Genomic DNA, 144,179 nt, shown 5'->3' with positions numbered 1-144,179 from the left:
CAAGATGCTTACTCGAACTGTATAGCATAGCCATCACGAGTGGTATAGAAACAAACTTAGTATACTCCATTCTGTGATGGGCTAGATAATTCTACCTTTATAAGTTACACGTAGACGCTGCTATACTCAGGCCGTATCAAACATGCGAACTACGTCATAATCAAAAGAATCATAGGAATGTGACAATGTATAAGTACAAGCGAGAGACATACTTCGATAAAATGTCATGACTTAGATAGATTTAGCGGCAGTTTATTTATTCAATAGCGTTAAAACTGATACAAAAAAAGCTATTGAATAGAAAAACTACCGCTAATTGTACTCAGAAACTGGGGTTTAGTCCACACGTTTGAAATGGCCCGAGTATAAAAAATTTAGCAGTATAACCGAAATGTATACTGTCTAGCTTTTTCGAGTTTTACATTCAGGAGATTACCGTTATTAGTTTTAGCTATTGATACTAATATCACTGTTTGTGTTTCAGAGTCCATGGGCTCACTACTATGGCGTGCGGAGACGGCATCAGTGGGCAGTGCAGGCAGCAGCAGCGGTGTCAGTTCTGCGGCTGCAGCTCGACCTCACCGACATCCTGGACCAATTGACAATAAGAAGTTATTAGCACCTGACTTGTTAAAGGTATGATACTATTATTACTGCCTTGCAATATACGTTATTAATAAAGGTTTTGTCATTTTCAAAGTAGGTAATAAAGTTTGACAAAGACAACACTAAGATAATATCTTATCTTAGTAATCTAGTATATTGCAAGTTACTGTGTAAGAGCCTGTATATACGTGCACAAAGGTGCACGCACGCACGTCAAAATAATATGAGATCATTTAGGTATGGTCCGAAGTAGGATTATCGAATAGCGTTTAAACGGTCTTTTAATCACAGCCTGGAAACATGTAACGTGCCCAGTACATGGTTGAAAGTCTTTCGCTAGAGACGTTAGGGTAAAATATATATATATATATATATACGAGATATTATGAGTAAACGTTTTTATTTCAGGTGCGAACGCTAACGGGTGAGGGTGGTCACCTCCGTCGTGACGTGACGCTCGCTCAGCACAGAGACTTCGAGCTAGTCCCCGACGCGCTGTGGAGAGCACTCGCTGCCTGGTACGGAGCACCCGCTCCTTTACCTAGACAGGTATAGCACTATTATCTTAATTATATTACAAATGCGAAAGGTTATATGGATAGATGTACTGTGATTAGTAACCTAGATTAGCACATGGTTTTTTTTAAATTCGGAGAATGTTTCCATGCGGGTGAAGTCGCGGGCAGAGGCCGATATTTATGTATTTATTTGACTCCGTCCTGTTCACTTGTGCCGACAAGACCAGTGTAGCTCGGTCGGAATGTCGAATAATGAAAGTGTATCTTAATTTTTTAGAATTTGTTTTAGTCAGAAATACTTTTCTGAGATAGTTTAACTCTTTTTTTTTGTTACAGGTGATTCGGCCGCCCAACTCGGACGTCGAACTAGAACTGTATCCATTACATCTGAAATTGTTACGACATGTACCCAACACACAGAGTAAGTACTCAATCTATTACTATAACATACATGCATACCATTACGCCTGAAAAAAGACTCACGTTTCACCTTAGAGCTTATTGATATATACAGGGCACTTTACTTAATATTCTAAGTTATTATTAAGGAATATTCAAATCTAAATTAGGACCCATATTACTTTGCCGGACCCAGGAATCTAACCTGAAACCTCAGAACAGTAGTCGCATACACTACCAATTGCGTCATTGAGGCAGTAATTTATAATTAAAACTACAAAATAAATATCGCTATGAAATTCTTTTCCTTTTATATAAACGCAGTGTTTTTCCTCTTTCGATAATTTTGTAGTGATATTGTAGTAAGTAGTTACATGTTTATTTCATTCAGTTAGTTATTTAATGTCCTCATGTTAATAGCGCAACATGATAAAATAATAGTTTTATAATTAAGTTTCAGTGTACTATCGCCATTGAAATCGCATTTTTGAGCTTGTTCTATAATTTATTATTAGGTGATCAGAACATTTTTTGTTGTGTTTTTGGTAAGTTCAATGCTGATAGTAGTATATTGTAATTATCTGTGGCGCTCGGAGCAAGTTGCTGTCATCTATCGGTCGATAAACTTTCGATCGGCGATGGGTGACCGCATAGTGGAACTTGAGCTGTCTTTGCTTCGGAGGGCTTAAAATGTCGATCTCAGTGGTTATCACTTATAGTCCGCTCAAAGAATACTCCAAAAGCGGGTGTAGAGTGCGTGAGAGGGATCCTAAGAAATTTCTTCAGAAATTGGTTCAGGATGCTTAGAGAATAAACTTTGCTTTCGCTTAACTTCAGAACTAAATGACCTACAGACTTGAAATTTTGGATTTTAATTATGTGGTTATCGCTTACTAGACAACTAAATTTTCAGCGTTCTGGTCTTATCCAGACGTTCTGAAATATGAGCCTGAAAATGCAGCGAAATATTTTCAGCGTGCCTCTATTTGAGAACCTCTGGATAAGACCAGAACGGTGAAAATTTAGTTATCCAGTAAGCAATAACCACATAATTGTAATCCAAAATTTCAAATCTGTAGGTCATTTAGTTTCGAAATTAAGCGAAAGCAAACTTTCGCATTTATGACACTTACTCATGATCTGAAAAACATTAATTTTAACTATTTCGGAGCGTGATGCTCGAAAACTGATGAGAATTTCGATAAAGTGTGTATAACAAAAGTTGTAGACAATTTTATCATCTTTCATTATGTAGAAGACACTTTTTCTCTACGATGAACCGTTTTAAAGATATTAGTGAAAAACTAAAAAATGGGAACTTTAACCCCCTCCCCCCACTCCGGCGCCCCCCCTAGAGGCGGGGATTTTTAGTATGTTTATTCACTAAGCATCCTGAACCAATTTCTGTAGAAATTTCTTAGGATCCCTCTCACGCACTCTACACTTGCTTTTTTGAGCGGACTATTAAGATGCGTCTTTAACATAGCTGCCGATAGGCTATGTTAAAGGCCTTCAAGCGGCTTGAAAGACTTGCACTAAGGTGTACGTGTGTGTGTGTGTGTGTGCAGGGGCCCTGGCGCTGGGCGGGGGCGGGGGCGCGGGCGCGTCGCTGTACAGCAGCGTGCCGCTGGCGCCGCCCGCCGCGCCCGACCGCCAGCTCGCCTACACCGCCGCCTTCTCGCGCCTCGCCACCGTCAAGCAGGTAACGTGCACGTGCGCGTGCGTGCACACGTACACGCGCTACGAACTGTACCCAATAGTCAGTAGATCTACACCACATTGATTGCGTGCAGTTGGAACTCTTAAGACGTGTTTTGATGTGGACGATTTTTTACACGCTCCAAGATTGTATATTGTAGCGATTGATATTGGAATACATGATTCTGGAATTATGAGATGTCAAATCCCTTATCAAAAAATAATTACCTGGCTTTTCGGAAACATAGGCTTCTTAAAACAATTGCAGAGTTTTACATTATGATATATATTTTGTTAAAAAACACACTTATATCACACACGCACTCGATTATAAGTACTTTTTTCTCTCATATAACAACTTTAATGGCTTATCATACTTCTCTAGGTATGCGAGTTCCTCTGCGCGGCTCTAGGCCTGGCCCGCGAGGACATGCGCCTGTGGTCAGTGGGCAGCACCACAGTACTGTTGGACGACGAGAGACCCACGTTACATGAACTGAGGCTGGACGAGCGAGCGAGACTGTTGTTGGAGCTCAGGAACCCTGATCTGACGTGGCCGGAGGAGATTGGCGCGCTTAGGTACGTACACACTACTTCTTATGACTTACTTCTGAACTAGACAGTAATGTATCGACTATTACTTAGATAGTGATTGTTGGATTGTAATAATTTGTCTTAAGTGTTAGGTTTAAGTCGCTTAGAGCAAAATCAATGAAATGAGGTAGATTTAACGAATGCTTATTGGCATTACAATCTCTTAGGAAAGCAGCATAAAAAACGTTTTCGTAAGATTATTTTCTTTTATAACATTAATTAAAGTTTTGCATTTTACATCGGTCTTTGTTAATACTCTTGCTTAATTATTAACCTTTTCACCGCCAGAGTAATATTGAAAATCGGTGTTCCCCACGCCAAGCAATAAATTCCTTCGTTTATACCTACAAAATAATAGTCACGGGAAAAGTGTATATCGATAAAACTTCGATTAATTTTACGTGTTCTTATATTATGAGTAAAAATTGCATAAAAGTACCACAAAATTTTATTGAATTTCTCCCATGTGTCAACTTTACACTACTCAGTACTCATTACCCAAAAATAACAATGATATACACGAACAATTTGCATAAAAAAAGTACTTAATTCAAATATTTTATTCAAAAAGTCACAGCACTAATCCCAGTTGTGACGACACCTTTTGACGTTAAGAAACGCCACTGGCGTGGTCAGCGCTGCGATTTCAAATTTTGCCGCCTTATATTAGAGATGTACCAGTGTGGCAAGTCGGAGTGAAGTATAATATATCGTTACGTTTAATCATTCATCTGAATACGTTAAATTATAATCAATACTCAATTTTGCACAATTGTTTCGTACTCGTATAAAAACGCATCAATATCTGTTGCGTAGTTTTAAAGATTTAAGCATACAAATATACTATGTAGTGATAACATATTTCTAATATTGAATAACGACAAAAGTAGTAACTATACCTAAAAGGTACAATAAACATAGATAGTACGTATTGGCATGATAACTGTGTTTTTTTGTTAGTCCTACAACATTAATAATACCTTTATTGTTTGTTTAATGTATTCAAACAATAACTTACCTCTAAATCGTCACTCCTTAAAGATTCTGCTTCAGAATATGTAACATCATCTTCTACACCTTCTAACACTCTCAACAGCTCTTCTGTCGTCATTTGACTTGAAGACATTTTTGTGGCGCAGATGGTGTACGAAAAATTTATTATACACAAGAATTTATGTACCTATTATTAATAACGTATTGCAACAACACTACGAGTGTCCAGCAGCGCGGGTGACGTCAGAGCGCGCCGTCTGATTCCGTCAGTGGCGTACGAAGCACTGTAAGGGATTCCGCTAATAGAGATGCGCGAGAGTTGCCACAAAATGATCGATTTGCACTTATTTAGTCATGAGTTTATCACTAGATATGGTAGTTTTATTACATATTTAGGTTTGTATTGAATCTAATTTAAAACATATCAGACAAAAAATTTTTTTTTCAGAAAGGAGTGAAGTATTTCAATTTGTTTTCGAAATATTGCATAAAGTGTTTAGATTGTAGTCCTTTTCCTTGCACATCACTAGTTGACGCGTCTTCACGTCTGTGGCGTGGATTTGCGGGCTAAATTTATACATTTTGCATGATGATTTACTTTGTTTTTTTTTTCAGGTACAACTGTCTAATTATTATATGTCTTTGTGTAATAATGTAATAAATATGTTTAGGTAATAATAACAGGAGAAAGAAAACACTTGAAACGTATTGTTGTATGTTTATTTTGAACTATAAAAAAGTGATATTTTTGACGTGCTATCACGTCGATGGCGTCGTGAGCGATTTTCAATTTTACGTCTCTTAACGTCCGTGGCGGTGAAAAGGTTAATAATTCATTTGGGTTGCAATGTACTTTGATTTTCATTAATGAGCTTAATGTTTCGTTATGTTTGTTGCACAGTATGGGCAGTGGTAACCGCGCGACAGAGCGGCGAGAAACACTCATAGCTCCTAACTTGCCCGGCGCTACTGGTCTACATAATTTAGGCAATACGTGCTTCATGAACGCAGCTTTACAATCGGTAAGTAGTATTATAACACCTATTTGATTTATTGGTCTGACATACAGATTTTTTTATTATTCTTAGGCTGAACAAAAGGGTTCTTCTGATTTTGATATTCTTCCAGACGAAGAAAAACTTTATAGCTATTTTTCTTTTACGCATTGATTCTTAGGCACTTGTCCCACCAACAGCGAGTAAACGATTAACTATCGACCATTTTCTCGCTCAAGAAACGTGCAATAGATATAACATTCCGTGTAAATATAAGAGATGCATATGTTACTGTAAAAGCCCGAACTGTGGTAAATCCTAAGATTTTCCGGTAAAACCTAAGATTTACCAACTCTCAATGGTAAAAGTCCGAACAAGCCAGAGTTTAAAAACTATGTTACGATATATAAAAAAATCCTCCTTCATAACTATGTTTATAACTATTTCACGGTATAATTATATACTGTGACATAGTTATAAAGAAGGAGTTTTGGGCAAAGCGACAGGGGTAGGTTAGGTTAGAAGGCTAAGGAGCGAGCGAAGCGAAGCTCCCACCTTAGCCGCCGTGGTTATTTTTTTTTAACCACCCAGAAGGAGGAGCCCCGCGAAGCGGGGCTCCGGCAACATCCCGACATCATCAAGTGAATATAGGTAAAAGTTCGAAATAAAATAATTGTTCGGACTTTTACCATTGCGAGTTGGTAAATCTTAGGTTATACGGGAAAATCTTAGTATTTACCACCGTTCGGGCTTTTACAGTAACACATATACAAATAGTTGATCGCTGACTGTTTACACTGCCGGCGACGACTCGCTTTACTAGTTTTGTTGCTAAGCGACAAGCTGTCAAAAATGGATTCGCCCAACGATTAGAACCATGGAAGGTATAAAAATAACTGGAAGAATCACTAAGAAAAATATATGAAATAAATTCATACTTTACTGCTCGTTAATAGAGTTTACTTTTGTTTAGTTTTAATGTCTGTTCGAGAAACGATCTCGAGCGAGACTAAATTTTAAGGTCCCTCTCTAACAGTTGCCACTGTATAATATTTGTAACTTATGGTGGTAATTTTAAGATTATTACTGAATTTAAATTCGGTAATTGTTGTTTCATTAAACAGAATTTTGGTATAAAAACAATCAAAAGTAGTTTATACATTATTTATTGCTCTTGATGCACACTAAGGATAGTTTATATGTTGAAAATGTTATAATTCGTAGTGATCCTTCCAGTTAGTACTAATTCTTCCATGATTAGAACACACGCCCAAAGAGCAACCAGCTGTCATTAAACAACTACGCACTCGCTCCCCGCGGCACGCCAAGTCGTTACTCGTTCATCGTCGGCGGTGGGACAAGTGCCTTACCGGGATTGATGGTAGTGTGTGTGTTGAAAAAAAAAATGATACGATGTTAATTAAGGTTAAGGTTAGGTAATACTTTGACGACATGATGACAAGATTCTGATTAAATAAGTTCTCATGTGTGTTTTTATTCATAGGTGTGGAACACGGGTCCTTTGACGCGGTATTTCAACTCAGGCATGCATTTGTATGAAGTGAACACGACCAACCCACTGGGTACGAAGGGAGTGTTGGCTTTGAGATACGGAGAGCTGTGTAAAGAGGTAAGTCAAGTCATGAAATTATAGGTATATGTGATTATTAATGACTATGTGTTTGTAATATGTAATGATCTTCTCTCACATACCAGCTTTGTAGTCTCGTCTTTGTTGCCGCTGAGGTCTCACTTTGACGTTTAATATCTCGGTTGTTTTTGAAGATAGGAAAAAAATAAAAACACATTTTTGTTTCAGAAGTTATCTTCTGTTTAGATATGTTAACAAAAGAGTCAATGTGGAACGATTTTTTAATTATTATTTCGCTTAGGTGTGGTCGTGTCGCGCGCGCTCGGTGGCCCCCCTACGGGTGCGCGGCTGCGTGTCGCGCTGGGCGCGGGCCCTGGCGGGCGGGGGGCAGCATGATGCCCAGGAGCTGCTGGCGTGGCTGCTGGACGCGCTGCACGAGGACCTCAACCGCGCCGCCGCCGTGCCGCGGCCCCCGGCGCACCACCACGACTCCGACGGACGACCCGACCAGGTGCGCGAATACTGTACTTAACTCAATTAGGCATGGTATAACTCCCTACGGCGCATCCTGGAAGCAGCTAGGATCGGTAACGCAGAACCTAGGCTGGCTGACCAGTCCTCTCATCACAATAGTACTTTCAAACACTAGCGAAGTATCCAACCTCCTCCCCAGATATCGACGACTCGCCACAATCACAGTTAAGTATAAGATAAGTAAAAATACTCTAAAATCAATGTCAACAATAACAAAACTAACAATCTTTCATCAAAACCGATTCATAAGATACGGATAATGTATAATTGTGTTGCACAGGTGGTGGCAGCAGAGGCGTGGGAGCAGCACACGGCCCGCAACCGGTCCATCATGACGGACCTGTTCTACGGGCAGCTCAAGTCCAAGGTGCGCTGCGACACGTGCGCGCGCGAGTCCGTGCGCTTCGACGCCTTCAACATGCTCAGCCTGCCGCTGCCCATGGAGTCCTATGTGTGCTGCGAACTCAGAGGTAACTGACCACTTACCTCACTATGGCAACAATTTCTTGGTACTGTCAACTGTCAAAAATTATGGTTTGAAAATCAGAACTCCTAAGGCTTGCTACACACATATTCTGTTGGGCATTAATCAGCTTATCCAGGCGGCAAAATAGAATATGTGTAAATGAACCCGATCGACACAAGCCCAACAATGTGAGTCGAGTCGGTTTTGTTGTGTGATAAATATTGACGGACCGGATATGTGTAGTAAGCTGTACATACTCTCCAACTGTACAAAGGAACGTTTTTTTGTATGTATAATTTAATTTTCGTGCAAAAATTTTGGAAATGTGCTATATTGTACCCACCACGCTTTTGTTCCTCACGCATTTGCCTAACAGAAACGTCAAGATAATTTCTCGAATAAGATTTCCTCACGACAAGAAATCCCTAAGCCTTTACACAAAATAACCATATCATTGTGTATATTATTGTAGTGATGCTGTTGGACGGCTCCGTGCCGATCAAGTACGGCGTGCGCGTGAACTCGGAGGGCACGTACCTCGACCTCAAGAAAAAACTCTCTGAACTGTGCGGACTGACGCCTGAAGCGTGAGTATTACGACTACTGTCGCAAATCGTAGCCCTGTATTTAAAGTATCGCGTACTATTGAAGCTATTACCGTAATAGTGAACATTGAGTTTTGAATGAGACCAAATTATAATAGGACTATATTCTTTTGTTTTTCTACTTTTTCGTCTTTGTATGAATAGTTACCTTAAAGGCTTTATTTACGGCATAACGTTTTATCTATCTAAAAAAAGCCTGCACGCCCACCGGTCTTACAGGCTGGGTTAACCTGCCTCGTTAAAACTCTAAGATCAAGGCAAAGTTGTCATTCCAAAACTATCACGCTTCGTGTATAATAGAATACGGGAATTAACGCGAACACGCATTTTACCTTAAAGTGCCTAACGTTTCGGCGCAGGTTGCACTCGCCGTGGTCGCGGGGTGACTGGAGCAGCGATGATATTATCACGTTTCGTTTCTGACCAGTGTTCTTTTCCAGGATGTTGATAGTGGAGCTCTCGGGGGCGACGATCGGGCGCGTGTTCGACGACGGCGCGAAGATCTCGGCCGCGTCGGCGCTGGAGCTGTACGCCTACGAGCTGCCGCGCGACGACTGCGACTCCGACGACAGCGACACGGACGACCCGCCCAGAGACACCAACGGTAATGTAGCTTGTACACGCTAGGTAACGTGGCGCCCGAGTGACGTCACTTACTGAAGTGATGTGAAACGGTGTAACTAACGTGTGTTTAAAGCAAACAATCAATCAGCCTAGCCTTTCTTCCGCATTGTGTTTAAGGAAAACATACCTATTTAAATCTTTCGTTTAGCATATTATTCTTAAACATTTTCAAGGGTAAGTTTATAGTCGTTTGACGGTATCGTATTGCATGTGATCTTCCACTTCTGCTAGCTGTTTCAGCGTATGACACGCAAATTCACTTGGCCTAGATCACATTTTAACTAGTTAAAACGTGTTAGTCGTGTTAGGTATAAACGGAAACATCTGTCGTTTACGAATCACAAAGTACTATGTACATGTGCCTCTTTAAAGTTATCTTACACAAGTGTAAAATGCCTAGCCTGAGGTACAAGTATCTAAAGCAGCGGTAACATTGCAGGGTGGTGCACGGAGGCGGCGCAATGGTCGGAGGTGAGTGTGGGGCGCGGCGGCAATACTTCCTCACTCTGCATGCCAGCACTCTTCTGCTTCAAGGTTAGCGTAGCGCACACACACACTACACACACCCCACGCACATAACACACGTGCACGTGTTCGCACGTGTACGTATATACGTGCTGCTTTCTGATTGCATTAGTTAAACTGTTGAGTTTTTATTGTTGGCGTGCGCTGCTGAAGTAGTTTTTGAACTTAAAATGAATTGCCGAATACCCAATATTAAGTGCTCCAACACTAAAAACATACTTTCGATGTAATTTATTTCACTTGACGTTTTCAAACTTTTTTTTACTTACCTGATAGGAATTTGGTGGTGTTTCACATTTTTTTTTACTATAGCAAAATCGATAATAGATATTAATCACTTAGTTTAGTTCCATTTAAAAAAAAAAAAACAAAAATGGGGGAACTGAGTAGTTGTAAAAAAATACTGCTTTATGAACCGCAAAAAACAGTATTATATACTTAAATCAGAAAGTAGCACACACACAAATACACTACACACGTTCATAGCAATTGTATATTGTCCGTCTATGTTAATATAAATACGTTTTCTATTGCAACTAACATCAATAATAACTCATTATATGAATAAACTAATCTATACTTAATATTATAAAGCTGAAGAGTTTGTTTGTTTGTTTGTTTGTTTGTTTGTTTGAACGCGCTAATCTCAGGAACTACTGGTCCGATTTGAAAAATTCTTACAGTGTTTGATAGCCCATTTATCGAGGAAGGCTATAGGCTATATAACATCACGCTACGGTCATTAGGAGCGGAGTAGCAACGAAAATTGTTACAAAAACGGGGAAAATTTTGACCCATTCTCTTAGGTGACGCAAGCGAAGTTGCGCGGGTCAGCTAGTATTTTATATTAATAAAGCAAAGAAAACGTATTTATAAGCCCACCAGGTGATGGCATGTAAGTGAAAGTAAAAAGAATTATAACATTTGATGACGTCATAACGTACTATGACGTCACGATTCAGTTTGACGAAAAAAAAGTTGTTAAGATATAAATAATTGTTAAAATAAACTTTGAGAGTGGGTAATGGGTTCGATTCCCTTTGTAAATAAATGGTTAAACATTTTCTGTAAATAAATATTTTTTAATACAGTCCAACAGATGGCACTAGCTTTGCAAAAATCTAATTTATTTAAATAAGTAGGTGTTACACCTTTTTGGGTTCAGGCGTTTTGTAAATAAGACTAACTATGTTTTGTATATATATGTCTGTATGTTTGTGTCCGTGTTGTCGCAGAAACTACGTAATGTCTGAACGTTGAAGGTAATTCATAGAGGATCATTAGAACGCACTGTCGCCATGTTTTTTTTATTATAAAATCATTCATTGCATATATTTTGAAATTTTTACCTTTTAAAATAATAATTTCCGTGTTTTCTTTAGTAGACTAAATTGTTTGGAAAAGTAATTTTCTACATGCAAATTATTTTTTAAAATGGCAATCTTTAAAATATTTTTATTCTACCTTTAAAACACTATTCAATATTTTTTATCGAAATTTTATATTAAATGCAATTTAATTGTAGATTTACTTGAACGCATTTTCCAAAATACACTGATTTTAAATTTATTTTAATACATTAAAAAAAATCTATTGAACTAGTCGATATTTTTGTCATAAGCATATATAATTTTTTATTTTACCCAATTTTACTACAAACATGTCGATATTTTTCTCATATATTGTCATTCGTGTGCGTCCCTCATTCAAGTGTTATGTACGCTATATGTATAGTTTAAGACATCGCTAGCCGCTAGTTTATTGTAGTCTGTGTACATATGTATGTTTGGTTAATGGTAGTGGACACATTTGTGTATAAGGAATTATAATTTTGATACTTTTGCTGTGTAAAAAGATGATGGGTCTTAATTAAAATACTGCGGATTTTTTGTTGTTAGTTTTCAATCATGTTTAAAAGGTATATGAGTTCTCCCAAGACTTAGCTTTTGTTAAGTGGGGCAGACTATTTATTAACGTCTAAAACATAACGTAATACTATGCTTATAAATACCGACTTTGCTCGGCATTTATAAATATTAAAGTTGCACCCAATATGAACCAGGAAATGGATCACTGATCGCTTAGTGCTTCAAATATCTGCTGTAGATATTGGCTTTCAGAAACATGGTCCAAGGAGAGGACTTTCTAAAAAAGTATTCTGTATGTTATTCCATAAAAACTTATTTTTTGTCCCGGATAAGACCCGTCATCGCTGATGAGCAGTAAAAGCGAATAAAAAATCCAAATTGATCTCTTGTAAATATTAATTTAATGGGCCGGTTCTGTTGTACATAAAATAAATCCAATAAAACAACAAAAAATATACAGAAAATTTCTGATTTCAGACAGCACACCAGTCATTAAACATCATTTAATTGCCCAAATACATTTCATATAATTTGTATGAAATACTGTAAGTACGTCTATTCACGTGCCTTTCGCCACAGTGGCAAGGTAAAACGCAAGTCGTACCAAAGCACTACATGTTAACCAAACAACGATTTCAGCGATCGAGATCGGAAATTCTTATGTCGCAGAGTCCGCCGAACACGTTCTACAATCACGCGACGTTTGACGGCGATTACCGAAGTAACACGTTGCCTAAAGAGCTGAAAAAAGAAGTGAATGGCAGCAGTTCACCGACCTTAAGTGTGAAGTCTTTGAACTTGAAGCCGTCGAGCCCAAGGTTGCCCAAAGTCAAGTTTGGATCGTCTCCGTCCAATATGTGTAAGATGGATGCGCCCGCTGTTGTGCCGCCGACGGGCAAGTTGCAGTACTTGGTTGCGGTGCATAGGTGAGTCTTAGTTTATAGTGTCGCTGTTTAGATAACTTATTAGATATCACGGTCAATGTAGTGAAAATTTATTTATTCGAGTAGTTTCTTTAGCTACTTGTTATAAGTTTTTAGACATTTATAAACCCAGATGTGTACCTTTTTGCCTTGCCAAAGTTGTGGATGCAAACTAGGATTATTATTACAAATGTCTTGGAAAATTAGAAAATTTTTTGTAGTTTTAGCGATCACAAATTATTTTAACAATAACATTACTTTAACACAGTTCTATAAACAATACAATTTCTCAACAAAAATCCACAAATAACAAAATGACGAATGACTTGTCAACGACCCCAGGAAGCAGTGCAGATCAGACGCGTACTTCCTGCCGTGGCAGCGCAGTCGCTCGTCGCTGTTCGGCGTGCCCGTGCTGGTGGGCGTGCGCGGCGAGCGCTGCTCACTCAGCGGCCGCCAGCTGTACGCCCGGGTGTGGGCACAGGTGGCGCGCCTGCTCAGTGCGCGCCCGCCGCAGCACGACCAGCACAACCATGCTACTGACTGGTGAGTGGCCATTCATTGCATCCTCAGCATCGCCAGAGACGTCATTGAATCCAGCGCCGAGCAGACCACAGACCGCCCCGTCGCATTATTCTGTCACTCACTCGTCCGTTAGCTCTCGATGAGTCGACGATGTCATTTCCTTTTATTTATTTAATCTGTCTATTTAATCTTTATGTAATCCGGAAACTGTGCTCCAAAAACTTGTAACCAAAATTTTGCTCTGACATCGCGATCTTTGTACAGTTCAATAGATAAATCCCACAATGCAGGACGTAGACGCAACTCGGCAATCACACACTCGGTGTCAATATTTATGCGCGTCCCATTTAGCCGACGGCCGGGAACAGAGTGAGGACGCTCATAGCGTTCTAAAGCGCGTCAGTCGACCGACGTACGCGCGAGACCGACGCGCGCCATACGCGACGCGTAGCAACTCGCGCAACTTTTAGGCTGGTTTTCCTGTCACGCTGACGGTCGGCGCTGATGGGTCAATTTGTATGTAGTTACAGATAGCGTTTTTGAGTCGCGCTGACCGCTCAGCGCCGACAGCCGTCGGCGCTGAGCTATACGCGACCGTGCGCGCCGCGCGTCGGCGCCGCTGACTAGCAGGCGCCGACGCGTTTCAACACTCTGTGAGCGTTTTCGTTTCGCGCTGAACGCACGTCTCGACATTACAGTCATGGACGATCGTGGACAATCGTATTTGCGTCTGTACTTCACGGTGGTCAGCGCGATACGAAAACGATACAAGCTGACCGATCAGCGCTGACAAGCTACGCGTCGACCGTCAGCGCCGACCGTCGGCGTGATAGGAAAACCAGCCGTATACGTGTTATTACGTCCTTATTTTGTTGACACGTACAGTATAGGTGTACCTATTAGCGTTATAAGTGTCTATTTTCCCCTTTGGACTTTTTTTTGAAGTCTCAGAAAATATAGATGCATATTCTTATTTGTTGGTACATTGCAGCGACGACAGTCTGGGCTACGAGTTCCCGTTCCGAGTACGAGTAGTGCGGGCGGGCGGCGCGTGGTGCGCGCGCTGTCCGTGGCACGCGCTGTGTCGCGGCTGCACGCTGCCCTCCGACGACACGCCCATCTGCTTCGACGCGCCCGGTATGTGCCATTTTTTCTACTTTAACCCTTTTCTGACCCAAACAAGGGTCTCCTCCCAAACGAGGAAGAAGCAAAGAGAATTTTTTCCGTGTGGGAATCAAACCCTCGACATTCCAACGCACTGGTAGCGTGGCGACCACCTTAACTAAATGGACTATGTTGATGTTTAAATGTCATATTTGTTATCGTGTAGGCAAGCGTCGTCGCTACCGCAAGCGGTCGAGCGCGGCGCCGAGCGCCATCGACGTGGACGTGCCGGACTCCAGCTCGCCCATCGCCCGCGCCAAGCTCAACAGGCACGCCGCCGCACGACTCTCCGTCGATGTGGTTGAAGTACGTACAATCATTATTGAAAACTTTATTTTATGCAGTGTTTACGCTAAGAAAAATTAGAATCATGTCACATTATTATTTTTCGATTTAAAGTCTGAATGTTTTAGGTTTTACTTAGCAATAGATTAAGTATTAGGTCGGGGAAAAAGTCTTTTCGCATTATAGTATGTATGAACTTGTAATAAAATTTCTTTGGCTCCAAGAATCACAAATGAGTACACGGTTCATTGGGTTTCATTCAATGAGCTCGTGAGGTACCCAAATATCGAGCTTTTTTGTGTAAAGAAAAGATTTTATTACGAGTTCATACATAGTATAATGCGAAAAGACTTTTTCCTGTTATTAAATAAGTATGCAGGAAAACATGTTATTGATTTTAATGGTAATTTGCATTAGATATATAATATGACAATATAGGTACATAATAACATTTTTGTGCCACATATATCAAAAGTGCACATAAAATATTTTTCAGTGACAGTATCGGATTATTTAGTAAAAATTTGAAAGTTAAGTTGCTTTCGTTTTAAACTAAGCAATTTATTTCTAATTTGTTTTTATTAGCAGAGTGAAAGCGACTGTTGTACAGTGAACGGTGTGGAGTTGGGAGCGTTAATGTCGGCGGCGAGGCGCGGCAGTGTGATGTTAGCTATCGACTGGGACCCCACCGCGTTGCATCTACGCTACCAGTCTACTAGGGAAAAGGTAACTACAAAAATATTATTATGATTGAAATGAAATTTTAGAATCTTTGACTTTGAATTTTGATTGCCTCCGTGGCGCAGTGGTTTAGGTCGCCACGCCGATACCACTGCAACGGGAGGTCGTGGGTTCGATTCCCACACGGGACAATTATTTGTGCGATCCACAAATAATTGTTTCGGGTCTGGTTGTGCTTTGTGTCTGTTGTTTGTATGTTTGTAAAAGTCCCCGCGACACAAGAGCAATTCTTAGTGCGGGAGTTGTCTTTATAAAAAAAAAAAAAAAAAACAGTTATTTTTCATTAAGGGATGAAATGATGTATCTATTGGTAGCGTATTTAAGAGAATTGGTTAAAAATCTTTGTGATGTTATAGTTATCATCAGATGCTGTAAGCAATTTTTAGCGTTTAGATTCGTTTTAGAGTTCGAGAATGTCGGTTAGGTTGGTAAGTATTGTAATAACTTGTATGTAAAATAAAGGCAGATAAACATAATGGAGGTTATTTAGATGTCGCTGCTGCACTGTCCGTGCACGTGCACGTGGGAACGCGTGCATTGTTGACTGTACGACGCAGTATATCAAAAGCTTTGGATTACTCCGCAACGCACATAATATATTAATATTGTATAACCTTAATTAACCTTTAAGCTATTAGCCACTTTACACACACACTCTATCGCGCATGAGACAACAATCGAGCGTGAAAGAGCGTGCGTATAAAGGGTGTGCAAGGAGAAAGGAAAGAGCGAGCGCCGCGCTCACCAGTCCGCGCGTCGAGCGAAGAGCGCGCCGTCTTTCCCGTGCGTGATCCTATACGCTCCTAAGAACGCGCGATAGAGCCTGTGTAAAGGCGGCCAATGACTCTACAGACTGCCTATTTTATTTTCTAATATTTCATTAGTCGTGGGTGGAACACTGGTCGGTACGAGCGTGCCGGGCGGAGGCGGCTCGAGCCGTGGACCTGGCGTCGTGTCTCCGGGCCTTCACGTCGAGCGAGCGCCTGGAGCAGCGCTACCACTGCGCCGCGTGCCGCTCCGCGCAACCCGCCACTAAGAAGCTGCAGATTTGGCGTCTGCCGCCCATACTGGTAATAGAGCCAAAGGAATACAAGCGCAATACCTTGCGAAGCCGGGATAGGCTGCTAGGTTACTATAACTACGTATATCTCCTCCACAGATAATCCATCTAAAGCGCTTCCAATACGTGAACAACAAATGGATCAAGTCGCAGAAAGTGGTGAACTTCCCGTTCCAAGACTTCGACCCCACAGAGTACCTGGCGTCCGTCCCTCAGGAGACGATCCTGCGGCACTCGGAGATCAGCCAGGGTCTGCGGCGCTCCTCCGTGTTCGTTGACGACACTATATCGGAGTCGGATAGTGATGACAATGAACATACTAGTACGCATAAGGAGAAGGTATTGTGTCTTAAATTTTGTTTAAATACTTTGAAATTTGTATGTAATTAATTTGAGCATGTATCATATGCGTCATGTACAGTTCATAGCGTGCTTTGTCAATGTGTTGCTGCTGTAATACGTACTTGTGATGTATACGCACATTTAGAGACTGACAGTAACAATTGAAAACGTATTTTTAAGTTCGGTTTCATTGAGTTAGAACCTGTCTTCTGTCAGTAGGTAAACTTTATTCGATGCATAGACCTAACTTTTTTACTGATATATGAGAATATTCTGTCATTTCCTCAAGCCTTAATGCGATTTCGTTCTCATATCTATGAAGTAGGTGTTTTGAGTACAATTTTATATCTAACGTTTTGTATTACAGACGAAACCTAAAGAAAAGCCGGAGCGTAAGCGCAAAGGTTCGGTGGAGGTGCGAGGTCGGCAGCGGCTGGAGTCCACCAGCCTGGTGACGACGCCGGTCACGGACGACAACCTGGTGGACTACCACCAGCACCACCTGCTCAACGACCAGGACCCCTTCCACCTCAAGTACCGGCTCTATGCCGTCGTGGTGAGTGACCCAACTGTTCTATGATAAGTAAGTGCAAAGGTTCAGCTGAGGTGTAGTGGTTACCAGTGGCTGAACCGTACCAGCCTGGTGACAACCTGATAGACTAAGATAAGACCATCTGCTCAACATCTAAGATCGCTTCCACTTCAAGTACAGGCTCTATGCCGTTGTGGTAAGTGTATCAAGTGTTCTATGAAGCTGCGAATATCGATTTCGGTGGCAAATAGTAGGCGAAGTGGACTGTATAATAAATTGTAGAATGTATAATGTGTGGACGATAATCGTGTGCTGTGAAATACTAAAGTGGAAGGGCTACAGGGGGTTTCGATCCTCGCGAGTGCCGTGCACACAACCTTCAGTCGTCTGCGGCGCTGGCCCGTGTGCAGGCAGCTCGCCCCGGGCATGCAACTGATAGGATAATTTTATTGTCTGTGTTGTTATTGGACGAGAACAGCTTTTCAATTTGCAACTTTTAGGCTCCAACACGTACTTTAGCGTAATAAAAACAACCGGCCTATAAAGCTGCTAGGATACATGCCACGGCAATTGTAAAAGTATTATCTTTTAAGCATTTCTCTAGTTGAACATATTTTTTTTGGTATCTATAACTTCTAATTGTTATATTTTCCTCCCCAGTCGCACTCGGGTCAGCTGAGCGGCGGGCACTACGTGGCGTACGCGCGCAACCCGTCGGGCGCGTGGCTGTGCTACAACGACAGCTCGTGCCGCGAGCTGGCGCCGGGGCCCGCGCCGCCCATCGACCCCGCCGCCGCCTACCTGCTGTTCTACGAGCGACAGGGACTCAGGTACAAACATCCTGCTTGTCCCTACATACACAATAGCCCCCCTAACACACACATACACTCTATCGCGCATGAAATAACAATCGCGCGTAAAAGAGTGTGCGAGGAGAAAGGAAAGAGCGCGCGCCGCGCTCATCCGTCAAGCCCGCGAAGAAAATTGCTCTCGAAGCGCGCGCCGTCTTTCCCGTGCGTAATCCTGTACGTAGTTAAAAACGTGCGATAGGGTGTGTGTGTAAAGGTAGCCATTGTGTATACTCACTGTTCCCACTCACTCAGAAATACATACATGCAAACCTAACGCTAGTAGCACACATACACATTTACGCACTACGTATAATATGTGTGCGGCCATACATATATGCGTGCGCAATACACAAATGCTTTTCAGTCTATTGACTACCTGCGGACTAAATGGATCGTCGTATGTCTACGAAATCAATGCATATCCATACAGCACATATTCATATGGCAGCAACAAAATCTTACTACTACAATTTCATGATGAAGTTCACAGTTTTTTTTTTAATAATGACACTATAGTCTGAAAACTTACAGGTCAATCTAGATTGCAATTAGTCATTCAGTATTTTTCTTTTAATAAAGGAGCTATACCAAAAAGGCCGCAATCAGCTACATAAGTTTGCGGGTCACTCATGTTCTAAATCCTGGATTTTCGATACTTCCGCCAACTACTTACTTTTCATGCTAGGCTTTCTAGCAAGTGGTTGGTTTACAAATAAACATTCCTGTATTATTCCTCTTTTAGGTACGACGCATACCTGCCGGATATAGACGGCAAGGAGCCCGTAGTCAAAGATCCAGATATCATCGACCCGGACGACACGGACTTGAAGAAAATGTGCTCTATCGTATAGGTAATAAGGTCCATTACTATTTGTGAACAATCCACAGATACTAGAGTATCTACACAAGACATTTGTCCAAGGTTTGAAGGTCGGAGTGTGACTGAGGCGTATAGAGGGACCATAGAGAGGATACGCTCAAAATTCAACATTATTTTGTTAATATGAATGGTGAACTCATAAATTATGCAATATTTATATTTGATTTGTTAATGAAGTCTGTTTTGTTGTGTGTATGCATTCCTATTGTTAGTTCTTTGTAAGACGGTTTTGTTGTTGAAAGGTTGGCAACGTGAGTTATTCTATAAATTTCGTATACCTTTTGGAATAGGCTACTTGATTACGAATGGCCTTGATTAAATGATAACCCATTAATTGTATTGTTCGTATATAACCCAGTAATAAGTATATACCAGTGTGGGAATCTAAACTATTAATTTGTTATCACTTAAAAATTGTTCGATATATCTTTTTGAAACTTTGCGATGCAAAAGTAACCGAATTAGTTCTTTGCAAGTTATACCGTGAAGGCGTACATAATAATATTATTATGCGTTGTTCTTACGGTGGGTAGACAGACGTAGATAAAGTCCATTAAGGAATATTTTTGATGTTAAAATGACGATTTTTTCTATTATAATAATGTTTGGGCTATGCGTTTCAGTGAAGATGTTAACTCGTTGTCAACCTTACTTAAGAACGCTTGGCGGTAAAGGGATAATATAAATAAACTTGTATTAAAATATGACCAGTAATTATATATTTTTATTGGTATTTTCTGTTAACAGTGAAATATATTCGTAATACCGCCGAGTGTTAATTTTTGAATATAATTGAGATCCGTACAGCGTCGTTTAATTTAATGATTTTTGCTATAGTTGACTTATTGATTAGAAATCATTATCTTTACATAAAGATAGTTTGCTTATATAAAATGGCGCTGTAACTCGATGTAAATCTAAAAGTGATATGATATACGTTATTCGAACAAATATGTACGTGTCGGCCGACGCTTAGAGGCACTTGAAGCCGTTCAGAGTCACTCCAAGTCGCTGTAAGTCGCCTAGAGTCACTTTAAGCCGTTTGGAGTCACTCCAAGTCGTTAGGAGCCACTCCAAGCCGGTAATAGCCTCTCCAAGTCACTTGAAGCCGCTCGAAGTCTCTGTGTCGCCAATAGCCACCCAGAGTCGATGTGAGTAGTTTCAAGTCACTCGGAGACGCTCGGAACGGCTTGGAATCGCTCGTAGTGTCGCTGGAAGCCGCTCGGGAATGCTCCGAGTCTTGAAATAGTTTGGAAACGCTCAGAGTGGATTGGAGACTCTTGTAAAAGCTCAGAATGCTTCGTAGTCGCTCGGAATGACTCGGTGTGGCTCGTCATGGCTCGGTGTAGCGTTGTTTTAATATTAATCGAGACTGATGTGATGTTATTGTATATTTACGTGATGTGCTATATTTTACTCATCGGAATATTTTACTATTTATACATATAATACATAATTACATACGATAGACGTTCTGTTGCGTTTTGTATATGTGTATTATAATAAAAGGGATACTTATTATCTAAAAGAAAAATATTGTTTACTAAGAAAAAATAGGGTAGTTGACAAAAATAAAATGCTTTTAAATTTTAGCTTAATTTGCGGCAATTTTCGTTATTGTCTTGTTGGTCAACTATTCTAATACAAATACAAATGCAGCTGCAATACACAAATACAATACACAACAAAATAATAGTAAATAATATAATATATTCTTCTAGTGCTGAAACTATGTTACTATTAATATTACGTGTTATCGGCGGTTTTAGTTCTTTGTTCTAATTGTGAGTTCGCACTCACTTAGAGCGCACTCAAATTAGAGGCGAGAGGAAGCACTTTAATGGCGCTACACTAATTACTTTTATTATTAAGACGGCCTCGCTAGCGCAGTGATTAAGGTAGTCGCCAGGACACTACCACTGTGCTGACAGGTCGTGGTTCGATCCCCACACGGAGCATATTGTCAACAAATAGTTTTTTCGGTCTAGTTGTACTTTGTGTCCATTGTTTGTATAAGGTACTTACGATATGAAAGCAATTCTTAATGTGGGAGTTATTGGTCTTTTTACCCGACTGCCCACGCAAATAAGGGTTACGTGTTTAACTATAACACTATCGAACGAATTATTGGTATGGTCATTATATAAAAGTAATTGTAAATTTGGAGCTCGTGGCTTTGTTAACAGCCGTGTAGATAACAGGCCAGGTTGATTTTATTGGAAAACTATAGCATAAAATCTTAATATAGATGTACTATGAACAGTCCCCAACCCGCACTTGGCCAGCGTATGGACTCAAGGCCTAACCCCTTCCTCATTACGGGAGGAGACCCTTGCCCAGCAGTGGGACATAAATGGGTTAGTATTTATTATAAATAATAATAAATCATTTATTCAAATCACTTAATTTCATACAATATAAATTAAATTACGTCTAAAAACTAGTTGACTACTTGATTATGAAAGGTTATAGATGTCGCCACTGTAGCACTTCCTCACGCCTCTAACCTGAAGGTGCTGTTATTATTTTTATATTATAATTAGTACAGCTTAGGACACAATGTCGTAATGCTTAAAATTCTAGTGAGATATGATGTATAAGTATTAGATGTATGTTTTAAGTAATTATTCATTGATATTATGTGCGCGCGGTCTTGTTATAACGATGACGTGGTCAACAGTTTTATGTAACGTTATGATTTTAATAACAGTTATTTTTATTATAACGTGTCTTTAACTGTTGTGTTTATGCTTTCGGAGATTTTATTGTTATTTCTTGAGATGTTAGCTGGCATTTTCGTAGTATACTTTAGTTAAATTTATTAATTGAATATTTAATGGATAACAAGATTATTTTTTTGGTGAAACAAATAATTAAAATAAATATTCGACTTTAATAAATTGTTGCTTATTTCACGTTTGTTTATTGTACGTTTTGAATTTCACAAATTAATAGATTTTTTTTCGTATTTTTCAGCTTGTATGTAATAACTTTATCATAATAATTTATAAAAATAATAAAACCTTAATATTTGACTACGATTATGAAACTTATAATGAGGGCATTAAGCTACATTATTCAACAATAAAGTTATCCTCATTCATCATAAGACCGCGCGCACTACATTGTTTATGCACACACATAAGTGTATGTATTTACACACATGAGTGTGTGTGTCAGGGAGAGTTATAATTAAGGCATGTGTACATTGTAAACGATTATTTTCATATATATACATAATATACGACGCCGTGCCATCGATTTCACCGCATATCTATGTACTATACTATACCAAAGCACTTGCACCCTTCACATATTATTATTAGCTAATGTGTTTATACGAATATGATCATGAAATACACCTTGGAGCATTGGTTAAGGTAGTCAACACGCCGTTTCTATTGTGCGTGTGGGTTGGGGGTTTGATTCCCAACTTGGAGCATTTTTTTATATCAAGCTTATAGCACATGTGGCATACAATTTGTTTGTTCAATTAATTGCTTAACAAGTTTAATTTTAACGCAGATATTGTATTCTTTAATTTAAAAAAGGTGATAAGTAAACTATCCTCTATAGAAAAAACAGCAAATTTATACAATTTTAAAATTTGCCCTAATTTATAATAGTCAGTGGTCATATTCGTAGAAATGTTTCTTATTACAACAAGACAATACTTAATCCAACATTAGAGAAATCATCACGTATTGCGACTTATGTGACTATCTAGTGCAATGGTTCCCAACCAGTGGTCCGTGAACCACCAATGGTCCTCGGAAGTCAAAATATGGTCCGCCAATCATCTTAAAATTTAAAATTTTCAGGATGATAATTATTATTTTTAATATTCTTACATAGTGGTCCCTGCCAACAAGAATAAAATAAAAATAGTCCCGGACTAAGAAAAGGTTGGGAACCCCTGGTCTAGTGACTAACAGTCGCATCTCATTGTTGTAATAAGCCTTTCATAACATTAGCTTTCAAAACAACGATAACAATACGACTGCCGTTGCTTAATCGCATACAATATGTTGTCTATATATAATTATATTTGTGTTAAACGAGCACTGGTTTGTACGCGTACACGAACACGCGCTCGTGTACGTCATTGTTATCCAGTTAAGTATTCTCAATATCCCTGTGCAATAAAGAATTTCTTTTATATGTAGTTTTGACGTTTTACTTATCAAATTACCTGTTACTTATTTGATGTATTTATTGTCATAGCTTTAAAACACCAGCGTTGCTTTTTGTTAAATAGAGTGCAGGAATTAGCGTGAACTTGCTTTTTACTTTCAAATGCTCGACGTTACGGCGCAGGTTACACTGGCCATGGTCATAAGTTGAATGCGAAGAGAAACCTCAGGTATTTCAGGGTAAGACGAAGAAAGGCATTCCAAAGGAAATGTAGATTTTTATTTATAAAAAACATTTATTACATAAAAATACCTAAATCTAATGTAGTTTATAAATTACACGCTTGCTTACAAAACATTTGCACTATCACTTAATGTATTCTCGTATTTTTTGACCATAATTCTATGGTTTGTCGGTTTGTGTGCAATAATTTTGTATGCAAGTAAACTTAACACCAATCTGTAGAAGAGTTTAAAATACAAATAAATACTAATTTGTACAGTAACGCAGTGCGTTTGGAGAATAACTAATACTTTATATGTCACAGAAAGAAGACAACAACAATAAACTTAAGAGTTGAACTGTTGTTGTTGAAAAAAGATTTTAGGATAGGTTGTAAAATTGTTGCTTATTCAACGATTGCTTTTCTTACTATTGAACAATGTTTTTAATATTAATATAAGTTATAAATTGATATGGTTTTAAAATAGTAAAAAAGCATGGTGTCTCTGAAAAATTACACAATTCAGATTCTTGCGTGAATGTTCTTGATTTGCGTTACATAGTAAATCTTGGGTTGAGGCTAAAAAAAAATAATTTAGGACGCTTGTTTAAATATCAAGTTTCATATTTCCTGTGACAGAAGTATTTGTAGTATAAAAAGGCAGTATGTACAGTATTACGATCTAGTGGCAGTGCTTACGAGCTAATTATGTGGGGTGAGAACAGCACCCTGATGTATGGGGGTGCATCAGGCCCACCGCCACGAGGGTTGTTGTGTGTCGCTCGCTTGTAGCGTGTTGGAGATGCCGCCGTGAGTCAGCGGGTATGGGACCTGTGGAAACACGTCAACTTTATAAATCTCGGACTAGGAATCCAAACTAAGCAGAGCTTGTACTATGGTAACCAAGTAACTGATAAACATACTTATATTTTTCCTAATTTCTTTAAAAAAAGACCACTCCCGCACTAGAATTTCTCTTGTGTCGCGGGGACTCTCAAACATACAAACAACGGACACAAAGTACAACCAGACTCGAAACAATTATTTGTGGATCGCACAAATAATTGTTCCGTAAGCCGTCTCATAGCAGAATTTTCCTGGTAGAATTAATGACGAAGACGTCTCATGGTAGAATTTTCCTGGTAGATTTATTCATGAAGACGACTCATGGTAGAATTTTCCTAGTAGATTTAATGATGAAAACGTCACGTGGTAGAATTTTCCAGGTAGATTTCACGATGTAGACGTCACATAGTAGAATTTTTCTGGTAGATTCTATGTAAAAGGCGTTACAAGGTAGGCTTTTCCTGGCAGATTTAAAGTAATCTGTTTTACTGAATTGAAGTATTTTTAAAAGATTGATTTACCTGTGCATGCGAAAGCCACCTCTGCTTGACGAAGTCGGCGGCCCTCTCCCCGATCATGACGGCGGGCGCGTTGGTGTTCCCCGACACCACGCGCGGCATCACGCTCGCGTCCGCCACACGTAGGCGGTCTATACCTTGTACCTGGGGAAATATAATAATAACGGCATTAGGAGATGGGAGAGAATAATATTGTACGCAATGTTGTATGCAACGGGTCTTGAGCACGATTGAAAATTAAAATTTAAGATACATGGGCCTGTGACCACGGTCGATGCAATTCGATCAAAACTTTAGGTACACCTTATTTTTTCATTTTAGCGTTTGAGACCCGTTAAAGATCATTAATTGATGGGGGAGAAGATTATATTTACTTGTGTTCTATTTACGTAACAATAAAATAAATACTGGTTTAGTTGACGTAACTGCGTCAATCTGAGACTATTAAATATGTTTTTAGTTATATGAATGCAACCTTAAATACATATTGACACATAGAGACTCAATCATGTCTCAAAACACTGTTATTCCTTTGTTTCGTAAAATCAATACTTATTGTTTCCATGAGAGGTCGACTATTCAACCACCAAGCAATTACTGGCAATAAGTCATGTCGTGCCATTTCAACACCTGGAGATAAATCAGAATTAGATACCAATATAACAAACATACCTGCAACAAATTGTCAACGACAGCAGTAGGGTCTCCCCTAGGGCCCATCTTGCAGGACCCAGCCTGATGGTTCTCTGGTCCAGTCTGCATCCTCACGGCACACTCCCAGTAGGCGTCGCATCCGAACTTGAGGTTCTCGCAGCCCTTCACCGGCGTCTTGTCCAGCTTCACGCCGAAACGACGGAGTGCCTTCGTCTCGGATAACTTGATGGCGAACTTAATGCCTTCGATCAAGGTTTTCACGTCGTCTGGGTGAGTTAGGTAGCTGAAATGATGGGAGATAAGTTTTTAGTAAGACAGTTTCATCTCGAGGTAATTGGCTTCATGGCTGATTCATAATAAGATGACACCTTGACTTGACTAACATTTGGCCGTAGTTGTTAAAGCTAATTAATGAGAATACTATACAAAATTCCAACAAAAAATCCATAATACTCCATCAGTCCGAATGTGGCAAGGTTTACCAATACGATCGGCGACGGCTCACGATCATAACCTCAACGTCTCTTGGAAATATTTTTTTGCACTGAACAGCTGATGATTAAACCCGAAACTTCTGCGTAACGGTCGCACTAACTACCACTGCACCATAGAAGCAAGTAGATGCAAAAGAACAAAGGTCTTCAAACTAACTTGGCATATATCTTAGGATAGTCCAGCGGATCAGCAGACTTGATCTCCAGCCGGCCTCTGCTCTTGGGATGCAGCACGGTGGGTATGATCTGTATGGTCCTGGAGCCGTTGTCGAGCCTCTCCCCCACCATGCCGGTCTTGGCGCAGTCAGCCAGGAAGCCGCCAAAGAACAGCTGGATGTCGGGGTCGTCGTCCTCGGGGTTCGCGTACTTTGTGTTTATGAATGCTGTCACTTCAGATATACCTGGAAATTGTGCAAGAATAAAAGTATGAAATATCATGAACCTTCTGAATTTATGGCTTTTGCAGTTCTGATGTGAAAAATTATGAGCCTTCTGAATATTTACTTCCATTTTTTCACAACTTTTGAAGTAACTTGTAATAATAATGATGACTTTTCCTAAAATACCGTTTTTGAGGAGATGCAAAGTTTCCAACGGCCAAGGTCTTAACTTCTTCCTCATTACGACGGATACGAAGTGCAACAGTTAAAATAAATTTTAAGGAAGAAGAGTTTCAAAGAAACTTACCCTTATACATATAAAAGGGCAGGGCAGCTAGGAGGTAGCAGCACAAATGCCAAGATTTTAGAATATAGTAAGCAGTGTCTAGTTTAACTCACCCGTGCCAGACATGAGTCCATCTCTAAACAGCAGGTACTCCATGGCAGTGGCCCAGTTGAGCGGCGCAGTGTTGTTGTCGCTGACGGAGAAGCCGAGGAAGTGTGCCACGTGGTTGTGCAGGTTGCGTCCCACGCCGGGCAGCTTGTGCACCAGTTTCACTCCCGCGCGAGTTAATACTTCAGGGTCGCCCACACCGCTCAGTTGGAGGATTTGGGGAGAGCCTACTGCGCCGGCGCTGTGGAAGTATAGTGAAACAGTATTTAAATGAGAAAGTGGTACTAATGCACTTTTACGTGAACTCAAGCAAATCAATCCAGGCAACTCGAATCCAGAGCCTTTTTAGATTTTGACAGAAAATATTTTTGCGCATACGTTGATTGCAACTTAGGTCGTTCTTTGAGGCTAAGTATGAAAATAATGACAATGGAAATTGTGTGATGAAGTAGGCTCTGCTAGGATGACGATGCTATTAAAACCACATTTCGTATAAAAACTTGAACGGAATGAAGAATATAATATCTTCACACCACACATCCCTATGAAAAAGTACTATTGCTTACCTCAAAATAATCTCATTATTAGCAAATATAGTTTCAGTGCCGCCATAGCTGTTCCTCACTTCGACAGCATACGCCTGCCTCGTGGTCTGATTGATGAGGATCCTGGAGACGGTCGCGTTCAGCATCACGTGGAGGTTGGCGCGGTGCTTGGCTGGCCGGAGGAAGGCGCGCGCTACTGACAGACGGGAGCCGTTGCGGTTTGTCGTCTGAGCTATTGCGAAGCCTGTGTGATGAGCGCCGTTGAGATCACGCTGTTTGTAGCCTGCGAAAATTAGGTTTGAAGATGTAAATGGTGGTTATGTTATTTTAAAAGAAAGATCAACTTTATTAATGATTGGGTAACCAAAGGTCCCATGTAAGTAACGAATGTATGCGACGAGAGACGTGAAACAATTTAGTGTGCGACAGTTTTAATTAATAGCCTTATTGGTTGTTCAAATAGTAATTGTTTAGTCTGGAGCCGCATGGTTTAGTCTACCAGACTATATTGCTGTCGTTCACCCATTTAAATGAGACTAGTAATGAAAAGAGTACCATCCTTTTAGCTGTTGAAACAGAATAACCTACTAATAAATTCCCAATCAAAACACAAAACTTTCATCTCAACTTCTCAAAACTTACCTAATTCTTCCCCAGCCTTAACAATCCCGTAACTAAGTGGCGGGTGGTAAGGGAACTGTGCTACAGTGAGGGGTCCTCCCGTCGCATGGTACCCTTCATCCATCTCCTTCAGCTGCTTGTTGTCCTCAGACTTGAGGAAGTAGGGCAGCACGTCGTCGTAGGCCCAGCCCTCGTTGCCGGCAGCCGCCCACGCGTCGTAGTCGTGCCGGGAGCCGCGGATGTACATCATGCCGTTCATTACTGAGGTACCGCCTAGGACCTGCAAGGTCGTGAAGGATTTTATGACTTTAACAGTGTGGGAAAGATTTGTTAAATAAATAGGTTTATGTATTTGGTTAGATGATCCACAGTTTATTATATTGTTTGAAAGAGATGTCAAATGGTGACATAACGGGTATAAAAATAGTAATGTGATCTAAAACTAGTTCTAGTTTTAGCTAAACACTGCCTGAACAAGTCAAGCGGATACAATTTGTTGGCGATTGCTATGTCCAGATTAAAGAACAGTTCTTTGTTTCGTTGGTATTTCTAACAGTTTTACCTTTCCTCTAGGCCAGTAACACTTTCTATCCTTTTCTCCGAGACAGGCAGCGGGTTCTGATTCCGTCTGGTATCCCCAATCAATACTGGACCCTATGAAGTTCAGAAACATGGATGGAACTTGTGCTCCTGTTGGTTCATCGAAACCTGCAACCATTAATTTCCACTTATAGAGCACATAAAAAATCTAGTTTGATGTTGGTCAAATACATATTTCTTGAGAAACCTTTGTAGAAAAAAGTTGTTTTAGCAATTCGACTGATTACCACTCCCTTCCTCCGTGTTTTTCCATATCGCATAGAAAACAAATACTTTACACTGTTACACACCTGCTTCTAACAACAGTACTCTCCACTCGGGTACTTCAGACAGTCTGGCGGCCACCACGGAACCCGCCGACCCCCCTCCGATCACGATGAAGTCGTACACCGAGTCCATGTGACGACGGAACTGGAAAAAAACAGGTTAATTAATTTAACTGTTATATAGAGACATCGAAATTAAATATTGCGTGCCTAAGAGTTATTTTAACTACTTAGTCATTGCTTGTCTTTGTGATGAATTTAAGGTTACCCTTTGGTCATTCCGAGAGGAGACCCTTGCCCAGTAGTGGAACTGTCACTTTTATTATTAAAGATAAGCTCCATTATAATTTAACAAACATTATCGTTTCATAGAACACCAATCAGTTGATAGCCGAAAGAAAGCAATAAAACATATATGTTAATGTAGTTAAGGTTTAACGTAACCTAACACTAAAGTTAAAACGAAAGAAGGAAATAAATAAATCGTAATAAAACGTCCGTATTGTGTAATTCTGCTGATGCTGAAACTGACCACAAGCGCGATAGTAGTCAGAGCTGTTTCTCGACTGTGGTCAGATATGCGGTCATGCGGCTAACTCAGTTAATCCGAATATTATCCTCATTAGAAAATTCTCACAAACTTTTTCTACTAAGTACAGAAGTTGGTTTAAGTAATACTTTAATTTTCGGTCAATTTTATTCATTAAAACTGTCCTACTATGTACAAAATTGTCTATTGCACAGATTCGATTGATATCGAAAACTCTTTTTTTATTAGTGTTACTTATTTATTCTAACTTGTACGACTAAATACATATTTTTTTTAAGCAGTCTGCCACTTGCGATTTTTTTGGGAATTTAACGTATGCAGCCAAAAAATATATTTCACTTAGGCTAGTTTTTTATGTCTATAAAAAAGTTTAACAAAAAGTTAGAATTAATTGAATTACGTGCAGTAACGTACGTGTTACTAATTTTAGGCGAAACTTTTTCATACCTAAGGTTCGTGTAAAATTATTGAACTATACATTTAAGCATTCATACTTTATTTGCATGTTAAAAAATTAAATATCCTAATTAACTGTTAACTGATTACGAAATACAGAAGACGTGTCAATTATATTACTATGCTATAAGTCACCTATAAATCACGTTGTTAAAATCTTCAGGAAATCATCATATAGACAATTAAAATACTAAAATAATATAAATTAAATATTCGGAAGTCAATTCTAACGAGGTTAATAACAATAAAACTGAACTTTCATTCGTAACAGCTAATAGCTAATAATTATAACAGTTATTAGTTGTTCTTCAAAGGCGCTATTACTTCCTCATAACAACGACACACACTCACCTCTAGCCGATATCATAACGTTATAACATGTTATTAACAATAAAATGTCTGACATAATTGCTGCTATTTCATAGGATAATAGTTATAATAGAATAGGTAGCCTAGAGTTTAAAATTTATTTCTTTTAGATATTATTGAAATGGTGTCCTAGAATAATATAGTTTATATAAGTGTTGTGATGAAATGCCGCTGTTTTTTTATTAATTTAGTATCCCGATACTCTAAATCTAACAGGCAAGCTTCCAAAAATTCGCATATAATAAGGTTATTGGTTTAATAAATGATGTAGATAGCATTATATGTAAACTAGCCCTAGAATTATGTGTGTGTCTGATGAAACCAAATGTAAACATTAACTATTAATTAAATGAAATATATAAATTATTAAAAGTAAAACATATAGGGAGTGCAATATGTATAAGTATGTAGTGCTCCTTTGCATCTGCCGTCCAAACCAATTAATTTTATTTAAACACGCAGGCACTAAATAATGCAAGTAATTATTACTATTTTTTTATTAACATTTACCATCTTGATTGACAGCAGGAACTATCTAATTCAATTAGTAAAAATCACAATTAAAAAAATCTAGAACATTACTTAATAACTGTTTTTCACTTTCCAACGATGACTTGTCTTCACTACTTGGAGTTTGCATAGTCCGGTCGTTAGATGGCGTTGTACTGTCACGACACAACATCACGACTGCTTTCCTTATTACTGGATATTCTTTGATTGTTTGATTGATGTTTAATATGCAATATGATTGAGAATTGCTTTACGGAGATGATGCAGTTATGGTTGTGAGAAAAAGCTCGTGAGGAAAGTTAGAAGGTAAAAGTCCTGAAGAGCGTATATAGTCCGGTCAAATTAGACCAAAAAATCAGTAAACCCACGACAAATTCAGGGGAAGCTGAAAATTCTTAAAATTGTTTAAATTATAATTATAAACATTGTCTTAAAAGTCCCAACCGATCCCATGTAAGGAAAAAATTTTAGCGGGGTAATAAGGTCCAAAAAATGAGTTTTTCGCGATTTTCTTGAAAACGGTAAGTTTTATCGCAAAATTACCCCAGACATAATTTGTAGATCAGGGAATTTCCTATAAAAAAGGTATCAATAATTTTTTCCCTAAAAGCCACCGCTTCTGAGATATAACGATGCAAAAAATTGCGAGCGTCATAATACACTCACACACTACTTCAACTTGCTTTAGCAATTATAATATTAAAAGAAGTTGAAATCGATGACATCATGGATGCTGATTTAATAATTAATATCGAAAATATAGTAGATAAAATTTTTTCATACAATGATATTGAAAATGATGAAATATCTGGAGCTTTACTTAATAAACTGAATCAAAAACTTAAGGATTATGAGGAACGAGGACCAACAGCGAAACTTTGGATTCAATATTTTTATATGGTTTCAATTCTTAAAGAGTTTTTAAGAGCTGAACGTATGGGGGATTGGAAAGCTCATTTAAACTGCGTCAAAGAAATGCTTCCTTACTTTCACGCGTCTGGACATTTTCCGTATGCTAAGTCTGCACACCTATACTTGCAGGATATGCTACAATTAGAGAATTTCATAGATCCTGAAGTCTATAAAAAATTTTCAGAAGGATTCTTCACTGTGAGACGTTCAGACAAATTAAGCTGTGGCACTTCAACGGACATGGTAATTGAGCAGTCTATGATGAAAGCTATGAAGACAGATGGAGGTATTGCTCGAGGAAGAAGCACAAAACAGAGTGTCATAAGTAAATGGGTTTATAGTATGCATGCAATGAATACAGTTTGTGAAAAATTAGAAGATCTGGCTAATGTTAGGATGGATACGACCGAGCAGCATGTTGATGCAAGTGATTCACGAGTAAAAAAAGATGCTAAAGGCTTACGAAAACTTTTGGAATGGTTCTCAATACATAATCCTTTTCCAGAGGTTTTGCATCGTTATATCTCAGAAGCGGTGGCTTTTAGGGAAAAAATTATTGATACCTTTTTTATAGGAAATTCCCTGATCTACAAATTATGTCTGGGGTAATTTTGCGATAAAACTTACCGTTTTCAAGAAAATCGCGAAAAACTCATTTTTTGGACCTTATTACCCCGCTAAATTTTTTTCCTTACATGGGATCGGTTGGGACTTTTAAGACAATGTGTATAATTATAATTTAAACAATTTTAAGAATTTTCAGCTTCCCCTGAATTTGTCGTGGGTCAAATGTCTAAATTGACCGGAGTAATAGTTGTGAAACCTATCTGTTTATCAACGGTCAAGTTTAATTCAGTTTAAGCAAAGATTTCAGCTTTCATAAAGTAATATTATTAGCGTTTGAGACAATTAGCTAATGACCTCAAACAAAAATCAATGTAAATACATATATTTAAGCGCACTAAGGTCAATCAGGTAATGTGACGAGGAAGTTTAAAAGTTTGGGGTTAAACTGTATCAAATGTTAGTGGCTCTTCGTTGAGAGAAGATTGATGTTTTTAAAGGAGAGAGTTTTTTTTTTCATAAATTTTGAACCCATGACTATGGGGAGTTGCGACATGTTCTTACTTGTGTTCTTCCACAAGGGTCTTCCAAATCACACTGACTCCTGAGGAACACCTCGAGCAGTCCCATGAACAGCATGAAGGCGCCTCCACCGCACGTGGAGGCCAGCGTCGGGCCCGGCTGCGTCATCGGACAGTCGCACGTCAACGCCATCTAGTACAAAGAGATGACAATTATAATATGGTACTGAATTTGAAAATTGAAAGAAAAAAATATTTATCAGTAAAAGTACGGCGTTTTTTAAAATAATATTTTCTCTTTTATTACATACTCATACATTTATTATTTAAATTATCTATGAAGAATGTTTTACTTTAAACCTAAATTACTTATACTATTCTTATATACTTCGATATTTATCAGAAGAATTAAGAAGAAATTAGAAATTTTATAAAAAGTAACGCTGCTGAAAAACTGGCCAAAAACGTAAGTTTTCTCTGGTTTAGGTAACGTTTAAGATCCAGAATTAAACATTTAATTACTGCAATTTTTAAGTACATATTACCAATCCTAAGCAGTCAAAATACTTCAACCACTTATGGATTAATTATGTTCTTGTACACGACGATCAAACTTTTCGTACGAGAGGACTCGCGCAGGTCAGTTTATAACAGAAAGACATATCTATACTTATAATAAATCTGTAGAGAGGTAAATTCTGTACATTGAATATATTTAAAAAAAAACCAATGGTGGGTGTTTAGTAACGGATACTGATACCAAATCTGCAATTTATAATTTTCTTTTCTGTCTGTCTGTCTGTCCTCCGTCTGTATGTGTCGCTATCACGTAAAAACTACCGGATAGAATGCACTGAAATTTGGTATATGCATAGAATAAGTAGTGGAGCAACTTCTGGGATACTTTTTAGAGCATAAAATTTCATAGATTTTTAGAAAATTGAAAAAAATACGTAGAAATCGTTTGAACCTGCGTTTCCCTATAGAGACCATAGATGGCGTTGCAATCTATTTCACAACATTGGCATAGTTAACGCGGCGCCGGCCGTATCGATACCTGTTGTTTGCACCAACCAATAGATGGCGTTATAGTCCGCAACAAAGCATGTTTTTCCTAATTAATTTATTTTGATGGCTTTATTGTAAAAAAAATACCTTTGAAACAGGCTATACATTTATAAGATTTTCAAACATAAATGTTGTATGATATATTACACAAAAATGTTGGTTTACGTGGGTCCGGTGCGGTCGGGATATCCTAGATGGCAAACCGAGTAATTTCGTTTGTTGTCGTTGTTCGCCGCAACTAACAGATGGCGTTGTAGTTCGTAACACAACCAAATTTAATTGGTTGCATTAAGGAAATAAATTGGATAGCTATGAAACAGACTATGTGGTAAGTTTCAAAAAATAAACAACGGATGATATATAAAAAATAATTACGGGTTACGCGGTTTCGGACGTATCATCGCAAGTACCTATACATTATTACGCGTGTGAAGAGCTCCGGCGCAGATAGGTCTGTCTGCGCCTATAATAATATTCTGAAACCAGACGGGTAAGCAATGGTCTGTCTATAATAAGGTATTATATTTTACACTGTAAACTGGTACGGATACAGACGAGAGCGGAAAAGAAGGTAACCACTGGAAATCGGGCCTGCCTGAGCCTGTGTGTCACATTGTGTGCCCTTCGGGTCCCTTTCGTAAATAACCATTAGATGACAAAAGGGTTTTTAGCATTTTTATGTGTAGGTGTATGGAGTGCTTCGCAATTCGCGTGCTCAAACGAATAAGCAACAGTACGAAATTCACGCGAGCGGAGCCGCACGGGTCAGCTAGTACATTACTAAATGTCCACTAGTATCCTTGGCCCTTAATCTATATGAGATTACACAACAAGATAGTTACAAGTGCAGTTACACTAATCCGCGATATCACTACGACCTACATCTTGACACCAATGACATACAACAAAACTAACTAAATACTCGTTTGATTTGAACAAGTGAATGTTACGCGCAGTACACATTGTGCTTGTTTTTACTCACTGTACACTACTACGGTTGTTTATTTCTCCAGTTTTTTATAATAAAGTCCTGGATTTGATTCTTAGGTAAATTAATATCTATACTAATCTATACTAATATTATAAAGCTGAAGAGTTTGTTTGTTTGTTTGAACGCGCTAATCTCAGGAACCACTGGTCCGATTTGAAAAAATCTTTCAGTGTTAGATAGCCCAATTATCGAGGAAGGCTATAGGCTATATAACATCACGCTACGACTACTAGGAGCGGAGTAGCCTCAAAAAATGTTACAACAATGGGGAAATTTTTGACTCATTCTTTCTTATGTGACGCAAGCGAAGTTGCCTGGGTCAGCTAGTAAACTATAAAGCCCTGTGTTTGTTTCCTTCAGCTGACGTTTTAGGACATTCGTAAGAGTCAGCTTTGATTAATTGTTGTGAAATGTTCAGGAGAGTGAGGTCTAACTAGGCCATAATTCAACACCTTGGCCAAATTGAGCATAGGAGAATTTGTAATTTTTCAAGAATTGTTATTTTTAAAATAGTGTGGGTAGTGAAGAAACAAAGAATTTCACAAAACATTCTAGACAACACAAAAAGCAGTGCTGCCGACTACACTTAGAAAAAAAATCTGGCGAGCTATTGTGATAATATTTCACTTAATTTGTGTAGTAATTCCCTCAGTGGATACCCTTCTTTACTTCTGACATTGTAACAGCGTACAGCCTTCGGCGATAGTCGTGTATCCTCGGCAGTACTCGTGAGCTTTGACCGGCGCCGATGTCCGACCAGCTAATTAGCGCGATCGCTGATTGCCTCTTACACAATCAACTTGCAATACAGATGTAATCTTTATAATAATGTTTGTTTAAGAATTATTACTTTTGTGATAAGTTGAAGGTCGTTGGCAAAATTACTTAACTTTTGTATGGGGGCTTTGAAGAACAAGTTTTTTTTTGTTATAGGTGTATTTATTGACTTTGACAGTTGACATTGATATTTGCTTTTACATGATAATGAGCTTTGACATGTGGTTTATAAAGGTCAAGAACTGGTGCCAATATAAACCATATTTTATAGCACTATATATATTTCTAATTCTTGCTGTTACATTATTTGTATAGATCTAGTTTAACAACGCGTGTCACTTTTAACTATCATGACTAATGAGACAATCTTGTCACCTGTTGACCCGAAAATCAAACCTAATCTCTCTGTGAGAGACTTCTCATCATATTCGTTGCATATTTAACGTTTTTTATGCCAAAACATACTTTAGAAGCCAGTTGTGCTCACCAGTCGGTAAACGATCTTTGGGTTAAGCAAACCTTGGTGCGGTCATTCCGCAGACCGCATAGTAGTATTTGAATTGGGCGTCCCCGTGCTTCGGAGGGCACCAATTAAGATAACAGTCGTTAAGCCAAGTCAAAGGCCTTCGGGCGGCGAACAACTTTGATACTAAGTTGACCACTAACCATACGATAATAAGAAGAAGACTTTAATAGTAAGACCGATTTTAGCTTGCCATTAATGTATAATCCCCACGATTGAAGGCTGTATGTTGAGTGATAGCATCAGCCACGCATCGCCGCGCGACTAGGCCAGGTCATTGCTTATCCGTCATCTATTGTAACTTGTGGACAACTAATTAGTGAGTAATTAATATAGGACTGTAAACGCCTCTTTGGATTATGAGAAGGTCTGCTCGCAATTTCTTACAATATGTTTTTTACATATTGTAAGAACTATTACTAGAAGTATTACTTCCCGGAATAAAAAGTAAAAATATAATATTTTATCGATTACTGTACAACTATTGGGAAACGGTCTTCTTCGGTTATAACGGAAGGGTAAAAAGTCCAAACTATAAACTTCAAGTCCGACCAATTTATTAAATTCCATTCAGGAGTTTTTGCAGAAAAAGTAAGTCAACCTTATTGGAAAACTTTCACATTTTTAATATTAATACGAATGTATGTAATGTGTGAAATGTACTTAATCTTTTATTTAGTACGAATAAGCAGGGTTTATTTTGATTTTGAGCAATGTATTAAATTATGCGTTGACCAGTCGATCATAGAAATCAAACATGCATGCATTCTCACAAACATTCGCATAACACAAGTAGGTTTTCAAGCTTTTATTGATCAGTAGATTTATGCCTTTGATCACTGGTTTCTCAAATGCTTTGATTTACAATCTATACGTAATACATGTAATTGAAGAAATAAACGACCGGTAATTTTGTAAGATTCTTAATGATGGCTGTTTTATAACATGCCGCTTTATAAATACACACCTTAATAGATTTTAATGACGGTGTAAGATATTTTGATAATTAGGTGGTAATTATTATTACATTCGTTAGCGTAACCTAAAATGTGTACTTTTCAAAAATTACGATATATTTCTGAACCTTATTTTGTATGGGCTATATTCACTTTAGTGTTACAGTATAAGAGTCACTGAAATATTTAGTCTTTCTAAATCCTATAGGTATACTGAAACATGCATAATATGTCTTCAAAAAATATTTCCTGAACTCTCTGAATATTTTCAACGACTTTACCTGATTTTGGTCATAATTAAAACTTCGTAATTCGACATTTGGACCCGACCATACTTATGTATACAGGCCTTTTTTGGGTAATAAGTGGACAGACTTAAGGCCCTCATTTAATAAGTTTTTACCCATGAAATGTCACCAAATGGATTATTTTGAAGTTGGACAATTAATTCGTTAGCTAGCGATTTATATAAACAATAAACTATGCTGTACATAATATAACAGAAAAAAGTTTTTTTGCTTTGTTACCAATATGACATTTTGATGTTACCAAACGTTTTCAATCTTTATTAATGATATCAATTAAAGTAATGTAACAAATAGTCGACATCCGTCCCGTGATGAAACCTCCCTCATATTCTACATGTGGCAACACTGGCTACTAAATCACAGATCATTATTTTAACTAACATATTTACTTAGCACAGGATGTGTGAGGTGACTCATTAAATTGATTCACTTAATTTATATGTGAAAATAATTATACCAGTCATTTGGAACTGAGTTAACCTGAATAATCTACATGCATTTAAATCGAGTACATTAGGGATCAAATGTCGCACAGGAAGCCGGGCGACATGGCCCGACTTTAAATAATATGTCCGTAAAGTGGACGAAAGTCACCAACCCGCAATTGGCCAGCGTGATGGACTCGAGGCCTAACCCCTCCTTCATTACGGGAGGAGATCCCTTGCCCAGCAGTTGGACATTAATGGGTTATATCTATTATTTATTTAGTGGACGAATCTCAGCATGTCGAACGAAGCCCGGGAATATCATAAAAATATCGAACTACTTTGTCCGATGTCGCTAACGACACTTGTTGTGAGAAATTTGTCCCGTAGTGTGTTCGTGGCTCGAATCCAGTGCCACATCGTAGTAAAAACTACTTACATAAGAGTAACTTTGTTTATTTGTCGGTCACATTTTCACGGCTTAACTGTTAAATCAATTAAGCGTAAATGTTGCAGGGATAATATTTCCGGACAAAGGTACTCCTTTTTTAGGAAAAGGATAGAATACGTAAAACTAAAACAGCTAAACACATCTCGAAAAAGAAAATCGTAGCGGCACATTTCGGAGAAGAACACAAACAGCCTAGGCTCTTTTTCTTCAATAAAACATGAGCGTAATCGCGTGCAAATCAAGTTAAACACTAGATCTAAATCTATTAGTAAATAAATCGCAAATAGATTACATTACCGTGGAACTTACATAACAACAAATTTGTTGTAACTGCCGCGTACATGACCGTGACGAACTAATCAAATACTGTATCGTAACGTTAGTGTTAAGACTAGGCTTTACACGCGGGTCTGTGCAGCCTCTTGTTTCTAATAATGTCAAGGTGATTGTGGAGATATCTCTTATTGTGTTTAAGAAAATTTTTTGAAGCAAGTAAGTGAAGAAAAAGAGAGTTTTCTAATTGTGTTTTGAAATGTTTTAAGGGTATTTCTTAGAGATCGTGAATTAAGGTCTTGCTTGTCAGGTTTTGGTTTCAGTATTGCTGATCAAATTGTGATTTCTTGCTTTGAATTTAAATGTTTTTTACTATTTTTTTGTTACTTTAAATTTAAGGATAAACTATATCATATTTGCCTAGTGCGTGCATAGCAATCGAGTTATCAAAATAATACAATACAAAATTAACATATCATTGCAATTTGAATAAAGCACAGCTTTTGTGCAATGAAAAGTAAGCCTAATCAGTCCTACAACAAGAATTAAGAACTATAATCTTATTAAAAGCAATATCGTGATTACACTATTAGTTAATTTCCCACCGATACTACACGAAGGCTACAATAGATTCGAAAGCATGATACATCGTGTATATCTTCGGATAAATCGCGAGATAAATCTTAAGATTACATCTGCAGTTTGGAGGTTGTCAAAGGCAATTTAGAAGGCTTATGTATTATGACCTTTGTTGAACTTAAGTTAATAATGCGTAGCAATTGTTCTGATATTTATTATTTAATTGCGTGAGTGCATTTGATGGATGAGCACGGATACTATAGATGGTATAATTTTAAACGCTTTTTTGCGTAGTTTTTGTGGTTTTTATAAAGGTTTTGTCAATGTCATGGTTATGGTCGCTTCTGCGTATCAGGTTTATGTTAAAAAAGGGGCAATTGCGTGACTGAATTTATAGTTGTTTCTTTTACGTTAGAATACTTATTTAAATAAATTTTCAGTAAGTGAAATTAGGTAACATAATACAGAAAACTTTTTTCATATAAAATCCAAAATCCATCCATCAAGAAATCTCATGACTATAATTAAATCAAAATCTCATGACTATAATTAAAAGTGTCAAAAACTACTGTACTAAAAGTACAGTACTTGTTCACACTACTCTAACATTTGTTCAGGTTATAAATTATTTTTACATCAAAAATTTCAAAAACAATTCATAACCTAGAATAATATTTTATTTTTAATTTCAGGAAATATTTCTACGCAAACAAAGACGTTGGCAGAAGCTAGTGTAGTATGCAGTATATCTTTTCATATCTAAATAAGGTATATACAAACAGATCCTGCGAGCACTTGCCCTATGTAGCAATACTTCAATCAGCAGTAAACCTCATCAGCTGATTGCAACATTACCGTCAATTAACTGTGTGTTGCGCACGCGCAGAAAATTGACCACAACATATGCATGCTCTACGATTGGCTAAGAAATAACTAGGTTTTTAGGGTTTCTAGTTATGTCGGTTTGTAAAAAAGGCTAATTTATAGTATATCCTATACGACTGGTAGTAGTACTAGTGGTAGTAAATTCTTAGAAGGTACGTATTCTAAATCCAATATAAAATAAAACTGAATACATCAAATAAAGAAAAAAAACGAAATGGTCCAAACCATAAAAAACATAGGTACAATTGGCGGCCTATCGGACAGTGGCAATCTACTTCAGGCAACCAGAGAGATATTCATGCATACAAGGGAATGCATTAAAACAGTTATATTTTTTGTTATTTTTTTCCTTCTTTCGAGGTATGCTCCTTCCCTTCTACCTTCTGGTACTTAGGGTCACAGAGCGTCATGCTTGAGAGAGCAAGTAACGCTGTTGGTCTTGCACCTGACCTCTTGTGTCGATCTTTCGTTTCGCATTATAAGATGCTTCATTTATTTGCGGTCACGCACGCTGTTGGGCAGTCTCTTTATGAGTTAAACTTGCATCACATAATTTTCAGGAGCATATAAAACTTCTGAGAACTTTAAAAAAAAAGCCATAGTTACACAACAACTCATAGTATTTTGTTGGAAAACTACATTGTGAAGTGGTTAAAATTGGTAATGGAAAGGTCACCAATAACTGGATCTATCCCGCGCGTCCTATTACTACCATTATCTTGCTGCTACTACTTTGGCACTATACTTAGATAAATATATGCTATTTTGCTAAAAACACTATTTTTTGAGCAAAAATCCCATCATGGAAAATGTCCATGGGACTAGTAGAATCGACCCATTTATAATTTTTACATTATTAAGATCCATATAAGACCCACGAAAAAATCTTGAAAGGCTTGAGAGGCAGAAATACAATGTTTATTACATACTAAAGTCTTCATATATTATACCAGATTATGTACATATAACTGTACATACATATATGGAGCAACTTGTAACTTTGTGAAAGCAAATCATATTAGGTACAGCGTCAGCGTGGAGTTAGGAAACGTGACTTACGGAGGTTTGACATGCGACATGATAATTATTATGTATAGTTTATTTTACATATTTGTACACATAATATTACATGAGAGTGTTAGATCTGAATATTTAAATTGGGGTTCTATGTCAAAATATAAAGATTTTATCGTACAATATCAATATTGTCTATGTATCGGAGATTATGTATTCTGCTGTGTCATGTATTGTAAATATGTATCTTCTTAGTTTGAGTAATTTGACTAGAGGACGCCCGCGACTTCGTCTGCGAGGAAACCCTTCCCGTGTAAATCTCGATCCCTTGAGAACTCCGGGATAAAAAGCCTATGTGTTATTCTAGGTCTTCAGCTACCTACATACCAAATTTCATCGTAATCGATTCAGTAGTATTTGCGTGAAAGAGTAACAAACATCCATACATACATACATACTCTCAAACTTTCGCATTTATAATATTAGTAGGATGTTCCCAAATTACTGTTCTGTGTAATATCCAATATTCAATATATGTAAGGGTTTTTGAAAGACAATCTTTGGAAATTAAAACTTACAAATCAATATAATGAATAGATTAATCAATCATTAAATTCTAGAAAAGTATAAATGTTAGCTCTTTCTCTTTAAAAACCAATGGGGAAGTATATAAAATAACTAGGCAACACTTCGTTATGTAGTACAATGCAACACGTTTTATATTGAATATTATTCGCTGAACTTTATCGTTTTATTACTATACTGATTTATAATACACTTGTATCTTAGTATTTTAAAGTTACGTGTGTCCTTGTGTAGTAAATACATTTTACTACACAACTTGTATTAAGCTATTGACTTTGTATTAATAAGCTATTTAAGCAGGGACTTAATTGAAACAAGAGGATCCATATCTTACATAAATAATTTGGGGTTACTGCTTTTTATTACTTATCATTATTATTTCATATTAAGTAGTGTATATTAATCTATGCCTCCATGGCGCAGTGGTTTAGGTCGCCACGCCGATACCACTGCGTCGGGAGGTCGTGGGTTCGATTCCTACATGGAGCAATTATTTGTGTGATCCACAAATAATTGTTTCGGGTCTGGTTGTGCTTTGTGTCCGTTGTTTGAATGTTTGTAAAAGTCCCCGCGACACAAGAGCAATTCTTAGTGCGAGAGTTATCTTATTAAAAAAAAACTCAATAACATTTTATGTGAATATTTTGTAGCCGTGAAAAAGCCCCAAAGTAAATCCCTAAATTTCATCTCACGAATTGAACTTTGAACTTCTATACGAGAGAAATGTCCAACCAGCAAATGGAATCTTAGACAACATCGCAAAAACAAAACTAGATTAAAAACCAAAATAACATCACTTTCATTTCCTTATTAAGACTATCACTTATCATAAAAGGATCAAGATAAAATCAATCTACTCTCTTTACAAGATGTTTAAAGTCACGAAAGTTTTATGCGCATGCGCACGTGCACTCCATTGTTCGTAAGACTTCGGCAAAGTTCGGTTGTTATCGTGATCGTTCCGTACACGAACTTCCGTAAACCTTTGACTTTGCGGATGTGGAGCAAAAATTACAATCTAATGTATTATGTAGGTCGTTGTGACAAAAAATTATGTTATGAATATTATTTTGCGTTTGAAAGGTTTATAATATTATGCTTGCATCTCGCAAATGGATATGTAGACATGTTTCAACTAAGTAAATTTTTTATCAAATTCTGTTTGCCATAAAACAGTGCTTGTGTAAAAAAATCTAGACTATAATTTTAAATTTCCTTACGGAATTAAATGCAAACTCAATTTATCTAGTTATAGATTATCCGTCAGCTTGGTTCCGTATTTGTCAAAAGATTTACCGGACGATTTTGGCTGTAATGCAAAGTTTCACCATAATCTGTTCAGTGGTTTAACTTGAAACTGTAACAGGTAAATAGACAGACTTTAGCATTCATAATTCTATATTTTACTTTAAATCATTCCCATTTACAAAAAAATCTGATGCTTTTCTTGCAGTTCACACTTGACCAAACCATGACGCAATCATTATTACTTTACCACCTTGAAAAGAGACAACAATAGTTATAAAGTTATCTCACAACGCGTGAGAATTATGCCGCGGGAATCGAACCCGCTATTATGCACTGTAAATTCATATCATATTCGACTAAGAGAAAATAATATGTTATTAAGTATTTTTTGTTTTACATGACTATGTTATTAATTATTTAAAATAGGGTCAACATGATTAATGATGTTTAGTAGTAAGGCTTTTTAATGATGTTTAGTAGTAAGGCTTTTTATGTATTTCTTTTATACTAGATTATGACAGTGGCTCTACTTGTTTTTAGTCTTTATATACTTTGCTTTAGGCCTAAGTTTTGACCATGACAAGATCTGATATCGAAGTCTGGACTGTTTGGGTTACTTTTAGGTACTTCTGCGGCATCACTGTCGTTCCATTTTGATGCAAGAACGTGTTTGTTTGTCTGCCTTTATTTCGCGCCAAAGCGACAGAACCGATTTGGATAAAATTGTGGCAAGGTAGGTAATAGATTGTATCGGTTAATGACGGGGAATAACGGACGATATCCATATATTTATCTATACATTAAAATTATATGTGAAAGCCTGTCTGACTTATGATATTACAGCCAGACATATGAGTCGTTTATGATAAAGTTTTGCAAGTAGATAGTGAAAAACTACGAATCTAACATAGGTTATTCTTTTCAAAATTCTACTCATGAAAGCCTAAAAAAGGAGACAATAGTACTCCCACGGCTGCTTGGGTCAACTATAGATTAACGTGTTTAACAAAAAAGTTGGAGTTAGCTTCTTAGTTAATAGTAATGTAACAAAAAGGAGATGAACAGCTGATTAGAAGTTTATAAACAATACCCAGATGTGTGAGTTAGGAAGTAGAGAGATGTGAGCGTTTACATCACGATGTTGAATCATTCACAATGAGATGAATCTGAGATGTTATGTGCGTTAGTACCCACTGTTATGTTATAAAGATTTAGTTAAAAAGTAATGCTTGTAAGGAAGGAGACATGAGTGTAATACGGATGTTAGTTTTGTTTGGTTAAAAGTGCAAATATTCCATTCTGTCGTATGGTTAGTGGTCAAAGTGTCGAAGTTGTTCAAGCCGCCCGAAAGGCCTTTGACATGGCTTAACGACTGTTATCTTAGCAGACAACACCTGGGCCGACTATTTACATGCCCTCCGAAGCACGGAGACGCTCAGTTCAAATACCACTATGCGTTCACCCATCTAGAGATTGACCGCGCCAAAGGTTGCTTAACCCACTGATCGTTTCCCGATCGGTGAGATAAGTTTTGAGTACAAAAAATACACTAATAGGATGAAACCTTTTGGAAAAGGAATAAAAAAAGCGATATTTTTCCAAAAGGTCATCATTACTATTTTCTTGTACTTTTGACCGTTTTTAAAGGCTTTGGCAGATTGCAAAGCATTTGAAGGCCTCCAAATCTAGGTAAAAATGCAGCCTTATACAACCTCCATTGTAATTACTACACAGTTATAATAACAGACAATTATAATGGCAACTACTTGTTAACTTATACTTACGGCGACACACTTTTATGTAGGAATCTTGAGGTTATAAGCAGTATTATATTAATTTAATATGAATATTTGAATAGAAATAATGATATCCTCCTTATTCGGCAGCGGCAGTCAATCAGTCAGGATTGAAGGAACTAGCCAACTAAACTAGAGTTTGTTTGTAGTGTCCTTGTCTGAATGTACAAAACATAATATTCCCTTACACTCATAGCTCGTTGGGACGGATAACTGTCACGTCCGGCGAAGGGTACGCAAAGGAACCACGGCTTTACTTGCTCCCCATCCAAGATATACAGCTCATCTTCCATGCTTCATCAGGATAATCATCAAGAAATTCTTGATAGAAGTACACGCAAAATTTCTTTTAACTCAGAAATCACATGGAAGTTGTTAATTTTTTGGACCACAAGAAATCTAAATTTGAGGTAGGTAGTCAAAGCCAGAGCTAGGTTTTTTGTCAAAATCGCAGTCAGACATTCAGCTTACATTTTGACGGTTAAACGCTCGAATCACGATAAGTTCCTTGACATTATAGAAGATGTTTTCCTGGCTGTATCGCTCCGTTCACTCGCTCTCGGCGAAGGGAAGGCTTCATCTGTTTCATAAAGCAAGGACGTTGCTCGCGTTATAATTGTTGTATTGTTCCGAAGCTGCTGTAAATGGTATTTTGATAAAGTTGCGGTTATATAAATAACTTTTGTAGTTATTGATGTTCTTTTTGATAAATTACTGATTTATGCTTGCAAGTTTTCAAGATAAAAAGTACCTTCTAATGTTTATAATACTAACGGCAGTGTTATCTTTAAAGGAATATTAATTGCCCTTCTAAATTATGACAAAATTCTTTTTCTCATAAAGTTATGTAACGCTGTAAAAACATAAGATATTTCGATGGTTGGAATTAGTCCGACAATATCAGTCTGAAACTTTAAGTTTGATACATTATTTAACCCTCAAAAATAAAGTCAACTTGTAATACATAATCAATATGACAAGATATAAATGCGGGAGTAATTTTATTGCACAATCTCTAGGAACAGTACCTAAAACGAAATACATTTCAAGTAATTCGCACACATCGTAACAGATACCGATTCACGTCAATTTCGAAATACACGCATGACTTTAATTACTTATTTATTAATTATCATGTCGTTAGCGCTACAGGCTACAGTTGACCCGACAATTTAACCCACACCGTGACAGATAAACGTCGTAATGATACCTTTGGGTCATATTCTGATCGATGCTGTTGAAATCGTTCACGAATGACATAGTACAAGATTTAATTTAAATATTGCGAATTCAATTGCTAAAATTTATGTAAATTTGTTTCCTAGTATCGTTAAAATTTTCGAAACTAATCACGTACAGTTACGAGTATAAATTGTGACATATTCTAAGTATAATTAGAATCATATTTGCGTTCCATTACTGTTCTGTACACTCTCCTTGTATAACTAGAGTTCGAGCTCAAGTGCATTACACTGCTGACTAAAAGCGGGTCGGAGACATTGCATTCCTTCAAATTTTCTTTAAAGATCTCCCAGCCAAGCAATGTTGGCTAACAAAGTTTTTATTCGTAAAATAAAATAACAATTGCGCCGTGTTTTTTCTATTTGACTCTACCTTTTAACCGGCTAGGGTTTTCATTGATAATTCAACGTGAATTATGAATTTTTTATCATGATATGAAAAAGCGAAATCGGTTAACTTACTACGTAGATATATAAGCTGTACGCAACTAGTGACTTATTTATGCTTGTGACTGTACTTGTGTAGTTTTTGCAGGTCAAATGTGATTAATGTATTTTTTTATTGTTACTTGTAGTTGACTGACATCGGTAACAAGTTTCCGATTATAACATGTTAATATGATATAATTGTGTCAAACATTTGAATATATTTACATTAATTAAAGTCTCTCTAATATATTAAGAAAAAAATATAATTGGCAATATTGCGATCTAATTGCTTCAATCAAAATTAGCTTTAATTTTATTTAATAAGGAAATAATATAAATCATATGAATTTGAACTGTGATGAAATCGAACCCATGTCATCTTAATACTCCTTTAAGTTTAACTTTACTTCGTAGAGAGCAGTTTTCGAGTAATATAATTATTATTACCTGATTGTATAAATATGCAACAAGGTATGTATGTATAGTTAGGCAGTTTGCCATAAACATATAAAACTAGCCTTCATCTACTGCTGGACACAGGAAAAAGTCCAAGATTTTTCCATTGATTTAGCAACCCTATTTTCCGCTCCATTTCAAAACCTCAGACCAGTTGGCTAGTTCCAATGAATTGGCCGCCTCTTGGACAAAATAAAGGCCGACATTTCACTATAGAGGCATTAAGTTCTTGACATTAACTATGTAGTAACGTGGACTCATCTCATTTATAATCTGTGGTACAAATATCACATCGCTGCTTGCGACACTACTCGTAATAACACGCCGTGAATATTACCATGGGGTTCGCTGATGGCGAATTATTCTGTCATTTGTTTGGTAATAGTTTGTAGTTAGTTTTATTTTGCAAGGGTTTGTCAAGGTTGTACTGATTTGATGGTAATTTGGAGGTCTTGTGATGAGATGTACTAAGAAGGATTTAATTTACTTGTTCTAATGGTAGTTCTTTTTAGTAATATCTCAATGGAGTTGATCTAATTTAATGATACATAATATTATCGACGAATATCGAGCTATCGATAGGTCTCGAACAGGTATTGTAAGACCTTGTAACCTGCCGTATTTAAATTACTTTTAAGAGAAGAGATCTTTGTTACATAAAGTTTTATAATCCCTGCTAATCCTTACTATCCCTAAGTAAAGTAACTCTGTCTGTCTGTCTGTTACGCTTTCACGTCTGAACCACTGAACCGATTTTAATGAAATTTGAAACAGAGTTAGACTTAACGTAGCCTATGTTCTTGAGAAAGAACGTAGGCTATGTTTTATCGTGAACAAAGCGTAAAAGAGGTTAGAAGAGAGGATAAATGTTTGTATAAAAAATCAACCCTCCGTCACTTAGCCCGGCGGACGAAGTCGCGGGCTGAAGCCAGTAGTCTAAAAACTCTTTATCTTTTAAACTATGAGTCATAGTTCTATTATGTTTGAAGGTCAGCGTTCTAGGTTCTACGCGTAGCCTACCGGTGTTAACGTAGATAAGTATGTAATTAAAAACACAGTTACTTTTATAATATTATAAACATGCAATACATAGTGTTATAGTTTATTTGAAGCCTTGAAAAAAATAATTATTTTATTGAAGCAATTTCTATTCGTAAGCTATACAAGACTACGATTAACTAGGGTATGCCCATGACTCGCTTTAGAGCATAGATTCCCGTTACAAAATGTATGAACCTGTAAAATTTTAATAGTTCAGAAACTCTTAACTCAAGTGTCACAGAAAATATGGAATCATTTGTATCTATAAGAAGCTTTGATTTCTGTGGTTATATCTCAACGTCGAACCATTAAGGAATTTGCAGTTGTCACTAAGAAAATGTATTTTTATGTACAATCAGACCTTTTCCCATAAGAATAGGCATTCTTAAAAACTACCCCTGCCTCATTCACATCCATACATCTTGTCATACAGGACCGCCGGGTAGGAGTACTTCGTTATAACATACTATTCTTATATTTTATAGAATCAGCTTTACTCCACTCGATTGTAATATTGCTTTCTGCATTTATAAATAAAGTTGTCGTAATTACAAAAGTAAATAAACCTCACATAATCGAGCTTATTTCACAAGTATTAAGCAGTGGTATCCGGAAAGACAATACAAAGTTATGCGGTAATTGTAGGTCAGTTTGTATCACTGTGTAAATACAGACAAGTACATGACGTTATAACTATGCAGTTAAAGACTTTATAAAAGAGTTCATGATTTATCTGTTGGACGACATGAAAGGTAGGGGTGTAATTTGAGTCCAATTTCTGCAGGTATAATAACTTATGAAAGCTTATGTTTGTAAGTTTGTCTGAGTAAAATGATTATTTGTGAACCTTATTATTTGGTGCTATGAATAACATTTTAAACCTCGTCTTCTACTCGGCCTACTTCTATTTATTGTAGTAATAGATACCAGACTACCAGACCTGCCTCTCAAGACGCTTTAAGTTCGAATATTTACATATACTTATTCGAAATTATTTAACTACCTGTCGACAAAAACTTTATCAACATATCGATTAGGCAATTATTTTAACACAAGCATATTTTAAGCCCTACGAACCAGAAATGACACACAAGCCTAAAGAAAGAAATGAACTATTGCGTGAACCACACTCGTGTAGTCGATCGATCAATCTCCTTGGTCAGTGTTTGGTCACGGCGTGTTCGACTGACATTCACAACAATGATCGGAGCTTCAATATTAATGACTATCTCTACAGCAAAGTCCATACTTGTGCGCTTTCATCTTATTAATTTAATCTTATTAATAAGTAGTCGTTACTTAATTTGATTTTCGACAATTTGTAAAATGGTTTCTACACTAAATAATGTATTCTAGAGATATTTCTAGACTATTACTTTAAAAAAGCTTTTAATTGAACGGATAACGATATTGGAACGCGGCAATAATATCCTAGATATAAATATGTTCTTATATAATAAAAAAAGAATACTGCGTCAGATTACAAGCGCAGCATGTTCTAACTGTTAAAAATGCATTTAGTTATTAAAATACACCTTAGACATGCAAGGCAATACACATTGTAAAATAACAAAAGTGCACTAGTGTGGACACATCTTCAACGATATATGTACATATAGCAACAGTTTCATCACGCACTTTCTACATGTCAGTGGAAGATGACAATAGTGCGTGCCGAGACGTAGATAAGTGACACTTTATTGTGACACTCAAGTCAATAATGAACGGTGATGGTTTGATGCTTTATCTGATTTCCGACAGACGTTTTGTTAGGAATTTCTATTAATTATTGGTATTTATTCCATAAGTCAAAAGGAAGTTCATAAAAGTAAAGTTTTCAAAAAGATATATTAAATAAACATTAGCCTTTATCAATTTCCATTATAATTCCAGTAAATTATCACAAAGCTTATGTATAAATTATACATTTGTGAAAGTATACAAAACATCGTTTGTTTTAAGTTTATAGTGAATAGATAGCCATAAGTAGCAAGGGTCTTTGTTATATGATATATGCTGTATTTAAAACTTAGCAGTCGTCAGGACAATTAATTAAGTTATTGCTCGCACGAAGTCCCAGGTTCGGTGTCTGTTTCAGACAAATAATATTTATTTATCTACAGCAAATTATTGTTATCAACTAAAAAAATTACATAGATATTATAAACAAATTGACAACTGTACAGATTTCATTAAGATACAACATTTACGTACAGACATACAAACGTAATATTGTGATAGTTATTGGTACTGACAGCCCTGCTTGTATAGATTATTATCAAGTTGCGAGTATTTAGACTGAGTCACAAATACCGTTGTTGGTCGTTTTATTGAACACTTTTGTATGCAGATTATTATCACGATTGTTTGTCAACTCATTTTATAATAAACTGTACCATTAACTATTCTGCTTTATAGCACTTATCTCTCTTAGAATGAGAGACTAGTTAGAACTTAGTTCACCATCAATTGGAAGTAGATCGAGTTGGAAATTAAATAATTATATTAATAAAAAATTACTAGTAATATTTTTAATACTAATTTTCTTCCCGGCTACGATCAACACTACGTTTTTCTTAAAATTATCTTTCGTACATCTTATATCTTCGGTTCGAATGGAGTTTGTTCATTAACCAAGCCAATGTAATTAAAAAATATTTTTTAGACAACCCATTCGCAATTTATTTACTGACATTTTTATTTATCTTTTATCCATTAACCAGCTCGGTGAAGATCGATGTATAGCGGGATCCTATACTGTAACAATATATCTCAGTCATTGTCCCATCAAAATTGTTGCAGTATTTTAGGCGAAAATGCTTAACAGGTCAGGATACTATTGCTTTTATTGTGCCTGTATAATATATGTTAGTATGATTTATTTATTAAACTTTTTTAATTTATTGGTATATAAAAACTTAGCTAGAATTCCAAGTGCATTATAAGTTATGTTTTATTTTCATTTCCTTTTCGTGCATGAGTTTATTTATATCATTTAATGCGTTTAACCTTTCATATAAAATACTGAACTTTATTTGTCGTGTTGCATAAAAAAAATGAACATGAGAATTTGGTGCAAAAAATGTTTGAAATGTCAAAATGGGGCGTTCATGGAATAACCCATTATTTATGATTCATAATAGCATTTCATTGCTTGCTCATACTGACCATGTTCAATTTAGGTATTTTAGTGATTCTGAAAATCTCATTCAGTCAGGTGTCTTATTAACTATTAATGAGAAAGTTTGTGAGGATAGATAGATGTTTGTTCTCTTTCTTCTGATTACGAGCATGCAATTACCGTGCATAGTGTTATGTGCTTTCAAACAGTACCATAAGCACTATAACGTAATACGCAAAAAGATAGATTAAACTTGTATCTAAAAATATTCCGTAATTTGATTGAAGACCAAAACTGACTCAGTTCATATTGACCTTACAAAGAATCGTGAGTGTACTCTATAAGTTTTCGTAACCTCATCAAAATAATTACTATCAGTCAAAAAATCATGACTGACTTTTGACCATAGATTAAATTGCTGGAAGTAATCAAAATTTAGACTAAAGGCACAATTAGTGCTTCGATAGTCTGATTCTATATTAGCATTAAGTGGTTGATGATCAGGAGGTCTCAGGTTTGGTTCTCAGGTCACGTAAAAGTGCTGCTGGATGTTAAGGTTTTTGTTTAAATAGCAATCTGGTGGTAGAGTGTGACTTTATGATATATTTATTGAGTCAAGCATATAGTTAAGCGGCGGGCATATAAAGTAGACATATTGAAATATTTGGTCGGGGAAAAAGTCTTTTCGCATTATAGTAACTACGTATGAACTTGTAATAAAATCTTTTCTCTACACAAAAAGCTCGATATTTGGGTACCTCACGAGCTCACTGAAAGAAACTTAATGAACCGTGCACTATATTGTGATTCTTGAAGCCAAAGAGATTGTATTACAAGTTCATGCATACTATAATGCGAAAAGACTTTTTCCCCGACTTAATAATATATTAACTAAGGTAAGCTAGTGTAACATTAAATGGCCCTTAAAAGAAATCTTCAAGTTATAATACCTTCTAATTGGCATTACACAATACATAGTACATATATAGGGTTATATGCAATGGTATCGTAGGTATCGAATTATCAACGCAATAGTATCGAATGACAGTTAATTTCTAATATACACATAATTACGACAGGGCAGAGGGCCTTTAATTTATGTAGTATTAAAAAAAAATGTTCATGACTTTATATTCCTCATACAAAGGGATGAGGCCGTATCGGATAAACTATGTACTTGTTGTTATAGAACCGAGGATTGAGAGTTTGTGTGCCTGAAATTTTGGTAAGTATTTTATATAATTTTAGGTTTGTTGTAGTATATAAGCAATGGAATAAATTAAAATATTTGATTCCTGGGTATTATTTCATAATTGGGAAAAGATAGACTTTTTAATAAGTACATTGAATATGTTTGCGCAGCATAATTGTATCAGCAGTTTAGTAATCCGAAAAACATAAACTTTCGCTTTTATTAGAAAACATCCACATTTTTTACGTTTAACGTAGATCTGCACATCACCTAATCAAACGGAAGTAAATAATAACAATTATTTCCTAATCACCTGCTGCGTAATGAATAGATAATGGTATAGTTTTTGTGGCGGCTCCACAGTGCAGCGGCGCCGTGTCATGTGTGAATGTAACACCGTACAATGTGATGTGCTTTAATTACTTGTGTTATCAGACCACAGTGATTGCGAACTTAGGCTTAATTATATTTGAAGTAGTTATTTTTGGTAGTTTGTCGTGCATTAGCCTATAACTTTAACTTTCCTTCCTTTTTATAGTTTTTATAGAACATATTTTAGAAAAAGGTAGGTATTTTTCGTAATTAATTTTGCGGCAAATACGTTCTATTTTAATTCGAGGTCTTAAAATTAGGTATGCGTAATTGAGACTCTCAAATCTTATGTTTTTGTGTTTTAACTAACATTTATGATAGAAGCTGTGTCCCGTGACGTTGTCTAAATTTACAGCGAGTACTCTGCTTCGATACGTCGAATCGTGACATTTAATAAATATGACGTTTATACCCAAACCATATTTCCCAAATTTAGCTGGTAGTTCTTGAGATAATCATGTTCAAACAAACTTATGACGCACAAGCTCTTTTTAGTTTGACTCTAACGCACTTTTCGGCGATAAGTTTCGTAATGAAAGTGTGTGTTGGAAATCCCAGTGTCACTGCCTGTCAGACAGACATAAACCAGACAGTTCCAGGATATATAATTAAATATCAAAAACGTCATAATGCAACGTAATTACAGGCACTATTCACTAAAAGTGACATTCGTCTAATTAGATATCAATCAAAAGTGCAGGAAGTGGTCTCAATGAAGGTTGGACGTAGATTCACAAGAAATATACAGACAACTTGGTGCATATTATATGTAGGTACTAGTGATTGTAGATGGATAGTTCAAGTTCAATTATTATTGACATTTGTTAGCTTGAGTGGAGGATGTAGTGAAGAATAAAATTAATTGAAATTACCTAAATATATATAAAAAAAGTTATTTTAGTAATAAATCTGTGTTTACAAACGTGGCGATTTTTCAGCTGATCATAATTTGAGCAACAGTGCATTTTTACTAACCAAGAGAAGAGTCGTATACTCATATCTATGGTATACATCAATGTCACCAGAGAAACATAATACTTAATCATGATAATACGACCATGAAAAACCCCTGAACGTACGTTAGTAATAAAAAAGGAACTACATTATTATTTGGGTTGGGATTCTATTTTGATTGTCTGTGAGCTAAGAATATTAATATCTCAACTTCATATACTTCATATTTGGGACGAAACGTAGTACTTAGCAATAAAAAAAAACACTTAATTGCTCTATTCCTTCCTTAGTCGGAAGTATACCGGTAACATATGAGGACCTGTTATGTTCCTGTATTGAGCTGTTCTTGAGCTCGTCACATAAGAGGTGGAACTGGATATACTGGGCCAGAGATCGCCATATAGGTAATAGCATGTAATTGATTGGAAATCGGATGTCAATAGGAACTGTTGAGGAGTTTCCCACACTCAGTACGGTTGAGTATCGAGAGTTTGACATTTAGTATGAAATGAAGAATTGGTTTGTACTTATGACGGGAGTTGATCAGTTTTTTATCAAAAATTTTAAAGACAAATCGAATCTCTGTCGTTCGGGGAAGTAATTTTCTTTTTTTATGATGTATTGAAACAAAAATTAGGTTTTTAACTGACCGCTGAAAAGCTAAGTAATGGCTTAGTAAAGGTAAGAGGGCAATGTACTTCTAGAAAAGCTATTTATGGTACTCGCACAATACACACAATTTGGTACAAATATATAGAGTTCTTATTTTCAAACTAATCCGCTGATTAAAAAAATGCACGAAACCGACGGAACCGAGCGGGAGCGAACTGAGAATCTTAAACGTTCTTTACAAGCAGGATTTAAAACCAAGACATATATTTTTTTCGTTTTAACTGGCCGTTAATAGTGTCTACCTTTGTCGCCAAATAATTAAATCGCAATATTATAAATATAATGTTGTACATTTTTCGGGGTGATCAGAACCTTGAAAGGTACGAGGTCTACTTGTTTACATTGCTTCCTAAACTTTCATTAACAAAACCACAAACAGTTCCGTATCCTTCCGAATTTATTTGAAAGTATTTCTCACTACTTGTATTGTTTTAAAAATTGTAGTTTGTTTTCGAGAATAGCAGGGGAAAATATACTAATATAATACTTCCTCGTAAATTGCTTAATACCAGCTACTTTGGTAACAGCTAAGTTCAAAGGCTATGCCTGAAATGGGTACACGTTAGTAATCTTAAGGTATACATGTATAGTACGAGTATATAATTCTAACCTCTCCCCAGAAAGTATGTATATTATCTCAGCCACTGTAATTCGGTTAGCGGTTCGGTCATTTGTCGAAAGCCTGCGTAAATGGTGACTTCATTGTATTAATGCGATTCCTTTGATCAGTTCTTAAATCTGTATTACTACATCTCTTTAATACGCAAATTTTGAGAAGAGACCTGTACCTCTTTCTGTACTGCACGTTTGGCGCAGTGGTTTAAGCGGTCACCTCGCCGCAACAACCGTAGCGCCGCGTGTGGTGGGTTCGAATCCCACCCGGGACAAATCTTTGTGTGATGAGCACGAGTATTTGTTCTGAGCCTGGTTGTGAATTATCTATATAAGTATGTATTTAGAAGTATATAAGTATGTTTATCAGTTATTTGGTTACCATAGTACAAGCTCTGCTTAGTTTGGAATCAAATGACCGTGTGTGAGTTGTCCAAAAAAAAAAAAAAAAAAAAAAAAAAAAAAAAAAAAAAAAAAAAAAAAAAAAAAAAAAAAAAAAAAAAAACAGTACGAAATTAATCACTAATCTTAAGATTATCGAAAAACAGGGGGTGATAATAATGTCAAGTGAAATATAGAACCTCCTTTTATGAATTAGGTTACAAAAAGTACAAAGTACTTCAGTTCCTCGAACTAGTGACCTCTCAACTCTTGCCTCAGTGGTACTGGTTCATCGTGATAGGTCGCCTCCAAGGCTTCGTGTTGATCCTGGGGCTTATTTACGACAGTCCCTAACTGCTGCCCTTTCCTTCCACTTGCTTGTTAAGACATTACTCTAACTGGATGAATTGTTGTCATAATGACATAATTTATTTGTTGTTGTAGCTGTTGTTGCTTGAGGGTAAGTGGTTGTATAATGTTGTAGCTCAGGAGATTGTTTGTTTGTGCGTACTAGCTCCAGAACTGCTGGGTCAGTAGAGACTATTATAATGACGTATTCACAAAACTGTATTTTATTTCTTGATGATTTTCTAAGTAAATTAGGGCCTTACTAACATTACCTTATGTATGTTATAGTTGTGTCGTTTTTAGCTTATAGACGAAAATAAAGTAAATAGTACTGTGTGCGTGTACAATTAAGTAAAATTAATATATTTTTTAATATATTTTTTGTGGCACTCAGTGGCATATGGTGTACTAATACGAGTAATTACTACTACTATTTAAATAAAATATTTTTTATTAGCAATAACTTGTATAGAATAACATTCGTATAAACCATATACTTAACACAACATACTTAACATAATCTAATTTCGAAATAAAGGTAAGCACTAACCGGATTACTTTTTGTCGTAGTCGCTCGTGTTCGGTGTCGCACCGCAAGTTTTTGTCGCTCGTGTGAATGTGGCGTGTCGCAACAGATCGCTATCGTGTAGCATGTAGGCTTTACCGCGAAAGATTGCCAACTTGCTACAACTCGCTAACAGAATGCCGCTACACTTTTTGCGATGAGATTTTAGTGATGCATAGTGTGAGAACTGATTGATCTTTGACGGTGTATGATTACTTTTTAGGTGTTGCGAGATTGTTTTGCAAGTGATGTTGTTTATGCTTTTGGAATAGTTACACTAATAAAGTAATATTTGCTCAATACATATATACATAAAATCACGCTATTTGCCCATATGGGTAGGCTGAGAGTAAAGAATATTTGCTTCTTTGTATAAAAATGTGTTCCGGACATAGAATTTTAACAAAGACAATTTACTTTATCAGGCAATCATTGGGTTAAGTAAGCAAACCTTTGACGTGTGTGTACCATACGTGAGTGGTGGCTTTGAATACCTATTGTGTATTAAGTATCTCTATGCTTCGTAGGGCACGTGAAAAGTTTGCCGTTTAGCCTTAGTTTTTAATAAAAAAAATAAACGTTTACAAAAAAATTGAGTGGCCCGAACCACTTTAGCGCTAAATTGACCTTAAACATCACGAAGACTTTATGTGACTGACACTTATGTCAAGAAATAATTGACAAATACAAAATCAAGCTCACCAACTAATTAAACACAATAACTAGAATATTACAAAGGTAATTAATCCGGTTGGGAATAGACCTTACCACACCTGGTACAGTAATGTCCATGAACATTTTTATTGCGGGAATTTGCAAATAAAAAGAAAACCTATTTTAATTTCGAAATTCGCATTTAAAACCATATTTGTCAAGTTCCTTGCGAAATTTTGCAACGAACTAATTACTACTAATTATCCATTCTGTTACCAAAAATGTGTGAATTGTGGGCAAATAAAAATTTCCTAAATATGTTTAAATGTTGAGTACATTATTATTAGTTAATAAGGAGGTATGATAATTAAACATAGTTGGGGACAATGGCTCCCACGGTGTTGGGACTGCGTAGTTTAAGGTGCTATTGTGAAGATTGCATCTTTAAAAGCATTGGAGTATGTACTTGTGGTGTTTTAGCGAATGCTCTAAGCAGTGTTTGGTAAAGGTATAGTGCCCATTGAAGTGTAATAGTATACGCAGTCGTTGTACTAGCCGTAGTTGAAAATCACATTTATTTTATAAAAACGAAAGCCTGTCTGTCGGTCTTTTTTGCTTTCACGGCTTAAACCACTCAACCGATTTCGATTGAATTTAGAAGAGCAATAGTCACAGATCTTAAGTTGCATTTTTTTCAACAATTGACAAAAATCAATAAGATAGTCTAAAATAAGACACAAAACATTGTACGTGACAAAAAAAATCAATAAAAAAAAAGAAAAATTTTACATACTGTGTTCGCTTCGTCAACGAACGTTACAGCACATAATTACGCCGTTCTAATGTATAATACCTTAATATGCTGTTGTAGTTTTATAAGGGTTTTATAACAGTTAATTGTGTTGTGAACACTCGTCTAATTATAGTCGTTCTCACAGAGGAATTAGACACTGTGAAATATTTGGCGCTGTCGTAAAGGCTTCCGATGGCACAGATAACGTGTTTGATTCCCCGGCTATACTTCTGTTACAAAACTTTTAATTATGCAGTTTAGTGAGTTTTAGGTTCTCTTGTTATAATAATAGTCATCGCATCTCATCTATACTAATATTATAAAGCTGAAGAGTTTGTTTGTTTGTTTAACGCGCTAATCTCAAGAACTACTGGTCCGATTTGAAAAAATCTTTCAGTGTTAGATAATCCATTTATCGAGGAAGGTCATAGGCTATATATCATCACGCTACGATCAATAGGAGCAAAGTAGCAATGAAAAATGTTACGAAAACGGGATTTTTTTTTACCCATTGTCTTTTATGTGACGCAAGCGAAGTTGCGCGGGTCAGCTAGTATCCTATATTATCTTGTTTACATCTTAGTTTTTCAGTTATATATTGGCAACCTCACGATCTATAACCTAATTAAACAACCAAATCTAAATCATTATACTCGAAGGTTAACTCTACATTAGCAACCAAAGGTCACCGCTCTTTGCGGTTGTTCGTAACCCTTTAGCGCCGGTTACGTGCGCTGGTTGCCGCAACCACTAGGCTTATTATTGGTTGACGGCTGACGGTTGCTATTGTTACATGATTATATCGATTCTATTGGACTATGGAATTTGACATTTTTTGCAATGGTTATAAAAATATTTGGTATTTTTGAATGAATATTTATCGATTAAGATTTTTTTTGGCTGATTCAATACCTTTTTTTGGCTAAACTTTTGTTGGTCGACTTCTAGACATAGCTCTATTCATTCAGAGATTCGTTTACCTAAATATCACAAATGCTGTATTTTGTTGTTTTTTTTTGCATTCCTTTAAGTAGACAGGAATCTGTGATAAAGGTGGGAGCGGGACTGTGGGACACTGCAGCTGTGGGTAAGGAGATGCTAAATGGCTGTGGCTCCGGTAGGTCGGGCAAGCCCTAATACCTTTTTTCTATGATCGGACAAATCAAGAATTAAATTGTCAAGAAATGGGTGGATAAAATTGGTATGATATTGGCGCTTCTGGTCGTCAAACCTCCAGTTACTAAATTTACCACCAATTTAGAAGATAGAACTAATGATAATTTTTTTTTCACAATTTTACCTACCTTTTCTAAGAGTAAAAGCGTGATAGTTAACACAATTTCACGTGACCACACAATTGCTTCAAACTCACACGACACTCACTATTCACGCTAAATACATGGTGACACATTGTTGCAGTTTATATGTTACGTCACTTGTATATAACACTATTATATACTCTATTATCTAAGTGATAGGGTGCATGTTTGAAACGGTGTAGAAAGATCTAGATAGTTAGTTTGGAAGGTAAAGCATGTCATCTCATCCCACGATGAAATGGAAGTAAGCATTGGGTTTAAGTAAAACCTTATTTTGCAATTCCAAGTATTATAACATACTGAGACTGCTTTCAAGCACATATTGTGTGATGATGTTTGATTCTTTACGCGGTCGGAAAAGAAATATTATAAATAAAATAAATTTAGCTCATCAATGTCCCACTGCTAGGCAAACTTTTACTACGGTAACGAGATAACCGACAAACATACTTCTAAATACTTATATAAATAAATCAGAACAGTGCCTCGATTCTCTACTACTATCGACTACCGACAACCAAACTGTCACCGAGAAATTTTGTATGAAAATCTGATCAGCGCCTGTGACGGGTGTCGTAGGAAAACATTTGGCAGTACATTCTAAATGTTAAAATTTCGATAGCTAGCCGGTTGTCGGTAGTCGATAGTGGTGGAGAATCGAGGTACAGATACTCATGTTCATCCCACAAATACCTAAACGTATCGAGTGGGACTCGAACCCTCCATACGCGGCGCTACGTTTATTGCGGCGAGGTGACCACGTTAATCACTGCGCCAAACGTGCAGTTAGTAAAATGGTACTTAATAATTAAAACTTCAAACACTTGATACAAAAAACGACATCTTATAATTGATTAAATTGAACTCTAATTGTTTTACACTTCAGAACAAAAAAAAGAACTAAAAAAAATTAAAGTAGAATCATTGTTTTACCGTTTCAATAATTTATCAGTGCAATAAAACAATGCCAGTACAAACATTAATTTATCACTCACTAAAGCTTTCTACATGAACACTTATATGACAGATTCGAGTTATTTACTCTGTGGGAATATAACAAGAATAATAATCTAGTTATCAATTACAATTTTAAAAAAGGTTCATTGTGTTCAGATTGACATTTGTTTTCTAATTTTGGTCACGAACATACACTAGACAATGGGTGTTTTTACATCTTTATGTTTAACTTGCGAAATGTGAAAAATACACAAAGTTTTACAATCATATACATACATATTACATCATTTCACGTCTTTTTCTAATAGCGGGGTTAGCAGAGACCAAAGAACGCTACTTGGTACAATCCTTACAAATTACCCTTGCCTCATTCACAGTTATATCTATAAATATTAATTCAGTTCCTACTACGTACCAAATTAAAAATTCAGTGTTAGCCAATTGTTAGAGTGATTCTCGAACAGTTTTTAGTGTATAATTTGTAAAAGCTATGCATTTTATTAGTAAGGTGCTATACAACTGAAGTTCTTCCAATCTAGAATTCTTTTCTCCGACGTGTAACTATGGGAAATAGAAAAACAAAATCCTCTGATGACAGCAAAAAGTCGCAATGTACTTCTTTAATAGATTTTTTTTCAGTCGAGGGCATTGACTGACTGCTCTAAGGTAATGTCTTTTTTTTACATTTTGAAGTTTTCTCTGCGACAGCTCCTATTCAAGTGAATGTATTTACCAAATTACTTCGACTAAGATATGATTTTTTTACCCAGAGGTAGTGGAACTTTAAGGAAGTCAAAAAAATAGTTTTTTGCATACTTGCGACGACTAGAACTAGCCGATTATCATAACTTTTGGATCCACTCTAGTATATTTTATTCCTAATACAAAAAAAGAAGGATGGGCTACAATTAAGCTTAGGTCGGCTTTGGCAGCCATCCTATTACGTTTATCTTCCACTATCAACAATCGAGTACTTTGTACTCCTGAATTTCTAAAGAGCGCCCCTAGCGTATTCCGCAAGAACTAATATTCTTCAAGTAAAGTTGAATGTCAAGCCCTCGTTACTCGATGGTACTGGTAGTAGGAATTTACGATATCGGCAAATACGCTTCATTTTTATGTTTTAATAACTTTCTAGTTTATTTTACAGTAATTTAATTACTTAACAAGTTCACTTTCCAGTAATAAAATATTTTTATTACAAATTTTATTGATTTCCGTGTTAAACCAAGTATATTGTCATGCATACATATAACGCCTGTTTTACCACAATGTACCTAATAATGGGCGAGCCTATTGCTATATACCAGGCACGTTACTACAAATAAGAAAAAATAAAAAAAAACTATTCAAGTTATTCAATAGTATTCTACCCGACCCTGGTCTCGAACCCGAGAGCTCATGACCAGATGTCGGTTACAATACTGGCAGTCATCAAACCATAGGATTGCTACAGACATATTCGGATCGGCATCATTCGGTCTCGAGAGGTACAAGCCCAACAAGTAATTCTCGGTTTCTGAGTACATTTTGCGGTAGTTTATCTATTAAATAGCCTTTTTAATTATATGAGTTTTAACGCTACTGAATAGATAAAGTACTGTTAAATGTACTGGGACTTAGTGGACTTGGTTTTGTTGTTCGATAAATATTTCCAAACTGAACGTGTCGAACCGAATATGTGTGCAGCAAGCCTAACTTAATAAAAGTGAAGTTTTGAAGTCTTCGCATGAAAATAAAGATGATAGATATACAAAATGTATGTTTTAATGTTTCATAGTATTGTTAGTTTATGCTAAAACAACTGTTTATTACTTATAATGGGTGTTATGGACTATGGAGAAAGTGTAACGTTACGTGGTGAATAAATTATTTCTTATGTTTTAATTTGAAGCCTCTTGTGATGAGCCTGATTGTTATCGACAAGTACAGAGTTTAGTTCTCGGTTGAAGCTAAGCTGTATGATGGGTTTTATTTGTAAATACATAATTATATATTTTGCTATATTTAATTCTGTGGTCTAAAATGGATGGCAATTTACAAACATTTGTTGGTTGTCAATGTATTTATATAAGTACTAGCTGACCCGCGCAACTTCGCTTGCGTTACAAAAGAGAGGATGGGTAAAAATTGCCCCCGTTTTTGTAACATTTTTCACTGGTACTCTGCCCCTATTGGTCGTAGCGTGATGAAATATAGCCTAAAGCCTTCCTCGATAAATGGGCTATCTAACACTGAAAGATTTTTTCAAATCAGACCAGTAGTTCCTGAGATTAGCGCGTTCAAACAAACAAACAAACTCTTCAGCTTTATAATATTAGTATAGTATAGATGTATTTAGAAGTATTTAAGTATGTTTATCAGTTATTGGGTTACCATAGTACAAGCTCTGCTTAGTTTGGAACCAAATAACCGTGTGTCAGTTGTCCAACAATATCTATTTATATATTTTTTTAATGAAATGAAGTCTCTACCTGAAAGAACGGACTGAGAAATGAATGACGTACGTGCAATTGCCGCTTGTTGAACTACATGAGTCTAGGATTTGCCTATTAGTAAAACTACACCAAATAATATATGACACTGTATTCCAGACTGCTTCAGAGGCAATTCGATAGGAAATAAAAAACCAGTAGAACTTTGCCTAACTCGAGAGTCGAATCTGTGACTCTATGAACCCGAGAACCTGCGATTCCATGGTTAGTGTTGGTAGAAACGAATATACAAATTATGTACAAAAATCTAATCGAATCTATTTTCACAAACTTTAGTAGTTACCTAACCGAGGTTACCCACAAGATTTACCCACAGATATCCGCGGAGAGTCGGCCATTGTGTGCGGACAATACGCGGCGCACTGTACGCAATGAGTCGCAAACAATAGCCGGATTTGATTCCTTACATCTTTGATAAGATGTTCAAGATAATAAAGTGAAGGACTGGAGATTATCTATTAGTTAAGTAAGTTAGTTGTTGTACGTGAAGTCTCGGGTTTGAGTACCAACTTTTTTATACTCGTAGGTATAAGTTTTCTAGTTCTTTTTGTTGTTAAAAAAACAACTCCCGCACTAATAATTGCTCTTGTGTCGATGGGATTTTAACAAACATACAAACAACGGACACAAATAACAACCAGACCCGAAACAACTATTTGTGGATCGCACAAATAATTATTGTTCTGTGTGGAAATCGACCCCACGGCCTCCCAACGCAATGGCAGTTTAACCGCTGCGCCAGGGAGGCAGACAAAAAATGGAAGTTGGTGCTAACGCTTAGTTTTAACCGTTTATAATGTTGGTATGAGCCATGTGATAGGTACTATTGCCAAATACTGGACACGTTCGCAGACACTGGGCAATTTTGGAGACAGCAAAATTGGTCAAACTTAATGGCACTTTGCCTAACGCGGGAAACGAACTAGGGAACTCGTAATATCCTGTTAAGTACGTGTCGAACAAAAAAGACTGAAAAATCTTCACCTTATGTAATACTAACCAATATTGCCTGTCAAAGTAGCATAAACATTTAGTAATATTATACAATCAAACATTTTATACCCGCAAATCACTTAATTTCAAACCCCATTATTTTCATTACTAACCGTAAAATATTTGCTACAAATTACGCCATAAATAAACTTAATATTAGTTCAAAATGTCCGTTTATAAGCGAGTCAAATTGCTCAATAATTATAGTTCGGAGAGACCTCATAGTTAGGAAAAATGAAAGGTTTCGAGGTCGGACTGCTCTTCCTAATGGAGTTAAACTAATTTTATTGTTTAATACCATTAATATAATTGAAAATAGTGGCCGTGAGGTTAATAAAGACGATATTTTGTTAAGCCAGTTTCATTAAGACCAGTGAACTGAGTAGGTCTTTGTTTAGATTATCTCAATTAAGTGCACAATATTATATACAGGAAGACTCTATGTCATCACTTAAAACGCGACCTTAAGTTTTTAATTTCGTATAAGTACAGATAATTTTGCAGAGTTTGACTATAATTTTGAAAAGCTCTAGAAAACTCTTTGACTACAGTCAACAAGTCTAGTCTGTGCGGTAATAGCAAACGAAAAACTACCGATGTTTAGATTGATTCCTGATTCATGTCAGCATTTGTCAAGAAATCTTTAAATGGAGTTATATTTATATGAAAACAATTAAGTAGGTAGGGTTTCCTTTTCAAATTGTGATATTTTTTATAGATTTAGTGACTTACTGACAACTTAATGACTTAAATTGCAAGCCTTTGAGGCTTGTGATATAATGACTAATTGGAAAAGTTGACAGAAGTTTGCAATTTTAGTCCAGTAAAAAAAAACTACCCTCAAAAATTACAGAAAAAAATAATTATCAATTAATTTAGTACACTTTTAAGTACTTAATTCATTGAAATCTTTTAAAAATAACTGTATTGTTTGTTAGGTGAGTTACTTACTTTTTTATTATTTATTTTATAAATTTTATAAAAAAAGAATATTTTTCACCGAAAATAATTCGCACGATAAAAGTAAATCATACATTATAACATTTTTATACAAAAATAATATTTCTAAACACTACATCGCCACAATAAAATACTACATACCTTATTTCCCTCCTGTATCCACTGCAACCACTCACAAAAATACTAAAAATAAATAGAAACTATATAAAATAAGTCGCGTATAATCGTCACTACAAACTTCTGTGCGCGTGACCGCGTGTCTTTGTCGCGGCTGTTCCGTGCGTACTGCGCCGACGAACGCGCGCTAACTACGCTAATGTACAAAAGATCTTGTCAAAATATTGCAGTGCTGTAAAAAAGGCTATGTGCATTTTTTTATTTAATAAAAGTTACTATGTATGATGTCTTGTTAAATATTTCATGTGTTTTTGTATTTATGGTAGATTTGTAATTTTTTATGAAGTGTGCGAATCTATTGCAGTATTATGGGCTTGCGCCCAAAGGTTCAAAGTGAACATACATAAAACGACGTTTTTACTGGCAAGGAAATGCTAAGATCTCTGTAAATTTCTTTTGCTACATTCACATCAGAATCTATACATTCTGTCATACATTGATTGTTTAAGCCTAGAGATTTGAACATCCTGTTTTTGAAACTCTTTTAAAAAAAAACTATTTTCATAGACTAGGGCCTCATAATTTGCAATTACTTTTTATACTATCACGCCTTTTTCGTTTTTAGAAAACTTTTAATAACACTTTTCTTGAACTTTATTTACGAAAGTACTTAGATAGAGCCCAAGATCTCATAATTCGTATTCTTCGGTTAATCTTCAGAAAGTCTTTCTTATTTTCTATACCATTTTCAATGTTATACTAACCCCTACATAATTATCTTAATCCGGTGCAAAATTAATCACGGTCTTCATTGTATGGTTAAAATAAAACAATAGCTACAAATAAAAGGTTATTGAAGGTTACACTAAAGCCTTCGCCTTGGATAGTACCAGTACTTACTACGGACAAGCCTACTCGAGCGTGGTGCCTTAATGGCTTTCAGCTTTTTATTATAATAAAAAATATATCTTCGGAAGTATAATAATAACTGTAACTGTAGCGCGGATGGTTGTGCATACGAAAGCTAATCAAGACGTGTAGAGTTCGATTCCCGAGATGGCCAAAGTGCTTTTGATTTTTTCTTATTTATTTTAGTATATCTTTCCATAATAGCCTTTAGTTTGGTAACATGTCCGGTATATGGTAGATGGCTTGTCTTCTGTTACATGGGACTAACATTGTTATGAGTAAAATGTGGGTATATTTCATACACCACTGTCTACGCCCGCCTTCGGTTATAAAAAGCGTGGTATTACGTATGTATAATACTAACTTTCAAGTCACTGAAGCGAAGACACTCATGTACTTTACACGCCTGAATAAGTCCTTTATTAAATAATTACTCTGATTATTTAATGATTCTGTAATATTGCTGTCACGTTGCATAGAGTTATTGATTGACTTACCTCATTGTAATCGTTATAATTGGATTAAGGTTACATAGGTTCGAGTCAATAATAAAAAAGGCGAATTAAAGTTGGCTAGAGACTTGACTCCACCCTGGCTTATGGCATTTTCCTTGCATACCTTCTAGAACTTTTCCATAAATAAGTTGCGTTGCGCGTATTTCCGAGTTTTTCCGATGCTCTGCCGCCCTTCTGACAAAGCAGCTCTTTACAAAGTTGTCGGAGTATCGTTGCTGCAGTTGTACTGTTTCGAAAAGCTACTTATTGCAAAGTTGTCGACACTAATCGGTGATGTAGACGATACTAGCTGTTTACTTGCATCTTGTACCGCTCGGTCGAAAGTTCCGCGCGGTCATAAAATATGAACTAAGCCTAAAAGAGTAAGAGTCAGAATCCTCGATCATTTACGTGGGAGAAGAATACTATTACTTTGCAACACTAATTAAAGTTATTAAATAATAAACATAAAAAAAAAACAAAATAATAATAAACATTTGACATGACCGACATACATACATACAAATAAAATGAAATTAACTTGCATAACGATAAAAGAGTCAATTTGACTGGCATATAACATACATTTCAATCTCATATTGACTAATTTTAACATTTTTTATATAAACTGTGGGTATGATTACGACTGTGTTTAATGCTTGAATCAAGCTAATGTGTAGGTATAAATAACAAAAGTAACAATAATGCATTTTGTAACTGATCAACACATCTTAGATTCGGTTCCCGGGTCGTGAGAAATGTATCACTTATTGGATTTTCTAAATCTTCTAAATACTTGCCCGGAGTTTGGATATGTGCCCGGCATAAGGCTGGCAATACCTATAGATATTGTAGAGTAACAAAAACAAGTATAACAAAAAACTTGTAATAAATTAATTATTGGCATTACCTACTTTTTGGCGGGCGGGGGAATGGTCAAGCATTACCACAATGCTTGATGATTCTCCTACTCCCGACATCTGTCCGATGCCGGGTCTAGCAAATGGTTTAGGGAGTAGCGCAAGTCGCAAAGATCCCCTAAACAAGGCCAGTGGACTATCCTTCCCGAGGTTGCTGCCCGTTATTGGCCAATTACCCTCTGTAATTGGCACAACAAAAACCTCTGGCCGGTACTCTATATCCAAACCTTTTCCTTTCCCACTTATCCCTAAACCAATCCCGCATAGCCGAACCGTGGCGGCGCATTATCCACTCAGGCACACAGAGCCTTGGGGCACCAAATACCCCCAAAAAATTGTACCACACTTACCTTGGGCGGGTAGTGTGAGTTCTTCTTCTTTTCTCCCCTCTTCTTCTGGCATCCTATGCCAATCTCGCCCAAACAAAAACCTTCAAACTATAATGAACGCACAGTCGCATAGAAAATTACCCCAGGAGGGTACCACTGATAGTGGAGAATCCCTCACCGAGCCTAGCTCGGTCCGTCCCACGTATTCTGGGGGGGACAAACTGTGCCCAAAACCAGGCGGAAGCCTGGACCTCTCTGGCCTCGCCGAGGCCATCTCCTCGTCACCCGAAAAGGGAATAAAGACTACTTCGCAGTGGACGGTAGCCGCTCATAAGCGACCTTGCAAAAGGGAACCTACCGCCCCTGCAAAATCCAAACAAAGGCTGAAGGAACTACCGGAACGCCGTCGCCCCAACAGGCGCGCGAGAAGGGAACACCTTCAGCCCAAAAACGCAACACAAGCCGAGACGGCAACCGCAGCAGCGGCAACGCAGCGCGACCCTCAGCCCTCCACCTCAGGAGAGCCTAAAACGGCACCACCAGCACCACCACCACCACCACCACCCAGCAAGTCGAGTAAGAGACGGACACCGAGAGGAACTCGTGGTCGGCGGAACGCTGCGACGGCTCCCACTGCACCTGGAAAGGAGCAGTCTGGGACTGGGGATGGTCCGGACGAGCGCGCTTCTTCGAAGCGGTCTCGTCTGGACGATACTCAGTCTCCCAGAGGGGAAGCCAAACGCGCGAAAACCGACGCGAAACCGAAGCGGGCGATGAGCTACGCGGATGCGAACAAATCGCATCTGCGAGTAGCGATTATCACCGTCCCGCCTAGGGACCTCTCGCAAAGCCAGGCAGATCAGCTGAGGGAAGCTATCGATGATAGCATCCTGCAAGCTGTACTGGCTCCGCCGTCTCCGAGTGTACATGCTCCATCTTTCCGCGGCCGCCCTTTCCTTCTGGACGGGGCTTTAGCGATGTGGTGTGAGGACACAAATGCTCTCGACTGGCTGGGCAAAGAATTAGGGAACATTGCGTCACCAGTCCCCGGAACCACTCTGACTGTCATAAAGCAGTCAGAAATGAAAAAGAAGCTGAAGGCTGGGCTTCTCATCCACACCCGCATCACCGAAGCTGCTACACTGCAGAGAGTCCTTTGTGCCCAGAACCCCTGGTACAAAGTAGACTCTTGGCAGTGTTACGACATGACGGTGGATGACAAACCACAAGAGGTGAACTCCAAGGAGAAGATAGTGCATCTTATCCTTGGAATTCCTGAGGACCAGAAGCAAGCCATCCTGGACCGTGATCGCCGAGTAGCGCACATGTCTGGGAGTGGCTACATCAGGTTCTTCACCTCGGAGGAACAAGCCACGAGCAGCAGCAGACCAACGGCGACGGAGGAGTCAACGGAGGGGGCCGCATCCGGTCCCGAGCCGTCCACCTCTGCTCCCCAACAGGGTTCGAGCGAGATGGAGACAGACCCGCCGCAGCAGAACAAGGGGACTACCAGTGACGAAGATGACGTCCTGCGTAGCCCGTAGTCCCCTAAACATAAATGTTATACAAACCAACCTCCAGCACAAACAAATAGCGGCGGCCACTCTACGCAGAGCACTGGAGGTTAACAACAAGACCGTCGCCCTGATCCAGGAGCCGTGGATCAGAAACAACAAAATCTGCGGTCTAAGCAATATCTGCGGTAAGTTACTGGTAAAACCCTCAGTCGACAAACCGAGAACCTGCATTTTCATGCCCAACACCATAACAACCACGCTACTAAACCAATTCTGTTCTAGAGACCTCACTGCAGTGACAATCCACACAGAAAATAACACAACCCTAGTCTTAGCCTCAGTGTACATGCCGAGCGACGGCGAAACTCCAACAAGAGAACTGGCCGAACTTGTACAACACTGCGAAACACAAGACTGGGAGCTGATCATCGCTGCAGACTGTAATGCACACCATCCTCTGTGGGGAAGTAAGGATACCAACAAAAGAGGTGAGTCATTAGCCGAATACCTATTTCAAACAAACCTAAACATTATAAATAGGGGCACTGAACCCACTTTTGTAAGCTCAAGGTATCAAACCATTATAGACATCACCTTGGCAACACACGCGGCTGCAAATCTGATTGCGGGCTGGCACGTATCAAACGAGCCATCACTGGCAGACCACCGCCGCGTGTGCTTTCAAATTCAACACAAGCAAAAAGACCCTGACCTATATCGCAACCCCCGAAAAACAGATATATCAAGGTACACAAACTTACTTACTAAAGCACTAAGTGACGGACCAGTAACTGACGTCACTCTCAGTACTAATAATATAGATTTAAACGTAGCACTTTTAACCAAAAGCATGCTGAATAGCTATCATTCCGCATGCCCCACTTCAATATCCAAAGACCCCGGGAAAAGTTCATGGTGGGGGCCGGAACTTGAACGCCTACGTAAGGGTCTCAGGACACTTTTTAACCATGCAAAAAACACCAGAACTACTGAGGCCTGGGACAAATACAAAATTGCACAAAAACACTATAAGAAGCGCATCAGATTTCGAAGAACGGAATCTTGGCACAACTTCTGTAGCAACATAGACTCGACAAACCAAGCCGCAAGAATAAAGAAAATACTTTCCAAAGGGAACCCGAATCTTCTGGGCACTCTTAAGAAAGCAGACGGCACCTACACAAATAACGACAAAGAAACGTGTGAAATACTGCTGGAAACACATTTTCCAGGCTGTCTGATGACATCAGGCCTTGACTGGTCAGACGAGCACCACAACACACCAACAACCCTAGACTGGGAAATCGCCAACAAAATAGTAACCGCGGATAGGATGGCATGGGCCATAAAAAGCTTCCAGCCATTCAAATCAGCGGGGCTAGACATGATTTTCCCGGCGCTACTACAATGGCAAAAAGACGAGACGATAAAACACCTATTACCAATCTACAGAGCCTGTATAGCTTTCAAATACATACCCAAATTGTGGAGAGAAGCAAAGGTAGTTTTCCTCCCCAAACCAGGTAAGGAGGACTACACTCATGCCAAAGCTTTCAGGCCAATCAGTCTTACATCATTCCTTTTAAAAACACTGGAAAGACTTGTAGACATATACCTAAGGGATGGAGTACTAAAGAACAACCCACTACATCCCCAACAACATGCGTATAGAAAAGGCAAATCAACAGAGTCGGCACTGCACAAGGTTGTGCACAAAATAGAATCGGCCTTTACAAACAAAGCCTCAACACTAGCCTCCTTCATAGACATAGAAGGAGCCTTTGACAAAACCATGCACAACAGCATTAAACATGCCCTACAAAGACTTAAAGTAGAACCAGTCCTAACTGGATGGATCACTGAACTAGTCAGCAAAAGGGCGGTACAGATAGTGGCAAACACCACAATAAGAGCAAAAGTGGTCAGAGGATGCCCCCAGGGAGGCGTCCTTTCACCGCTTCTATGGAACATAGTAGTTGATAGCCTCCTAACTAGTCTAAACAAAAAAGGGTACACTACTATTGGATATGCAGATGACCTAGCAATACTGATAAATGGGACAGCTGAAAACGTACTATGCAAAATAATGCGCTCAGCTTTTCAGATTATAGAAAACTGGTGTGAAGAACACCAACTATCAGTAAACCCCAAAAAAACAGAACTTATCCTTTTCACCAACAAAAGGAAGTTACCGGACCTCGAACTACCAAAACTATTTAACACCAAACTCACCCTGTCAACTCAAGTGAAATATCTGGGCATGGTTCTTGACAACAAGTTGAATTGGGCGAGTCATATTGAAGCAAAAACTAGGAAGGCCTGCATAGCGTTCGGCCAGTGTAGAAGAATGGTTGGTAACAAATGGGGTCTCAACCCAAACATAACACTCTGGCTATACACATCAGTTATCAGACCTTCTATCACCTACGGAGCAGTTGTATGGTGGCCCAGAACACAACTGACAACGGTAAAAACAAAACTCCAGAGCACACAACGCCTAGCATGTGTAGCCACCACTGGATGCATGAAAACCACTCCATCAAATGCACTTGAGTACCTCCTAAACCTCAGGCCCTTAGATTTGGTTATACAGGAGGAGGCACAAGCGGCTGCCTTAAGACTAAAAGCAAACGGGCTATGGCAGCAGAACCCAGAAACAACACACACCAAAATTCTGCAATGTATCTTGAAGGAAATACCACTTCTCGATGCACCTACAGATAAAACGCCATGTCACCACGTTTTTGACAGAAGATACAATATCCAACTCAAAGAGGAATCTAAAGATGACTCTGGCATCAACGAAGTTAGGATATACACTGACGGATCCAAAACCGCATTTGGTACAGGAGCCGGCGTCTTCTCGAACGATCTAAATATCAAAATATCAGCCACCCTAGACAAACTAAATACAATCTTCCAAGCAGAATGTATAGGAATCACTAAGGCAGCACAAGCAGTCGCAGCCAGAGATGTCAGAGACTTTAAAATAAAAATTGTCTCGGACAGTGCATCCATGCTACAAGCCTTACAAAATAACGTTATAACATCTGCCCTTGTTCTGGAATGCCATAATGCGCTCCAGGCTATTGCACGTACGAACACAGTTACCCTGCAATGGATCAAAGGGCACAGCAATTCAATGGGAAACGATGCAGCTGATGAACTAGCTAAAAGGGGATCAAATGGAACAGTACTTGGACCGGAACCACTACTGCCTATCCCCCAAGCACAAATTAAATCTTGGCTGAACAGAAACACCGAAGCGAAACACCTAAAAGAATGGAACAACAGCAAAGGTTGCAGGCAAACTAAGGCTGCAGTTCCGGTGGCACCTAAGAATCTTGCCCGCAACCTTATCAGTCTAAAAAGGGACAAAATACGCAAGGTAATAGGAATCCTAACCGGCCATTGTCCCCTAAACAAACATCTATGTACAATAGGCGTGACGGACAGCCCTCTGTGCAGAGGATGCATGGAGGCAGAGGAAACACCACAACATGTACTAGTGGAATGCAACAGCGTGGCGGACCAACGAGCGCGAACAAAAATATTGACAACAACACTCCAGGAAGCCTGCAGCAACTTGAAAAAGCTACTGAAGTTCTGGGAAGAACTAGGATGGCTGGAGTGAGGGCGAATCAACGCAACAATGAGAGAGGGTAGATACACGCACAAAGGCCCATTTAAGAGGCTAAGTGCGGAAAAAGCCCAGGAAACCTAACCTAACCTAACCTACTTTTAAATTATTTATTATTGGTCTTTATCTGTGCATACGGCGACTGGGCATTCCATTTTTATATCCTTCTAATACTAGTAAGAATGATTGTCTCTGCTGTCAGTATTAAAGTAAACAAACAATGAAAAGAAGAACACAATAATCTTAAACAGAAACAAACGAAAGTGCCCCTCATTTATGCGGAAGCAAAGAATGTCTGAGAAAAAAATCCTCACAACTCACTTTTATTTATAACAATTAACAATTTATTACAACTAATGAATTGTATAACTTTTATTATTCTATTAGTCATAATAAAAACAATTCTAAATAGAATAACACAGTATTTTAATAGGCAACTAATAGTTGTTTAATAAAAAATGTAATTATGCAAATTAAAAAACTTTTAAAATTGGTCGATTGGTAAAATGTGTGTTACTTTATTGTTTCTCTTTGGTTATATCATGCCTTGCAATACAACAACGGCTTAATAAAATGATGATCCCATGTAAATGGGGCAAGCCTTTTACCATTTATACTTATTTACCCGACCCGGGTATCGAAATCGAGACCTCATGATCAGTATGTCGGATAAACTACCAACAGCGCCACAGAGGTAGCGCGCAACAATATAAACGACTAAAACATGCATTAATTTTAAGGTGCATAATGACTACATAACATGAAAATGCAATGGGTGTTAAACGCAATTGAAAATTTAAAAAAAATCTGTTTTAATCACAAACCACGCATACGAAGTCGCGGACAGAAGCTAGTCGTTAATAACGACCACAGTTTTAGTAGCTATAGTACTTCTTCTTCTTGTCGTATGGTTAGTGGTCAACCTAGTGTCAAAGTTGTTCAAGCCGCCCGAAGTCTTTGACGTGGCTTAACGACTGTTATCTTAATTGACAACAACCGGGACCGACTTTTTACGTGCCCTCCGAATCACGGAGACGCACAGTTCAAATACGAATATGCGGTCACCCATCTATGGAATGACCGCGCCAAGGTTTGCTTAACCCACAGATCGTTTACCGACCGGTGAGCGCAACTGGCTATGGGCGCTCACCGCTCGATTTCTATTTAACAGCTAAATATGAATTTTACACACATAACACTATAATAACACATTTTAAGGTTCAAACGACCACAGTGTTAGTAGCTACAGTACCTACTCAAACATGTTATCATGTACGGCGGTGCACAATTTCATCAAGTGATAAGAGGTGCAGGTGTGATACGGGGCAACTTTCTCGTTGCGTCACACACTGGACACGTGTGTCACAGTGTGTTTGGTACAGTCGGTGCGTAGCTGATCTAATTATCTAGCCTTTAATAACTTAATAAAAACCAGACATAGCAGCTCAAAAACCCATGAACAAAACTTTGTACATACACCAATATCTTTTGTGAATGTTTCGTGTCTGTTTGTAGATTGAGATGTTTGTTTCTTATTTATTTATTTAGGGAAACCAAAAAGTTACACACTTTTCGTAATATTTTTTTATACTAATGTGTAGCTCACTCACTTTGTTGATAATTAAAAAGGAATTGAAACTGTTTAGGAGAACTGTTAGAGGTATATAACAACAGTATCGATATCAGTTTTTAGCTTATTATTTTTATGTCAACTGTAACTCGAATAATTTAATTGATTATGATTCTCGAGATTCAGAAATTTTGGAGTAGACTTAATACACTTAGTGCTTCGAAGGACACGTAAACCAATTCTAGATACAAAACATTTCTTTATAATCGGCAGGTTCTGCAATATTGTGAACTGCATACAAAACAATCGTATGACACCATAATCGTACCGTCCAAATTACCTCACTCTCTCTCTTCCATGCTATGAATCCCATGTGGTAGTGGGGTCAGCCTTCCTGGTCTTTCTCCTCTACTTCGCTCTGGCCTCGACATCGTCTTCGGAAACCTCACACTCACTCATATCTTTCTGCACTACAGTTTCCCATCTAGTTTTGGACCGTCCAAATTACCACATATTCAATTAACATACAAAATGAATCAAACAATTTGTCCCCGACTGTATCAAATCTAATTCATATAAAAGGAAACGTACCTAGCATTGATTAATACTAGTGCACTTTGAAGTGTGTTTCTTCACACCGTGTGCGTGCACCCTGTTGCCTTGTAATAAGGCTCATATTGGCTTGACACCGTAGCGTGTAAAGTGCAAGTGACCACATTTAGACGTAGAGTTGATAGCCGGTTTGGATTACTGAGAAAGATGGGGCATAGAGTAAGAAATACAAGTAGAAGTGATACTGTATCAACCCAACCCGCACTTGGCCAGCGTGGTGGACTCAAGGCCTAACCCCTCCGTCATTACGGGAGGAGACCCTTGAACAGCAGTGTTACATTAATAGGTTACATTAAACTGTATAAACTCTTGTAGACTCTACCATTTCTTAGAATCTCCCCTCAATTTTTTCAAGGTCCCATCATTAGCTTCAGACTTCAAGGCTTATAGCCTTTTAGGACTGGAATTCTAATTTGGTAATAAACAAGCCAATTAAAAATAGTGATGGCCACCGCGGCGCGGTCTTTAAGATGGTCGCCACGCCATTACCATTGTGTCGTGAGGTCGTGGATTCGATTCCCACCTAAAAAATATTTGTGCGATCCACAGATAATTGTTTCGGGCCTAGTTTCACGTTGTGCCCGTTGTTTTATATATTTGTAAAAGTCCCCGCGACACAAAAGCAATTCTTAGTGTAGGAGTTGTGTCTCATAACATAGAGAGACTATGTAAAAATCCCAATTTACTCAACTCGGAATCCGAACCCAAAAAGTCCTTATGAAGAGACCACCCCAAATACTATTTTTGGCACCACCCGACCGTCCCATATAAATACTATGTGTAACCATTGCTTTTCATTTCCCATTCTACAATAATTTTAATCTTCATAATCCAATCTATATTGACTTTTAAGGTAAGTACCACACGAGCTGATCCCCCAGTAATAACCGGCGAGATGATAATGTCCGATGTTCGCCGTGACATTTACTACCTTTCGCCAAATCGCTCTGTTTTGACAATTTGATTGAGTGCTCAATGGTATATTTATGTAAAGGAGTTTCATTATATCATTTTATTAATATAACTATCTATCTATATAAATCAAGGCCTAACCCCTCCCTCATTACGGGAGGAGACCCTTGCCCAGCAGTGGGACATTAATTGGTTAACAATATGGCTCCTTGGTAAAAAATCTTGGGCATCCACCTCGAACAAGTATATGTATAAAGATTCAATTCTATTACAAAACCTATTTTAGGAGTGGAAAATGGAATGCCCTACGATCTGTACTTCCAAATACTACCAATACAGACCATAAATGCGCTGTCTGTATGTCTGTCTCTTAGATATTCTTACACGGTTTAACCATTGAACAAATTTTCGTGAAATTTTCATGAATCTACCGGGGTCAAACAAAGGTTAAGAATCAACTCCAAAAACATTTAACTGAAATCATTTTAATGATATAGTTTGACTTCTTTCGTTATTGAGAAGTTGTGATCAGTATTTATTTACACTTTCGATTAGGAACAACAGTTTCACAACTAATTTCAAACAATTAAACACTGTCAAGAAATTCTCTATTTTCAATTAGCCTTAACAAACATACAAACAAAAAACAAAAGCTCTAAAGTGAAGTAACGCTTAAAAGCAGTGCAAGCGTTAAGCGATACAAGCAAGTATAAGCGTGACCCTGTTCCCACGGCGTGAGCGCATCACTTTCAGTTTCGACCAGACGGGACTGATGATCACGATCTAGTGATGGGATGTTGTCGATAGTTTTAATTGTTTTGATATCAATAGATTACTATTTTTGTGGTTAGTGAAGGTTTGATAGTCAGTTTCTGGCATAATTATGTGCGATTTTTATTAAAAAATGATTTAAAGATATTGCCCTAGAGGTGAAAAGATTTAGACACCGAATGAGAGCCATAAAAAAATGGGTTAAACAGACAACTATGGATGTGTGTCACACGTCTTCTGTGCACAATAAATGCACACATTTTCTAATAATGGTTACAAATATCATGAACTTTCTAATTTTAATATAAACTAAAACATAACTGATTAGGTGGTTTTTAGACGCAAGAATCTCTGAAATTACTAGCACAGTTTGAAAGAACATTTAACTTACAGAAAGTCCTACTGAACCTCAGTCTATTAAACCTATTTTTCATAACCAGACAACATATTAAATACTATCGAATATCGATAAAAAGTTAAGTTATCCCATCACTCGAACCGTGAGTTCATTGAAAGATAGGCTTACACATAGTTATAAGTATGATCACAATAGCCCAGTTTTAAGTGTGCGATTATTCTAAACAGATAGTTTTGGAACCCGGCTCTGCTTGCAGTGAACTCTAGCGATGGTCAGTACTGTTATGAAAGTATTTAGGGACCCGTTAGTAAGGGGTCAAATGGGAGTTTTTTATTTTCTATTGAGATCTTTAACAGTAGGTAATGGTAGTATTTATTTAGTGTGCCATGCCCTAGTGCAGGGTACAGGACACTTTCCTAAAGCTTTTATGGCTTTTGACATTGACTTCACATAATTTTCAAGATTAGTTTTCTTAACTTTGTGTACACTTATTTAATTTCGTTCAGAACTCTATGTATTATTTTAAAGACCAGACATACTTAAATAACATGTTTTTATATAAAACTAGGTAGGTCTAAAGTGCGTTGATAAATGGAGGGGCAAAATCCAAAGATTTTTTTTAATATCAATCACTTACATACGAATTATTTTATACTGAACTCTATGTATTATTTTAAAGACCAGACATACTTAAATAACATGTTTTTATATAAAACTAGGTAGGTCTAAAGTGCGTTGATAAATGGAGGGGCAAAATCCAAAGATTTTTTTTAATATCAATCACTTACATACGAATTATTTTATACTGAACCTTTTTCCTCCAACAATATTCGTACCCACTAATTTTAGCCAACTAGATATACTTTAAAAGATTAATATCAGTAAGATGAACAACATTTTGTATACATAACTAAATTATAGTTTTGCGATTAGATGAGGAATAAAATGTTAGGTGTGGAAGAAACATCAAGAACTATGGTAATTATACTAACGTGAGAATTTTCTTGCGAAGTTCATTGCAAAACTGTTATGTTGTTTTTGTTAAAGGATGTGGTTGACTTATGGCCTTTTAAACTACGTACATTTCATTATTATGGATTTTCAGTACATTTAAGTCGAAAAGACAATAATAATAAATTGGTATCAACTTGGAACAGTCAGCCTGCGACGAAAGAAAAAATGCGTGTTCGTGTTAATTCTCGTATTTTATAATACATGATATATTTACATTTTTGCATTTCAAACCGGTTCTAAAACTATGCTACTAGGTTAATACTAATCTATTTACTTCTAAGACCTCTCAGCATTATAATGAAAACGAAGAGCTTTTAAAATTTACTGAAAAACGTGGATTACATTAATCAACAGCCCGTGAAGTACGTACGTATCTAGTTTATAGAACGTGTAATAAATATGTACTATAGTTTAAACATAATTATTAAGAATATCCTCTGTTTCTGAAGTCGATTTAATACTGAAAAGAATATTGCACGTACATACAGTGACATCTTTTGAAGAACGACGGCAACAATTTGGTGATGTTTCAAGATACCAGTAATAGATGGCAGTAGCAGTATTTTAGGGTAGGTAGGTAGCTGTAGGTATATTTAGGGTATGTAATATTGTATCTGATTACTGCTGTTTGTTTAACTTTAGAGATGATAAATATATATTTCTTATTCTTACCCCAGGAGTCCTGTATGACAAAGTTTGTGGATCTTGATGGTAAATGAAGCGAGAGAAGTTTGTAAGGATCGTCTCAAGTGACGTTCTCTGCTCAATGCTTAGCTTAGCTTAGCCTAGTGGAGATATAAAGTATATGTATGTAACGCCAAAATAACTATCTCCGTGGCGCAGTGGTTTAGGTCGCCACGCTACCTTTGCGTCGGGAGGTCGTGGGTTCGATTCCCACTCGGAATAATTATTTGTGCGATTTACGAATAATTGTTTAATACGAATTGACTCCAAGCAAATACTGTACTTGTTCGGTTTGTGCTTATCGGGGAGTTCCTTTGGATCCGATCGTCAAAATTCGGTTAAAATATATCGCGGCAATATCAAGCGGCATTTTTCAGAACATTAATCTACACATATTCGGTTTTACCGCTCGGCTAGGCCTATTAATGCCGAACCTAATATATTATGTATGTCTAGCAAGCTTGATGAAACAATCACGGTACAAGCCATTAATGCGCCCTAGGTCTTAATAAATAGATCGGCTATAAGTCAATGACATCTGAAATTAGGCTTTGTACTGTCATTGCAGATAGTACAATGTAATTTTGGTACCTTCTCTCAAGTTTCCGTAGTGTAGTGGTTATCACGTGTGCTTCACACGCACAAGGTCCCCGGTTCGATCCCGGGCGGAAACAGGCTACGTCCGGGCTTATTTTTGTTTTTTGTACCTCAAAACGAAAAAAACTCAAAAATAATATTTTAAAGGATTTTTTTGTCAATTTTTCCGCAGGTTTTGACACTTTTTCTTAGAAATTCTTAAAGTATTAAATTATTTATATCAAGTACGTATAACGCATCAAAAATATTGGTCTCTTTTACCCTTCCACTCAATCAATTCAATCCTTGTTTTCCAAAATGTATAAATCATTTGTACAGTTAGTCTAATAATAGTTTAAATATAATTTATTCATAACAAAATGTTAACCTCGTAGCTCCCTCTCTGAATCGGGCAGTACACGATTTCCTGCGCTTGGTACTATCGACTAGCAAACGTTTAACATTAAACTGCAATTACCTGAAAAGTAATAGTTCTTGCAATCACCGCTAGGGGCGCTGATCAGATTTTCATACATTTTATCGATAGCTGGCAGTATAAATTGCGTGCATGGCATGAAAATACAAGCATATTTGACTGCGAAATAAATTTTTGTAAGCGCTTTTTTTGCTAAATCTTTATTCAGGTAGCATTTAGTATGAAATAAGCAACCAAGCAACTGATATATGAGTATATCAGTTGCTTGGAATGGTGTTGTAACTATTAAACATTAATATTTATTTTTTTCTTTAATTATTAATTTATATGAAATTATTTTTGTGTACAATTAGCTACACTAATCGCTGAACAATTTGCGATTCGCAAATATTTGTTTCCAGTGTTGCCACCTCCATGGTGTGGGTTGTTCTCTGTATACGTTGCGCGTTGTTTGTATGTTTGTAAGAGTCCATAGCACAGCAATAATTACTGCGGGAGAAGTCGGATCTTATAGATTAGCGATATTGGAAGCTGACTGTAGGTACTCACTTTTCTGTCAAGACATTTGGATTTTAGCATACATTGGCATCTAAGAATCAAATACACTTAAATGTTTCTACGAATTCTTTCAATTCGTGGAAAAACTATATTGATGAAATAAGATATTTATGTTATTATTTAGAATTGGCTGGTTTTCCTCTTACGGACAATAATAATACTTAGTGTTGTCTAGTTCCACGAACTGTTTATCTTACCACAATTTTAATGATTCCAAATATGTTTAAACTTTATTACAAGAGAGATAGCTATTGATTGTTGTAAACTACTAGCTTGCTAAGCTGTTTGTGTTTAATTTCAACAATTTTACGAAATTTTGTATCAAAGAACGAGTATTTTTTCAGTCAAGTTGGTAGTAAAAAAGATATAGTGCAATATTTCATAACTGAATAAATTTTGTTTTCATTTACAGTCATAAATTAGCCTATGAAGTTACCATTAAGTGTTGAGATATGACCTAATTTTCATACATAAATTGGTATTAGGGCGAACCTACTAAACAAACATGACCACTAAAAATATCTACACCTGTGTAAAAAAAACGACAATACACAGCAATTAACCTCTACATCTGATTCACAAAGTCATTGCACTCTCACAACACTCCGACCTTATGTCTGTTTGTTTTATTTGTCCCCGATTGTACAGACCTTTGATCAATGATGAGATATTAATCTATAATATAAAAATGAATCGCAAAATGTGTTGGTAAGCGCATAACTCAACAACGCCTCGACCAATTTGGCCAAATCTTTTTTTAAAATGTTCGTTGAAGTTTAAGGATGGTTTTTACGGCGAGAAAAATTAGAATTATCGCTGGAAAAATCCTAAAAATAACCCTTTTCTTTTTCTCATACAAATGATTTGTAACTAAAACGTAGTCAATTTGAGCTTTATTGCTATGGTATAAAGTTCATATCAAAATTACATGCACTCACTGTTGTCTAAGCAATGTAGGTGTGTTCCTAAAGTCAAAGATCGTATCTGTCAAAACAATGTGCGTGTGTTCGTTGGAGCACAGAATACATAGTTGGAGGAGTTTAAATGTCGCGTTCCGAAACTCGCGTTTCTTTTGTATTAGTTTCGGCACGCGAGATAAAATGCATCAGTTTCCACGTCATTACATCAGTCAAACAAAAATCGCTTTACCAACAGTGTTTTATTATTTTTAATATCCAAATTTTACGTAAACAAAATAATTCGTACGGCTTAAAAGGATTTGACTTCAAGTCATATCAAATTTAAAAAAAAAAAGTTGTCTGTGACCTAACCTATTGAGTTTGCTTTTGTCAACTAATACACGAAACAAATTCGTATATCGTGGTGACATTCAAAGCAATATTACAGCACATGAAAATGAAAAAGAGAAAATGGACAAAGAGTGTATTTTACAGCACAGAACGCAGTACAAAGAGCTGCTCAGCCACCATCTACTACATTAACCAGTTTTAGTTCAGGAGATTTTTTTTAAATACGTAGGCAAAAAAACATTTACAAATCTTTTTGACAGGACGAAGTCTGTCGGGTCAGCTAGAAAATGGACAAAGAGTGTATTTTACAGCACAGAACGCAGTACAAAGAGCTGCTCAGCCACCATCTACTACATTAACCAGTTTTTTTGAGACATGCCAAAACGATGATTTCGCACAAACATTGCTATATTCTGAAATGGCAAAATATTATACCTGGAATCAATCCTCAAGGAGATTTATACGACGGAAACAAGGAAAACCAGTTCCAGGATATACAGATGTATATTCCACCGATGCGATTGGCCGGATTTATTCAGTACATCCAAGCAATGATGAATGTTTTTATTTACGACTGCTATTAGTCAATGTACGTGGCCCAACATCATTCCAACAGTTACGAACTGTTGATGGTGAATTGTGCGGATCCTACAGAGAAGCCTGTCAACGTTTGCAATTGCTTGAAAATGACGCTCATTGGGATCAAACTCTCAATGATGCTGTAATATCATCACACGCTCATCAAATACGAACATTGTTTTCTATAATCATATCTACATGCTTCCCATCAAACCCAATTGATTTGTGGATCAAGTACAAAGATTATATGTGTGATGATATTTTGTATCAAATACGGAATAGAATGGGAAATCCAAATATACAAATCAGTGAAGAAATTTACAATGAAGCATTGATTTCAATTGAGGACATGTGCTTGATAATGTCAAACAAACTATTAATTCAATTAGGCCTGACCGCGCCCAATCGTCCAATGCATGATGCTTTTAACCAAGAGTTGCATCGAGAAAAACTGTATGATCTCAACGCTTTGAAAGAATTAATTCAAACAAATCTTCCACTGTTAAATGAACAACAGAAGTATGTATTTGAAACTCTTATGAAAGTAACAAATAATGAAACTGGAGGGATTTACTTCTTAGATGCACCTGGTGGTACAGGAAAAACTTTTTCGCTCACAAAATAAAATTGCACTTGCACTCGCTTCGTCGGGAATCGCAGCAACTTTGCTTGAAGGTGGTCGAACAGCCCATTCAGCACTGAAATTGCCATTAAATATGCAAAACAATGAAACTCCAACCTGCAACGATTCGAAGAACTCTGCAATGGCAAAGGTTTTGCAGCAATGTAAATTGATTGTTTGGGATGAATGCACGATGGCACAAAAAAAATCTTTGGAGGCTTTAGACAGAACCTTAAAAGATCTACGGAGCAATAATAACCGATTTGGTGGTGCAATGATTTTATTAGCAGGAGATTTTCGTCAAACATTGCCAGTGATTCCACGATCAACGCCAGCTGATGAACTCAATGCATGTCTAAAGTCCTCCAATTTGTGGAAACATGTTAAAGTACTACATTTAAGCAAGAATATGCGCGTCGAGTTGCAAAATGACCAATCTGGAAACATATTCTCTAAACAACTCATTGACATTGGTAATGGCAAATTTCCTATAGACATGTTGACTGGCTGCATTAACTTTCCTCAAAGTTTTTGTCAGTTAACTCAATCAAAAGATGAACTTATTCAAAAGGTGTTTCCAGATGTTTCTCAAAATTACAGAAACTATGATTGGTTGAGCGAACGAGCTATACTGGCTGCAAAAAACATAGATGTAAATGAATTAAATTTCAAAATTCAAGAACAAATTACAGGCGAATTGAGGATATATAAATCAGTTGATTCGGCTACTAATCAAGATGATGTAGTCAACTATCCACCGGAATTTTTAAACTCGCTGGATTTGCCAGGATTGCCACTTCACAATCTTCAATTAAAGGTTGGATCGGTGGTTATAATGTTGCGAAATATCAACCAACCGCGTCTTTGCAACGGTACACGGTTAGCGATAAAAAAAATACTAAACAATGTGATAGAAGCAACTATACTCAAAGGAAAGTATGAAGGAGAAGATGTTCTCATACCGCGCATCCCAATGATTCCGACTGATGTGCCATTTGAGTTTAAACGACTACAGTTTCCAGTGCGGCTTGCTTTTGCTATGACTATAAACAAGTCCCAGGGGCAATCATTAAGTGTTTGTGGTATTAATCTAGAAAACCCATGTTTCTCACATGGTCAATTGTATGTTGCCTGTTCCCGTGTTGGAAAACCATCAGATTTGTTTATCTATGCGCCTGGTAATTAAACAAAAAACATCGTATACCACAAAGCACTACAATGATAATAATAATAATTATGATTCACATGATTAACAATAAAGCGATTACTTACTTTTAAATCCTTATATATGTTGTATTTAATTATTTTTTATTCACAACGTCCTATCACCAGGGTGAAGGTTCTGTTCAGGAGATTTTTTTTAAATACGTAGGCAAAAAAACATTTACAAATCTTTTTGACAGGACGAAGTCTGTCGGGTCAGCTAGTATATCTATAATATTAATGCATTAAATAGTCACAGCTGAGTGGTATGTATATAAGTTCCTTCCATGCAAGTGATCGATGGTTCCTCGGACCCAAAGAAAACATTGTGATGAAACCTTGCATATTTATCTTAAAATTATTAAACACATTTCTTGAGAGCATACAACAAAGTCCCCAACTAGCACTTGGCCAGCCTGGTGGACAAAAAACCTAACATCGCCTTTGTTTGGGAAGAGAAAATCCATGGATAAAAAGAAAAAATAAAATAATAATAAATAAATACAAGGTCGTATACAGTTTTTACATCTCTGTACACAGTTGATTGCAATTAATGTCTTTGTCTTTGTCGGTTTCTAAAACATGAATAGAGTACAACCGTAGTCATAACGACATAAAACTTGATACAGTTCTAGAAATCTTTGAAAGAGTATAAGTACACTATATATTTTTTATGTGGCATAAATAATTTAATCTATACTAATATTATAAAGCTGAAGAGTTTGTTTGTTTGAACGCGCTAATCTCGGGAACTATTGGTCCGATTTGAAAAAACCTTTCAGTGTTGGATAGCCCATTTATCGAGGAAGGCTATAGGCTATATATCATCACGCTACGACCAATAGGAGCAGAGTACCAGTGAAAAATGTTACAAAAACGGGGATAATTATGATTCTTTTATGTGACGCAAGCGAAGTTGCGCGGGTCAGCTAGTAATAAATAACTGCAAATACTGCAATCTCATTAAGCCATTAATTCACTTAAAAATAAGGTACAATAACGAAGTCTGGTTCCTTCTATTTTCTCACGCAAGAAAAACCAGTAATTTTATTGTTTAACACTTCCGGAATAAAATCATATTCCAGTTTTATAATCAAGTCAGTTTATACCATTATTTAATCAAAAATGAAACTTTGGAACTGTTTTTTTGGACATACCAACACAGAATTTTTAATTAAGACAAAATTTCCAAGTTTTTTTATAACCCATTACTGTCCCGCTGCTGGGCGAAGGTCTTCTCCCAAAAGAGGTAGGGATAAGAGGGAGGGTTAGGATAAGAGTCCACCACGCTGGCCAAGTTCAGGTTGAAGACTTTACATGCCCCCAATAAAATGTATTATTATTAGACAATTTCTAATGCCACTCCAATAGACAATCAATATTAATAATTATTATTGTCATATGGCAATTAATAATGAATTAGGGTTTATCTTATGAAATATTTCTTTACTGCCTCTGTGCGGTGTATCCAACTGCTGGTCTTGTGTTCGATTCCTCCAACGGGAATAATAATATTTATCAATAGTAGCCCAGAGTTTTCTAAAATGGGACTTTGTTATTGGCGAAAATTAGTTGTATGAATTTATGTATGAAATACATCAATGCCCGGTTTCTGAGTACATCTTACACAGCGTTTATTGCACACAATTTTTTTTTTGTTTTGTACAGCGTTTTCTATTTTTTTATATGAGTTAAACGCTATCGAATAGATAAACTACCGCTAAATGTACCTCAGAAACCGGGGGTAAATCATCTACATGTTGGGGTATTATGTATAACGACGAAGAAAACCCATTTACAGTATTAGAATGAGTGACGTCAGCATCGCTGGCGTCACCCATCCCACTTTTATTTGCAGACATTACTTAATTATAACTATTCTCCTAATCGACACTTTTAGTAATTATACAAGCAAAAACTTACAGTCTCAGAATTCTCAGACAGCACAGGTCCTCACATGTCCTCGTTACCGCTAAGAATGAATTGCAACATGGCGTGCTTCATAAGCGGAACACTTATAATTAAAAATGTTTTAAAATACAACAACGTGTTAAAACCATAAACTTTTTACATCAAAAATTCTAATCTAATTAATTATTAATTTTAAAGCCTTTACATTAATTTTTTGCATTTAATTTATTAATTATTATCCAAATCGGATGTGTTTTTATCAAATATTAATAAGGGCGTCAATTGAATAAGGGCGTCAATTGAATAAAGACCTCAATGGTAATAAAATCCGTTTCAATGTTGTTTTAGCTAGATATCATTAAAGGTTGATAAAAACACATCGATTGATGCTAATAAATCCTAATATTAATTAACAATATTGTTTAGGTAATAAATCTTTGCACTTAAAACAAATAACAATTTGTTTGTATTTGATGGGTACAATCCAACCATCAAATACTTTCATTTTAAAGTTACAAAATCAAATAAATGAATAATAATATTTAGGCAAGACACCAAAAGCTTATATTGATGTTCAGTTTGATTTGATAAATACGAATTATTTAATTAGTTATTCTTTGCGAATAATTAGTCAACACGATGCGTCGACATGTACATGTATTTTTAAAATATCTTTAATAAGTTGTGCACTGCTTGTCTGTATTGACGGTGAAATATTCATTGGATTATTTCAGCACGTCTATCAATTGAAATTGAAAATAATTGGCAGATTCGTGAGTTAATTTCACGCTCATAAATACTGTATGAGCGAGTGAAACTGATTGCATTGTTAGCGTATGATAAAGAAGCAAATTTTGTTTTCATATTTATATTCCGATTTTTATTAGAATTTTTCATAAAAGTAGCCGGAAATTTGGTACCCGGTATTAATCCCCAGGCCCAGAATTAACTTTGCTAATGACGAGACTTACACAACATTTGCACTTTCGGGTGTAACACGTGATATTTTGTATGTATGCGTGTTTGTATGTATGTATGTTTGTAATAAATTTACAGAAACATAATCTTTAAAGTATATTATTACTATTAATGTACATTATTATGACTCCATAACTATTTTATACATTTATTAATAATCCTAAACAAAACAAACTATTTACCGCACGAGTGGTTTTTGAAATAAAAAGCAAAATATAATTAATGTATTGACGTCACATATTGTTATATTATTTATTACCTAGGTAAACTTATAATTTAACATTTATTTATCTATAAAGTTAATTGCATTATTAAATGGAATTGAATATTGTTGCGGTGGGAGCTGAATTTCGGTAATAAATTAAATTTAACGTAGCGTGCGTATGTAAATTCGACTGCCTCCGTGGCGCAGTAGTTAAAGTCACCAAGCCGCTAGAATTGCGTGAGGAGATCTTGGGTTTGATTCCGATATGAGACAATTATTTGAGGGATCCACAAATGCTTGTTTCGGGTCTAGTTGTGCTTTGTGTCCGATGTTTGTATGTTTGTAAAAGCCCCCGCGACACAAATGCAATTCTTAGAGCAAGAGATGTCTTTAAAAACAAAATGTGGCTGCCTGTTGTCAACCCTCCTTAGGTAACAACAATGGATAATGGATTTTAACCTTTGTTTCAAGTTTCCAGATTACACCGACCGTGCCCTTAAAATGACATTATAATAATCACAAAATAATGTCAAACCATAAAAGGATAATCAAAAGTTCACGATTTGTACAAAAGTTTATTTTAATGTTTTCCTTATTACTGTTATAGATTACTGAGTTATTATTGTGATAAGTTGGTTTTTGTACGTGATATGCCAATGCGTTTGTCATGAGTCAGTTCAAAATATAGTCAGCTGTAAAACTAGAGGATTGTAAGGCAATATAACAGGCTGAACAGTCGTGGTTCAGTATAGGTTCAAAGTTTCATGTGAAAGCAAGATACATATATTATTGGCAGCACTGGAGTGTGTTTCTAGGTACCAGATCTTTTATCTTCTTCGATCTTTGATCTTTTCGAAGAGGTACGCGTCATAATCCCTTTTCTACTTCTTCTAGACATGGCGAGTAATGGAAGCGATTTTTCCACAAGTAAAAAGTTTCTTAATCTCCCTTTTTTACAGCTTAGGAGATGAATATATATATACAATCATAATAATCATACACATATATCCCGAGCCATGATGTCTCCTTGCAAAATTTCAACAAAATCGTTTAAGGGGCATAGAGACTTTACAGAAGGTCGCACAGACAGATTTTTGCATTTCTAATTTACTAATGTATAATGTTTATGTAGATAAGAATTATCCCCGTGGTTATATTACTCCACAAGTATATTTAGATTACGGTATAGAATTCGGGGATTTCAATATGATTGTTCATAAACGTAGATAATAATATAGAGCTTTTCCATTTCCATTAAATCGATCAAAAGTTATCTTTGATAGCACGTGATTTTATCTATGAAGTGTTTATTAAACACATTATTCATATTGTTATCAGTACCTTACAGACATTAACTAAAATTATACCTAGTAGTAAATTTGGAAGAAAACGGGGAACCACTGTATGTTTCTGCATGAAATTAACAGTTTTTTATTATGCGTGATAAATCAAATTTAATTGATCGTTTGAAACAAAAAGTTGAGTGCAACGCACTTAGTTTTTACTATATTAAAAAAAAACTTGCTAGCTTTCTATGCACGATAAAAATATTTATGCATAATATTATGAGTTGGACTGGCTGTCTATTTGTCGGTAAATGAAGGCAAGATCAATTAAAATGAAATATTGCATGGACGAGGTTGAAAACAGGGGAACAAGCGTGAGCTAATTAAAAAACCAACCACCAAGAGGTTAAAAAAGGGATGGAAGTGTGACCGGGGCCAGACGTCTCAGCTAGTTTTACATAATTTGAGTAATTTTCGAACGATTCTTCATAACTTATTCATAAAATAGCGTCGTAAAAAAAAATGTCAAACAAATGACCATTTTGATCCGTAATTATTTAATGTCCTCTCCTGTATATAAGTCAGCTCATTATTTAATAATTGACATATTTATGGTCACGCCATTGAAACGCTGCTCGTACAAGAAACGACTTCATTCAGCGTTTCGCGCCAACTCGCGACGGACTAGGCTGAACGCGGTGCGTGCTCGGTCGTAAAATTAAAAAGTATTTATTTTTTCTTTATTAGTGCTTGTGGTTTGATTTGTGATTGGATTTGGTTTCGTGGTAAGCGGTTTTTTGATTCTGAATAATGTTTTGTTTAAATTGTCATAACAATAATAAGTTATGAAAAAGTCTTATTAAGGTATTTTGATTTGATTAATTCCCCTGAATTTCCAAAAGCGACATTAACTTACCGGTTCTTGGTTTTTCGAAATAACTAAACATAATTTAGCACACAATTAATTATTTTTTTGTAGAACTATAATTACCGAACTATTTGGAAAATATTTTTTTAAATGTATTGACAAAATGTCAAAGTTAATAACGGTAGAAAAATCTCGACTTAAGTGAAAAATACGTAGAATTAAAAAATCGATCTTATATCTTGTTCCCGTTCAGCTTATTACCTGGCTATTGTTTATTCTTTAGCATTCTTAAGCTTAACCATTATGCCTTTCTCTAATTAATTATTATTAAAGAACATAAATAAGGCTTTATTTTTAAACAACACATTGCCAAGGACAGCGTTTTCGATCGAGGAGAGATATTTCTCTGCAAAGATAAGAATTTCATGAAACGTTACATGTGTGGGAGTTTCTTGGTACTTCTAACTACGCCCATAGCTAGTTACAATCAGTGGTCGGTAAACTAACTTGATAGTTAAGCATTAACGCGGGCATTCTATTTTAGGTTGGTTGGCCGCATAGTAGTATTTGATTTGAACGTCTCTGTGATGACACTAGATTGACAGCTAACCATACGATAATGAACCATAAAATGTAGAGAGCTCTTTAATTCTCTTTTTAATTCAAGCTTTATCCCCAGCCCTAACTAGTCCAGCATCATGGGCACAAGGTTTCCTTCCTCCCCTCACAATCTGTAAGGAAATATTTTTCCCAGCAATGTCACAATAATGACATAATTTATTTTTAAAATCGTGGTAATTGAGCACTACTTAGAATTGATTACGACACTCAAGTTAACAAGATGTGTTATAAAAAAGGAAATCATCTTAATAACACCTTTATAAATGATACCTAGTAAAGGAAAATGGGTTATAATTAGTAGTAACGACGTCTTGAGTTAATGGCGGCGCGTAATTGAAGGACTACACGCATCGATGCTTTCTGACGGGATACAGTCACGGGTAGAGACTAAAATCAAATCTTTTAGTTCAAATTGTGTATTGGTTTAATTGCACACTTTGAACCTTTAGTCTGTGTTATTGCTATTGTTAAGAGTCCCTTATATTAGAAGTAATTTTAATTCTAAATTTCGAAATCGTGTTTTGTCTGTTATTAAGAAAAATCAGCTGGGGTCTTTACTCTTGCTTATAAAAATCTAGTTTTTTTTTAAATTCCGAAGTTAAGTTAGTATCGTAATGCAACAATATTAGGCGTTTCTTTTTTAGTTCTTCTTTAAATTAGTTCTGATTTAAAACATATATATATTTTCAATGTCCCAAGCTTTTATAATTTAAAAAATGCCAATGTGCGTAAGCAGATATTTTCCTTAAAGCATAAAATTTCAACGATATTCTTGTCACCTCGTTTAACTGTATCTTATTTATGCTTGAAACTATACGTAGTTTTTCCAACATGATTCGCTCGCTTGGACATGAACTAGGAAAATGTTGCGAAAATGCAAGTATGACATGTACTTATACTTGTGTAGAAAGTCGAGTGTAACAGTTTAATAGCAGCTAGTTGACTAAAGTGCGTGGAAAGTCACCTTGCCGGTTGTGATGACCGGTTGTCGGACGAGTGATAGTAATGACTAGGTTAGCTAGGCTTTGCCGTCTTGTTTCTTATTTAAGACTTTTACAGGAGAAAAATATATTTTATATGAGTTCAGGATATTATCGGCTTGCCTATTTCTTTTAGATGTTTTCAGTTATTTTTCGAGGTGATAAAGCTGACGATGTTATTTTGTCGTTAGACCTATTGGTGAAATCAAAAGTCGCTTCTAACGAGGGAAAAAGAATTAAAATCAACCAAGTTATTTGTTTTAGTATATTCTAAATTAATTATGAATCTGTAACCAATTAAGACGGAAGACTCAAATAAAAAAATATTGTATTCAAGTCCGAAGTTGTAGCCAGGGTCAATATTAAATAGATACCAAAAGTCACCTAATATAGTGAACTTTACCAATAAATAAGTAAAAACTTTAATAAACAAATGCACTGCACATGTTAAAAAAAAATATTTTTTTTTGTTTGAACAGTAGGTCAGTTGGTCGACTTACTGGAAGTTTAAGGTCGATAAATTATAGTTCTTGTTTTGGCTCTTATTTGTTATAAGGCTTTTATGATTGTTTATTTTAGTAAAAAACGAATTATAAGACGCTAAATCTTTTACTGTTCATTTTTATACCTAAAGCAAGATGCGAGAAGTTTAAAATTTCTGTTTGTCGATCTCCGTCCCACTAAGTCGAGTGTTAGAATACCTATTGTAGTGTCTATAACTATATTGGTTGTAGCCAGTATTCGAGATCAGGACATCCAGGTTTCGAAGCTGTGGTCTTTTACTTTCGCCTCAGGGTCGTGATATTTGGCATTGTTGGATGTTACATTGGTTAGTCTTGAACGAATAATAATTTTTAGCCTCCTAACGCTTCTATTATACCAATAGCTATTGAAAAAAAAAGATTTAAATTCAAGTTACACCTTTCAATAGATTTAAATTAAAATCAATGTCTCTTCCGGCAAGCCTAAGTCGTAATGCTATTTTAGAAGCCACATCAATGCACGCCTTTTTCTAGTTATATCTGCTTTGTAATAGATTGTCTTAGGATTATTATACTCTTTACAGTAAACACTTACGGTCGTTCTCAATAAGCAATCTTTGCCTACTTGGTAGGTACTTGATTGATTCTCTAAACTGTAGTAGACAATTTAAAGAATCAAATCGGTGAGTTTGACTTTTGCTGATTTTTGTATTTGTTATCATATCTTAAACTAAAGAATGATTTGTGCGTTTTAACAAAATTAGTTTCGCCGACTTTTTGCAATTAAGTAATACAAGGTGGGTATTTTTTCTGCATTTATTTTTAGTCTGAATGAAAAAATAATAAAGGATAATAATGATTCTTATAATACATCTGATATTGAGGTAGGTCAGTGTGCATAGTTCATTGACCTCTAGACCATGTTGTATGTTTTGTAGTCAAATGTCGTGTTAGTAATAAATCATACTATCGATTATTTTTTCTTATTAATCTGTTAAAGATTATGAATTCATAATTATAGAAGATTTATCGAGAAGTTAAATTTTCATTGTTGTTTTTTAGCCTAATATTACGTGCATGCGACTGCAAAAAATATGTTTTTGATATAATAATATAACACTAATTGATAGATAGGTATGTACCTACTTGTACAAATTAATCATTTAATCTTCAAAGTATGTGTTTAGAATCATCCAAAATTTATCTCTTTAATCGTTCCTTCAAAATAACAATTACATAAGATAGACCGGTAAAAAACTCAAGGTCCTTTTGTCAAACAGGAATTTTATCAAAATCAAGCTGCTCAAATTCAAAATTAACATATTCAAAAATGAAAATAAAAAATCAAAACGAGTTAAAATTGCGTAAGATACCGGTCTTCAAAATACTTGTTAATTATTCGTCATCTAATATTTTCTATGAGCGTATCCATCTCTAATCTTTGTACCTTGATCTCCACGTAGGTATAATTAAATAAAAATTAAAATAAATTTCACCCATTAATGTCCCACTGCTGGGTAAGGGTCTCCTTTCGGAATAAGGGAAGGGTTAGATCTTAAGTCCACCACGTTGGCCAAGTTCAGATTGAGGGTATGCCCGCCCTTATGGTGGGAGAGTCCCATACCCATACTCCACCCACAGGGCAGGTGTACGTTTAATGCAATAGCTACGTTAAAAACAAAGGTTCGGGTTGGAAACTTTTTATTAGGACGTTAAATGGGCACTGGGGCCCCATGGTCTGACTGTCTCTATATCAAACGACTCAAACACATAGCTTTCAAATAGGCCTGTCAATTTATTACATAAATACATAAGTTTCTTTTTCTCCAAAAGCCTTGGGCGGTTGAGGTAAATATAAGTAGTCTATAAATAACTATAAGTGTAGTTTCATGTTCCCAGAAAGTGCTAGAAACACTGGTTTTTAACCAAGATAGGCACTTAAGGTACTCAAAGATCTATTTTCGTGTCGTTACATCATATTTGCATGATACGACCTTATAAACGTCTGTCAAGTGCTCAGTACACATGAACTTGCGCAAAATTATTCACTAAACTTATTTATTTAACAAATATGCAATACATAACTCTGTTTTACCTACTTACAGTAAGTACCTACTCGTTTCAATAGCTCACGTTTGGTAAGGAAAACGAAATGTATTTGGTAAATGCTCAAACCTATACTCTTTAAAATATAGCTTGATTAAAATGACAGTTCTAAGCAAAACAGAGAACACAACTTTGTAGTGACGTCTAACGAGTATTACAAATTGAAACACGAAAAATCTGTCTTGTCTAGCATTATAACTATTTTTTAAATACAGATCCTCAATAAGAAATCAAAATAATTCAATACAATCAGCCTTTAAACTAAAAATCAGTCCTATTTTCTTTAGTCTTAAAAATAAACCTAATAATTTTCAACCTCTCTACAAGGCTACGTCATGTTGCAAAAATTTTGGTGAGGAGACACAATAGATAAGAGTAAATCGTCTGATTAATCGTTAATCGCGAAGTAAGTACACTTTGATACTATTCGTGACTCGTGAGAATTAATAAATAATCTCCAAGATTGTTCCAGCGATTCTGATGATAGCGATGACAATGATACTGATTTAGGATGCGGACCATTAACTGCGCATCCTATATTACTATCATCCTCATCCCTATCATCAGAATTGCACCATTAACTAAATAAATTAATTTTATTTAACTGTTTTCATTGTTTTATTTAATTGATCCTAATTAATACCAACTAAACTAGGAGAGGTCTCCGTGCGGTGTTAAAAGTAGGGCTGGTCGTTCTATACGAATTTTCTTAAACAATAAGATTCACAACAACAATTCGTAAAAAGCTAATTAAAAAATAATTGAATCGAATATAATTATTTTAGATACGATTTTTTCGTTATCGATTTTGATCAATACTTCTACAACCCTAGTCAAAACAGTTTGACATCTGTCATTCTAATCAAGCTATATTTTAAAGACTATAGTTAACGATTTTTAATACATTTGACAAAATTTGTGCGATAATATCGTTATAACAAAACTACCTATATAATATTGAAGTTTTTGACATTTGTAAGGCTTTTGATAGCATAACTCACGCTTTTTTGGAAGTAAGGATTACATGGAAACCAAAACCAAGATAGTTTAATTTCAAATAATCATTTTAATAATATAAAAATACTGCTTTAAACATTAAACCTGTCAGGCAAGTGTAATTATGTGCTAAGAATAAAGGGGTGCTGCAAGGATCGACTTTAGGACCTATGGAGTATTATGAGATTTCTTTTCCAAATAAAATTCCTAGTAATAAGTACACATAAAAGCCTATTTTCCTTCCGGAAATTACCCTATTATATTAATACAAGCTAGTACGGTAATAGTAAACCAATTACGTAATTATTTTGACAACGTCAATTTATTCATAATTACTGTAATTATGTGTATTTTTATGTACAAAGTTTAATAATTTAAAAATAAAAAAAAATATTGTCAATTAGTTTCCTTCCGGTGCAATTGACTGAATTATGATTATTCTATAATCGGTTTTTTATGCTAAAGAATGTCAAAAATATAATTTACGTCTACACATATATTTTTGTTTTGTCATATCAAATTTGTCTAGACCAAAATAGCTCAATAAAAAATATATTTTTGAAATGTTCGGTTCAGAGTACTGACCGTCAGACCGGTGCTAATCATGTTATGCAAAATAACACAAAAAATAGAAACGCCGCCTTTTTTGAGTTCGATAATTTTAAATACATGTATAGAACAAACCAGCTACTCATTATAATATTTATTTATAGCTTTAAGCCTGTTATATGCTACGTACTACTGTGTACGCAAATACACCCGCATTTTGTAGTTTATAATGTAAGTACCATGAAATAGGCGGCGAGCCAATGGCCATACTGGGCACTTTACCAAAACCCAGGCTACTATTGAAAATAATCTAAGTAGTATCTTATTAATAGTAATTAGAAAAGACAATGAATTTGGTGCAAGAAGCACAGAAATATTCGTTTTATTTTTGCTACTATAGACTAATTTATTCTGGCTCTATCTAACAGACTCTGACGTACCATAAAATCGAGAAGGATGTAGATCGTAGTCTTCTCTCTAGCTGCCTAATAGTAAGATGACGGAGGCTAGCGATAAGATTGCACTATCAAATTGTTCGTTACCCTGTATGAAGTAAAATATTGTTCAGCATAAACCCTAAACAATAAAAAAGTGCAATATATATTCAATAATATTATCAGTTTCTGCACAGTTTTTCTGGTGTCTGCTTACCCTTATGGAAAAAAGTCGGTTTATGTATGTGTGACTTATAATGTACTAGCTGACCCGCGCAACTTCGCTTGCGTCACGTAAGAGAGAATGGGTCATCATTTTCCAAGTTTTTGTAACATTTTTCGTTACTACTCCGCTCTTAATGGCCGTAGCGTGATGATATATATATATCCTATAACCTTCCTCGATAAATGGGCTATCTAAGAGTGAAAGATTTTTTTAAAACGGACCAGTAGTTCCTGAGATCAGCGCGTTCAAACAAACAAACAAACAAACAAACAAACTCTTCAGCTTTATAATATTAGTATAGATGTGTATTATTGATCGTCCAGGCTCTACAGGCTATGCGGTGGTCTAATATGAATTACGAAGTTGTTTACAAAACTCTCATGCCTGTCAAGTAGAAGTTAACACAAGGCATAATAGTAATAAAAACAGTTTATTGTTCATGTTTTTTTCATAAATTCTTGAAGATCTCTCAAGGAAAATGAACCTGTTTACCTTGCAATCATTTATAATTTGAGATAAACAAGATGAATGCAGTTCTATAGTCTTTATAATGCAACTACATCTATTTGGAACATCACCCAAGCGATTTCATTCGCTTATAGTTTCGGTAAATCTATACGATTAATATAAAGCTTAAGATTTTATTTGAATCTCAAAAACGACTGTTTTAAATTGTTTATTTTGTGATGAGTATTTATTGAAGGGAAAAAGAGGAAGCCTTTGCGTAACAGTGGGATACAAAAAGGTAATTGATGATAATATATTATTATGATAGTCAATTGTTGAGGAAGGCCTAATTAAAAAAATAAATAGCCTATATAACATCACGGTATGACTAACGAGAGTGGAGCTGATAAAGTCCACGTGTCTGGTCGAAGTCGCGAGCGGAAGCTAAGTAAAAATATTTTTGAAGAAACACAGCCTCTGTTTGTGCATTCTTTAAAACCAAAATTCAGTCAAAATACTATGAATTTGAATAAAATGTACTGCATTGAATAACAGCAAACGAATCAGCATACAATAGTTACAATAGATACAAAGATACATATCAAAGTATTAAATTTCTCTTATTATACGGTACAGTAGCTGCGGAAAATGAAAATAATATATAAATATATTATATTACTCATAAAATGATACCTACTAATATTAATAGCGTATAAATCTTCTCGATAACATCTATGGTTAGAGGTTACATGTAATGAATGTAATAGTGATGGTTAAATTACGTATGTGATTTAAATATATTATATACATTTTACTATGACGACAACTTTAAAATAATAATTGGCGCAGTGGTTTAGGTCACCACGCCGCCTCCATTGCCCCGGGAGGTCGTGGGCTCCATTCCCACTCGGAACCATTATTACACAAATAATAATTATTTCGGGTCCGGTTGTACTTTGTGCCCGTTGTTTGTATGTTAGTAAAAGTCCCCGCGACACAAGAGCAATTTTTAGTGCGGGAGGAGTTAAAAAAAAGAAAGAAAAATATAAGAAATACCCATTACTAGGCAGGAGTGTCCTCCCAGAAAGAGGGAGAGATTAGTTCTTGAGTTCACTACAATGGTGAAATGCGGGTTTGAGAACTGTGTTAAGGAACTCTTAGGTATGGAATATTACATCACAATGCGTTTGATAAAAATAAAGTGTATTATTAAATGCACATTCTCCTTCTTCGTGCGTATTTTCTGCGTATGTATGACATGACGTCTTTTTAATACATACGTCATACATACGCACATAATATCACGACTTTTTCTCATAGGGGTAGGTAGAGACTTTAGAACGCCATTTGGTACGATCCATGGAATTCCTTAACGATCCTTACAATACATACATGGTGATGATGATGATGGTGATGGTGATGATGATGATGGTGATGATGATGATGGTGATGATGATGATGGTGATGATGATGATGTTGATGACGATGATGAAGATGATGATACAGGTCATCTAGACATGCGGTAGCGTGTCTGGATGAAATATTAAATATCGCATAAATCTTGTTAATACCCATCAGATAAGCGTTGGTTAAAGGTTATTTATAATGATGACCGTAAATGCTGTTTATAATAACTTAAGTATTTAATGTTAAAACGTGGAAAGAATAAAACATTATAATTTGCAATATTCTATACTAATATTGTAAATTATTATCTGTCCGTCTATTATTAGTACTGAAATTATCGAATAGATAAATTTTGGTTAAACAATAGTCTGTATGTATAAGGTTAGAACATGAGCTATCATTTTCTTAAATGTTAATATTTTATTTACTGTACAAAATTTTTCAGCAATTAGCTTTTATGTTTCACGTGGCATGAATATTTAATGTTTTAAAACTGCCCGTGCGTGGTAGTCTGTAGACTTAATTTCTTCTCCGTTTGAAGAAAGGGAAATCTTGTAAGAAAAACTTGTAAAAAAGTTATAAGTAAAAAAATGTGAAAGAGGGTTTATTGTATCTTTCAATGTCTTTTCGTGAAAATGTCTATAACGATCCGAATAAAACTTTACTGCTACTAAGTTATAATGCAAATGACATCGCGAGAAAGCACATACATGTACCTTATTCCGCGGGCAGAACCTGGGGATATATCACTAGTGTTAATTCAATTACGTCACAGTAATTATTTATTAAAAAGGAAACTTTAATGGATGTTTTAATTGGCATAAACATAACATTGTTTGATTAATCATTTACATTCAAGAGACCTATAACGACTTGCCGACATGTTTAGATATTATTTAGGCAGTACATAAATTAAAATTCTATTGTTTATAGGTTCGCAATGGCTGTGAATAAACACATTATGTTTTATGACAGCCATCAATGTTTAAGTACATACATACAAAATATCACGCCTGTTATACCCGAAGGTGTAGGCAGAGGTGTATGAAATACACATGCGATTCACCATATACCGGACACGTTACCAAATTCTGGACTACTATTGAGAATCATATAATTAAGAAAAACATCAACAGCCCTTAAACCGCGCCACAAAGGCGATAAGTATTAATTAAATCAACTATTATCTGGAACTTAAATAGGAGGCAGATTAAAAAATATCTCGTGGTTCGATTTCCTTCTTAAATCGGCTATCGAAAAACGGGGAGCTATCGATAACCTTAGTTTGACAAACTGGAAAGTGGCCTGCGCCTCTAGTGGATTCTGAAGAAACTATTTTTAATTAATAATTTAGTTATCTAAATGGAAATCCTGTTTAACCACTTACTATTGCAGTACAAAGTTCAACTAATTCCTTAAGTAAAATAAAAAGAAATCTTAATGTTATTGAACTCTATCCAAATTAAAACACTAATTGACATGTTAAAATAAAAACCTTTGGAAGTTTAACATATTAAGTTTATTTAAAAGCGAAATCTTATATGTATTAAATTATGAGTTTTTATTCAGAGCAATGCTTAGACCAATACAACTTCATAGCGAAAGAGACGTAATTAGTCTCATAATCAATTTGTTTTACGCCGTTCTTCTATTGAAGTTCTTTACCGACTATGTGCCCATGTGTCACACTTTTTGGAAAGGGACGTAAAAGTCACTTAACTTTTACGTCACTAACTCATAAGTCATTTTTCTTCCAAACATAACAATTGTTAACGGAATTTCTTTTCTTTCAGAAACAAAATGAACGGTATAGTGAAGCCGATCACGATAGAGCGGGAGTACGAGAAGAACCCGGACATATCTCCCGAAGACATCAGGAAGCTGAGGGAATGGCTCAAGACACAACCTCACCTCCCTGGGGAACACCTTACAGGTACTACAATATCGTATGATAATGTAAAATTATTAGTATTAAAAATTTTGGTGGTTGGTAAAGGTGTTTGTTTGTAACTGTTTCATGCGAAAACTATAAAACTGATTTCAACAAAATTTGACGTAGTATTTCCACGTGAAATTGAAAATAGAAAAAAAAACAAACAATAAAATCTAAATCTTTTTCTTTTTTTTTCTACACTTCATATTGGGGCATCTTGTACTAGAAGACAAAGTTCCGCCTTTTATAGGGATGTTAACCTTTAACCTACCTACTTTTGCGCCCTGATAACCAGATTGTAATATTGTTTCCTTTTAATAGGTTTTTGTTTACTCAAAAACTGTATTCCTTTGGTTTATAATAGCAGAAGTTTAGTTTTTCTTGCATAAATTCTCGATAGTTTCTCGCTAGTCGGTAGATGTACCTAAGAAAACATCGCCCATCTGGTTAAAACGACGCTACATTGTAGTGAAGACAATCATCTCGTAACATACATAACGTGATAATAACAGTTTAAAGCAATGATTTTCACATGTCGTAACTGTTTGTTTGTTAGAAAATAACAGGTAATATTGCAATGATTTCCAGTTTGTCGAGAAAACTACCTAGTACCTAGTACCTGTGTATTAGATCCAAGGACATACCTCTTACTAAAAGAAACTTAAGTGACCATTGCCTGGTTTCTCTTGAAACAGTGTGTACCGACATTACGGAGGATGTTTTTGTAGTATTCAGATTAAGATTGTAGCTATTAAGTTTCAATTCCAAAGTAACTGTTACGCATAGTCATACTCGATCAAGCCCAGGCCCAAACTTTCGAGTTTTACTCGAAACGATACACTGATAGAGTAAAGTTTTATCCCTGTGGGTTTTGTGGTCCGCACAATGATTTTATTGGTATTCGAGAGTAAAGGAATGCCCGTATAAGTACTCGAAAGTAGATTTTGTGACCAATCGTTTTATAAAAGACACGTACACACACAGAACCTTATATTACTTGAAAAATACTAAAAATAACTTTCCGCGATGGCACAAAATGGTAGTGATTAAATTCCTGGGTGAGATACTACTGGGTTAGATAGAAGTTATATAGATACTACATATTCTCGCTATTCTCTCAGTCTGTACTAACGAACAGCGAGACTATGACATTTAAACTCTACGACTAAAATAGTTCCGATATCGCCCGCGAGATTCGCTGATGCAATTTTTTTACAAAATTTCTCGATAGCTAGCCGGTTGTCGATAGTCGATAGTGATAGACAATCGAGCTACTGTTGCTATGGTTTACAAGTTAGTATTCTCACAAACAACTGTCTTATTCAACAAAACATATCTATACTAATATTATAAAGCTGAAGAGTTTGTTTGTTTGTATGTTTGGTTAAACGCGCTAATCTCAGGATCTACTGGTACGATTTGAACAATTCATTCAGTGTTAGATAGCCCATTTATTGAGGAAGGCTATAGGCTAATATCATGCTACGGCATGCATTAGGAACAGAGTAGCAACGAAAAATGTTACAAAAACGGGAAATTATTCTCTCTTATGTCACGCAAACGAGTATGCGCGGGTCAGCTAGTAATAAATAAATGAATTCTTGAGAATAATGTTTAACCTGAATGAAGGAAATTGTAATAAATATCTTAGAGTAATTATCTCAAGTCGGCCATTTGTTATAATTGTACTTAGTGTTATAACAATGCATATTAATGTATACCTACCAGTTATGATCATTATTTTATAGATACGATCAAAAGACAAGTACATGCTATTTTGCAGAAATCGAGGATAATGAATACTTTTCTCATTGTCAGGTTTTTTTTAAACATGATATTTAACATAAACATAAAAAATATGGTGACAGCTCAGTAGATCAATCATCATCAGTTTTTTTAATACAACGATCGAGAGACTGTATGTGGGTTCAATTCCGTTGATCTACTAACGTGACAACACTTTTCAGGCATTATATTATTTTGTGTTATAATGCTAGTAATTATTATACCTATCAAACATTAGAAATCGAAATTATAAAAAAGGAGTGATATTATGTACCTATGTATGTAAAAATAAAAAAGACCACACCATTGTCCTTTATAACAATTATTTAACTACCACTCTAATGCACAAATTATATCATACTTATCATTCAATCTTTCATAATAACACAGAAAAAACGACCTAGTATTAGTTGTTATTAATCACTCGCACGGTATTAATAACAGGCTAATTTCAAACAACCTTTTGGACCTGCAATGGACTGCAAAAAATGTCTATAGTAGAAAAAGATCGCGTGTTACGGATTCTCTTCAAAGAAACGTTTTGTATTGATATAGTTAGGTAATAATAGGCTTGAGAGTCCATCATTAGTGGATGCAAACGACTACTTATGTTCCTTAGTTCGATTTCCGGGTCGATAATAGACTAACTTCTAGGAAGATTCTGAGTATCAGTCTGTGTTTTGATAATAGGTGTGTTTTGCTTAAGCAAGATTAAAAAAGGTATAGGTACTTAGAAAAACAGCATATCCGTTAGCATTTTTACCTAATTAACGACAATTGATGTCACTTGATTGACATAAATTGTCGTATTCATTCATCTCAGCCGGGAATCGTCCACTGCTGGACAAAGGCCTCCCCCATCGAGCGCCAATAGGACCGGTCCTGGGCCGCCCTCATCCATCGGACTCCGTCGTAAATTGTCGTATACTCTACAATAAAATAAGCCTTCATTAAATGAAATTAAATAGTTTTTGTTCGAAAGTCAGTCAGTCAATCAACCAATATTTTTTGATGGACTTAGATAAATACGGAAAAAACCCTTTGGAATCCTTAAACACATAACTTTAAAAAATACCTAGATTCTAATCCCTACTAGAAACATAGTTAGTTCCTACAACTTCTTACTTTATTATGCTTTAAAATCACTGTACCATATCCGAAAGTATTTTTCAAGATAGAAAGCTACATATTTCTCAATTAACTTCATCACGCAGAACCGTCGTAAAACGGCAAAAAATTACGTAAAACAGTTAAAAACTGGTCTAAGATAATTGGCTAATAAATTGAGTATTTTATAGCGAATTATACATACATAATATCACGCTAGTTATACCAGAAAAAGGTTTTATTTTTAACAACCACTCCCCCCTAAGAATAGTTTTTGTGTCGCGGGGACTTTTACAAACATACAAACAACGGACACGAAGTACAACCAGACCCGACACAACTATTTGTGAATCGCACAAATAAATTGTTCCGTGTGGGAATCGAACCTACACCTTAACCACTGTGCCTCAGAGGCAGTCATCAGAAGAAGCGGGCAGATGCTAGCCAATAAAAAACTTTTAAGAGCGAAAAAATACTTTTCAAAATGCATCTACTTGGTCCTTGTTCAAACCTTGGACTTTATCATGAATCGATTACCTTCAATTACAAGTAAATTGTGAAGAAGCATCAATAATGACAAACTACTGACATAATTAACTATGATTCGCTATAAAACGCTCAATTATTTAGCCAATTACCTTAAACCAGTATTTAACTGCGTTTGTAGCTTGGTCGGTAGTCTACCTGACCACGAGGTGCAGGGTTCGAGTCACGGAAGTGACAAAATAGAGAAGTGTATTATTTTCCACCAGCAGCCCGAAGTAGAAGGTAACGGCATATGACACTAGGCTTACCCCCTATTACATAGGACTACTCAGCCTAGCCTTTCTTCAAAATATGTCGGAGTAGGCTTTCAACCTCACCGGATGCAGCTGAATACGAGTATTTTACATGGTGCGACTGCCTATCTGACCTCCACTACTCAGTTACCTGGGTTATAATACTATACCCTTCGGTAAGACTGGTTGTCAGACTTTCACGCATCTGACTACTGTTAACGACTGTCAAAGATCACCTCTGCCTACACATTTGGGTACAACAGACGAGATGTTATGTATTTCAATGTCATTTAATCTAACAAGCCCACTCGTTTTATTTCAGATGTAGACCTGCTGATCGTGTACCACTGCTGTGACAAAAGCATGGAGGTGTCCAAACAAGTGATGGATCTACACTACACGCTCCGGACGATGTTCACACAGTTCTTCAAGGACCGCTGCTTTGATAAGAAGGCTGACTTTTCTATGAATACAGTGTAAGTATTCAATATAAGATTTTAAAACAAAGTACTGTTACGGCTCGAACGGATTCTTTATTGTTGAAGCATGTGGGTATAATTAAGCAGTGATGCTAAACGTTTACGGGTGTGTGTTAGTCATTGTCATATTTTGTTTTAACGGTAAGTAAATAATTGTGGAGAAAAGGAAGCTTTTGGTCAAAATGAACCCGCGGAATTATTGGATCCAATCCAATTTCGAATCAAAAAGAAACTTTACTTGTCCGAATTTTTTTTAAAGAGCTCCTACAAGAAAGCAATGCCCCTTACCTGCATTTGATAACGTGGTAGATACAATTACTAGCCCTACTCTCATTTCAAATGAACACCAGTGGATGACTAACAGTAGAATAATAAAGAGTTAAATCTATATAGTTATACGAATCAAAAATGCTTATTAAAGTGAGGTCTAATATAAGTTTTACCAAGTTACTGTAAATTGCTTTTTCTTACCATAATATATCTATTTTCCAGATTATACGCGCCTCTCCCTACAAAGACCCTGCAAGGTGACCGTGCGGTGTACCTCAGACTGCTGGACCCAGACCCGAAGAACTTTTACTTCGTAGAAGCCGTGAGAGCCTTCATGATGATGTTCGATATGTGGCAGTATGAAGAGGGCACCTTTCAAGGGTACGTTACCACGTTTGTTTGCCGGGGCGATTTAATACCACTATCGACTACCGGCAACCGAGAAACTATAGAAAAATATTGTCTGATAACCTGGCCAGAGCCCTAGCGTGTGTCGCAAGAACTATTTTTTCAAATCATTTTAAATGATATTAAGTGTAAATCGATTTCACTAAAGACGAATTGGTTTACGTCCTGTTATTTTAAAACATTATGAGTGACAACTGCTATGCAAAAGCCACCCCTTGGACTTCCATATACGTCGGTTGCTAGCTGTTTCATACCTTCAACTCTCTAACTCCGTTAGGCTTCCCCTTGTCGTCACCGACCGCTTAGTGGCACCCATTTTAGATCAAATTATTACTAGCTAGGTTGTATGAGCTTTATTCCATGAAACAGTTCAATTTTAATCCTAAATTTCTTGAATACGTTAGGAACTATTCAAAAATTTTTAAGAGAACTTGTGTTGCTGCTAAATCCTTACACTTAAGCAACAAAATTAAAAGCTCAGACAATACGATCAAAACCACATGGAATATCATTAACAACGAAACAGGTCGTGCTATCCAGCGCGAAAATAATTTTGAACTGAAAGTAAATGACACGATTATCACCAACAACTTAGAGGTTGCTCAGGCGTTCAATACTTTCTTCGCTGATATTCCCACAGCTACAACTAGCTCCTTGAATTCCTGTCCTGCCAAGGCAGAATGTTTACTTCGAAATAGTGTAGAAGAGTGTGGTAGTGTTTTTTTCTTCAAACATATCAACTCTAATGATGTAGTTAAGGCTTTTAGGTCGCTCAACTCCAAAAAAACACCTGACCTCTGGGGCATCTCTGTTAAATTAGTAGAAAGTATCATCCTGGAAATAGCCCCCCATTTGGCTTTAATATTTAATAGGTGCGTAGATGCTGGTGTGTTTCCGGACTTAATGAAACACAGTAAAGTAGTACCACTCTTTAAGAAGGGATCTAAGAGTGAGCCCAGCAATTTCAGGCCCATTTCCATCTTGCCTGCGGTTAGCAAAATCTTCGAAAAGGTCATCTTAGAGCAGCTCGAAAGTCACTTTAACTCGAATCAGCTATTTCATGGTAAACAGTATGGTTTCACAAAGGGTAGGTCAACAATCGATGCAGGTATTTCGCTCGTCAAGCATATCTATGATGCTTGGGAGACATCCCAGGACGCCATTGGGGTGTTCTGCGATCTCTCCAAAGCATTTGACTGTGTCCAACATAATACGCTCCTTAGGAAACTAAACCACTATGGAATTAGGGATACAGCGCTCGATTTACTTGCGTCATATTTGAGTAATAGGATTCAACGAGTAGATATCAATGGTGTAAGGTCTTCAGGTTCAGCTGTTTCTCTCGGCGTGCCTCAGGGTTCGATACTCGGTCCGTTTCTTTTTCTCGTATATATAAACGATCTCCCCTTTCAGGTGCAGGACTTATGTGATATTATATTATTTGCAGATGACACTTCACTCATTTTTAAAGTAGATCGTTCGAAGTCTTGTTTTATTGATATCAATAGTATTCTTGAACAGGTCCACAACTGGTTCACTTGTAATAATCTGTTATTAAATTCTGACAAAACTAAGTGCATTAGGTTCACTATGCCCAACGCGAGGAATTTAGGTACTAACATAGTCGTAAATGGGCAAACTATCGATTTGGTAGATTCGGCAACTTTTTTAGGTATCAGTCTGGATAGCAAGCTCCAATGGGGCACTCAAATAGCGCATCTCTCGGGGAGACTCAGCTCCGCCGCGTACGCAATCAGAAAAGTAAGACAGTTTGCTGGTGTGGATGCGGCAAGACTGGTTTACTTTAGTTATTTTCACAGCGTCATGTCTTACGGTATATTACTGTGGGGTAAGGCTGCTGATATAGATGTTATTTTTGTCCTTCAAAAAAGAGCTATTCGCGCAATATATAGTTTAGGAGCGCGAGACTCCTTGAGAGAGCTTTTTGGGCAGATAGGGATACTGACGGTGTCATCACAGTATGTGCTTGCAAACTTGTTGTATATAAAACAAAATTTAGGGACTTTCGCAACAAATAGCGATAGACACAATTATAACACTAGAAACAGACACAAATTAGTAGGTCCCCATCATCGTTTACACAAGGTGCACAATTCGTTTGTAGGTCTCGGCATTCGTTTCTTCAACAAGCTTCCCAAGCACATCATGGATTTACCCCTGCCAAAATTCAAAGTTGCTGTTAAGGAACATCTCGTTAGGAAAGCTTATTATAGAATTGATGAGTATCTAAACGACAATAGCTCTTGGGATTAGTCGCTCGCTTGATTAGGATTCTATGAAAGTAGGGAACTTTGCTATAAATTGTATAAACTCAGTAGCAGTAGGTCTAAATATTGTAAAATATGGGCAATTAATGATGCAATAGGTGATGTTACGTACAATTTGATGTTAATCATAAAACTGTCACTTCTTTTTTTTTCTTTTATATTGTTCACAACCAATGTGCTCATTTGCTGCCCATATTCTTATTATCACATGCTAGTAGGTGCTCCCAACATACGGTACGATCAGAGACTAATAAATAACCTAGCTATATTCATTTTCCTTAATTGACGTTTAGTCTATATCGCTGATTGTTGGCAGCTCCTCGCATGATCAATTATTGTATCAACCACATTGTAAAACTTTTGGCAATTGAAAAGAGTGGCCGTGAGTTTCTTGCTAGCTCTTCTCATAAGGCTCCACCCCCTTTCCGAGCTAGTGGTAGATTCAGTAATTGTAACGACTATCATAAGTGTCAATATTTGACCTAAATGAATAAATGATTTGATTTTGATTTTTGATTTTTACCCTTTTTCTCTGGATCCATCTTTGCATAGATCTTATGACAGGAGTTTATTATTACAATTTAACGTTTTATTTCATAATATATTCCAGGTTTGTTATGATGATAGACATGGACTCAACATCACTGAGTCACGTGACGCGACTGGACATCATGGCTGTCAAGAAAGTATTATATTTCCTACAGGTTAATATCAAACATTACTATAAATATAACTACTTATTTTAGTATACAAAACCTTTATATAAAATTGTCTATATACGAGCAATTTTAGTCTCCCCCTTTAAATAATTATGTCCTCCTAGTTGATACTGTCTACGGCGCGGTCAGTTTCATTGATCTTTCGCTTTAATAATACCATGAGAAACAGAATTTGATTATCAGGTCGTGATACTGTTTTCCTATAAGTATATTTTACGGGCATCCAGAATCAGTATAATTTACCATATAGCATAACATCCTCAAGTTACAAATAAATAAAAAAATACATTGATGAGTAACTTTTTTAATATATTATAACTTTTTTTAAATGTAAAAAACGAATATGTAGTCTTAGCCAAATTAGTACCTTAAATTAAAGTTTAGATGTGAGTCTACCCTTTAACTTTTATCTTGGTTTATGAAAAACGTTGTTTTCTTTTTCCAGGAATGCATGTTAACAAAACTAAAAGGCCTGCACTTCCTGAGCGCTCCATACTTCATGGACAAGTTGATGATGCTGCTGAAGCCGTTCCTCACGAAGCAGCTCATGGACATGCTGCACATCCACCAGGTCGGCTCCGACTCCATCTACAGCATCGTGCCTAAAGAGGCCTTCCCTAAGGAGGAGGGAGGCTCATATAAGGACCATAATACTATCAGAGGTGCTTATTGAATTTTATTTAAAGTTATTTTTTGTGGTCGAGAAAGTTCTGAAAAAACTAACTTTGGAACTTACCTTCTTGGCTTCGGAAGCACTCTATATGAAGTTTTTTCTAATCATGTTGTTTTGTGTAATGTATGTTGATAAATCTCATTTAACATTTCCTTAATTCTCATTTAAACTGACTTTTAAATTAGTTGGAGCGGCATAATTACTTGTTCCAAATTACGAATGATTTGAAGATATTTCGGAGTTGAGCAATGTCTATTCGATAGACCTTGAAATCCACTTTTTCAAATTTAATAGTAGTAGTCCGTAATTTGCATACTTGCCCGCAATTTGGCAACAGACCCAACTAGACCCATACAATATGTTATTTATTCTCCGAGTTCTCCCCAGACGAGCTGATCCACCGCATGCAAGCAAACAGCACCTTCCTCCGCGAGGAGAACAGGCGGCGAGTGAACGAGGCCCTCCGGCCCGGAGGTAAACCCTCACAAGTCGAGAAGGAGTTCGGAATGCAGGGCAGCTTCAAGAAACTCGATATAGATTAATTACTGGTGTAGGAATATAAAGTATTTTAGTTATGGAGTGTTTTATTTGTACTAGTTTCCTTGGAATTTCTTCAATGATCTTCAAAAGAGGTTTTTAAGGTATGCAAAGGCCCATCCCATATTTGACCAGTAGTGAACAGATTTTAGGAATATGGGAGGACAACCCTATAATTCAGCGAAGATAATTTTCACAGCATTCGGACAGAAATGAGTTCAATTCATAATTTTCTTCGGGTTTGGTAATGCTTTTCAAAGAGTCCATTCCAGTTCAACGCAGAAGATCCAGGAATCATATAATTGAAGGACATTCGACGGCGTCTGTGATAACTAGTTGTGAAGTGAACATCACGCGTTTCTGCTATGGGAGTCGAGGGTTCGATGCCCAAAGAACAAATGCTTGTATGTAATATATTTCACATGTTCGTTAGTGAAACTGCACGTGACACAAGAATAATTAATAATTCTTTTGTTTTTTGTTTACTTATGTGCTTACAGCGTAAAAAGTATTTATTAAGATTAATAAAACATGAAACAAATATTTTAGCGAAAGGATGGTAATAGGTACCTTTTTATACGTACATATAATTATCAGTCCATTTAAAATTTCCATAATTTTCCTCTGACTCATGTCCTACGCCTGACTTTGCATCGATCATCAACTACACATAATTGAATCCATATACTGATTGTAAATGACATACAGTCAACACATTAAGCGATATATTATAATTCTTCCTGCACAACAATAGTGATTAAGTCCTTGTACCGGATGTAAGTATTATCACCTTTGAATAGACCCCTCGTTGTATATAAAGAGGGTAAGCAGTGATGGGAGTCATTGTTGGATACAAACATGAAGTTGTTTGCGCTGTTGTTCGCTGTTTTGGCGGTGGTCGCTTTTGCTCTTGTGGTAAGTAACCAAAGATCTTATTTTTTAAGGTGCTTGTGTGTGGATCAGACAAGGTTAAGGGTCGTGAGAAGTGTACCAAAGACTCCCAGTCTAGTATAGTAGTACACTTTCAACAATTTCCTCGTGGATCGTTGGAGTTCAGGCCTTTGTAGTCAATAATGGCTGGCTGATGATATATGTATAGACAGATTAATCTGTCTATTTACTCAACCACTGTGACTAGAAAAGTAAAATCACTGAAACAAGTCAGACTATACAATATTTTTATTATAATATTTATTTTTGGTTCGGTAAAAAGTTGTTGGCTTAGTGTTAAAATTGTTATACTCTATCTAAAACCCTTGCTATCGACTTTAATGAGGAAAACGAAATTGATTGTTTATCTGAATTAAAGCATGCAAACTCTCAAATAGATTTGAGAATAACTGATTCAATCTTCCTCAACCAGTCAGAATTACTGTCTAGAAGGTGGCTAGATGCTACGAGGATTCCAGGCCAGGTAGTATAATATTCCACGTACTATTATTTCTAGAGCGCCAGGAGTCCCAACCCTGACCCGGCTGGCTGTCACTTCGGTGGTGGTGGTCGACCACGCCCACCACCGACCACCGCAGCTACCACCACGACCACTGCTAGTAAGTAACAACATAATACGATTATAGCTAGTATTTTGCCTATAAATGTTTGTACAGTCAGCTCCAAAAGTAGTCGAACAACTTTGTATTTTCAAAACCTCTGTGTTGTGTAACTTTAATAAATAATTGATCAAAATCAGGTAGAAAGAGTAAGATTGGCGATTAAAAAGAGTGGCCAGGAGTTTCTTGCCAGCTCTTCTCATTGGCCCTACCTTCCGAACTGGCCGTAAATTCACTCTCAGTATCATTAACTATCGTAAGTGTCAGCACTTGACCTAAATTAATAAATGATTTGATTTTGATTTAGAATTAAACATTTCAATCAGTGGCAAATGTTTTTTCCATGGAATAATGTGCACACTTCAGTATATAGGGTTTCAAAAGATTGAGTCTGAGCAGCTACTTTTGGAGCTGACTGTACAATGTAGTTTAGTAGACGTCTGCTTCCCTTTGTTGTTGAGTTTTTGTTTTTTAACGTAGTTTACATTTCATACTGCGTCACTAATATTTAAATAAGCTTTATTTTATCAATTTTGGTTTGGCAGTTCAATAGACATAGCATAACGAGATACATACTTATACTTTCGCATTTATAATAGAAGTATCGAATTATATATTATGATGATATTATGATTACTTATCAACGGATTGAACATTGTTACAAACGGCTAAATACTAAATATATATACTAAATATATATATATATATATATATATAATAATATATATAGTATAATATATAATCTTATCTTATCTTATCTTATATCTTATATTATATATATAATTATATAATATAATATATCTATACTAATATAATAAAGCTGAAGAGTTTGTTTGATTGTTTGTTTGTTTGAACGCGCTAATCTCAGGAACTACTGGTCCGATTTGAAAAATTCTTTCACTGTTAGATAGCCTATTTATCGAGGAAGGCTATAGGCTATATATCATCACGCTTCTACCAATAGGAGCAGAGTACCAGTAAAAAATGTTTCGGAAACGTGGAAAATTTTGACCCATTCTCTCTTATGTGACGCAAGCGAAGTTGCGCGAGTCAGCTAGTACTAAATATAATTCTTTTTCAGATTCCACAAGCGGCTAGCTTGCATGATGTCATCGACGAACATGGCTTATTGTTATTGTGAAATATATTTATTCAAATAAAAATACACATGTATAATTGTGTTTCATTGTGCTGCTGATGCTCTAATAATGCGGTGAAACCACATATATGTACATAATTATGTCGTTACTATTACATGGGACTTACATTGTTAATGGCAAAAAGTGCGTGGATTTCAAACATCTGTACCTACACTTTAGGGTATAATAGGCGTGATACTTTGAAACTGGCTTTGAAAATACGCTTGCATGCCATGCTCATATCTGTGTGTCGTCCTGGCCGACTTTGGCTACGGCGGCCAGTTCCATTGAAACCCAGCCAACTGTGCAGGACTTTGTTTATAGTGGCCAAGTGTGTGCACAATACACTCTCTGTTCCTTTACTCTCATAGTCTAATGGGACGGCGAAACCGACACGACCAGAGAGAGGTCTGGCGCAGGACCGACGGCTTTACGTGCTCTCCGAGGCACGGAGGTCTAAGACCACAACTTCCTAACTCCGGGCAATCTCTGAGAATTTTTAAACAGAAAATCTCAGAAAATACTTTTTCGCCCGGCCCAGGATTCCAACATGAGACATATCTAATGGCTACTAGACTGCACCGACCCAAACTAGTGAAAATGTGTAAATTGCGAAGTTCCCCACCGGACTGAAAAGGCTTCGTATTATAGCTACACTTTCAAACATCAAATAGCTAGCTGAAGAACTTACTAGTTTGCTTGAAAAGTTCCATACGCAAAAATAATAATAACTATTGTTTTAAGTCAGGCACTTACAGCTGTAATCTGCTAATAAACTCTTCGTATGCTAAGTAAAAAAAACCCTATATAACTGCTATCTTAATAAAGATAATCGGTCTGCCTTTTTTAAACGCTTTAAGAAGCACAAATTTACTTTGAAAAACTAATACATGACCATTATGACCAAACATTTGTGGAATGACCACGCGAAATGGTCAGCGAAACTTGAAGCCTGAGCGTCTCGATTTATTGGTTAGTAGTTTGATTGCTTTTCTGTTTGCAAATTATGTTCTATATTGAGCAGTCTGCGTAATTAGATTTATTCATGAGTTGCCTAAAGTAAATAAAGAATTAAAAAAAAATGATTTTAACACATCAGAAATCCTGTACTTCCAACCAAGTTGTGTTGAGTGTCGAAGATGATTCAGACTGGTTGAAAGTTTGATAAAAATATTGATAGAACAATTTAATACATAATAATGTGTAGATTTGTATGTATGTATATTATAGGTTTGAATCCCACCCGAAACAAATATTTGTGTGATGATAAATTTATCTATACAGTCTACTAAGTGCGTATTTAGAACTTTATAAGTATGTCTGTCTTGTATAAACTCTGCTTAGTTCGTAATCAGAGGGCCGTGTTAGTTCTCCAATGATATTTATTTATTATTATATAACGTTTTAACACTTAATAATTGACTACATTGTAATGATAATAACATTTTTATTACGCTATTTGTTAGGTTATTCCCCTTAAACATAAATAATTGATTACATGTCGATAAAATGATAAGTATTGACACACACGGGCGTTTGAAACAGACACCATAGACTACAGATACAGTTTCACAGATAATTTTATTAGTATATGTTTTATAGAGTTGTAAAAAGGTAAGGAAAAAAAGATTGAAAAATCATGACAGTTTAAACTCATCGGTTAATTACCCTACATCTTAACCCTTGTTTGTTAGAATTTTCGGCACAAATTTTACAACGTACTTAAGATGCTGGCCAAAAGTATTTTTGAAACTTAAATATAAAATACTTAACTGTGCATTAGTCTCTGTTTTTATCCGGCTATAATTTCGCAAGTCTTAAGTAGATAAGTTAGTAAACCAGTACCAACTTTTCAGTATGAAAGTCATTGTTATGAAAAACGTCCGTTATCTATACTAATATTACAAAGCTGAAGAGTTTGTTTGTTTCTTTGATAGCGCTAATCTCAAGAACTACTGGTTCAGATTGAAAAATTCTAGAGAGATTTTTTATAAAAGATTTTTCTTACTATTTTTACCACTAGAGGCGTGAAGATTATTCGGTACCCTAAGTACAACTGACACACAAGCCTACAAAAACAAATTAATCCACAATTTTCTAAAATACAAAAATAACACAAAAAATATAATTTTCTCGCATCAGTGATCACTAAACGACATTTCACAGAAGGTTGTATATAATAATTGTTATTATATCGTCCACCGGATGAACAAATTGTCACATGAGCTAAAATTGACCATTTTGTTAAGGTATATAATGGTGGGCAGGACGGCAGGTCGGCAGTTCAGTTTCTGAGTCGCAAATATGAAGATATTCGGAGTTTTGGTCGCTGTTGTAGCTATTGCTTTTGCTGCTGTGGTAAGTTTGAAACATTTTTTTTTTCTGAATAATTATTTTTCATTCATCTTTTGTTGACTCATTCCTACTAAAACCTTAGCACCTTTTTGTAGAACATTTCTCACCAATAATTTCCGATTTTCATAATAAAGTTCCCTCAAATCAAGTTTCAATCCACATAAGTGCTTTGTAGGTTTTGAATATTTTTGGGGACTATTTTAAACATTTTCGAATTTAAATAAGCAGTCGATAACTTTCCACTCATATTTCAAGGGACTATTATCCCTATAGTAGTGCGCTTTATCACCTAATATAGCTGTTACTATCATGTTTTCAGAGCGGCATGAGCGCAGTTCCTAAGACTGCTGGCTGCAACGGAGGACCACCACCTCAGGGCCAGCCCCCGGGCCCGCCACCAACCAGTGAGTATTATAGTAGCATTTATAGACCTTTACCTACGTAAATACTCATAACTTTTAAACTTTCGCGTTGCATGTTTAATATACAACGTGCCGCTCCAATGGCTTATTTCCTTCAACGTAAAGGTAGGGTTAGGGATTAATAGGGAAAAAAAAAACATTGCTAGCTAATTGAAAAAACTTAATTGTCACACATACTAAATAATAAAATAATGTAATCGAAACTGTAACACTCTGTACCAACAATCAAAGTACATCAAACGGTGCGGCACCACGGCGTGTTCGCGTTAATTCCCGTATCCTGCTACGTAAATACTGTTATATTTTGATCGTGTGAGGTGCACTCTACACCTATTCTTAGTGGTCAAACCCGAGGCAACACCAATGACTTTTCGTAGTAATGTGTGCATTAAAAATATTATCACTTGTTACAACAGTAAATGAAAAAAAACATGAAAATAATTGCATTGCAAAAAATTCGTAACACAGTACGATTGAGGGCTTTAAAAATACCCAACCCGCTCTAGGCTAGTGTTTAGATCCAGGCCCTTTCCCTCGTTCAGGGTAAGACAGACCCTTGCCCAGTAGTGGAGCAGTCAAAGGCTTGAAGGAAAAAACTGATAACATATTTTAATTTGCCTATTTCAGACTCGACCGGCTAAATAACTTATTCTCCGACGACTGACCTGCGACTCCGGCTAACGATGAAATTTCACCAATAAATATTTTGCACTGTTCAATAACTTGTTTCTTTGTTCTATAACCCTACAACACCACTCGAAATTGAAATATCCCCAAGTGAAAATTTTACTTCATAATTTTATTTGTTTCCGAGGCCAAAAGTATATAAATTACTAAATAATTGCGTAGGCTCTGTATGTACCTACTGATGCAGTTTTATTACTTATCTTACTGCTATTTTCCTACGTTTGTTTCCTCTCGGTCTAAATTCTTTTAGAATTCATCGAATTTAGTTAGTGGTCAACCTAGTGTCAAAGTAGTTCAAGCCGCCCGGGAGGCCTTTGACGTGGCTTAACGACTGTTATCTTAGTAGACAACACCCGAGACCGAATTTTAATGTGCCCTCCGAAGCACGGAGACGCCCAGTTCAAATACCACTATGCGGTCAGCCATCTATGGAATGACCGCACCAATGGTTGCTTCACCCACAGATAGTTTACCGACCGGTGAGCGCAATTACTGGCTATGGGCGCCTTGTGTATTGCAGGTAAATAAAAATAGTTTATAACTATTAAATATTTTTTTAATAATGAGACATTTTCATATAAAACATTAAGTACAAAAATACAAAATTTAATCTTAATACATATCTAGAAATAATATCAAATTGGTTTTAATATGGCAATCGAGAGAGTATTGGTATTATGCCTACATTTAATAGTTATATACAAAAACTTACATGAAATTCAGTTTATTCACAAATTAACTAAAAAAAAACAAAAAATAAAATTATAAAAAAATATTTTGCACAAATGTTGCCACAAATAAAAATAATAAAAAAGAATGTTACCACAGCATAAATTGTTCTATATGCGAGTTATTCCTTCCACAATTACATAAATACTTAATTACATACAAATTGTTCATCAATTTTGTGAGTACCACTGCATTCGTTGGAATTTGTCAAATATGGTTAGCAGTATGACTTTATTTCCACACAATTTATATTAGAAAACTATGTTTCGATAAATAAATTGTCCGCAAAAGTCCGTTATTTTTTACCAGCGGAATGAAGATTTAGGAAGAATAAGATATGTTATTATTACTACAGTTTACAAAGCACGAGGATACCAATACCAACTGGTACCAGTTACAATTGGCATTCTTATACTTGGTAGGCTATTCCACCATAACCAGAAGCAGAGTAGTAGGATAAAGACCCAATTCTGTACTAACGACATGACAACTCATTCTACCACTTATTGCTTACTGTCAAACAAATTGTACTTGTAACATGTCGCAATAATAATAAAATCTTTTTGTCACTAACAATTCATTCCGCTATCCCATCTCAAATTTGGACCTTATGTATTTAACTTCTTCATGGGCTATGAAGAATTTTAGAGCGTTTTTTCATAGTTTCTGCTACACCATATTTGCTGATCTTTGGAGGTCTACTGTCCCAGTTCCTGTAGGTGCTGCTTCTCCTCCTCCTCCCTGAGGAGTGCTTCCCTCTCGGCTGCGATCCTGGCGTGCTGTTCAGCGATCACTCTGAAGAGTTGCGCGTGTTTTGCTCTCGCTGCTGCTACGGCGGCGGATTCACGGGGTGCGTTAGCTGCTTGCGCTGTAATGTAAAAATAATGTGTTATAGTTTTGTATGGAAAACTGTTGAAAGGGATCAATGGATTTTTTTTCTCTCTTTAGCTCGACTTTTGTTAGGGTTCTTTCAAGCGGTATTCTGTCATATCTTTAGCGAATGGTTGGGCATTCATGAATATCAATTAATTACCTTTAGTTTCCGAAAATTATTTCTGTAATCCCTCAAGCCAGGCGAGATTCCCTTGAAAAACTTATCCAGTTATTTAAAAAAAAAGTATATGAAGATGGGACTACACCGTCTAAACCAAAGACCCGTTTTCTTCGGAAAGAACGTAGAGCCATATCAATCTTATCCGGAACCTCTGATTATTTCGTAGGTTACCAAATAGATAGTTTACCTATGAATAACCATTGTACTGTAATAAAATCTTTCCAATGGAAAAGTTTGCAGAAAAACTGGTAACAGTTGTCAAAAGTTGGCCATTACATAATTCTTACGATAATAGAAGTATAGTGGTTTTCTCACCATCAGGATAAGGGTGTTGTGCGTGGTCTTCAGCGATCTTGGCGTACAGCTGGTAGTGCCTGTCCTTGGCCTTGGCGACTGACTCGGAGTCAGCGGGGTGCTCCGGAGGCTCGTCACTCAGCACCGGGTGGAAGCCCTCCTTGTCCGCCACGTACTCCACCGTGCGGACTTTCTGGCGAGGGTCTACGTATGAGAATGAACCTGGAATATATAAAAGCAGCTTTAGGCACTGAGACATACTAACATAGGTTTTTTTTATGGATAACTTACACACGATTCCAAATTAAGCATAGCTTGTACTATGGTAACCAGATAACTGATAAACGTACTTAAATACTTATAAAAATAAATAACATTTTTTTAAACATAATGTCTGTACCTCTTATATTTTCCTGTTTCATTTTAGAAGCGGAGTCATAATCAATTTAACGTAGAAAAATAATTAGAAAAACGGTCTATTCCACTAGTCACATCGTTAGTGAGATCGTCATGAATGTCAGTGGGAGTAATAAACAATTGATTATATTACTGGACAATTCAATCGAATATTTAGTGGGATGGACCCAAAAAAATCCCGGATTTGTGTTACGAATCCAAGATTTCGCAACGTCTAGTAAAATAATTAATTGTGTCGTAAAATTAAACACTTAATAACCTCAGTAGAGATTAAATCTAGAAACGTTAATGTTTGATAAATCACCCCAATTAAGTTACAAGTATTTGAGTTATAAAATTCTGTTACTTTTTGCAAGCAAGGTAAATGCTTCAAGGTATAAAGTTTTAAGTGAAACAGTGAAGGGACCTCTCTATTCAATATCAAAGTTAATTACTATTGGAATTGAAAATGTCAATATTGATTAATGAAGGTCTAACAAACATATTACGTCGGGGAAAAAGTCTTTTCGCATTATAGTATGTATAAACTTGTAAGTAATAAAATCTTTTCTCGACACAGAAAAGCTCGATATTTGGGTACCTCACGAGCTCACTGAAAGAAACCTTATGAACCGTGTACTCATTTGTGATTCTTGAAGCCAAAGAGATTTTAATACAACTTCATACATACTATAATGTGAAAAGTTTTTTTCCTCGACCTAATATAATACTAATATAAATTAAAAGTGTCAATTGAGATTGTATTAATGGGTCTCGGTTACGGTAAACGTTGATGGTTGACTGATTAGTATTTAATATGATAGTGTTTGTGACCACAGAAGGATGTCGTTATCCATAGAAATCATCCTTTAACAATAATCACATGATTTGTTACACACATAATTCTATTTTAATTAAATATGTTTTGATTAGTGACTAAACATAGGTTCTATTTAAAATATTGCTGTAAAGAGCCTGAGAGATATATGTATGTAGCAGCTCTCATAATCACAGTATTATGCGTAATCTACAAAAAAATACCAATTGCGAGTCCTATGCACTTGGTATTCAACAAACACCCAGACAAAAAAAAAACTTCTATATAAAAAACCTACTCTGACGCCGATATAAATAGTTAAAAACTAGGAAACTAACATCTTAAAATACTTCTTGAGAATACAAATTGAACAGAACTTTGTGCAATCTCACGTACAATCGTATATACAAGTAATTGGGCTTTACTTTTGTAAACGTGTCATGAATATTTCTGACTAGCTTTTGCCTAAGGCTCTACTTGAACAATTATATCATTTGATGCTTAGTCGCGGTAGATACTTTATTTAATAAACAAAAATCACAAGAGAAGAGAGGCTTAAGAACCATAGTATCGTCCTTGTTATATTAAAGTAATTTAACCGTGATGGCCGAGCACTTTTTGGAAGTAAGAACTAACAACTAGATTGAGCTACATCAGCCCCGAGTCCTCTCTCACCCAATTGTCACTAATAGTAATCCTATCCAGAAATAGAAGTGAGACACTACAATGAGTCAGTATAAGAAGCAGTTCGAAGAATAAAGCATACTGAAAAGATAAGTACCGTTTATCAACACAACTGTACTATGAAATCGGCGAAGAAAACTGTCGTCTATATGTCGTAGTATAAAGCCCTATCAAAACTAACTCAGTAGTTTCCACACAATGTGCAAACAGACAGACATATTTCAACACAGTAGCTGATATATACGAGATCATAAAACAGTACTAAGCTCCAGTTTCTCTTCCTTATAGTAAACTTCGATCAGATAATGTATGTGAAACGAGAATTTACGCAAATTCCTTGTTATTAGTCTACAATTAGAAAGTCGGTTTGTGTCGCTTTGTTAGGGCATTAGGATTTAGTACCTAGGTTTTGTATGTAACACAGTGTAATTGTAATATATTATAATTTTAAGACAAATGGCTGGTTCATTGTAAATGCACCTATAGAAGTATTATTTCCTACATATCTTTGTTCTCTGTATGTATGTATAAGTATAGAAGTATTTTTGTTTCGAAAACCGGGTTATCTGTTATTTAAAGATAAGTAAAAAAAAATTATGTTTTAGTACGAAAAAAATGCGGTCTGACAAAATAAAAGTGTGTTTTCGAAGCTTTTAAAACATCAAACTGTTAATATAAAAGAGAGTTCTTACAACATAACACTCTACTACAGTACTAAAAAGTCTTAACTTTTTATGTTTGGAAATCATCTAATTGCAATCTTGACAACGAATTAACTTAACCATTTAAACTGTACAATTAATAGTAAGACTAATTACCTTTAACCACCCCACTGCCATCGCTAACTTCAGTGTGCTGTCTGTCCGTATGTCCGGGATACCGTCCAGCCGTGTAGGAGAACACGTAGGGCTTCGGCGGCGGCGCGGGCGTGGTCTCGTGCTCCTCGTACTGGCCCTGCAGGTGGGACACGTCGCAGCTGACCAGCGCCAGAGACGCCAGGAGTAGCGTGGGGTACAGCATTCTGGAAAGTAAAGGGACGAGAGTTTAATAAGCTGTAATTGTAACCTCTTTGGGCGAAAAGCCTTCCCTTTTTCCTCCTAAATTCCGTATCATCTGTAAATCTCCCAATCACAATCTAAATGTAATATTATAAATGCGAAATTGTGGCGCGTTATAACTAAACTCTTAAACCAATTACCATGAAATTTTGCACAAGAATTCGATATTGATGATCCGTAGTTGAATATGGATTCTTTTCAGTTTTTTTTCAACACCATTTACTGCTTACAAAACATTACAGAACGTGGAATGCTATAATCACAATTTATAATTGGGCAATAAGCAAGATTTTCGAATTTATTTTTAATCCCAAATAATGTTAACCGTCATATTTATTTTTAAATATGCCCAGGTAGTTAGATCGTAAACGTCAAAACCTTTGCAAAACTATAAAACTTTTGGTAAAATATTCAGGTTTTAAATAAACTTAGTTTGCAGGTATAAAGGGCAATCCATAATTTATGAACTCAAGACCCAACCTTCTCAAATAACATTCAAAACCTACTAACAACTAACAGGTAAAATAAATAAATAACATTTGTCGTTTTAATAAATACCAGTATATTTTATTTGACCAGTCAATAATAACAAATCGACTCTGGGGATACAAATGACAACCGCAGCAGAAGGCAAACTTTAAATCTTCATATTTCTATTTTTTGTTTTTATTCATTAACATTTTTACATGAAGTGACAACGGTTTGTTTGGACAGATTTTTGTAAAATAACTAAAGTAATTCGTTGTATTCAAATTTAACTATATAACTATGCTATTTCATCGACGGTTAAAAGACGGTGTTCCTGTTGAATACAGAATATTGTCCCATTGTTGCAAGGATTGTAGCAAGTGGCATTCGATAATTGCAGTCTAGCCCTCTGGACTTTGATTTACCTATGTATGTAAAAGATAATATGTCTATACAACCTTTTCTTAAGAAACATCGTCTAAGATAAAATAAGTCACGTCAAAGGAATCTGCTGTTAGCCGCGACGTACATCGGAACCTGTTCACATGACCTTTACTGATGCGCATGCGCAGCGGCCACTCAACACGCGGACGTTCACGTTACAATGTGACGTCACTATGTTAGTAATAGCCTGGTTTTATCAGCAGAAGCTTTCTGGTGTGTATACGATCAGTGATGTTGATAACTACTAGTGTGTCAATTTTTAACACAAACCTTAAAGGAATGCTTAGACCCAAAACTCTATTTGACCAACGTGGTTAGAGAACTCAAGGAATAGCAATGCATCAGCAATAAATAAATAAATTATTATTATTGAAATAAGTGTCACTTAGGCAAAATTGATCTGAGCCTGTTATGTTTCGAAACATACGTTACGTTAAACATACGTTTGTTGTGCTTCGAAAAGGCTTGATGACTCGTGTAGCCGCAGTAGTTGGTGCGCAGACAGTCGCTTTATCAATTTAGATAACAGCTGGTAGTGACTAGCCCTAATAGTACGTCACGGAGACAGCTAGTGTTTAAGAATTATTGCAAAAACGCAAAGTTCCTGAACTATTCATTGCCAAATTGTCAGCTAGCTTAAAATATTATTCTAAAATATACGATTCAAACCATATTTCCCGTAAATATATCGCTGTTATTATTACGTACTATTTCTTGTATCATTATCTAAACGGCTGTAATGCTTTAAACTCGGTTACTCTAAGGCCCTCTGGCGGTGTAACACAACACCGAACGTATGATTATCGGCGCCTGCGCACCTGAAACCATTACTTTATACATTAAGCAACGCAATGGGATATTGATTTATTGTGTAAGTATAGGTTTATATAAATACATATTAATAGAGATTTTATATACTTACTGAAAAACTTTTTTCATACTTTTAACATTAATAAAATATTATACTAAACTAACTAAAATATGAACATAATTAACAAGAAAGAAAATATTTACAATTGTACAATATATTATTATTTTTTTATATACTTCCCTTATGTGGCTGCTTGGCAGGTCGGTATTATTTCTTAGTCGAGATAATCAATGTTGTTAAGTCAAAATATTAAAATTTAAGCATATCCGTCTAGAAGTAAAATAAAGTAGAATTAACAGATAATTAAATAATTGTGACTGAAGATGATATCGAGAACAGATCAAAGTGGAGAGGGTAAATATAAAGTAAATATATTAAAATAAAGAGACAGTGGTCTCCTATGTATAAGGTCTCTCTTGGTACATCCTACTGGCGGAAGAGTCCCACGTAACCCTCACTCCGCCCCGAGTGCAGGTGTATGCTTAATGTATTAAACTAAAACGTCTAAATGTATACACTACTTAGTACATAATAGATTGAACGAACCATTTTTGAGCGTACAAGTATTCCCCACATGTTTTCTTAACAGTTAAACCAATAGATTTTTTAACTTTATTCTCGTTACCACTAAATACGCCGTAAAGCTTCGGTAAAAGGTTAGAATGTTAATAATAAGTTAACAGATGACTATCACTCATAAAGGTCAACAAAGATTATCCTAATCTGTTAAAATGATTGACATTTGCATTATAACTTGACCTACTAATTCCTTTAATTTGAAAAACCACAAATACTTATTAATGTGATGACATCTTAAAATAGGTGACAATTAATAGATTTATATTATGGAGTCCATAATCATATTAATAAAGTTCTAGGTAATTATATTATATTATATTAATTATTGATATAAAATAAAAGTACATAAAAGTACAATCGGCGTCAAAAATATGTATTTTTGCCTCTGACTGTACACACTCTTAATTAGACATTCAACATTAATTGCAATTCAACTTTTACAAGTACGATTTCAAATACTTATTCACAATGCGCGGTTTTGTATAAAATTCAGGCAAGCGAATAACCGTTTCCTTTAAAACCAGTATTTGTAAATACATAATATCACGCCTGTTAAAATGCATACAAGCCCGTTACCAAAATCCGGGCAATAATTGAGAAATATTCTTATAGAAATTAAAAAAGATCAATAGTAAACTCAATTTTTTTCTTTGTTTAAATTGAAGGTTTTTCGGGCAAAGTTACGGCCCAGAGGACATTTATATTTACGTATATACGTAAGAGAAAAACTTATAAACAATAAAGTACATAAGCTTCTACGCCTCTTATATACCAATAACAGTATGTAAATATCTACAATCATGTAGTCATCACTGGATTTAGAGCCTAATCGTAGAATTATTATAATTACTGATTGTTTAGCTCATAAGGTCATACGAGTACGTCGTGGTTTTATGTTGATGGATATTGAAAATAAGATGTTTTTCTCGAAAGACAAATCAAAACAAAATCTCTTTACACCATGTTTTGAGAAAGAAAATAATAATATGTTGTACCGACTACCCTAAACCAGGGATCAGGACAAGATAAAGAAGAAGAAAATTAGAAAAAAGATTAAAAAGATATCGAGGCAGATATTAAAATCTTCGAAGCGCTACCAAGCTACCTCTTACCTTCAAATAAGTTATGGTATAAAATCAGGGGAATTCTTTCGACGTAGATGAGCTCATGAACTATAAAGCTTAATAAATTCATGACGTAATTTGTTTTGTTGAGAGAAAACCCCAAGTGGGCTTTGTAGTAGCATAATATTTGGATCATTGCCCAGTGTGTGGTAATATGACCTTAATACATAACACAATTACTGATCAAATGTGAGAGGCCCTCTACCTCCATGATCTAAACATTTGTTGGGTTCAAAAGTAAATCATTCAATGACATATGAAAATTGCACTTATGATTTTTGAAGTATAGTTATTGAATTGACTGTCAGGCAAGAAGTTAGGGCCAATGAGAATGGAACAAGCACTCTTTTTAGTCACCAAGTGTTTTTATTTACTATTTTTTTATAATAAATCATTGATTATCATTTTTTTTCATTAAAATACTGATTACGATACAGGCCTTAATATCAGGCCTTAACAAATTCATGACAGCCACTAAGCTCAAATACTAACAAGACGCTACCCATCTATAAAATGTCCGCATGCAATTTCTCTAATTCTTTACCGATCGGTGAGCGCATCATAGGTACTAGACAACAAGCCATTAATTACTGAATGAGCAATATTCTTAGTTTTTCCGTGTAATAAACTTTTATAGTAATTACAACAGTTTATTACATTGTTTATAGCATATTGTCAGTAATAGAATATGATCGTAAGTTAAGACTTATTGTTCAGATCATTGGAGATGGTTCTCAAGTAAATAAGTACGTGTTAAGTGCGCAGTTGTGTTAATAGAATGTGTTATTTATTACCTTTGAGATCCGCTTCAGGTGTTTGATATGTATCTATGGGTAAATAAAATAAAATACCTAAGTTGTTTTGTTATTGTTTTTCTGTTAGATATGAGAAGTAGTAAAATCATAGAAAATTTAAAACTGCAGGTTTTATGGATTTACTCACTGTTTAGTTAAAGTGAATATTGTCGTGGACATTACACATTATAAAGAACTTCTACTCTATATCAGAATAAAGTCATTTTCACTCAAAATCATAATTTAAAGAACACCGTCTCTAACTAAAGTTGAACAACATGATTATCTCAACCTACTCCCTACCCTCTCTCACCTTTGGGAAGGAGGGCCTTGCCCAACAGTGAAAGAGTATAAGTTTGTTTCTTTTAAGTTTAATGATGTTAATCTATACTAAATTTTATAATAACAAATTATAACTAATTGCATGAGTAAGATAGAATTAAAACGTAAATGAACCTGCAGGGCACTACTAGTATGTTTTATAAACTCATTATTACAACGGTTTTTTTCCTCACTACATTTAGACTTCTACCAAACCTCTCTTAAACAAACAGTCGTAATATTACAACACGAGACGCTATCCAGACGTTACAGTTCATCAATTGGCGCCGGGTATCGAACCGGCTACAGTAGGCCGCGTCCTTGACCACTTAGCACTACACTCACTTTTGCACACACACACACATAATAACACTGCAACTAAATTATAACGCGGTTATTTTTGGATTTTAATGACATTTTTTTTTTTCAATGAAAGTGGAAACTTATTTAATGTTCTGCGGTGCAGTAGTTAAGGTTGTTGCCACGCCACTGCTGCGGGTTTGATTCTGATGCCGAAAAATATATTTGTATTAGCCCCAAATAGTTGTTTGGTGGCTTTATGCTATTTTCGTTGTTTGTATGTTTGTAACTGGAACCTCAGGGAAGAGGCCTTTACCAATAAAGTTCTTACATTACAATTTTAACGCATTTCTGTTTACACTATCAGGTACGACAGGCCATTATATGTGTATAATATTTATGTACATAAGTATATAGATTTTTTTAAATTTCTTGCACCCAAGAATTTTTTTTGTAAATTGTAAAGAGCAATCATGTACAAATGGCACGTAATTTATAAATAAAAAATGCCACATCTATTCAATATCAGCAAGCAAAAACTGGTATAAAACATTTCGACACACACAAACGACATTAATTTTATAAACTTTAAAATATTAGCCTCACACAGGATTCAAACTTGGACCAATTGCTAATGTCGACACAATTACCTTGATTGAAACGTTTATTGATTGAAAGTAAATTTACAATGTAAGTGGAAATATTGAGTGTGACCGCAGAGTCACGTGTTCGATACCCGCAAGGGCAAATATTTGTGACGTAGGATCTTGCGTGGGTCTTTTTTTTCATAATGCAAAAATGTATTTTAGAATTGCATTAAAATGAAATCAGTGGGTTTTTTGTTTGACAAGTAATATTAGCATTCAACTCCCACGCAAAATGTCGACCGTTTACTGATAACGCAACAATATTTTTTGGAAATTATGACTGTGTATTAGAAATTACTATCACTTATTCTAACAGTGAAGTAACACATCGTACAAGCAACTTATAAACAAGTTTTCTATTTGTTATAACTTTTTCTGAATTTACGCCTGAGCCAGAAAAAAATTGGAAAAATTGTATTAACAATTCATAATATTAATGCCCTTAAATAGGATATTCTAGCCCCATATTGCTAAAGAAATACTAGAGTATTCCTTATATTCTTACTTATTCAGTCGTTTATCAGAAAGACATAAAATTGCCCAATATTGAACACTACCAAAAATATTAAAAACCCTTTAAACACTTGTCTCGACCCAGAAATCAAACTTAAGACCTCATAACCAACACACAACTTGCAAACACATTCTAAAGGCCCAAATCACATTAACATCTACAAATAGCACACAATGACACACACAGGTGCACATACACCGGTTAGATACGGAACTTGCGCAGTTGTGATATTGAAAGTGTTGCTAGATCTTTAGTGATAGCGATAAGAGAATGTGCCTTAAGGCTTTGTAGTGCAATTGTGATAGGACTTTCAGTCTTGATAGAATTGCCCAATATCCCTATAATCACTATACTTGACTAGGAAATCAAACCTAAGACCTCATAACGAACACAACTGCTCGTGCAAACGCATTCGAAAGGCCCAAATCACATTAGCATCTATAAATAGCACACAATGACACACACAGGTGCACATACACCGGTTAGATACGGAACTTGTGCAGTTGTGATATTGAAAGTGTTGCTAGATCTTTAGTGATAGTGATAAGAGAATGTGCCTTAAGGCTTTGTAGTGCAATTGTGATAGGACTTTCAGTCTTGATAGAATTGCCCAATATCCCTATAATCACTATACTTGACTAGGAAATCAAACCTAAGACCTCATAACGAACACAACTGCTCGTGCAAACGCATTCGAAAGGCCCAAATCACATTAGCATCTATAAATAGCACACAATGACACACACAGGTGCACATACACCGGTTAGATACGGAACTTGTGCAGTTGTGATATTGAAAGTGTTGCTAGATCTTTAGTGATAGCGATAAGAGAATGTGCCTTAAGGCTTTGTAGTGCAATTGTGATAGGATTAGTCTTGATATAGCTTGGAGGCAGTTGACAAATAGTTTGGTGACTTAGAAACACCTAAATTCAAAGTAGTTTTAGTATTGTGTGCTAGTTTATTTAAGTATTGAACTTAAGAAAGTCACAAAACTAAAATATTAAAATGCGCCGCAACGCCGAGAAAATTAAAGTTAGTATTATTTAGTCGATCACGTTAATTCTCGTATTATACCATAGCAATGTTAAAAGTCGGAGAGTCTGTCTGGTACCCTTTTACGGCTAAACGACTGAACCGATATCGACGAAATTTGATATGAAGATAGTCAAAGAACATGAGACTACACAAAAGCATTTTTTTCCTAATAATGATCCTGATAGGGTTTAAATATGGATGAACGTGTGTATATCTACTGCATTTGATAATATTATAAACATGCAACGAGATTTTTTACGTGAAATATTGTTCAGTAATATACAGTTTACAGTAGACAGTAGTTGGCAAATTCTTCAGGGCTTCTCCTATTTTGACGTTTGTCCACATGTGAAATTAAAATTGTTTAACCTAGGCAGGTAAGTAGCCACATTTTTATTACACACGTGCATTCAATACCTCAAACCTTTTATAAAACCTCAGTATCGATGTTTTATACGCAATTGTTACGAGTGTGATCAATCTTTTGTAACGTTACCGTACTGTGGTTATGTAAGTGCATTGTTATGTTCGCGCTAAATGAAGTAATAGTACCCACTAAATGTCAACGTATTGTAACTCAATTATACATGGTTTGGTCATAGTGATAGTGGGTTTGATGTTCGTGAAATAAAGTTGTATGTTTAATGAATCATCAGTTACTAGTACTTCGAATTTTCTTACCAATTTTCCGCTCTATCATATTAGGTTGGTCTTACGTAACAGGGAACACACCTTATTACCTAAAGCCTCTGTCACTAGACTTCAGACTAATTCACACTTATCATATTTTAAAAAAGGTAAGTGTATATGTCTGTCAGTCTTATAACCTGTCACGACTTCACTGAATAGATTGGTTAAATTGAAAAAAATATATATTGGAGGATCTAAAGTAAAATGGCAGCTATCCTATTTTCAAAAATCAACAGCTTTACGTATTGTTCCTTTTACCCAAATGACGCAAGAGCCAACTGCGGTCAACTAGTGTCAACAAAATTCCAACAAAAAAATGTTATAGCGCTTTACCTGACTAGTGAATCAAATGCCGTGATATACGTGATATATACTTCCATAGAGGTAACTATTTACACGGTCATAAAGTATTTAATAGACGATTGCCGATGTAATGTGTTCGCGTGTTTGATGCCCGATTGACTCTGTGGCTGTATAATTAACTATAACAATGTTTCCTAGTACGTTATGCTTGTAAATGTTATAGACTTCATTCGCATTTGTTTTCCATCGGTATAGTAGCATGTTAGTAGTATAAGCCACTATAAGCATCGTCTGCGAAGAGGTCACGGGTTCGAATCCAATGTTGGACTAGCAAAAATGTCCATGAGTGTTTCAGTTTAAAAACTCTCGGAGTTATGAAGAGGTCGTTAACCTCCGTATTTCGAAGAGCACGTAAAGCTTTCAGTGGTCTTATTTGAGACAGTACTGTCTATGCGATGCGGGATATGAGAGCGATGGAATAGAGAGTGTATTTGTGTATTGTGCACTCACTTGGACACTATAAACAAAGTCAAATGTTTGAGCTTTAATGAAACTAGCCGCTGTAGCCAGATATCAGCTAGGAGAACATTATTATTATTATTATATATATGTGCCATCGCTTACTCTTGAGGTCTTATTCAACATACCCCGCCTACCGTTCACACCCCACGGATAAATTATCATTTTGACTCATCTACTCATCCTACTGTTTACATCAAAGTGGGCGCAGCATTTACATACAAACATGAAAGATGATTTACAACTCATGAATGATTTATTTCTTAATTATATTAGTTTTTAACACCTACTGTATATAATTAAGTGTAATTTTGTGGGAAGTATCAAAATAATTGTTTTAAATATGGTCTTCTTCATTTTGATTAATATTGATGAGTTAGTCAGTGGCATTTGTGTCAGGTGTGCATTGTCATATTGCACTGTATCGTGGGTTCGATTCCCACACAATACATGTTTGTGAGATGTGCAGATAGCTATGTGAGCCGTTCAAGTATTTCCGTATTTTGCAGATGCTATCTGTGACACAGCTGTTTGCGCGTTAATCACAATACACTGCGATGAAGTGTGTAGCAGTGAGTGAAGTAGGTTTGATCCTTACACAAAGCAAATTTTGTGACTTCCTTCAATAGTTGTTACTAATAAGCTTGCACTTTGCTTCAATTATTTTTATGTTGATTAAATTGAAAGGTGTATCCCACACAGTCCCTAACCCGCACTTGGTCACGTCGAAGGCCTTTGGGCGGCTTGAACAACTTTGACACTAAGTTGACCACTAACCATACGATAAGAAGAAGAAGACTTGGTCAGGTTAGACCCTGACTTAGCTCTCGTCGAAGACTTGTCCAGCATTGTGTCATTATTAAGTTAAATAGAGTGGAAATTTATTAAGAGTTATTCCGAGAGGTTATACGAAAGTATCAAAATAATTGCTATCTGAAAAGATAGCAATTATTTTGACACTTTCGTATTTTGTAAACTGCAATATGTCCTATATCATCTATTAAACCAAAGTTACAGAATAGATAATTTCGCAGTAACACAAGACTTTATCTTACATCGACATAGAAAAATATTTCAAACTCACAGAGCCGAACCACTATCATAAAAGACTAAGCCCATAGTGAAGAAACTAATAGCACGTCTAATGTACGTTCGTGCAAGTTTAATTATAACATTAAGTGCGTTCCGTACACTGCAGTGCAATTAACACTACACATTCTACAAACTATGTAATGGATACACTTGAGTGCAAATATATGTGTAACTTGTGTAGTTATGCGTTACATTAATATAGCGCAGTGGTTAGAGTAGCCGTCTTTTTGGAAAAATAGAAAAATTAAGTGTTCAATTTTAAAACGAGTTGTGTTGTTATAGCTATTTAAGTTTAGAATTAAATCATAAAAATCTTGCTGTATAATATAAATTATTTTGTTTTTACTTTTTTAATTGTTTTTTATTGTAACTCCGACTAAAACTGTAAACATTCTTAGAGGCATTTCTTCTCACAATATTGACACGTATTTGAAATCCAAATTTTCGTTTCATATTTAAAAAAAACTCGGGGTGTTTGTTACTCTACATCCGAAACGACATAGCTAACGTGACAGATTAACAATCAGAAAGATTATTATAAGATATTTTTTTATTATGTATTGTTTAAAAAACAATTAATTTTCAATACTAGCCAATTTAATCGTGCCCAAGTGTACTCCAAACAATATAATACAGTGCAAAAAGTGTTGAGTACAATGGTTGCAACACGCGTGTTAGATGTTATCGCCGGTTGCCTCACTCTCTGGTTCAGCGTTGAGCAACCTGCGCGGAACATCTTGTAGGGCTGGGGCATCACCACGTTTCAAAAAAGGTGCCAGATTTAAAAAATATTTGACCCAAAAATGGATGCAAGATTAACAAATGTCCTAAAGTTAGATGTGTCCTGAGACAGAGAGTCTTTAAAAGTAAAACCAAGCTGAAAGATAAAGCTTCAGTTGCTTAACTAAGGTTTTTTCATATGGTGAATATAAATGTTCCTTTAAATCTTGACTCCGAAATAGTCCTAAATCATGGCATTTTTAGAACGTTAATATGTAATGTAATAAATAATGATTAAATTATATAAAGAGTCTGGGTTAAGTTACTAATTTGGAGGATTGTTAGGTAACAGTAAAAAGATACTAAAAAAAAGTTAGAAAACCCAAAATAAAAAATTATGACATTACATTGAAATGGCTATATTATGCAGATTTTTTTATAAAACAAAACAGAAAAAAGCTGCTAATTTGATGTTTTGAAAAGTAATGAAATCGTAACTAATTATTTATTACATAATTATTTATTAAAAATAAAAAGTGAGGTGGTTTTTTATTTATAAAATTATAATATTTTAAGTACGAACTCATTTAAAATTGACTATATGTAATTAGCTCCAAACAAAAGACATCAACGCGTTCGCTTCTAAAATGAGTACATATTTCGAGTTACGATTTTTCTACAGGAATTAATAATAATATAAAATTATCTGTTTGTTTTCACATCCCTACATAAAATGAAAGTTTTTAATAAAGACATAAGAAGAAGAAACCGCATAACATTGGAAGTACAGTCGCATCCCATATTATCAATGCAGTTCGTGTTTGCTCTCGATCTTACACGGAGCAAGGTGACGAGAGACTTTACGTGTCTTACGAACAAAATAGAAAACTGTTCCGACCTTTTATCAGTGTATATTTGTTATATGTACGTGTGAAGAAAATATATTATCTACTTTAAGTCGTTTATAAACTTTATAGTGCCTTCTTTAGGTCGTGAATTTTTTCTGGATTTTTTTTCAACATCTAGTAAATTTAACTGATATTGAGTAATTTTACAGCTAAATATGGCTAAACAACAACAAAAAACGAGAAGCTTATCAAATAATATGGTCCCCCGTTCAGTTTTATTTTTGGTAAACATTTCAGGAATCCGCTACCTTTTTAAAAAATTACAAGCCTAGAAAAAAGTATATGAAAATTAGGTTTTGGTGTCTACACGTCATCTTAAACCGTTTTTAACTTCGTAAGGTTCGTCGTAAGGCTCTCGAGATTTACAAAATCGTGCTACGATGCATATTTACATATAATCGTACAAGCGTGTGATATGACGATAATGATCAGATAACGGCTCACGTGGCGCACGACGCGAGCGAACGTGATGAGCTATTAAGAGATGATCTTGTGTCTTACAGCATCCACACGGCTATGATGCATTCAATGTGTGAATGAGTATGAAACATTGTGGTGTGTAAGTACAGTAGTCTTTGTGACTGTTTAGTATAAGTTTCAAGGTTCGATTTCCGATTCAGTAATAATGCTTTTAAGTTTCCTTAATGAAAATAGTTTAGTTTTTAGTTAATATACTTTATTGGAGCCAGAAAAGTGAAATGTCGTGAAATTAAATACAAAACATGTATTTCAAAAAGGCAAATAGACAATTGGAAATTTTCTTATCATATAGAATTGGATTAACAACATAAATGTAACGCATTAATGTCCCACTGCTAGGTCTCCTCCTGGAACGAAGGGTTAGGCCCTGAGTCCACCACACTGGCCAAGTGCGAGTCGGTTAGTAGAATTGAATTAAGGTTGAAAAAAATCTATGTAATATGACATATTTCGTTTTTAATTTATATATTTCATATTTTTAGTCATGTGACAGCCCTAGTCATCTCCGAATGATCGCCCGCCATTAGTTATGAGTAAGAGCAAATTGCCAGTTCGTTAGTGTATAATTTTATTTGCGTACAATAACTTTGTAAACGATTCCCACGGTTTTATGTATGTATGTATGTTTGTATGCTTGTGCGTTTGTTTATTGTTTGTATTGCTTCATTTGTTAAGACTTGATATAGTTTTGACCTTTGTTAATAGAATTTGGTATATAATAATAATTTTATCGGTTGAATGTTTTATATTTTAGGATAATTGTTTTATCAATATTATTATTTGGGAAATATTAAACAATATGTTCTTCAATAGAAATACTCAAAAGATACAAAAAATAAAAGGCTTTAAACATTGGTAGCGTAAAAATCAACCCTTAGAACTCCCTATTACTACACACTAAACCAGAATATTGCCCAGGAATCGATCCCAAACACTCACCTACCAATACCAGACACTAAACTATCAACTCTCGTATTTCAAAACTACATTTTTAAGAGAATCATCTATTATGAAACATCTTATCCAATATGTATTTATAACAAATACTTGACAAAAATGAAATCTAAAACTGATCAACATTATCTAACTAACCAAGTCACTCTGTCACCAATGACCTTTGGTTGGGAGGTCAGCCATTGATCCTTATAGCCTTGGTTCGATTCTCTTATAGATTTTACCTCATCTAACTAAATTCTTTGAATTTATAAACCTGTTTAGAAAAATAGAAGATTATGGCTGAGCCAGTTTTTTATTGCATTGTTTGATAGGTTGGAAACTTAACCTTATCTTGGTATAAAAAGATCTTGCTATATTCCTATTTAAATCAAAAATATAATTATCAATTCAAAGAGAATATTTTCTGTTATGAATTGGTTGCTAAAGACAGAAAAATTAATATCATTGACCATAGTACATCTACATACATTTTCTGATGCCACCAAATTAGTTTTTTTTATGATTTTAACAAATTCGAAGTACACAGGTGCAGTTTTTAACTTCTTAGACGTACATTAAAGGACTAGTTTTAAACGATTGGTACAATCTGCGTCGAAACGACAAGACAACCAAAGCTTAAGAAAAATCTCGTTGCTAAAGAATTTGCCAAACATTTATTAGTAAACATCATTGTATTGTCCTACACTAATGAGAGTCAAATAAAATTTGAAACAAAACACCAATTCCTCTAATATTTTTGTTTATAAAAATAACGATGACAAGCGTTTTTTTGTTTTTATTATTTAACCTTGCGATCAACACTATGTTATTGAATATTTTGTGTTCAAAAGTCGCGGCACATTGAACACTAAAACCTTTGATTTCTTTCATCGACATTCTTTTAAAAAAACTTGTATCAATCTAGTTTGGCTTGTTTGCAACGAATTCTTTTAAATCAGGTATTGGGGGAATATTATGTATTGATAAAAGGTTCTATATAAAATATATAAGTGAAGGTGATCTTAAAAGTAGATATGTAACGTCAATGTATTAAGGCTGTTTGGTGGAATCAAGTAGACTCCCCTACCTTATTCCGGGAAGAGGTCCTTTTTCGGCAATTGGAAAATTTTATATAAAATACATTTATTTCGGTGATACAATCTGGGCTAATTTGCTTGTTATATGGTCTTGTGTATATTATAACTGTTGGTCAAAGTGCGAGTAGGAACTTTGTGTCCCTTCAAAAGCTGTTTTAAAGAACCCTCAGACAAGTTTCATTATAATGTCTTCCTACACCGTTAGGGCAAGTGACAAATATTTATAATGCACTAGCTGACCCGCGCAACTTCGCTTGCGGCACATAAGAGAATCATAATTTTCCCCGTTTTTGTAACATTTTTCACTGGTACCCTGCTCCTATTGGTCGTAGCGTGATGATATATAGCCTATAGCCTTCTTCGATAAATGGGCTATCTAAACTGAACGAATTTTTCAAATTGAACCAGTAGTTCCCGAGATTAGCGCGTTCAAACAAACAAACAAACAAACAAACAAACAAACTCTTCCGCTTTATAATATTAGTATAGATAAATAACTTTGAAAAGTCATTGTCGTGCCACTGTTGTTCAAAATCCCAATGAAGAAATAAGTATTAATAGCTTCCATCCCTTTTACATAAAGAAGTAATAGCAGTTATCTAAGTATTACCCCATACTAGCAACAAACATACAAAACAGCAACATAGTTCGAGAAAGGTGATTACAGCGAGTTCGTGCAATATTTCTGCATGAATTAGTTTGCGGTTCGCTGCCTACAATAATTACTGCCTGACTGAATATTTTACTACATTTGTTGCATTCCTTGCTTATTTACAGCACGATGCTGCAAAACACGATGAAAAGTTAAGAATACGGTATGTTCAACAGTTTGGTACAGGCCCAGATCTTCCTACATTAGAAACAAATTATGTCTTGCATCCTCTACATTGTCTAGTTCACGCAAATGCATGATGGAGACTCCCTCAAAAAATGTAAAAAGATATTTTAGTCACATAATTGTTTATCGCAAACTTTTTCATCACTGTTTTATCATCTATGATTTAAAAAAATTTTGAATTAATTTCACTGGATAAAAATCCACTGAAATGAATTCAATTTTTTTTTGCATTTTAAATCAGAGATATTTTTTTCTGATACATATTCCTACAACAAACCATTATTAATTTCACTTCAGGTTTTAACCCTTTACCATTGCGTTTTTACCCTTTACCACTCTACGATATGAGTGCACCGTTAATATTGTCATCTCCTTTCAAATAGGAAGTCTAAGTCTCTAAGTTTCAAAGGGAAATTGAGAACCAAAAAAACCTTAACCATACTTGGTTATCAAACCCAACCTTTTATGATCGTGTCATTAACACTACCACTGGATCCCACAGCCTCTAGCATATAGAGATATATTAGTGCCTAAATCAGTAATTAATAGAATAATATCTAACACAGCAAGCAGGTTGATGTGAGGCAGTACGCGGGCAGGTTACGACAGCGCGTACAAACCGGATGCGCGGCTCACCTTTACGTAAACGTACTGAGAGTGACCTTGTCTCATAGACGATATACACACTCGCATAAACACTTGAAGAGATTTTACACTAGGACACCATCTGTGGTCCGACCTGCAATTGCAGGTTCGATTTCTGAGTGGCTTAAAGCGCTATGTGATAGTTTCATAAGTTTTTAGTAATAACCCTATGCTTAATCAATTTGGTTTTGTGCCTATATATGGTTATTGTGTAATTGTTTGGTAGTACGTAGAACGTGCTTATTGATTTTGACAAAACAGTGCAGTTATATTTTGCAGTTAGTTGTGTTTTTTTCTTTAATCTCTACCTACCCCTATGGGAAGAAGGCGTGATTATACGTACATAGACATATATATTTTGTAGATATTTCTATGTAAAAATTTAATTTCTTGACAGCAACTTATAAATCAGTGCTGGCTTTAGTCTGTAAGCACCTTTAGAACAACACCAATTTTAATTTGGCAAAGCATTTAAATGAACTTTTATGAAATTCTTTTGACTGTTAAACGGGTTTGTTAATGGCTTTTAGTATTTTTAATATTGCTCGCAATTTTCAATATAAAAAAAATACGTTGCGATAAGAATTTGGATCAAATATATTTTATCAGCACACTTACAGACATCTTTGATTTGCACGATGTGTGTACAAAAAACATAGTTCGTCGTTTCGTCGAACACACAACATAGACGTTTTGATTCTAAGTCAAAATTAATAGAAAATGACTGAATTTAATCACAATGATTTTTTTAACCACTGCTGGGCAAGGGTCTCTTCCAGAACGAAGGAGGGTTAAGGCTCTAATGTTAATGATATTATAAAGTAAAATGGTGTATTTGGCTGAAAAGAAGACTATGGATTCCAATAAAATATACATATAGATACAAAATCCAATAAAAACGTACACCTACTTCCACTCAATATCCAAATTTTGTATGTTTGTAAAAACATTTTATAACTATCCAACTTAACTTCTGGGTACGTTACCAGTCGACGATGGTGAGGAGAAATTCTACGACGCGTGACGCACTCCTTTTGTATCCATATTTTATATTGTAAATATATTGTATAATTGTAAGTATGTAAATATTTTGTTTTTTTAAATTATTTCTAGTTTAGTTTAGTTTTTAAAAGTTAGTTATAATTAAGTTTTATTGTAATAAATTTCTGTACGTTAGTACTTCAAGTTAAACTAAACTAGCAAGTTGTCTGCGGTCGCAATTTCCTCAATAAATTACACTTAATCATTTAATTTAGTCATAGTTATTACTGGTTAACTTGGCATAAATAAATATAGATTAAATTGTAATCTTGTAGTGAACTGTATAATTTATTTAATGCAATAAGTGTTGTATTGTAAATATTGTAATTCGCAATTGTAAATAAATTGGCCCCATGCTGTTTGTTTATCTGTAGATGATAATCTCTAAAATTAAGCGTCCTTTCTAGATTAAATTAGTTTATTAATTGCATCAATATTTTTTAAATGTATGAGATATTACTGTTCTTTTATAAATTATTAGATAATTATTCAGGATGAATTATGTTTATCATCTAGATGAAGGTACACCCCAAAATCATTACAAAATTCGCGAATGTGATATAAGAAAAGTTTTCTAAACATACATATTTATATCATGCTCTTATCTTAATTAATTAATTCATATCGTATGGTTAGTGGTCAACCTAGTGTCAAAGTTGTTCAAGCCGCCTAATGGTTAACCGGTTAATACTTGGCTGATATTATAATCTAACTCTTGCTTTTAACTGCGACAAAAAGTCCCAGTCCGAATGACCCAACTCATTCAATTACTTCACCCATGACTATCAATGAAAATCAATATATTACGACAATCAAAATACAATACAGCGAAAACCACAGCTTTACAAAACGCACTAAAACATGTAATTGTAAAAGTGCTCAGCCGAGTACGTGCTTGTAAGGTCACTGTTGTAACATAGTGCTAATTACAATGTTGTAAGTAGGCACATGTAGGCTCAGGCACATAAAGGTTGTGGAGTGATAGTGACCGACAGTGTTTTATTAGATTAAGTGCGTCCTTCGAATTGAGTGCTAAGGTCGTTGCCAAGTGCTTATTACGGTCTGAGCTATGCGTAATTTTTTGGTGAATTGTAATTTTCCAAGAGCTATTGGGCTTTTGAGTTTGAACCAATATTATTTGGTAGTTTAGTCATAATGAATGTTAATACAATGTACGGCTTCATTGACGCTAGTCTGTCATACTGATTGAATTTCAAAACTTTTTAAGTTGGTGCAAAATTGTACTTATTCCTTATTTCATCTGTAAACTTCATAATTTTAGCAATCTTGTTAATTATTCCGATAAAATCTTTTCTATTACAAGACTTTTAAGGCCTTAAATCCAAACTTTTGGTCTATTGGTTAGAGATGTTAAGCCTCTATAGAAAATCCTTATCAAATAAAATTTCTTCAATTAAATTTCTATTAGCCGCACGATCTTAATTTAATAGTATTTCGGTTCATATTTATTACACTCACTTAGCCAACATGATTGCTCAACGTTTGTTAACCAATTACTGATATTACTTTGATAATAAACTCCTTATCTCTGTACGAAACATCTAGATAATATTGATATTATGTTAAACGAAACTAGACTCCTTTATTAAGACTGTTTCTAAAAGTATTGAAACTGATTTTGAATCTTCCTAAACAAAGTTATATTTTAATTTTCAATTTAGTGTATATTATAAAGAGTGTTCTGTAGCGTTGGTAGCTCCTTACGTCATCAATGATTTATACCTAACAAAAATATTGTTAAAACCATTTGGCGATTAAAAAGAGTGGCCAGGAGTTTCTTGCTAGCTCTTCTCATTGGCCTTACCTTCCGAACTGGCGGTAAATTCACTCTCTGTATCATTGACTATCATAAGCGCCAGCATTGGAGCTAAATGAATAAATGATTTGATATTTATTGGATTTTATATCGACCCTGCCTACAACTTATTCGGAAAAATAGCAGTTTGAAATCCAGAAAAGCCATTATCGCTAAACCTTAGCTTATCTTCTTTGTACTGATACAAATAGAATTTTACGTTAATTCCGAGGAAGTAAGACATTTTTAAAGAATAAACGAACGGCTGATAAAAACTAGTTGCCAATACTTGGAAATTGTCAAGGTTGATTCTTTATTCAACTAAATTATTATAAGGTTAAATATCCGGGTCAAATACCTGGGCAAAAGCGTACTATTTTTAATTATTTTTAGATACCAATATTAGTTTATTCATTTTTATAAGTTTATTTTGGTTTTGAACTCCTAGAGGCGATTTTATCCTAGCTAGGTAGTTTGAATTTTGACCGACTCTTTAATTCTCAGGTAATATTTGTAAACCAATCACATTAATCATCTATTGACATTTTAATCTAGTAAAGATGAAAAATCTGTCAAAACCTTTACACTTCAAAGTTACTCCTGGTCCAAAGATAAGGCTGGAGATACATTTAATAATCTATGTAATATGCGTGTTTAATAGGCGCCGAAAACATCCCAGAGTAAACAAAACGCCACTACAAATTATACAGGTATTCTTAGAAATACAAATATTTTATCATTTAATATAAATTAACATAAAACTGTTAACGAGTTCGCGTTATTTTGAACTTAAACTAATTCAGTTTCCTATTGCAAAAAGACCGTTGAGAAATAAAAACATTTTTATGAACTTACAAAATATTTGAAATGCCGACCACTTAGAACAAAAAACATACAATGTTTTCTTGATTTGATTTTCAAGAACATTTCATTGAAAACGTTTTGAACGAAAACTCCATAGACCGTGGCTAATTAAATATCTTGGGATTAGTATAAGCTTTACGAATAAACGATATTGCCTTGAAATTAAATTGAGTTGCCAAAATATCAAAACTAAAACAACAGTAGTCTAGAAAACTAACAGTCCCCATCTAACATGTAATATGTGCTACTACTAAACATTATGTAGAAAGAGTACAATATAGTATAAAATATAATATTACGATATAAAGCTCAAATATATAAACAATTTTATATAACATAGAAACCGCACGTGTCCATTGTTTACTCACAATTGAGCAACATCGGTCAAACTTATCACAATCAGAGATAAATCGTTTAATACTCAGTACTTTCTATTCCAATCTAATTGCACTAACTAAACGTTTTAATTACGCAATGACATAAAATGACATTTCGAATACACATATTGAAAAACATTCGAAAACAATTGAAAGAAAAAACAACACAGAAAAACAAAAATACTTATTTTTAAATTTACTAGAATGTATAAATAATAGATTGATTTTATATGAATATGGATTGAAACACTCACTTTTTTTAAAACTCTGTGTCAGTAAGGCACAGGTCTGATCGCGTGGACACACAACACTGACTGACTGAATTAAGTGAATGTATCTTGAAACGGATTGCGTTCGAGAACTTTATTACCAAAACCAAGGTATAAATACATCAAATAAAATAAATTTTCAACTCTATTTCATTCTATATAAGGTTCATTATACCAGTAAAGTTAACTTTATGGTCTATAGGTCCTACTACGGTTGTAAATCTCATTTTTTATCGTAATAGAGGATCGAGTGAGTTTGATACGTTTGGTTAGATTCACCTTGTAACTACCATGTAGAGTGTGCGTGATTTCAATAAATAGATTGCTAATTTTTACGAAGTAGAGCTCATTAATTATGCTAGTCGTAGGCTTAATTTATATTTATATAGATTACTATGTTAGGAGTGATAATATTCAGATAAAAATATGTTAACTTTACAACTTAAATTGTAACATTTAAGGATAATTTTAGCCGACTTAGTCTTGTTTTCTATTAAATTTTTACGTTAATTTCTTTTGATAACCTTAAATGAAAATACTTTATAATCATCATCAATCACTTATTACAATTATAACATTAAGTTTCGTACAAACACAAAATAGCTCAACTCAATAGCTTAATAAACTCCACATCATATTCAAAAATATACTTTTATTGCAAGATTTTTGTTCATATTTAAATAGACACATTTGCCTTCTAATTTTACCCTACCAATACAAATCTTAAAATCTACATAACAACAACACACAACCACCAAACTCACTTCAAACTCGCTCACAAAATTCAACCGAGTTTAACACAAATAGTAACACACTGTGACGTCACAATGACGTATCAAGCACGTACTCGTGACCTTGTCCCCTACTCATCACCAAGAGTTGCATCACTCAATAATTGTACGTGATGGCTTTGAAATCGCTTCCTGTAAAAATGGCTAAAAGTTCAGGGCTTTTTAAACTAGTTAGAATGGTTTTAGTTTTTTGTTAATGGTGTTTACTTAATTCGTAATAAATAATAGGCTTCGAGTTTTTTTGGTAGCGGTTTCTATGTTAATTTAATGTAAAATTGAGTCGTGAGTTCTTTGATAGTTTTTTTAATAGATTGGGAATATTATTATGTTTCTTTTTCCAGTTTTCCGTAATAATTATAGTCAACTTTCGTATTTCGAGATTTAGGTTTTTTGTGTCACGAATACTTTTAGTAGCATAAAAGCTAATGCAAAGTACAGCCAGATCCAAAACAAAATTTTTATGGACTATATAAAAAATACATACTTGTTTCGTGTGGTAATCGAACCCACGAACAACACAGTGGTAGAGGTACGGCGATCACCTTAACTACAACGCCACAGAGGTCAATAAAAATCTATAAAAACACTTACAATCAATTCTGCCTGTTACATTCTAAAGGTAGTGAGTAAGCAAACATCAGGCTGTAAAAACTTCAGTCCATCACCACGAGATGGCGTTAGTTTTAGCAAAAAATATAAGCTTGTTTACATTCTTGTTTTTACGACCACAGCTAAATTCACACCTTATTTCGAAAATAATATACAGGGTGTTTAGCATGTGGTTGTCCAAACAATATAAGCGTCTGTATGCATATCACGAATCTTAGTTGAGAACTAGATGGTCATTATTCAGTAGGTACATTACTGCTTTGACGTAACGTCTTGATCATTATAATTTAAGGGAGAAAACAATGTATAGCATAGTTAGCAGTTTTTCAAATAGTTGTCAACTGAAATACCTACATACGTAAAAGCCTACCAGGCGGACAAAATTGACGATTTTTACATAATATATTTACCCAAAGATTTGTAGTGCATATGGCAAATCATTTGAAGGGATAAGTAATTTTGAGGAAAGTAGAATAACTCGAACTAAAGATATTCATGTCGTTTGGAGAACCGTGTGTCTAGCACCCTGTATTCTAAGTATACAAAAAGTCATATTTAATTACTAACATTTCGAGTTTTGATTGCGGGAAGACCTGTCATAATTATTTTACGGATTCTTTACACAAACAAAAACTTGTAGACATTGTGTTTTATTATAATCATGCTTCATGTCAAACCAGATTTGCTGTGGGAAAAATAATAAATTATAATTACAACAGAAAATAATTCGCAACAATATATTTAACTCATTACAGCCGCACTGCTGGGCATATGGGAAAGCTAGTCCCTGCCTTGAGTTCACCACGCTATCCATATGCTGGTTGGGGAAATGGGTATTTTCCAAGTCTAAGACCTCTTAAAGAATGTTTTAAAAACTCTTAGACACGCAAGGTTTCATCAGGATCCTTTCCTAAGCTGTTAGAATCAGTGATAATATTATTTCTTTCTGAAAAGTCACTTGTGTGTTGCATCGGGCTTGTGCCCTCGGGAGGTTAATGCTTAATGACATTTAACGTTTTTATGCTCTCGCGACTTGTACAAATAGTATTATAATGCAACGGGTATTAAACGCGATTCAAAATTAAACGTTAGGGTAGGTACCTTATTTGTACCCTAACCTTTAATTTCGAATCGTTTAATTACATTTCTGTTACGTCTGTTGGATTAGACCTCCTCCCGGAATATGATAGGGGAAAGGACTTAATTCCCAAGATGTAGAGAATATTACAACCTAATGACAAGGTAAAGGCGTTACTCGCATATAATAACTGACATTTTCAAGGCCATGCCAAGCGAAATAACAAAAAAATCACAAGATCAAATTACGAAATTGACGTTATTACCAAAATTACATCCTGTAATGTATATATATCAAAATATTATACATAATAATTATTTTAATTCCACACCAATTGTGGTAAAACACATTTTAAAATAATAATACGCCATATTTTATTTAATTAGGCAGGAACATACGTTAAATTAGTTTGTATTTTATATTGCATTGTAATACAAAAATGCCAAATGAATGTAAAATAAATTTACTTTAGTGCATTTTTGGTCCTAAAACATTATTATAAATTGCATGAGACACTGAATATTTCATATTATATTATGATTTCTTTGTCAGACTATGTTTCAGTATTATATACGTATTGTTTGTAAAGCATGATTTAGAACTTGATAAAACTTTAAAGGATTTAACAAATCGGCTACATGAGTTTTTGATAAATAGCTGTATCTACAGACAAACAACAATCCGTGCCTTAATATTAGACATTGGAGATAAACCATTTTTTACTTTACTCCAAGGCTGTCCAAGGTGATTAGTAAAAAAGAGTGGCTAAAAATCCGGTAGAAAAAACATATCAAAACTGTACTGACATTATATCCTTGATGTCGTAAACAAGTTTTTGTTTGTAACAAACAATTGTTTGTTTATCTAAAGGACTGTTATCATAAGTACAATGCCTTCTTCATGTAGGTGACTTTATGACCATATTTTAACACCTAGATACAAATTCGTTCAAAAGGTAAAAATAATAAAAATAAGTATTACTAAATGAAATTATTAGGCACTCATTTGGTCCCAACAATAGTATAACATTTGTGACGTCACTATGTCGTATTTCTAAGCTAAAATGAGTTTTTAACACTACACAAGAGTAGTTGACACTAGTTGATGTGAGGCTGGCTATACACGTATTTATCGAACAACCAAACCAATTCATCTACACATATGTATGTATGTACTTATTCGATTTTGCCACATCTGGCTTGGCTGATTAATACCGAACCGAATATACATTTAGCAAGCCCAACAGTTTTGAGCCTCTCTTATATTTAAAAACAATATTTTAGGACCCTTTCGAAGCAATAATTTTGTCGTGTTTTCCAAACCGCAAATAAAAAAGTGATGAGCGTATGTTATAAATACTTATCCAAATCCGCATCCTAAATAATTTTAAGATGTATATTTTTAAATAAAGGCCTCGACAGCTCAAAAAATATCAAATTTTAGCCATTTTATATACTACCCCTTTTTAAATTCAGTTATTTTGGTCTGAGTAATTTATTTTATCACAAATAAAATTTGATCTTCACTGATTTGCAATTTCAAGAATTTACCTTTCTATTCTAACTATTTAACTTTTCTTAAAGCCTTAGGAAAAACGAAGAAAAATCTAAGTGGAACACAAAAATAATTGTGAAGACTTATCTGCGCCCCTAACATGTTTCGTAAGAACTATTTTCTACATATAACTTTAAATATCAAACGTGCGCTTCTTGAAAGTACCGAGTTTAAGAAATCATACTCATACTTATTTCTAGAGACAGACTAAGAAACAGTTCAGGTCTAAGCTTATATACATAATATCACCCCTATATTGCTATATATGACTGCCTCCGTGGCGCAGTGGTTTAGGTCACCACGCCGCTATCATTGCGTCAGGAGGTCGTGGTTTCGATTTTCACATGGAACAATTATTTGTGCGATCTATAAATTATTGTTTCGGGTGTGGTTGTACTTTGTGTCCGTTGTTTGTATGTTTGTAAAAGTCCCAACGACAAGAGCAATTCTTTGTGCGGGAGTGGTGTAAAAAAAAAATCTTATAAACTATCTAGTAGAAAAATAACATAGTTACAAGATATAAATCTAGTTGCGTTTCAGAGCATGACAGTAATGTATTACGATATATGAGAGAATGTGAGACATTATATCATAAGCTTATCCTTCTTGAAGAAACCTGTTTTATACATATTTCTATGTATGACGCATCATAACAGTATTTTTTGACAATTCACACATATGTCATCTGATTTGTAAACAGCCTCACTGTAATACTTGTAAAACTCTAATAACATGGTTCATGAGATACACCCTGGTGACAGACAGACAGACAAACAGACAGCGAAGTCACGGTACTAGGGTCTCGTTTTTACCCTTTGGGTAGGGAACCCTAAATAGACGTATAACTTTTCGAATATTTTAAGGGTCATGTCCCGAAATGATAGAAAGGGAATATTTAAAAACACAACCCATAACCATTTTATTTTTTGTTAGTTTTTATTACACACAAAACGGAAATCAAACCCGGTACTTCGTGACACGCAATCATACACAGCCACTTGACAACATCGACAGTCCAAACCACTTCTTAGAAAATAATAACTGTGTGAAATAAAGTAATTTAACATTATTTTTCAAAATGTCATGTAAGTCCCAAAACTTCACTACACAGGACCAGTGTTGTTAGTAAGCCGGTTTTTAAGGCTTTGATCGAACATCTCTTAAAGACATGATACACTGCCGCTGAAGAATTGTTCGGTAGATTTGTATAACTTATTTGTATAATTTATTTAACTTATGTGTTTATTTTTAATGTAGAGTGTATCAAACATATTTCAGTTTTCTTAAATTTTACATGTTTTCGCACGCCAAAAATCAAGCAGAATTCAAATTCATTATAATTTATATCTATACTATAGATGATGATACTCTACTCTACCTATACATGTTGTATTACGCCGAATCAAGGTCAAA

At 35.7% G+C, this 144,179-nt stretch overlaps 4 protein-coding genes, 1 long non-coding RNA gene and 1 other non-coding gene across 12 annotated transcripts in view; 4 read left to right on the top strand and 2 right to left on the bottom strand.

Moving 5' to 3' along the window:
* The window catches only part of Usp32 (Ubiquitin specific protease 32), a 74,669-nt gene extending 51,185 nt beyond the window's left edge, over nucleotides 1-23,484 (top strand). For 2 of the 6 annotated variants that reach the window (XM_076127736.1, XM_076127735.1), the window contains exons 8-29: nucleotides 485-636; nucleotides 1,015-1,155; nucleotides 1,461-1,545; nucleotides 3,092-3,225; nucleotides 3,607-3,800; nucleotides 5,710-5,830; nucleotides 7,308-7,433; nucleotides 7,696-7,905; nucleotides 8,209-8,398; nucleotides 8,867-8,981; nucleotides 9,440-9,603; nucleotides 10,063-10,157; nucleotides 12,656-12,942; nucleotides 13,282-13,485; nucleotides 14,456-14,601; nucleotides 14,795-14,934; nucleotides 15,499-15,639; nucleotides 16,539-16,724; nucleotides 16,814-17,053; nucleotides 17,424-17,612; nucleotides 18,249-18,418; nucleotides 19,182-23,484. In XM_076127736.1, the coding sequence (XP_075983851.1) occupies nucleotides 485-636; nucleotides 1,015-1,155; nucleotides 1,461-1,545; nucleotides 3,092-3,225; nucleotides 3,607-3,800; nucleotides 5,710-5,830; nucleotides 7,308-7,433; nucleotides 7,696-7,905; nucleotides 8,209-8,398; nucleotides 8,867-8,981; nucleotides 9,440-9,603; nucleotides 10,063-10,157; nucleotides 12,656-12,942; nucleotides 13,282-13,485; nucleotides 14,456-14,601; nucleotides 14,795-14,934; nucleotides 15,499-15,639; nucleotides 16,539-16,724; nucleotides 16,814-17,053; nucleotides 17,424-17,612; nucleotides 18,249-18,418; nucleotides 19,182-19,290 (3,539 nt within the window). In that variant the 3' untranslated portion in view covers nucleotides 19,291-23,484. The remainder of the gene's footprint in view (nucleotides 1-484; nucleotides 637-1,014; nucleotides 1,156-1,460; nucleotides 1,546-3,091; nucleotides 3,226-3,606; nucleotides 3,801-5,709; nucleotides 5,831-7,307; nucleotides 7,434-7,695; nucleotides 7,906-8,208; nucleotides 8,399-8,866; nucleotides 8,982-9,439; nucleotides 9,604-10,062; nucleotides 10,158-12,655; nucleotides 12,943-13,281; nucleotides 13,486-14,455; nucleotides 14,602-14,794; nucleotides 14,935-15,498; nucleotides 15,640-16,538; nucleotides 16,725-16,813; nucleotides 17,054-17,423; nucleotides 17,613-18,248; nucleotides 18,419-19,181) is intronic. The other 4 variants (XM_076127737.1, XM_076127740.1, XM_076127739.1 and 1 more) reach the window with 4 other exon arrangements.
* A 226-nt stretch (nucleotides 23,485-23,710) lies between these two features.
* Gld (Glucose dehydrogenase) lies at nucleotides 23,711-64,611 on the bottom strand. The gene is made up of 11 exons (XM_076127741.1): nucleotides 64,452-64,611; nucleotides 32,920-33,069; nucleotides 29,019-29,139; nucleotides 28,691-28,836; nucleotides 28,150-28,408; nucleotides 27,529-27,790; nucleotides 26,968-27,203; nucleotides 26,346-26,589; nucleotides 25,713-25,977; nucleotides 25,044-25,184; nucleotides 23,711-24,507 (listed from the first exon to the last, which is right to left on the bottom strand). Exons 2-11 carry the CDS (start codon nucleotides 33,067-33,069, stop codon nucleotides 24,424-24,426), a joined length of 1,908 nt encoding a protein of 635 aa, XP_075983856.1. The 5' UTR covers nucleotides 64,452-64,611; the 3' UTR covers nucleotides 23,711-24,423.
* Nucleotides 64,612-78,758: 14,147 nt separating this feature from the next.
* On the top strand, nucleotides 78,759-78,831 carry TRNAV-CAC (transfer RNA valine (anticodon CAC)). Its single transcript has one exon. It is a non-coding gene; the product is annotated as a tRNA-Val (tRNA).
* A 9,556-nt stretch (nucleotides 78,832-88,387) lies between these two features.
* LOC142981670 (clavesin-1-like) lies at nucleotides 88,388-107,893 on the top strand. Of its 2 annotated transcripts, none has more exons than XM_076127728.1 (7): nucleotides 88,388-88,546; nucleotides 98,671-98,810; nucleotides 102,804-102,957; nucleotides 103,453-103,611; nucleotides 106,537-106,630; nucleotides 107,091-107,307; nucleotides 107,706-107,893. In XM_076127728.1, exons 2-7 carry the CDS (start codon nucleotides 98,678-98,680, stop codon nucleotides 107,858-107,860), a joined length of 912 nt encoding a protein of 303 aa, XP_075983843.1. In that variant the 5' UTR covers nucleotides 88,388-88,546; nucleotides 98,671-98,677; the 3' UTR covers nucleotides 107,861-107,893. The 2 variants fall into 2 exon arrangements, with proteins under 2 accessions (XP_075983843.1, XP_075983844.1); XM_076127729.1 differs by having other exon boundaries at nucleotides 88,438-88,459.
* Nucleotides 107,894-112,773: 4,880 nt separating this feature from the next.
* On the top strand, nucleotides 112,774-114,043 carry LOC142981780 (uncharacterized). The gene is made up of 3 exons (XR_012959946.1): nucleotides 112,774-112,902; nucleotides 113,219-113,303; nucleotides 113,949-114,043. It is a non-coding gene; the product is annotated as an uncharacterized LOC142981780 (long non-coding RNA).
* Nucleotides 114,044-114,542: 499 nt separating this feature from the next.
* On the bottom strand, nucleotides 114,543-138,803 carry LOC142981621 (uncharacterized). The gene is made up of 4 exons (XM_076127641.1): nucleotides 138,720-138,803; nucleotides 118,801-119,003; nucleotides 116,107-116,307; nucleotides 114,543-115,605 (listed from the first exon to the last, which is right to left on the bottom strand). The coding sequence occupies exons 2-4, from the start codon at nucleotides 119,000-119,002 to the stop codon at nucleotides 115,436-115,438; spliced, it is 573 nt and encodes a 190-aa protein (XP_075983756.1). The 5' UTR covers nucleotide 119,003; nucleotides 138,720-138,803; the 3' UTR covers nucleotides 114,543-115,435.
* Nucleotides 138,804-144,179: the final 5,376 nt, after the last annotated feature.

The sequence above is a fragment of the Anticarsia gemmatalis genome, chromosome 20 (assembly GCF_050436995.1).
Source record: "Anticarsia gemmatalis isolate Benzon Research Colony breed Stoneville strain chromosome 20, ilAntGemm2 primary, whole genome shotgun sequence".
NCBI lineage: Eukaryota > Metazoa > Arthropoda > Insecta > Lepidoptera > Erebidae > Anticarsia > Anticarsia gemmatalis.
Note: the sequence above shows the minus strand (reverse complement) of the source record. Positions and strands in the feature narration are given on the sequence as shown.

Excerpts from the sequence above, each read along its gene's own strand:
- Gld (XM_076127741.1), bottom strand. The coding sequence starts at position 33,069 with ATGGCGTTGACGTGCGACTGTCCGATGACGCAGCCGGGCCCGACGCTG. Across the intron at positions 27,791-28,149 it reads TAAGGCTGGGGAAGAATTAG|GCTACAAACAGCGTGATCTC; the intron begins GTAAGTTTTGAG and ends TAATTTTCGCAG. Across the intron at positions 25,978-26,345 it reads TATCCTAAGATATATGCCAA|CTACCTAACTCACCCAGACG; the intron begins GTTAGTTTGAAG and ends CCATCATTTCAG.
- LOC142981670 (XM_076127728.1), top strand. The coding sequence starts at position 98,678 with ATGAACGGTATAGTGAAGCCGATCACGATAGAGCGGGAGTACGAGAAG. Across the intron at positions 102,958-103,452 it reads GACTTTTCTATGAATACAGT|ATTATACGCGCCTCTCCCTA; the intron begins GTAAGTATTCAA and ends TCTATTTTCCAG. Across the intron at positions 107,308-107,705 it reads GGACCATAATACTATCAGAG|ACGAGCTGATCCACCGCATG; the intron begins GTGCTTATTGAA and ends AGTTCTCCCCAG.
- LOC142981621 (XM_076127641.1), bottom strand. The coding sequence starts at position 119,002 with ATGCTGTACCCCACGCTACTCCTGGCGTCTCTGGCGCTGGTCAGCTGC. Across the intron at positions 116,308-118,800 it reads TGGCAGTGGGGTGGTTAAAG|GTTCATTCTCATACGTAGAC; the intron begins GTAATTAGTCTT and ends TATATATTCCAG. Across the intron at positions 115,606-116,106 it reads ACAACACCCTTATCCTGATG|CGCAAGCAGCTAACGCACCC; the intron begins GTGAGAAAACCA and ends TTTACATTACAG.